The 116,789-nt window shown below is 35.2% G+C and overlaps 2 long non-coding RNA genes across 3 annotated transcripts; one reads left to right on the top strand and one right to left on the bottom strand.

Annotated features, from left to right (window-relative positions):
• Positions 1-889: 889 nt before the first annotated feature.
• LOC112670765 (uncharacterized) lies at positions 890-93,760 on the bottom strand. Of its 2 annotated transcripts, XR_007401942.1 has the most exons (4): positions 91,469-93,760; positions 82,517-82,532; positions 5,230-5,415; positions 890-4,612 (listed from the first exon to the last, which is right to left on the bottom strand). It is a non-coding gene; the product is annotated as an uncharacterized LOC112670765 (long non-coding RNA). The 2 variants fall into 2 exon arrangements; XR_003143193.3 differs by lacking the exons at positions 82,517-82,532; positions 91,469-93,760 and adding an exon at positions 79,083-79,640.
• On the top strand, positions 79,730-108,035 carry LOC112670764 (uncharacterized). The gene is made up of 4 exons (XR_003143192.1): positions 79,730-79,860; positions 85,583-85,714; positions 106,966-107,150; positions 107,735-108,035. It is a non-coding gene; the product is annotated as an uncharacterized LOC112670764 (long non-coding RNA).
• The last annotated feature ends 8,754 nt before the right edge of the window (positions 108,036-116,789 follow it).

The following is a 116,789-nucleotide window of genomic DNA, read 5'->3' as shown; positions in this document are numbered from 1 at the left end:
TTTGTTTCTTGGGTGTTGAGTTTAATAAGTTCCTTATAGATCTTGGATATTAGTCCTTTATCTGATATATTATTTGCAAATATCTTCTCCCATTCTGTAGGTTGTCTTTTAGTTTTGTTGACTGTTTCTTTTGCTGTGCAGAAGCTTTTTATCTTGATGAAGTCCCAATAGTTCATTTTTGCTTTTGTTTCCCTTGCTGTCATAGATGTATCTTGCAAGAAGTTGCTGTGGCCAAGTTCAAAAAGGGTGTTGCCTGTGTTCTCCTCTAGGATTTTGATGGTTCTTGTCTCACATTTAGATCTTTCATCCATTTTGAGTTTATCTTTGTGAATGGTGTAAGAGAATGGTCTAGTTTCATTATTCTGCATGTGGATGCCCAATTTTCCCAGCACCATTTATTGAAGAGACTGTCTTTTTTTCCAGTGGATAGTCTTTCCTGCTTTGTCGAATATTAGTTGACCATAAAGTTGAGGGTCCATTTCTGGATTCTCTATTCTGTTCCATTGATCTATGTGTCTGTTTTTGTGCCAGTACCACACTTTAATCTGCTTTTTAAACTTGAAAATGTATCAAATGCTTTATCAATATTCAATACTAAATATTTGCAAAATGAGTTCAATAGTTAAGCATTTCTGCTTAATAGATATTTATAATTATTTCTTTTTAATAAGATAATTCCAATTTTATCTCTAATAAATCTTTAAAAATATTTATTAGTTCATTTAATATCTCCATAAATTATTCTAAACTTGATCAAATGGTAGAAACATTTTAAAAAGATGATAATTTTATGTTACAAAGAAATTATATTTATTATATATTTATATAAAAGAAAATATCAAGGGGAAAATGAAATGATAATAATAGTGAAAGATAAAAGCTGTTAACATTTGGCATATTTCCATTTTCCTTTATTACATGCATATTTTATACATACGGTTTGCATACTGCTTTCTTATTTTACATCATATTAGGACAGTTTTCCTAGTTATCTATTACTTAAAAATATGTTGTCAAAGCAAAAATAAGAAAAAAATCTAGAATTTACAATTATTAATTCCTTTAACTTGAGGTAACCATTTTTAATACTGTGGTATACATTTTCATTCAATTTGCACAGATTTAACAATAAAAATGAAAATGCTAGCATACTGTATTCAAGGACTTTCTTCTTCCATCTTATATACATATCAATACATACATATATATATCAATATAGATAGATAGATAGATAGATAGATAGATAGATAGATGTATGCTTTTGGATCAGAGGGCAGTTTTACTACATACTAATAGATTGGTTTCCCAAATTTCTGTGCAAGTATATATGCCCAAATATTCATAAAGCACCCCATCTTCCATTTTTGCCAACATTTAGTATTAAATTCCTTCCTACCACATTCCAATTCAGCCTATTTGGCCTGTGCAGAAATTAGATTACTCTGAGAATAAAAGTGAATTACCATAAGTGCAATCAGGTGGTGGTGACTCAAATTATAGCTGCAGTTCTAGATGTGGTTTCATTGCTTAAACAAGTCAGTACATCCCCTGACACCTCGTATGCAACTATTGATCAGGTCAAGGCTTTTTCGTTCTTGCTCTAATGATTTATAAAGACCATCTGAATTGAAAAGTCTTCATAGTCTTACCAAAGGCGTGTATAAACTCATCAGACTTACATCATAACATAGATCACAGGGAAAGAACTTGATCATCTTTTTCTTCCCTCACTTCTTCCATCATACTGGTCCAAAACATTGATGATAATTGGACCTGGTGAGCAAGAAGAAGCCACTACTCTATGTACTTTAGCAAGACACTAACAAACAAACAAACAAACAAACAAAAGACACTAGCAGGCCAGTGGGGGAAAATAAAATCCACAAACATTAGGGGAATTACATCTCAGTGATCATGGAACTTAAGAATAACAAATACAATATTAAAATAATAAAACTATGTAAAGGAAAAGAGTAGATCACCCACAAACAAAAGATTAATGTCTAATCTCTCAACAGCACCACTGAAGGCAAAAGGACAGAGGAGTAGTATATTTAAAATACTGAAAAAGAAGAACTTTATGTCCTTAGGCATATAAAGTCTTAGATATTTTGCCAGATATAAGGCCACAATGAGAACACTCTTGGAAGAAGCAATAAAAAAAATGATACAAATCAACATAATGAGTGTACAAGAAATAGGGTATATACTAGATGTGTGATAATACAACATTGTTGAAAACAGTATTGAAAGTTTATAGGAGTATAGTACACATCACTGCTCAACATAATATGTCTATCCTGGAGTCATTACAGCCTTTTAAAAAAATATTGTAATATTATAATGTGTTTTAATATCATGAATTGTAACACTCTACATCTTCTTGTTTTTCTTTTAAAATCTCATCAACTTTTCTTTTAAATGATAGGAAAACCGATATTTAATTTACCTCATACATACACACATTCTATGTGACTATGAGCTTAACAAGACATACAAGACAATAGTTTCTAGTCATTGCACAATAGGCAAGATCGAACTTGAAAGAAGGGAAACAAAGTGAGATAAACACTATAATCACTTAGGCTTTCTGCCTAGAAACACACATCTATCAAAACTAAGAGACATTGGAGCCAAAGCAGAGAAGCAGTCTTGCTAAGCTAATGAGGCAGAAGTTGGGCTTCTGGGCACTTAAAAGAAGTAGAGTTTTTAAGACAGAGTTTAAAAAAATGAGATCCAGGAGATACACAGATGTGAGACCTAGAAGTCATGGAGATTACTCTTGAGTCTTTAACCAAGGTCTAAGCTGTACACCTACAGAGAAAGATTTCAAAAAGCCTAATAGAAAAAGCTGCTTCAAAGTTAAGAGATGAAAAGAGAAGACACTGGAAGTTTTGCAGTGCTGGGATATATTGGAGTACTAGCTGTGTCAGAGTAAAGAAATCTCATTGAACCCTTCAGGCATTCAACTGGGACCCCAGAAAAGGAAAATACAGAAGTAAAGATCAAGTACTAGAAATAAGGCCACACCCTGAGATTAAAGATGAAATAGAAACAAAACAAAACATAAAGTTTAAACAAAACATAAAACTAAAAGTGACAGATTCAAGATCTAGTAAATTGACTGCCTGCCAGGACAAAATTCAATGTTTTTAAGAAGAAACTAGTATTATCAAGAATCCTTACAATCGATCATCCACAATGTTCACCTTATAATCTAAAATTATTGTACCCGCAAAGACCTAGAAAAATAAAAAACATAATTAGATAAAAAGTAGTCAATAGAAATCTTGAGATGATGTAGGTATTATAATCATCACATAAGGACTTTAAGATCACTATTATAAATATGATTAAGAATTTAAAGAAATATATTAATAGAATAAATGAACAGATGAAGTCTTTCAGAAGACAGACTATAAATATACAGAAATAGCAATATAAAGTTCCAGAGGTGAACAATACAATGTATGAAATAAAAAAATCTATATGGTTAGCTTACAAAGAGTTGGAATATAAAAGAATAAAAGGGTTAATGAAATTTAAGACAAATCAGTAAAAAATATCCCAACTAAAGAACAGAGAAAAAAACAAAAAAAGATTGAGGGGGGGAAAAACCTATCCTAGGTGAACAATAAGAAATCAATCGGTCTAAGAAATGTGATTCAAGTCACAGATAAAGAGGAGTGAGAATTGATACTTTCAAAAATGGTTGATTCAAATCAATAAAAAGGAAGTACAAGCAGTACTGTGTTTCTTCACTATCCCTGTGTTTTATCTTTGTCTCTATATCTCATTTTCTCTTATTAGTCAATGTTGATAGTATTTAGTATTCTTTTTTTTTTTTTTTTTTTTTTTTTGACACAGTAAGGGTATCCTTTAAAAGCTTCCCCCAGCCACTGAAGTTCTCTTCCCTTCTGCTTTAGAACTCTGCTCTCTTGCGTGGGGCCAAGACTGGAGGGGAGACCATGGACCATGCTTGGGAGGTCTGTGTGCACCCAGAAGAACACCAGGGCGGGAACAGCTGGGAATGCCAGTCAGGTGAAAGCCGAAAGGCCCTTGACCACCTCCTGCACAGGTCTCCCCTTCGGCTGCTGCGTAATCACCCGCTCACAGCTCATGCTGGCTAACCAGACCGGGACTCCTGAAAAGTTTCCAGTACTGCTTCTACACAAAAACATGTTGAGAGGAAAACAGGTTGGTATGCTGAGTTCTGTTTCTGCATTTCCAGTAGTAAGTGCTAATTCCACAAGCTCAGAGGAAGTGGTCCCTAACCCCTCCTTGGGGCCTGTGCTAGAAGCTCTGGATCAGACGTCTGTAATGGGGCATGGCTTCATGCTCCGGCAGATGAAGAGCAAACTCCAAGGCCACTAACACTGGGAATTGAAAGGCAATCAGTTCTCTTCTATTCAGCCAGAACTTCTCTTCCATTCTTCACCGTCCCTGCTCATTTTCATCCTGAGAATACAGATTCATTTTCTTGTAGTGAATTGGTGAGTCAACCTTTAACCATGGTCTCCAGTCTTGACCTTTTCATGGACCTTTCCTCGTTTTCAGAGATGCTACATGTTTGTCTTTATTTTCATATTTTGTTGGTCATTGCATTAACAGCCTGAAATAGAGATAGTGAAAATCCTGTAATCACACTGACACCAAACTAAGAAATCTTTGTATCTTTTACTTCAGGAGGCTTGTTCTTCCTCATTTAAAAGTAAGTAGAAACAGGGGTGCCTGAATGGCTCAGTGGTTGAGCATCTGCCTTTGGCTGAGGTTGTGATCCCAGGGTTCTGGGATCAAGTCCTGCATCAGGCTCCCCACGGTGAGCCTGCTTCTCCCTCTGCCTATGTCTCTGCCTCTCTGTGTCTCTCATGAATAAATAAACAAAATCTTAAAATAAAAAAGGAAGTAGAAACAATAAATCAATCAGGTTCACCAGCCAGTGGACAGTTCATTTGGCTGTGTGTTTGTGGCTGACAAAAGTAGATTTAGTTCCAAATCAGGACCCAATAATTGACCATATATTATGAAAAGAATACTATGGGACAAATGGAATTGGGGAATTCAATGTGGAAACTGTCTTGAAGTGTTCTGGGTGAGGGGATTAGCATGGACTCTGGAGACAGTTAATGGTGTGAGAATGCAGATATTCCTGTCTACTACTAATTATTTCTCTCCATAAGTGTGTATTGTAATTCATGTCTATTCTGGGGCATAATGAGTAAGGGGTACCTTTCTAAGTCTTCCCATCAAGATCTTTGATGGAGGGGATCCCTGGGTGGCGCAGCGGTTTGGCGCCTGCCTTTGGCCCAGGGCGCGATCCTGGAGACCCGGGATCGAATCCCACGTCGGGCTCCCAGTGCGTGGAGCCTGCTTCTCCCTCTGCCTGTGTCTCTGCCTCTCTCTCTCTCTGTGTGACTATCATAAATAAAAATAAAAAAAAAAAATTAAAAAAAAAAAAAAAGATCTTTGATGGAGCTCTAAGCTTTGCAGTCTATAAACTTTAGACATCTTTAGATATGCATTACTTTTTCCTCTAAGGTACATTTATGTACATTTCCTCTAAGGTACATTTCCTCTAAGGTAGACATTTATGACAGCTTTTAGTCATTTGTAATCAAATAGCCTTTTTAAATCCCTTAGGCTTTGAGTTTGTTTTCATTATTCTTTTACTAAGTATAATACATGCAGGAAAGTACATAAGCCACAAATATACAGCTCAATGAACTTTTATACACATATATATCAACAGCCTCCAGATCAAGATATTTACTATTACTAGTACTCTAGTACCCCCTCATGCCTTCTTCTAGGTACTATTCTTCACCTTGAAATCTAATATTATAGATCAGCTTTGTCTGTTTTTGAATTTTATGTAAATAGAAGCCTACAGTATATACTCCATCAAGTATAGCAATAGCTTCTTCTTCCCATTACTTTATAATATACTACATATATATAATACTTACATATAAGTATATATTATACATATATATTTGTTTATTCATTCTACATTTGATCCATTTCTCAGTTTTCAGACATAACAATGCTTCTATGAACACTCCTGCATATGTACTTTAACAATCGTACATAAGCATTTCTATTGAGTATATAATTATTGTATCAGAGAACACGTATACGATGAGCTTTAAAAGATGCTGTCAAACAGTTTTCTAAAGTGGTTTTACCATTTTCCATTTCCACCAGCTGTGCATGAGATTTAAGCTGCTCTAAATTCTCATCAACACCTGTTATTGTCAGTTATTTGCATCTTAGCCCTTCTGGTGGCTATGTAATACTATTATATTGTGGTCTTATTTTCTATTTCCTTGATGACTCACAAATGTACTCATATTTTCATGTGTCTTTTGGCTTCTTGGATATCCTCTTTTGCGAAGCACTTGTTCAAATGTGCCCATTTATTCAATTAAGTTATCTGTCTTTTATGAATTTATAGGAGCCCTTTATTCCATATGAGTCCTTTGTTAGAGGTATGTATTAAAAATATCTTCCATTCTGTCACTGCACTTTCTCTCTCTTAATGATGTCTTCTGATGAGCATATATACATAATCTTAACATGCAATGCACTTAATGGCAAAATACTGAAAGCTTTCCCCTCAAACTGGAAACATGACAAAGATGCTTAGTATCACCATATCTATTTAACAAATTGGAGTTTGTACCTAGTCTAAAAAGGTAATCATCAATTTAATCATCAATTAAATGTAATCTACAGATTGCACTACAAACACTCCAACTGGAAATGTAATTTTAAATTTTTATTAAAATGAAAAGGACCAAAAATAATCAAGGTAATGTTAAGAACAAACGTGAAGGTTGCTAAACTTGAACTTCTCTAGTATAGCAGACTTATTTCACTGTTGTATTTATTTTATCAGTGTGTTCCATTTAGGTGAGATAAATTGCTGCATTGTCTAATGTCCTCTGGTTGCTTGAACTGAGTGGTCCTGCACTTTGTTACGACAGATCTCTGTAGAATTACTTATCAGAGAGTAGTGCACATCATGATTATGGTGGGGGACCAAGCCCTCAGGAAACTAGATATATCTTGAGCTTTGTCTTTAGTGAGTTTTCCTTTTGCTTTTTTGCTCTTATAATCTCTAAGCTTCTTGCCTTTCCTTTAGCCTTTTATCTTAAACTTTTAACTCACCCTTTAATATTTTTAATTCCATTGGCTGCTAACCCTTTTTTCTTCTCTTTAAAACCCAGCTACTTTGTAGCGTGATTATTTTCAGCCTAAAGTTGGGGAACGAGAAGTTTGCTTCCCTGTGGGCTATTCTTTCAGTTATTCCCACCAAACTCATTTGTGAACAGAACCATGTGGAGCTGAATGGTAAACAGTTTAATTGAGAGGTCTTATGCTCATTAAGGTGTAAAAATGGAGTGGTTTATTTTTTAATATCTGCAGACTACTATTCTCTATTTAACCTCCTCCCTGATAAGTAATGAGAATTCTAATCATTCCTGTATTTCTCTGGTCAATATTCAATCAGTCAATATAAAGTATTAGCAATATCATAGATGTTCCAATTCCTTTTCTTAATTCCTTTAGTTCACAGATAAGGAAGCTTGGGCTAAGAAATTTGCCCAAGACCACACAGCTAGTAAATGACATGGTTTGAACCTTAGCAATCTGGCTTTAGAACCAATAACTCTTATAAAAAGCCTATTGAGTGGAAAAAATTACTTATGCAAGATAGCTCTGAATCTACTCAGTACATCCATTCTTCATCAGGGACTCTTACCCAACATACATGGAGAGACCTAATAAATTCTTTAAAAAATCTGAAGGCAAATTTGGGGTATACACAGTCAAGTTTTGATACTTGCAATGGTCATATTTCATAATGTCATTGAGAATGTGGAATTAGTGAACACTAATTCATTGCTCCTAAGGAAAATGAAGAATTTCTTTCCTTGGGGAAACAGATATATTTCTGCAAGCCTGTGGTCCCAATATTTTGTCAACTGATTAATACATAACCTTGCTTTATGTGTTTCTGTTTAAAGCCACTTTATTTAATATTTATTGTTAATTCATTAACATTGAACTAACGGCCAACATCACTATAACTCATGCCTGTCTTAAGTATATCTAACACACATTTCCTCCATAAGGAATATTACAGCCTTCTCATGGTCAGAAAAGCACTTCACCACTATGCTTGGGGCCATTTTAAACAGTGGAATCACAACAACAACAACAACAAAAAACAACAACAAAAAAAGTTAAAAACGTGGCATGTGAAACTGTAATATTTTATCATATGAAACCTGAAACAAGAAAAGCTGTCTGATTAACCTCAGCTGAGAATGTGCACATCCGGCAACTCGAGTTTTTCATTACTTGCACAGGCTCATGCCTGAAAATGACCAGGAAAGGACTTCAAGTATTGACTCTGAGGTCACAAATTCTTTCACTGAGTAAGCAAATTCATAAATTTGTAATTTGTGAATAATAATGTTAATTAATATATGTTATTTTCTAGGAAGAAGATGCTTAATTACCATATCCTCAAAAAAAAAGTATATGACCGCTTAGAATAACCAAAGTAAGAACCAAGACCCAGAATAATTCAAAGTTTATCTCTGACTCAAACACCAACAAATTGAGACTATCAACAATGAACAAATATCATATATGCCCATTGTATCACTGCTTCTACTGCATTCTGGTGGACATCATGGCTTCACACTGAGGCCTGAGGTACCATCTTAGTATATATGCTCTGAAACTCATTAAAAAAAAAAAAAAAAGAAAGAAAGAAACTCCAAATTACCTAGTGACCAAATGACCCAGTATATTGTTACTAATTGGGCCTAAACTTTGATCAACAGAACATATGCTTTCACTGCAATGATAATGATAAGAGAAGATGTTATTCGCAATGTTGTACATCAAATCTTTGAAAGTAAACATGTAGGAAATTTTCCTGTGATGTCAGGAAAGAGACAAGTATTTTTATCTGAAGCACCTGGCTTGTTTTCATTTCAGGAGCTGTAAATCCTGTCATGATTTTGTTTCCCTGTTTAATGTTCACTGCTAGAAACCGTAGCCAAATTTATAGCCCAATATCAGCGTATGTACATATGTATATTACCCTTTTAATTTTATCTTTCCAAACAGTATTTAACTCATGTTCCAATTTTCTCTTCTTTCCATTTTTAAACTTTATTCCACTGCATCTTAAATCATTTCTTAAATAAGTATATATAAATAATAAATTCTGCATATATAATTTTTTATTTACAATCTTTTAAAAAATTCAGATACGAGAAGCACTAGTATAAATGTAAATGCAGGTAACTTCTGCCCAAATAAAAAGACAAGAGATATTTTCTCCCAAAAGTCCTTTCTATACCCCATCACAGCTCCTCTCAAATTGCAGTCTCTCAGCCAGCAACACCAGTATAAACCAGGAACTGGTTAGAAATGCTAATTCTTAGGCATCACTCCAGACCTTCTATATTAGAAACTCTGAGAGTAGGGCCCAGCAACCTGGAATACAACAAGTGCTCCAGATGATTGGGATGCACATTCTACAACTGCTCTATAGGAAAATATATGTCACATGGGTTTCACTTATGCTCTCTTTTTGCCATAAAGATAGGCTCATAACCTAACTGTTCTCAAATACAAATGTATCAGAATCCTCATGAGGGGTTAAGACCAACTTATTTGTATTGTTTATATCTCCCTACATATTCTGGTAGGCAGTCAAAGCTGACAACCACCACTCTAAAGACAGGTTCAGTCATGAAATCGGTTGATTATTTCTGGTATCTTGGAGCGCTTCAGGCTAAATCTTCCTCCAAGAAATTCAAACCAGTATGTTGTCACAGTGTCATTTTGAGAAATTAGTAAACTAGGGTGCTTGGGTGGCTCAGTCAGTTAAGGGTCAGACTCTTGGTTTCGGTTCAGATCATGATCTCAGGGTCATGAAAGGGAGCCCTGTATCAAGCTTCACTTGGAGTCTACTTAAGATTCTTTCCCATACTTCTCCTTCTCCCTGCTCATGTGTGGGTGCTCTCTCTCTCTCTCTCAAATAAATATTTTTATGAGAAATTAGTAAACTGGGTTCCTGTTTTAACTGTGTACACCAAAATAAATATCAGATAAGTCTGGGATTTAAGTGTTTAAAATATCAAGTCTATAAAAATACTAGAAGAAAATATAGATAAAATTCTGCAAAATCTTAAGGTGAAAAAGACCTTAGAATAACCATGACCAGAAGCAAGAGCAAGAGAACAAATTTCTCTACATAAAAATTGGTGCAAGATGACATTATTAAATTCAAGTATGTATATTATTTCCCATACTTCCTTTACACTACAGTGTTATTCTAAGCATCAGAACTAAACACAAGGTTTTCATTGACACAAAGAGGGAGGACAACCTTAGGGTAGTCAAAGAGAATTGTCAATTTCTCGGCCTTTCTATGGTCCAGTTTTAAGGCCAAAAAAATATGGAGAACAAAAAAATCAATTTTCGTTTTTCCAAAATGACATAAAAATTCTCTCAAGGGTAGGAGAAAGAAGACTAACACCTAGAGTAGAAAAGACCTATATCTTACTTCCTATCTGGAACTCTGAGTGGGAGAGTTCTTCACAGGAGTCCTTGTTGGCATTATCACAGTACAACGGGAGCAACTGGGATTGCTGTATTAAGAAGTTAAGGCAATACCACCAACTTTCTGTAGCCCCAGAGAGCAAAAGAAGAGAGGATGAAAGTACCCTGAAAATGAATACACAGCTGTAAGTTTCTAGAGTGATCTAGGGGACCCGAAGAGGTATCACAGCTGTAAACAAGAGGAAACACCAGCAGATGGCAGCATGGACTATACTGTACAACTGGGGACCAGAGCCATTTTAGTGAGGCCAACCATCAGTGGGTGTTAATAGCCATCCCAACAAATGAAAACATGAACAGAACCCAGCTGAGGAACTAATCACATTCCCCCAACACCATGATACTCTACAAGACCCCCAGAACTTATATGCCTCTTTGGGTACAAATAGGTAGGGGTGTGAAGGAAGTCCTAGTTTAAACGTGAAATGACTAGATTTATAAAATTCATCTCTTATTACGTGGAGAAGAAGGGAAAGCAGGGTTGCTGGATATATAAGTGAAGAGAAATAGATTCAGAAACAAAGGAAAATATAATTATATTTTGCACACATGAGTATAGCTTAAGAAAATGATAACATATACATTTTTGTATAGCAAAAGAAAATTTGTAAACAAAGTCAAAAGAGAAATGATCAAGTGAGAGCAAATAAGCAACATATTTGCCAAACAAGGAGCTAATTTCCTTGATATATAAAGATCTCTTAGTACCAAAAAAAGTTTATTTTTTATTAAACAAGGAGAACTATACAATAATAAATGTGCAATTCATTCACCTGAAATGTGCCCCCATCACTGGAATTTTACGATGGGATAAAGAGAAAATAAAGTGGTCAAAAATTCAGCCTTGTACAAAGAAAAACTCATAACTAATTGACATATTCATTTTTGAAAATGGGTTTACTGGAAAATTTGAATCTATAATATATTAGCTAAAACCTAGATAATAAACTGTTCTGGCTTTTACCATATTCCAATGTCATGGAATCTACATATCGACTGTCCTTTCTTTATACAGGCCCCCAGAAACTCTGCATCTCATGGTTTTAGGAATATCCTCTCTAGTAAGGCTGACTACAAAGCCAGACCCATTCTAACTAGCTCTCCTTCACCTATTGCCCCATGAATAAACAGTTTTGGCTAATCCTATTTTAAACAGTCTCCTTTAAATTTTGAGAAGCAGACAAAACTAACATGAAAAGAGAGCTGTCAAAGCTACTACTCCATATTCCAGGCTTTAAGACATTATTTCTAAATGGCTTCACAGAAGCCTAGATATTTTCAATTTATGATAACTAGTAGGTATTTTAAAAAAAAAATTTAGTACATGTGATGGCTTTCTTATGTACAGTAAACTTAGAAATTATAGAAAGGTAGAAGAAAGAAAAAGTATCACTTGTAGATACAAAAATTATAACATTTTGCTGCATTTTCTCTACAGAACCTCATTTTTTTTTGAAAAAAAAGTCTGCTTCTCATTTTTATAATTTACATTTTTATATCACAACAAAGATCTTTCCTGAGAACTTTAAACTTTTCTTATGTATCTTTTTTAGTGATGCAGAATGGATAATTTACTTGAATATTCTTCACTGTTATGACAGGTTATTTCTACTTCTGACTTACTAGAAGTACTGTGGAAATTGGTACTTTTTTACACAGATTTGGCTATGTTTTTTGTGGAACTAAAAGTTTTTTGGGAGAGTTACCCAACAGAAGAACTATTAGATGAGAAGCACATACCTTTTTTTTTTTTTTTTTTTTAAGTAGGCTCCACACCCAGCATGGAACCCAACACAGGGCTTGAACTCATAACTCTGAAATCAAGATCAGAGCTGAGCTCAAGAGTCAGATGCTTAACCAATTGAGCCACCCAGCCACCTCAGAAGCACGTACATTCTTAAAGCTCTTGATTTATTTTGCAAAACTTTCTTTCTTCAAGCGTTCAACTTACCTGTCAATGAAAATGCACAGGAATGTTGGCAATTTCGTGTCACTCTCAATCACACCGGGTATTTCCTTTTGTCTTAATGTCTTGGTAAATTAAATGGTATCTTGTTTTTATTTAATTTTAATTGATATATTTTTCTTGAATTTGCTTGTCATTTGTATGAAATATTTGCAACCTCACATTTTCCCCCAAATGTGACCCTATGCTCAGCCAAACTTATTCAACTAAATATTTATAAGTATGTATTATGTGTCAGGCATTATGATATACATTGGGAACACATTAATGAAACTGATTTGTAGTTCTCTCAGCATGACACTTTTGCTTGTTCTAGGCCTTTGCACTTGCTATTGTTGCTACCTGGAATGTTCTTTCTTCTCTGGATAACTCCTACTTGCTGTTGGGTCTCAGCTTAAATGTATGTAGTTAGAAATTCAGTGTATGTTTGTTCTCTATGTCTGCCCATCCTTTTCATGTCATACATATTACCACTTTGAGTTAGAATTTCACATTTACGCTTGTCTCTTCCACTAGATTGAAAGCTCCTTGAGAACAATATTTTATGCTTATATTTGCATTTACACTATCTAAAAATGTTGGATACATAGTAATAAACTAATGAACAGATATATTTTAATGTTGAATGAATTACTACTCATGCAATTTGTTCATTTAAACTACTAATGTCTTTGCCTGTATGTGTGTGTGCTTCTAAGTTCATTTTCCCTTCTACTTAATTTTTGGGGAAGTATTAATTTTATATATATGGGTGGAATCTATCAGTATATCTCTTTTTGATTTGCTTAACAAATTTTAATTATAAATTCAACATATGTTTTTGTTAAAAAATTCAATTGGCACAGAAAAACCCAAAGTACAATGCGGACATTCTCTCACCCTCCCTCCATATGATCATTATGAAGCTCGTTGTGAATTTTTCCAAATATTTTCTGCATATATACAAAAATGTTATATGTGTTCCTTGTTTCTTTAAATAAATGAGATAGGGCAGCCCAGGGGGCTCAGCGGTTTAGTGCCGCCTTCAGCCCAGGGCATGATCTTGGAGACCCGGGATTGAGTCCCATGTCAGGCTCCCTGCATGGGGCCGGCTTCTCGCTCTGCCTGTGTCTCTGCCTCTGTCTCTCTCTGTGTCTCTCATGAATAAATAAATAAATAATTTTTAAAAATAAGATAGTACAATGAATATAGTGTTCTGAAACTTGCTTTTTGTTCCTTAATCTTACTCATGTATATTTAGGAATTCTATGTTTTGGTCATGGTAACACATTTGTACTCATTATTTAAAATAATTGAATACTATTGTAATAAACCTACCACAATTTATCTGGTTATCCATCAGACATTTACCAGGTATACATTTTTTCTCATTAACGCATGTTACTAAAAAAAGAATTACCCTTTCCTTACCTATATTAATTTATTATTCTATTTTTATCTTATCAAAAAACCATAACTCTGTTATGGATTTAAGATAGTCCTATTTTTGCCTAATATCCTAGCGACTGTCAGCATCTTCAAAGACTATTATGTCTTCTCTCCTCCGCATCTTTAATTTTTCCCTCTCTATTGGATCATTCCCATGAACACAAAAAACATGCTACAATAATTCCTTTCTTGAGAAAAAAAAGATATAAAATCTCCACCACCCCTGGTTGCTCCTTTTTATTGCGAATATACTCAACTACAGTTGTTTATGGTCATTTTCTAACTCTCATTCTCTCTTAACCTACTGTGATAAGATGCTCTTTCATACCACTGCACTAACCCTACATTGGTCAAAGCCACCACCCATCACCTCTATATTATCAAATCTAATTTGCTGTAAGCATTTACTGAATAAATTTAAAAATATTATTTTTTGCTATAAACATTGAGGTGCATGTGTCCCTCTGAATCAGTGTTTTTGTATCCTTTGGGTGAATACGTAGGTGCAATTGCTGGGTCATAGGATAATTCTATTTTTAACTTTTTTGAAGAACTTCCATACTGTTTTCCAAAGTTGCTGCACCAGTTTGCACACCCACCAACAGTTCAAAAGTGTTCCCCATTCTCTGTATCCAGCCAATACCCGTTGTTTTCTGTGTTGTTAATTTTAGCCATTCTGATAGGTATAAGGTGATATCTCATTGTACTTTTGTGTTTCCCTGATGATGAGTGATATTGAGTATCTCTTTACGTGTCTGTTAGCCATCTGTGTATCTTCTTCAGAAAAATGTCTATTTATGTCTTCTGCCCATTTCTTAACTGGATTATTTGTTTTGGGGGTGTTGAGTTTGATAAGTTCTTTATAGATTTTGGATACTGTTTATCAGATATGTCATTTGCAAATATCTTCTCTCATTCCAAAGGTTGCTTTTTAGTTATTGATTGTTTCCTTTTCTGTGCAGAAGCTTTTTATTTTGAAATCCCAATAGTTCATTTGCTTTTGTTTCCTTGCCTTTGAAGATATGTCTAGTAAGAAGTTGCTAAGGCTGATGTCAAAGAGGTTGCTGTCTGTGTTCTCCCCCAGGATTCTGATGATTTCCTGTCTCACATTTAGGTCTTTCATCCATTTTGAATTCACTTTTGTATGTGGTGTAAGAAAGCGGTCCAGTTTCATTCTTTTGCATGTTGCTGTCCAGTTTTCCCAACATCATTTGAAAAGACTTTTTTCCATTGGATATTCTTTCCTGTTTTGTCGAAGATTAATTGACCATCTAATTGTGGGTTTACTTTTAGATTTTATATTCTATTATACTAACTTTTTATTCTTTCAGAGTACCTTTAGAAACATTTTGTCAACATGGAAACTATTCATTGGAATTCTCATCGATTTGGGAATGACTGATGTCTTACAGCTATTTACTCTTCCTAGTATAAGCATTGTTTTTTTAATTAAAAACCATTTAGGTAAAGGGGCACCTGGACGGCTCAGTCAGTTGAGCATCTGCCTTTGGCTCAGGTCATGATCTTGGGGTTCTGGAACTGAGCCCCACATTGGGCTCCTTGCTCAGCAGGAAGTTTTCTTCTCACTCTGCCTCCACCACTCTTTCTCTCTCTCTCACACTCTCTTTCTTTTTTTTTTTTTTTCTCTCTTTCAAATAAATAAATAAAATTGTCAAAAAACCCCACAAAACATACCGGTAGAGTGTTACAGTTTTCTTCATGTGATCTTCACATAATTTTCTAATGTTAAGGTTATTCTTCTACAGTTTTCCATTCAGATTGAAAATGATACTTCCACATTATATATTTCTTGCTTATTGTTGTATGTATGTATTTATTTACAGTGGTAAAATGTAGAAAGGCTAACGATCCTGCACTTTTAGAAAGATTTTGTTTTGTTATTTTCATACCCTCAGCTAAAGTTAACCAAAGAAAATACAACTCAGTCGTGAAACATATCTTTCACAGACTAAGCCTATTTAAAAATCAACTTTCTGATAACAAAATAATAACAACAACAGTAACCACTCCAATTTAGCAAATGTGACAAAGCATAAGAATTCCATTTTGGAGCTTTATATTTTTTTAATTTTAAGATGCTATATAATTAAACAAGGTTGGACATTAAAAAGTTCATATTCATAGTCTCAATGACTATTTTCTGGATTACCTGAAAATGCTGAGAGAACTACAAATCAGTTTCATTAATGTGTTCCCAATGTATATCATAATGCCTGACACATAATACATACTTATAAATATTTAGTTGAATAAGTTTGGCTGAGCATAGGGTCACATTTGGGGGAAAATGTGAGGTTGCAAATATTTCATACAAATGGAGTCTTTCTCCATTTTCCCCTCCTCTCTTTCTCTACCCAAAACTGGTTACCCTCTCTTCTAACCATTCTGCAGCCTGAATCACTCTTCATGATTCCAAACTAAAGCCACTGGACATGGGGATAAGTATGCTAGAGGTATTAACTGGTGATTAGGAATTGTGGAAAAACAGTATATGCTTTTTGGTTAGGTACAGCTTCTCTCTGACTCTTTTTCAGTGAAAGGATAATCTAGATTTGATTGTTGTTACTAAGTATGTCCTTTCCTATGATAAATGCTATTTACATGAAAAAACATATCTTTACACCTGTTTTCCAACAAGTAAATAAATGATAACTTCCACAATAATGTAGAAATAAGGGGCCAGCACAGCTCTCAGCAACAATGCCAACTTAACCCAATGGTATTCATTAAGACACAGGAGTTTAAGCCACAGTATTAGTTAAAATCTTGTGACAATTTAATAAAAACTACCAAATGAAATACATTAAATAACCATGCATTAAATATCTCTTAATCTCAGTTCAACTTCACTGAATGAACCAGTTTAGTCCCCTTTAAGAAGACAAAGTAGCAAAAATTCAATGTGCTAGGTAAATCAGTTACTATATGCCTTTCATTCATGACTGGCACATCTCACATCACCACAATGAAATTCTTTTTGGCTTCTGAGTCTGTGTTTCAGTCCCATTAAACTGATGGCTTAAACAGAATTGAAGACAGGGGAAAGAAACCTCTGAAGTTAATGAACCATTGGTGTATCCCTCTGTGGAAGTGATCACACTCCTCACCATACTGGATTCCAGTTTCCCAAAGGCCAGTATCAACAATGAAAAGAAGAATGCCTTAGGAATCTAGCAATATGTACCAAGGCCTACAAATGGTGAAAATTACCTTTATAGTACTCCATTGTAGTATTATTTATAATTCCCTTTGTCAGTTAATAAAAATCATTCATCACCCCCCCAAAAAAATTTACTATACATTTTAAATTATCTAAAAGAGTATGTTGTGCGTGTGTGTGTGTGTGTCTATATGTGTATAGGGAGGGGTAATTTGAAGGAAAGTCCTGTGAGATGTCATCAATCGTTAATTTATTTTTAAACATTATTAAGATATATTTAAACCTCAAGATACAGTAGATTCCTCAATCTGATATTCCATCCTATGCATGCTGCCTCTACAGGGAGATTTTCCTTATAATTACCTCAAATGTAAAGAAAGAAAACCCCCAGAGGAAGGGTTGAAATTATAGAAGTCAAATTATGCTCTGCACTGTCTTCCCCACATAAAGAAGCAATTATAGACTGAATTGTGCCCCCCATTCATATATTGAAACCCTAACCCCTTCCCCCATATGACTGTATTTGGAGATAGGGTCTTTATAGAGTGGTAATTAAGGCTAAATGAAGTTATGAAGGCAGGACTCTAGTCCAAATGAATAACTGTCTTTATGAGAAGAGGAAGAGACACCAGAGATGGTTCTCCCTCTCTTTTGCTCTCGCTCTTGCGGTCTTTCTGTCTTTTTCTTTCTCCATATGAGTACAGGGAAGGCCATGGAAGCACACAGCAAGAAAGCAGCTGTCTACAAGCCAGGAAGAGGGATCTCACCAGAAACCAAACTTACTGGCACCTTGATCATGGATTTCTAGCCTCCCAGCTGCTACAAAGTAAATATCTGCTGTTTAAGCTGCCCAGTTTGTGATGTTTTTATGGCAGCTTGAGCTAACTAATACAGAAGCTTCATCATCTTTTAACTGTTCTCTTGCAGCCTCTGAACTTTACCTGCAGCATCCTACCATCATCCAAAGAACTGAGAGATTTAGATACTGTTGGTGTTTTTGTCTGTGATGCACTTGTAAATGTGTTTTATTGATTTCTATAACATGTAGCTTATTATTTTCTGCTAGACATTCAAACACACCTAGTTTTGGATCCATGTCTTCTGGTTTTGCCTCTGGTCATGCTGCTTCCATTGTTACCAGAAGTGTCAGGAGGAGCAGATGCAAGTTGGACTGTAAAGGTGTGTTTACTTATCTCATTCGGATTGTAATTGGAAGGCTTTAATATCACAGATTTACCAAACTCCCCTTCTGTATCAATATGGTGCCAGGTTCTTCACTTAAAAACACACATTTGGGCTGTAAGACTGCTGAGTTTTAAGGTGATGGTGACAACTCTGATGAAGGGCCCTTGTAATCTGAGCTTGTGCTGTGCCTGAATGCTCAGGACGTACTCCATTTTCACCACATTCATCCATAGCAAGAGCATCACTGGCTGAGAGACCCCTAAGAGACCACCTTTAATAATAATAATAATAATAATAATAATAATAATAATAATAATAATGCTTCTGCCTGTCTTGGTGGGCCATTTATGGGGTAAGGAGAGAGATCTGTGTTTCCTCTTGCATCACAGTACATTTTATTTAAGGTTCTTATAAATCCTTATGGTTTTTAAGTTCATCCTTTTCTGTGTTTCTCAGTATATAATTATACCATCTGCAAATAAAGATAATTTTGCATTTTCTCTCCAATAATTATACCTCTTATTTTGGTGCTATATCTTATGGCTTTGATTAGTGCTTCCAGAACAATTAGATAACAATGATAATAACAGGCATTTTTATTTTCCACCTGATTTTAATTGGAGACTATTAAGAATGAAGTCAGCCATTGATTTGAGATGTTATAGAAACAACATATGTTATTGAAATTTCATATGTGAGTTTGGAAAGATTTTAAAATAAAATGAGTATAAATTTTTCCAGAATTTTTCAAATTTTATTGAGATTGCCAAATTATTTTTTTCTTTTCTGGCCTATTGGTAGGAAGTAGTATACTAATTGTTTTCCTAATATCGAACTAACTTTGTATAATGCACATGATTTTGAGTCAAAGTGAATAAACCAGACCACCCTCTGAGGAATGTTTAATCACTAAACATGTTGTACACATTTCTGTCCTATAAAAGATTCATATTCAACTGTGATCCCAATCAGCAACTTTCTCTTCCCACTAAAGGGAACAAATTATAACCCTTTCCACTGCTGCAGTAAACAGCAAACAGATTGCTGATTATACAGAAAGAGAAAAAAACACATAGGACAGAGCATGCAGATTAGAAAGAAGCCATTCCCTCCTTAACAGTAAGTAAATAGCAAGCATTTTGCAAAGCGCATTAAAGGGAGCAGACTGGGATAGAAATCAATTAATAAAGACTTGTTAACTGAAAGCAAACTCTGAGCAATTATATTATCAAGCAAATAGAATGATCTGTAAATAGTAGTAAGGACCGAGACAAAGAAACCACATGAGTTGGTGCCCTTCCCTTTTGTATCCACAGCCTTCTGAGCTTGTCTTTCTAATTCAGCAGTATATCTAGTATTGGAAAGGAAATAACAGAACAATAGGACTTATGAGCTGCTGTTATGGGAAGTAACTCAATGGCATTAAACAGGAAGTGCCTTGACACTGCAGGGCTGGGGGGAGAGGGGGGGAATTTTCTCTCCAGCTGAGACTCCAGCAAATAAATGACTATTCTTGCCCAGAGATCTATTTAACTTTTCCTGTATTAAAAGCATAACAGAGAAATTCTAGGCAGAAAGAACTGTCATCATGGTCAAAATGCAGAAGGCAGAGACATTGAATGGAAGGTGATCTATCTTGTAGTTACTGGCGGTTCCCACATGGGGCTGGTACCCTACAGACTGTATTAAAATGCCAATCCAATAAGAAACATGATAAAGATTTGGGAGGAAATATCCTATAGTGAAAAGATGGTGGGAGTTACCACCAAGGAGTTAAATCTTGCTCAAGATATTCACCATGTGGCCAGGAACAGTAACACAAATTCTAAGACTATTTTTCTTCAGCTGTAAAATGAAGATAATAATACACATCCTGAAAAGATATCAGAACTACATGAAATGTGTATGTATGGCACAGAGCCACACACAGTAAGTATTCAATGAGAGATGGCTTGTTATTTTATTATTATTGAAGAAAACTTGAGAAATATAACAGAGATTTAGAAATATATATCTGAGATAGAAATGAAGACCCTAACATAAAGAAGTAACATATTTATGACAGAACTCTGTTGGGGAAGAATGATGTGGAACACAAACAAAATATTTATAAAACTTGTGAAAAAAATCTCCATGTGCATGGGGCTAAGCTCTATCTAAGCTCTATTAGCACTTAGTCAAAATTAGCTCCTCAGGGGGGAGAATGGGAAATTTTTATCAAAATATACAATACATATATTTTATAGGTATTTGGATTTATGTTCAAGTTAAGGCACAATAATACAGGCACTGTTTAATTTTGAAGTATGGATTGACCATTCTCAATGAGTCCTCTTTTGGTCTTCTTAAGATTCCATATTAAGTAGCCACATACAGAGATAACTCCACAAGAGACTCCAGAAATTCTGGAGTTCGACTTGAGCAAATCAAGTAAGCAGCACCTCTTACAGAATCATGTTTTAATATTAGGTTAAAGGGTAGTATCCACAGTCTATAAAGAACACATCAAATTCAATACTGCTGGTAGGAATGCGAACTGGTACAGCTACTCTGGAAAACAGTATGGATGTTCCTCAAAAAGCTAAAAATAGAACTACCCTATGACCCAGCAATTGCACTACTAGGTATTTATCCAAAGAATAAAAAAAATGCGGATGCAAAGGGGCATATGCATCCCAATGTTTATAGCAGCACTATCAACAATAGCCAGATTATGGAAAGAACCAAAATGTCCATTGACTGATGAGTAGACAAAGAGATGTGGCATATATATATATACTTGTGATCAAGAAGAATGAAATCTTGCCATTTGCAACAATGTGGATAGAACTAGAGTGCATCATGCTAAGCAAAATATGTCAGTCAGAGAAAGACAAATGTATAATTTCACTCATGTGGAATTTAAGAAACAAAACATGAACATAGGGGAAGGGAAGGAAAAGGAAAATAAGGTAAAAACATAGAGGGAGGCAACTCATAAGAGACTCTTAAAGATAGAGGACAAACTGAGAGTTGCTGGAAATGAGGTGAGTGGGAGGATGAACTAAATGGGCGATGGGCATTAAGGACAACACTCGGGATGAGTACTGGATGTTGTCTGTGGGTGATGAATTACTGAATTCTGCTCCTGAAAACAGTCCTGAACTGTATGTTAACTAAGTTAAATTTAACTTAAAAAAAAATCATGTTTTAACAACACTTATTTTTGCCTGGCCAGATTATTCATCGTATCACTTATCACATTGTATTTCACATGTTTGTTTCAGTGCTTATGACTCTCATTTGACTTTGAGTTTCCTGAAAGGAGGGACAGTTTTATTTATCTTTGTGTTTCTTAGTACCATGTTTAGCATATAGAGTTGTCTCAAGGTAACCATAGGACTGAGAAACTTCTTAGAGGCCCTACTCCACACCATCAGAAACATGTTAAATTTTAGTAGTCAAGTTATGGCTCAGTTACTATATTTTTACCATAAAATTTTAAAGCTATTTGTTATTTCTTTTGAAATTTGGCGATAAGCCAAACACTTTGTGATTGGCTCTAATTTCTCCACAGTCTCAGTCTCATAATGCATTTTAGGAATTCTTACAAAATAAAAAAATTCTAAATCATGAATTGTTTTCAATAGTTATGAAATTTTAATGGACATGAACCTTAACAATTAATGAAATTGAAGCAATGTTAATTTTTGTAGACATTTAAACATTTATTATTTTAAATTTCTCAGGATTATTGTCTTTTTATATTTTAGAATCAATGCTTTAAGTTCTTAAATGTTGTCAATGGCCTTTGAAGAGCAAGAAGGCCTAAGTACTAGGCATATGGATTAACCAGCCCCAATGGCACACAGTAGATGGTCAATTAGTGTTTGTGGATTCAATGGGTAATTTGAGAATATGGGTATGCCATGGGGTATGAGTCAAAGCAGTAGCACCGTTTAAGATGCAGCTTTATTTTACTAGTGGCACCACTAAGCCATTTTACACATTGCAGTGGCTGGCTACATCAGTCAAAATGTTGGAAAGTTGAGAAAGAGGCATTCCCACTACTGGATGATTAAGTTGGCTGTCAGAAGAGGCCGGCAGCTAATGTCATGCCATATTCCTCAGCAGGCAATCTCAAAGCAGACAAGTGAAAGTCAACCTTAAGACTTTGGAGAGAAGTTGGGCCTCACAGACATTGGGAATACTCTGGTCAGGACTTACTGTTGATATTCATTAAGGGAGGGAGACTGGCAGGTGAGTTCACAAAAATAGATTCATCTTCTCTAGGGAAGCCTGCCTTGACAAACCTTCTTCCCCAGATTATGTGTGATGACTGCAATGAACGGATACTCATGAGCTCAGGGGGCATTTCATTCCTTGGATATATTGTGGAAAAAAGAAAACAACTTTAATTATAGTAGTCAAGAAAGAAATTTAAGAGAGCAGAGTGGTGGGATGGGACTCTAAGTTGAGATGGCTCATGTTTACTTAGTCATCACTCCATCCCCACCCCAGTGGCAATCATGTTACCTGCCCACACCTGGACCTCTAAATCTCAGTCGAGTCACTGTCTGCCAAGAAAACACCCATGACTTCATGGCTTCACTGTAATAATAGCTAAGTAGGTTGGGAAGAGAGTTGAGAGTTTGTTTTTTTTTTTTTTTTTTTTTTTTTTAAGATTTTTATTTATTTATTCATGAGAGGAGAGAGAGAGAGGCAGAGACACAGGCAGAAGGAGAAGCAGGCTCCATGCAGGGAGCCTGACATGGGACTTGATCCCGGGTCTCCAGGATCATGCCCTGGGCTGGAAGGCAAAGCTAAACCGCTGAGCCACCCAGGCCACCCAAGAGTTGAGAGTTTTAAAATCTTAGTATGGATGTATACTATTCCTAAAAACTTCTGAGATTTCCACATCAGGTTATTCTTTCAAGGCTGCTCCAGGGTAAGAATCTTAAATACTAGACTATGATAGACAGTTATTTACAACTAAAATGTACATTTGCCCTAATGATCCCCAAGCATACTTGAACCATAACTGGATATCTAACTTTGTATTTTCATCAATTATTCAAGTTTTTCCTGAAAATGTGTTGGGTTTCGAATTAACAGTCATGTGTTGGTATAACAGTTAACAGCTGTACAAAATGCATCTCTTTTAGCCATACTGCCTCCAGGAATTTGATGATCACATTCATGTTTGAATGCTCTCTCTTACAAAAGATTTTTGAAAGATAGACAAATGGCAAGTATCATGTTATAGCTGCTTTACTTAGAGAAAATGACCATGTGCTGGGGCAAAACTAACTAGCCCAAAGGTGCCAAAGCCTTAGAAAGGAAGGTTGGAAGCTAACACATAATGAGGATCTATTATCTGCTAACAAGTTTCTACACATACATCTCTTTTAGTAAGCACTGCTTCACAATTATGTTTATCAGATCCATAACTCTGACCACTTTCAAAGCAAAATCTTTTGTGAAAAACACAAAAAGGGCTCTAGCTGACTTTGGAGCATTTACTTACTCAATAACCTTTTGTGACTCCCTATCTCCCACTGGGTCAAGTTTACAATCTTGTTTGCTTTTCAAGGTCTTCATTGGCCTCCCCACCTATCCAGCCATATTTCCTCTTTCTTCCCACATATTCCCTCTGAGCAACATAGGTCAGTATTTTTACTGACCTGCAAACATATTATGTTCATTGCTACCTCCAAGCATCTTTCTTTCCTCTTCTGTCACCTATGCAAATGTCACCAATTCTTCAAGGATTCCTTCACAGTTCATTATTTATAGAGTTCAGTGACCAGAACTGCTACAGAGACTTTGTTAAACAAGATCTTAGCTATAACATGGCAAGCCACAAAGCATGAATTTAAAAACAATGATGTTATAATGAAGTTAGTGGATATTTCTTTATGGCAAAGGAAGCTCTGAGGTTTTATCTCTTTAGAATAATGCAAAGTGCAAAGCTAATTCTGGACTGCAACTTCAAACTCTTAAATCCCTTGGAATACAAGAGGTGGCATTTTTTTCATGGGACCTTAGTTCAGTAATGCAGTTTTTAATCCTCCGCTTAACTACTAGAACATAAGCTTCACGATTTTCATTTTTAAAGTTATCAGGTTCTTTTTTATTTATTTATTTATTTATTTATTTATTTATTTATGATAGTCACAGAGAGAGAGAGAGAGAGAGAGAGGCAGAGACACAGGCAGAGGGAGAAGCAGGCTCCATGCACCGGGAGTCTGATGTGGGATTCGATCCCGGGTCTCCAGGATCGCGCCCTGGGCCAAAGGCAGGCGCCAAACCGCTGCGCCACCCAGGGATCCCAAGTTATCAGGTTCTAAAGTACATTCCATAGTATTTGAATCTGTAGTGCTACCATTCCATAATAAAGTACTGGACTTGAGGGACAAGTAAAATGCCCACCTTCCTTTTCTTTTCATGAAGGGAGACTGATCTATAATTCAAAATGAAACTCATGGAGACTAATCATAATAGCTCATATTTTCATTATAGGCAGTACAAGAAGCATTCCTATCAAAGTCATACAACTTTCTAGTTTTCTTTTTTTTTAAGATTTTATTTATTTATTCATGAGAGATACAGAGAGAGAGAGGCAGGCAGAGACATAGGCAGAGGGAGAAGCAGGCTCCATGCAGGGAGCCTGATGCGGGACTCGATCCCAGGACCGTGGGATCATGCCCTGAGCCAAAGGCAGACGCTCAACTGCTGAGCCACCCAGGCATCCCAACTTTCTAGTTTTCAATGACATTGTTCAGCAGAGGTTTTCACACTATTTTCATGAACACAGACAGTTGTCAGAATTCTTCATGGAAAGTTTGTATTTAAGGATTTTTTTAACAAAATTTTTAAAAAGATTTATTTGAAAGAGAGAGAGCATGAGCAGAGGGAGAGGAAGAGGAAGAAGGAGAAGCAGACTCCCCCTGAGCAGGAGACCTACAAAGGGTTCAATTCCAATACCCTGAGATAATGACCTGAGCCAAAGGCAGATAGATGCTTAACAGACTGAGCCACCCTCGCACCCCTTAAACACAATTTTCAAAAATATCATTTTATAAAGATTTAAGATAATGGAAACCAAATGAAATGTCCATTCCTAGGGTAATTAGAAAAGTACAGTGCAATTAAAAATGTAAGATAGTCAGGTTAGAATCTGATGCTTTTGATCTAAGGTTGTTGATCTGATAAGAATTTCCTTCCATGAATTCCAAAGTTACTATTCAGTCAATAAAATCCAACAAGTAAGCATTAAGTATTATTGTATGTGGGCCCTGTGCTTTGTACCAAGTGGCCAAAATCAGACATGGTTCCTATCTTCATGGAGCTTTCTGGTTTGTGGGACAGACAGATATGATTGAAATGAATACTGTAAGGATTGTATAATTACAAACAGAGGTATGTTTTCTGGAAAAAAAAAGTAAGTACCCTAGGAAACTTGGTTTTGAGATTCCAAGCTTTCCTCCAAAATGTAATAGCCAAAATAGACATGTTTATGTCCTAAAAGAACTAGACTACAGTTAGGGGGATGGACATTATATAAGTAAATACATCATTTCAAATCATAGTTCATCTTATGGAGAAAACAGTGTACAGTGATGAAGAACAACAAAGAATGGGGCTGATTTAAATAAATAAATAAGAGTTACTTTTCTTAGGAGAGACATGTATGCTGAAGACTAAGGAATCAGAAATATCTTGACATTTTAAGAGCATGTATAAAAGTCCTGAAACATAAAAAGAGATCTGTTTGTTCAAAGATCATGGAATATGTCACAGTAGCTGGAACAGGGGAGGGAAGAGAAGAAAAACGTAAAATGAGATTATTAAAAATAGATAGCAGTCATATCATCAGAACTATATAAGAAATATCAAGGGGTTTGGATTAGATTCTTAGTGCAATGGGAGAGCATAAAAGAGGACTGAAATGACTTAAAGTTCAAGTTGTAGGGAACAACTAAACAGACAATGAAAGAAGGAAGTGCTGCTACACACTACTGGTGTCCTCCAAGGAAGAACAGAGGGTTATGTTGTACCAGGGTCTTGGCAGAGAAGATAAAGAAAAATAAATATGTGAAGCTATTTTGAAGAAAGACTCAAGGAATCTGTTGATGAATTGGCTGAGGGAGGGTTGGTGGATTAAGAACAGCAGATTATGACTCCAAGGTTCCTGACTTATGCAACTGAATGGATACATCAGTAGATGTGCTGACATCTACTGAGTTGGAGAAGTTTGAAAGAAGAACAAATGTGAACATAGGTGGGCTGGGGTGAGGTGCAAAGGAATTCAGTTTCATCCACATAGATTTTGAGATGCCTGTAAGACATCCACCCAAGGTCAGGAGGACAGTTAGATATATATATGAAGAGATGTTTGAAATGGGCATAATGGAGGGGTCTGCAGTCTGTAGATGATATATAAAGTGATGGTAACAAACAGTATCACCAAAAGAGAGAATGTAAAGAGAGAGGGGAACGGGATTTAAGACCAAGTTCCAAGGGAAAAGGTTCCAGGGAAAACAAGCAAAAAAGATTGAGAAGTAGTGATCAGTGAAATCTCAGACACGAGACATCATGAAAACTAAAAGACAAGAATGTTTCAGGAAATGTGTAGCGTTACTGAGAAGTAAGGTACTCTTTTGGCTTTTACTCAGTTATTAATTTTATTTTAAAAGATAAACATTATTAAAATAACACCATGTAAAAATAATTATTCATACTGGAAAGAGCTGGTAAAGTAGTTCTGCATACATTATCTCACTCGATTCCAACAATTCAGTAATATTTTATTACTGACTTTATTATGCATTCAAAGACATTAAAGCTCATGAGAACAACTGATATTTAATAATAAAGTCAACAAGTATTGTGAACTCCTGCTTTGAGAGAAATGTTTTAGACTCTGAAGATATAGCTATAAACAAAATAAATCACATCCTTGCATTCACAGTGCTTACTTCCCACTAGATATTGTACTAAACTGGTCATAATATAGCACATGGGGCTTAGAAAATTATCAAGAGGTATAGAGTTTTTACTAATTAAAAAAAGATTATATGCTTTCCGAAGTTTATTGCTGCATTACTTACAATAGCTAAGATACAGAAGCAACCTAGTGTCCATCAATAGATAAATGGATAAGGAAGATGTGTTAAATATATATATATATATACCATGAGATTTTATACAGCCATAAAAAGTTGAAATTACACCATTTGAGACAACATGGATAGATCTAGAGGGTATTATGCTAAGTTAAATAAGTCAGACTGAGAAAGACAAATGCCATATGATTCCACTCATAAGTCGAATTAAAAAAAAACCCAGATAACAAAAAGCAAAAGCAAATTTTAAAAAGCAGAATCAGACTTATAAATACAGAGAACAAACTGATGGTTGCCAGAGGAGATAGGGAGGGAGGATAGGCAAAATGGGTGAAGGGGAGAGGCAGATAATGGGCTTCCAGTTATGGAATGAATAGGTCTAGGGAATAAAAGGAACAGCATAAGGAATATAGTCAATGATATTGTAATAGGGATGTAACAGGACAGATGGCAGCTACACTTGTGAACATAGCATAATGTATAAACTTGTCAAATTACTAAGTTGAACATGTGAAACTAATGTAACATTGTGTCAACTATATTCAAATTTTAAAAGTGCAGGATTTTGACTGCGGAGGCTCACTTTTTAAAAATCTTACTCATTTTTTTAAGAGTTTATTAGTATTAAGCATATTCACATTGTTGGGCAAGAGGTTCACTTTTTGAAATTCTTGCCAATGTGATGAATCTAAAGTAGTATTTTTATGAATTTGAGGTAATATGCATGTTTCTCCATGTCTATATTGACAAATCTAGGGGTCCATCTCCTTAAAAACTTTCAAAGTCTTACCTGTGTTCTGCTTGCCAAGAAGTTAAAAAGCATTAAGATCTGTCCTATTTGTGTCTAACTAAGTCTTTATCCATTTGGGCATTGTCCTGATATTCTATCAATGTAGTCATTGGAGCATATGGGTTCCTGATATCCTATAAATATTCTCTATTTTGTTTTCATGGATAAAGTGAGTCTTAGAACTACTTTGACAAAACAGAATCTCACTAAGTGTGTGGTTTTTTCAAACAGTACAGAGAAAAGAAATTTCAATGTATTAAATAGCACATACTTTATCTTCTTTTTCTTATCCTCTCTTCCTCTAGGAATTTATTCCTGTCTAAAATAATCTATGAATGCCACAAAAAATGTGGCATCTTATCTGTGAAAGAGTCAGATAACATTAGTGCTTGGTAGATTTATCAATATGTCTGGCACTTAAGAGATTTATGTGTGGGTCATTCTGACAGGACATATGTAACATTGATTTCTGTGGCTGGATTCATGCTAACTGGACTTGACTGTATAATTTTGTGTTAGAGCCATTGACCCTCTGAAAAACTGCTTTGCATTTGTACTTGTGTTTTGGATAAAACCCAGTTTAGATATCTTTGCCCTTCAAAACGACCACGATGGTCTCTGTGGCTTTTTCTTTTTTTCTTTTTCCCTTCTGGAATTTACACTGGCCAAAGAACACTTTCTTTTTAAAAACCAACTTTCACTGTTGCCATGGCTGAATCATTCTTAAAGCAACTTCAGTTTTACAGAGAGATTTTTGTTTAATGTCTTCCTTGGCATTTTATAAGGTTAAAGAAGTACTTAACAATAACCTTTGTGTGCAGTACATATAGTCTAGTCATTGAGACATGAGTACAGATGAATAGCTATGTTATTCCCACTAAAGAAAGGAGAAAAAAAGACTTAAATTCTATTGAAGCAAGTGGCCAATGGTACTCCATGTGGTGGTACCATCTTTAGGGGGCATTTTGGAAAAGCATGGGTTATTCTGGGTTGTCATAATGAGGATGGACACTAGTTTTTCAAGAGAGATAGCCAACGATGCTGCATGTTCTACAGTATGCAAAGCAGTCCACTGACAAAGAATCGTCCCACAGCCCACATGACTTTCAAATGTCCCACTGGTCACTTACACAGCATGAAAAATCTGTTTATAATCTGAGCCTAGAAGCTAACAATTTGCACAGTCTGCATACCTGTATCAGTCTGCACAGTCACATTCCTGGAATCCTATGTATGTAGATGAAAGCATCTCACTACTTCATTTTATCTTCTTGTATAACCATGATTGTTTTTTATCATATTAAAATGTATATTATTTCATTTAAGTGTATTTATTTTTCTTCTATAATGAAACTAGATCATTGAACTGATTTTTAAAAGTATCATACATAGGGGTACCTGGGTGGCTCAGTGGTTGAGCATCTGACTTTGGCTCAGATAGTGATCTTGGGGTCCTGGGATCAGGTCCTGCATCAGGCTCCCCGCAGAGAGTCTGCTTCTACCTCTGCCTGTGTCTGCCTCTCTCACTGTCTCTCATGAGTAAATAAATAAAATCTCTAAAAAATATACATAAGATATAGTATCTAAAATTTTATTTTAGGATAAAAAAGAAACATCTGTTATAAAATGTTATTTTTATAACATTTTATTGGGTTATTGGCAGGGGCGCCCGGGTGGCTCAGTCAGTTAAGTGTCTGCCTTCAGCTCAGGTCACGATCCCAGGGTCCTGGGATGGAGTCATGGATTACCCTGCTCAGTGGGGAGCCTGCTTCTCCCTCTCCCTCTGCCTCTCTCCTTACCCCCAATCCCTCCTCCTGCTCGGTCTCTCTCTCAAATAAATAAATATATATATTTTAAAAGGGTTATTGGCTGAACACTAGAGAGAACAATTCTGAAACTTAAGAGAAAAGGCAAACTATCTCATCTCCTCTTGGGGGGGGTACTTTTTAAAAATATTTTATTTATTTATTCATGAGAGAGAGAGGCAGAGACATAGAGAGAGAAGTAGGCTTCTCACAAGGAGTCCTATGCAGGACTCGATCCCCTGACCTTGATCACCCCCTGAGCTGAAGACAGACACTCAATCACTGAGCCACTCGGGCATCCCTCCGGGGTGTTTTAGATGATGTTAATCTGGAAAAATCACAGAGGCTTTCCCATCAACCATTTTGAGAGCACTGATTAGTTATATCAGACAGAAGTAGACCAGGAATCCATCACTGTTTATATGGTACAATGGTCTATTTCATGATGGTTCTCAGCATGAGAGCCCTAACTTTAATCTCTAGGATCGCACCATAGCCTGGAGAAAATGTCATTCTGATATAATGAGTAAACATATCAGAAGCAAAACACTGCCCCGTTTATTCAGACCTGTGTTGCTCCTTGAAGTGTACCTATCTCCTAGATAGCCTGAGGGCCCTGGTGCCTCAGACAAGCAACAATAAAGCCTTTCCCCATAGATATACATCAAACCTCTTTTCCCCAGGAAATTTTATCATTGATTTGTGAATCTTACAGCCTGGGTGACACTCCTTCTATGGTCCAATCTTGCTATTAGAATCCACAAAAATTCTGGTAGTCTGTGTATCCTTAGTTCCTCTTTGCCTATGCCCTACCCCTCCTTCCAGAGGCTTCAGGGACCATATGCAAATATGCCCTCTGATGGTTGATGATCATTTTGCATTATTTTTTGACATAGGCTCAGCTATTTACTTTAATCATTGAACTTTTAATGATCTGAAATGCACATAATAAAAAGTAAATAACTTCAGAAGATTGTGATAGAATCCTAAGTAGAGGCAAGAAAAAAAAATTTTTTTTAATTACCCAAATATATCTAGGTACTCAGGTGTGATAGTTTTGTGCACAGATTCTGAGACCCAGCTTTCCCAGGTTCAAATGCCAGCTCTGCTATTAACCAGCTCTGTGACCTTAATCTCATTATTTAACTCTCTGGTTTAGTTCTTCTGTGTAATAATAATAATAATAATAATAATAATAATAATAGTAGTAGTAGTAGTAGTAGTAGTAGTAATAGTAATAATAATAATAATACATACTTACCACACAGAATTTTAATGAGGATTAAAGGAGTTAATTTATACAAAGTGCTTAGAACAGCACCTTGCATATAGTAAGCATTCAATAAATACTACTTATGACCCCTAGGATTGTGTTTCTGTTTCTAAGATATTCACTTGTACCCTAGATACCTACTTTCCCAGGTGCTCAAGTAAAAAAGCAAGCCAAATGCTCATATGCTCATCCTCAAGTTTCTCTTGTGCTTCAGAAAAAGCATGAATCCTTTCTTTTTCCAAATCACAAGTATGTGAAAATTAAAATACTTTCCCAAGACTTCATTACTTAAAAATGTGCATTATGTCTTGCAAAATGTGAACCAAGAGGTCTTCGGGCAAAGGTGGTTCCATTTAGGGCAAAGGTGGTTCCAAAATTGACTTAGCCAGTTGGTTTAATTCTGATCCAAATGTGCTATAAATCAGTGACACTATATAGAATTCTTGCAACCATACAGCATTGTTCATTATACTTTTCTTGATATTTGCTTTTTCCCTGTTGTAAAATAAAATTTCAACCTCCTATTCACATTGTTACTCCAATATGTCTAATGTGTCTTCATTACTGTTCACAGCACCAGTGATTACCACAGCGCCCAAACATCAATTAATGCCTGATGATGATTATGATGTTGATGTAGTCAAAACAGAGGAGCCCTTGATTATTCTCTGTCTCTGTGTCAGATCTTCAGGGTATATCTAAATATAACATGAGATCATCCATTTGAACTGAACTGCCTCATAATCAGCAAAACTGACTTCCCCCCTGAATTTACAGAAACATTTTGTCTCAGGAGTCACAGCCTTCTCTACTAGTAGAAATTAATAATACCAGGATCAACACTTCTCTCAATTTATTTATATTTAAAATACCTCACATGAGAATTCAGAGAAGTCAGTGAGATGTAATCTTTCCTTTCAATGGTTTATATTTCTTTACTTTTACTCTTTCTTTCTTCCTTTCTTTCTTTTTACAGCAATAACTTTATGTTTCTTATTATGTTGTGGCTGGATCTTATGATGTTAATGGCTAGGATGCAGCTGATTGGTTAGAACAGGGAGTGGATGACAGGTAAAGATAAGATCTGCAGGTCCTGAAATCCTGTTCTCAGCAGTTTTTTCCTTGTCTCTGGGGACCCATTGCAAGACAGCACATTTCATAAAGTGTCAGGTCATTGTTAACACTAGAAATACACATTTAAATTTTCAAAGAACCAGAATAAATCTTCAATCCATATAGACATAATTAGAATGATACATTTTTATGTCTATCCAATTCCCTTGGATACATTTGCTCTACTTCCCAATAGAAAAGAAACACATCCTATGAAATCTGTCAGGGAGTTGCCAAAGGATATTCTGCTGTTTCCTTTAAAAGGACTGAATGTAACAGAAGCATGTAGCTGTCCATACTCAAAGGATTCCTTATTGAAAGACTAATGGCACTGCTGCCATCCATCACTGTGATTTTCCCTCATAACAGAGGATTCATATGTATTGAAGGGGCCTTAGTAAATTAGCATTCTTTTATCATCAATTTTAATTAATCATTTGAGTAAGACAATGTACCATTACATACATCTATGGAGGAATTTATCACAGTGTCACTTGCTCATAATAAAAAATAACCCTTATTATCATAAAAGCTCCTTAAGATGGAGGAGGAAAAGATTAAAAGAGAGAAGATAGAGAAAAGAAAGGAAGAGAGATGGATGGAAAGAAAATAGATAATAAAGCCAGAGAAGCATTGTAATATTTAAATGTTAACAGTGTGTCTATCTTTGTTCGCTTATCATGTTTGGCAGTACAAATGAACAACAGAGTAGGGAAAGGCATGCTATGTTAAATTATTATGGGTATGTCAGATAAGCAGTTTGTCTGATGTTTCCATCTCTGCTGGAAGGCTGGCTTAAAAATGTGTGACCTATTCTTCAGAGAGTCAAAGATAAACTCCAGCAATTGTGTAATTCCTCCCACTCTGATAGAGATAAATATGTTCATATTTTTCCCAGCTAATCCTCCTTGTGTGATGATAACATAAGGCTGCATCCACATGACATACAGAGAGATTCAAGATATCTGGACAAGCATCCGGCTATCTGTAATACTGTCTGCCCACTGGGTCATCTTATTATCAGGGGTCCTTTCAGATTAAACAAGTTTGCTGCAAGTTAATGCAAAAATAAATCTACAAACCTGGATTCTCTAAGGCAGTGGTGTCAGTCCTTTGTTGCACAAAATCATCGTAGGGAAAGTTTTTTTATTTTTATTATTATTTTTTTGGGGGGGGGGGTTTAAACAATGTCCAGTCACTATTAAAGATAAGTTAAACAGGTTTCTTTGAGTTTGGAATCTGGGAAGCAGTAAAAGCTTCCCAAATGATTCTAAAAGTACAATCAGATTTGAGAACCACTGTTTTAACCCTTTTGAGAACAGTAAGTATACTCAGTCTTGTCAGATTTCAACAAATTTCAGGCTTCCTAAATTTGAAAAGAAGACAGGGCATTTCAATTGGCTCAGATTGAAACAAAAAGATATGTATTTTAAAAATGAGACATTAGGAATGCCTGGGTGGCTCAACGGTTGGGCGCCTGCCTTTGGCCCAGGGCAAGATCCTGGAGTTCCAGGATCAAGTCCCACATTGGGCTCCCTGCATGGAGCCTGCTTCTCTCTCTCCCTATGTCTGTCTGTCTGTCTGTCTGTCTCTCTCTCTCTCTCTCTCCTCTCTCTTTCTCTCTCTTTCTGTCTCTTATGAATAAATAAATTTTTTTAAAAATGAGACATTAAAATCAAAAGCAAAAGTAAAGGGATTGTGGAAGAAGCAACTATGAAGATAGGAAATTAAACTCAATTCAACAAATGATTATTTGAGAATCTACCAAGTGCAGCAGGTCTTATTTTGGTTGAATGATAAATGGAGATAAGTGAGGAACACGCTCCATGTATTGGAGAAAGAGTGAGGAAGTAAGAAGGCTGGAGAAATGTAAGCAAGAAGGTGTGTATGGAGGATGAGGTAGAAGGATTCTCTTCTCAAACATACCTACAATAAAATCAGCTATCTCTCCTTCTATGCTCTGCACTTTGACCCCTGCCCCTATAATTGGGCATTTGAGAAGACTTAGAGCTCCTAATTTGAACAGGGTCTGAATAGAAGGAGAATTCATGGATTAGTAAGGGTCCTGCAAGAAACAAGGTAAACTCGAGTAGGATTGCTAAGAGGATATAAGTAAGGGAGTATTTACGGAGGAGTGGCCATGCAGCAGCTACCAATAGCAGGAAGCTACCACCTGAACAGCAAAGGGAGAAAGTGACGTTACAGGAGTCTAGTAGGAGCTATAGCTGCTCAAGAGGGATTGCTCACTATGGACTATAATCATGGATTAGGCAGCCTCTGTCAGATTGGAAAGCCAATGAGGGAGCAGTGTAAGTAATGCCAAGATTTTCTCTCTCCCCACCCTCTTGTCTTTTGTCAGTGCCTCACATTGGTTCAATTCTCCTGGAACCAGAAGGCAAGGAACCCTGGTAATTTACGCTGTAGGGTTCAATATTCTCAGGCACAGAGAAGAATAGAAAGTGGACTGGGGACAGAAGCAAATACAGAAAAACCAGTACACTCCATAAGACTGCATTTCATTCATATCTTATCAGATGTTTCGTCCAGAAGCAATTATAGCAGTAATACTTAACAAGAATCAAATATGGAAATATGTTATGACTTCTAAGGAGTCGATAAATTATCCTTCTATTCATTAAAAATTAAAATGCCTATGAATCTTCAAAGCAACTGAGACATTTTTAATCAACTACTCCAAAAAGGGTGTTTTGTGCATGTAAGGACCAGGTACTTTTTTTAATTGTATATGCATCTATGTCTATCATATTGTCTTGAGGATCTGAAGAAATTGCTATTCTGTTCAAGTGAGTCATCTCCAATATTCCTTGTGATCTTTATTCTGGACCTCAATCACTTTTTGGAGGGCCAGATGCATACAGCTCAGCCTCCCTCTTGTTATCTAATAAGAAGCCATGTATCTGATTATCCTGTGCCAGCCAGAGATCTCTGCACAATTCCCACCAGCCTTCAAGGCTGCTGTGTTGCCGGAGATTGTGCTTGTAACTAGCTGTTACAATTCCATTCTCAAAACTCTTATATGGAAACTACTGAAAATAAGAGATGATATCAATTGACATATGCTCACAATATTCACTAGAGAGGATTCTGATTGACAAGAGTTTGAACTGAATTATATTATTGTATCTTATACTGTGATTTTAACCAGACAGCACGGAACCTGTCTTGGAAACAAAGCATCCAGAAGGTTATCTATTCTCCTAATTCTAACAATATTCTTCTCATATTCTTCTAATATTTTACAAGCCTCTTTGTGGATGCTAATTCCGATTATTTGCTGGACCACTTTCATCGTGAGAGGTTCCCTTTGTGAATTCTTTAATTATTATGCAGGATAAAAAAGAAAGTGAATTGTTTCTTCAATAATTTTCCAGAGTAAAAGAACAGCTAAGATGAGAACACTTACCTTCTCCCCAATAATAGGACCAATATTGTTGGCAAACTCCAGGAATTAGGAATCACCAATATATCCATGGCTGCATTGCTTTAAGTTATGGGCCTCCCCACTCCAGGATGAATATACTCAAAGACAGAAAAAAAAATAGCTAAGGAAGACTGCAATTGAATGACGACTTAGTCATTATCAATCTGCTTCAAATATCAAAGATGCCCAGCATTAAAGAATCCACAGAACATTTGGATCACAAAAGACCTGCAAACAGACAAAACCATTGGGTTTTGTCTCCATAAGCCTCCATTTCGAATCGAAAATAGAATTTTAGAGCTCATTTCACTAAGGAGGACACTGAGCCTAGTAGAGACCAAACACCTGGCTTATACACCACAAAGTTAATTGATAATCAAGCTGAATTTAGGTTGGCCTTCCTAGAAGCAGAGCCTGCAAAACAGATGTGAATAGCTGGAATTTACTGAGAGTGCTCACAGGAGACCCTAGAGCTGCCTGAAGGATGCAGGGAAGGAGAAAGAGCCCAGCAAGAATGTGTCATGGGTTATATCTAACCTTGGTCTGATCCACGATGGCACTGGAGCATTAAGCACACCACAGAACTGATCCCAACCTTGGGCAAAGCACCTTAACCTTTGTATGCATTGGACACTGCATGTGAGCCACCTGGAGGTGGAAAATAGGCATAACTTCTGGGATGAGGCAGTTCTCTGGGGCCTGCTAGGAGCCAACTCTGAAACTGAGGGGTGGTGCAACAATCTAGTAATAGGATTCTGGGCAGGGGACAACAGCATCTTCCACAACATCAAAATTTGAATTCAGATCCCCAAGCAACTACATACCTTGTTTTCGGTACATAATGTTGCCCAGAGCCTACCGTTTTTATTTTTGCTATTCAGCAAACTATAACTCAATTTCATATGCTTTCTTCCCTCTAATCCTGATAGTAAGCAAGGTAAAACAATAAACCACCAAATTTATGTCCTCCAGCCCCTCTGTTTCTTCAGCAGCTCAGATTTGTGAGAAGTGGTGTCAATGTCCCTGACAACACGAGGACATTGTTTTGGCATGCTGCACTAGTTTGTGTCCTTGAATTAGTATGGATTTTGGTATTGTGTCAATAGTGATAAATCTAAAATTCACTTTCTCAGCCTAGACACCCCATCTACTCCTTTTCCTCAGCAGAAGGCATTGAACAGAGTATTTACTTTGAACCAAATGAATCCACTTAAAAGGAACAGACTGAAAATGTAAGGATGATGGAAATAAAAAGCTAGACCACAGAGGAAGATTCAAGTGATCACACACCTTAAATAATAGAAGTCTGTGAATTCATGCTGGCAGACCTAAGTAGGTCACCTAATCGGTTGTTTACTGTGCTGTTGGATATGAAGCATGATAAAGTAAGCAGGAAAGAAAACTATGTGAGCTGCATCTCCATAACAACAGAGAAGAGAACAATTACAAGAGACCCTGGCCAACCACTTCCACAAAAGCAGTTTTAACCTCAGAGCAAGGAGGAGTGACATAGCAAACTATTGCTAATGTCTGAATAAGACAGGGCATTGAGCCAGGTAAAAACTTTCCCTTTTCAGAGGACTGAAGATTTGATCCATGGACAGATTTGCTGAACTACATGAAATCCTGAAAGGACTGTGCTAACTACTGCAAGAATAATTTAAGATAGTAGTAGAGTGAGAGTTTATTAAAAGTAATTTAATTGCAGTATACAGTAGATTAAAGGTTAGATAACACATGTTAATAAATATTAAGAGATTGGTACATTGTCAAAATTTACCTGTATTATCAAGAATGCATCTTGTCTTAGACATGGTACTATAAATGATAACTTTTTATTATGGTCTAAATAACATTTTGAAATGAGCTTTTCTTCCTTTATTACTGAAATATATAAAAATTAAACTAAAATTAACATTTAACTCCACTTTTTCAAGGCATGATTGGTCTTCCTAAATATTTAACATTAATCCAACAACCTTCTCAAAGCAATCTAGATATTTTTCTTACATTTATTATTATTTTTTCATGCATTTGGGGACTTGTTTGGGAGATTTGTCTATAGAATTTTTGCCAGTGGATTAGGAATTTTCTTTCAGCATGAAATCACCCATTGGATCCAAATGATCCGCTTTTTAGAAACTATAACCCTGTGACATTTGAACTTGATCTTCGATTTTACATTTCCGGACATTCTCCAGATAACCTAGTAATTCTCTAAGAAATTTTGAGTCTGGATTTTTTTTTTTTCCAATATAGAATACATCTGAAAGGACTGCTAATAGCAAATCCAGTGTATCAGTAATTATGTCACAGCCCCTAATAAAATTTTCCCAAAGGGATTAAAACTTCTGAGAATCCTTTTCTCCCCTTCCCTCCAACTTCAGTCCTTTACCCCTTGAATTGCTACAGGCAGGAAAGTTCCACTGTATTGAGTAGCAGGGACTGGATATCTTAGACTGAAGCCAAATTGTATGGATTGTCAATAGAACAGTTCGTAAAGGAGTAGAAAAACAGCATTAAAAAAAACCTTTGCTGGCTTGAGTGGACATAGCCAAGAAGATTTGGATGTCTGTCTTTGCAAGTCAAAATTTATGCCAGGAGGCTCTAATGAAAACTGTACTACTTAACAAATCTATGTGTAAATTCCTTCTCAACTCTGAATGCAGTCATCCCGTACATGTTGCACATTATTCATTTCTTTTTATTCTTTGCAACATACATAATTAAATTAAGAAATTATAATTTAGGCCAGTTTATTGCAAACAATTTAATGTAAGCAGTCTTTAAAAGAGATGTTTCTAGTAACCTCTGCTGCCCTTTCAGGAATATTAAAGCAGTATCTGGAGTGGTTTAAAGCACAGCCCATGATGCTGGCTGGAAGCCCAGTGCAGCCCCCATCTACCACTAGCTTATGTATGATTTGAGTGAACTCCGGAACATCTCAAAGCATTGGTTCTCCTAGTTCTACAAAGAAGTCATAATGATAATAATTATCTCACTGGGCATTAGTGAAGATCTGATGAATGAATGTGAGCAATGCCCTTTGCAAGTGCCCCACACAGTAAGTGTTCAAAGAATAACTGCTTATTATCATGTTTGAAAAAGATATGTACAATATTTTTAGTATATTGCTCCCTTACCAAAATGTAACTGTATAATTAAAGTTGAATGGAAGTGCTCTTATCAGTGAAGACTTCTGATATTTCTAGAAAATAAAGCTGATTCTACTTCTTTGCAAAAAGTCTCACAGTGATTTCCCATAATCTTGCTAATAATCTTGCAGACCTCTTGTCATGCACGATACACAATTTCTCTCATCATCTTCTTGCTCCTTGCTCCACATTTCCTCAATTTTTTATCTACAACCACTCCTGGCTTCAATAAATTCAGCATTATACAAATTTATTCACAGCCCCTGAACATGCCATGCTGTTCACACCCCTGCGCCTTTGCCTATGCTGTTTCCTCTGTCTGGAAGGTCTTTTCTTTATCTTCCTGTCTTCTGCCAAACCTGTGCTCCTTCCTCATGAGCCAACTGAAGCATCTTTTCTTCTGGGTAGTCTTTGCTGATGCTGCCCATTCCTAAGAAAAATAATCACTCTTTCCTTTGTATTAGATTTAATTATCATATACTACATGAAAAGCATGTGTTTATATATCTATCTCCATTAAGCTAAGAGTTTACTGACGCAGGCATGGACTTTGTCCTGTTTACTATTTCTCCAGCACAGAATATTGTTTGGTTCATGTACCTGCCTATTAGTATTTGTTTTAATGAATGAATTCTTGACCGAATGTATTCACTGACATTTTTCCAGTTTTCACCACCTCCACTATTCCACAATGATTCGAATCATCATTGCCTCGAATCTGGTTTCTCTGCATCCATCTGCCTTTCCACAGTCTATTCTCAACAAAGTAGCCAGAGTGATAATCTATACCCTCTAATGGTTTCTATTCACTTTCAAAGAAACCCCAAAGTCCTTACAACGTCCTCAAAGCATGAGTAATCAAGATCTCATTGCCTCATGAATCTTCTTTCTTCCTACTTTTATCCTCTACCATATCACTTCATCCATATAGGCTTCCTTTTCATTCCTTGAACACACTAAGCATGCACTTGCCTCAGGACCTTTGCACCTAACAGTTCTCTCTACCTGGCAAACTCTACTCACCTATTTACACAGTTCCCTGTGTCATTTTCTTTGAGTCTCTCCTCCAATATCAATTTATTTTACAAGTCTATCTAGTAACTCCATATGAAATAGTAACATATGAAATAAACCACCACCAACAACCATGCCCCAAGTTTTCCAATCCCTTTATCCACCCTTTTTATTTTCCTCCCAACACTCATCTCCATATTATTTATATGCAAGAATATATTTACTTTTGCATTTTTTATTGCTTGCCTTTCCCACTTGTATATCACAGTCACTAAATATGTATTCACTAAATTAATATATTTAGTGTTATACCCATTATAGAATAATACTTTATTTTTCCTGGAAAATTAATAGTTTTGGTTTACCTCCAGCCATCACTATTGCTTTTCTCTGCTTTCCTTGAAAATGAAAACTTAGAATGTATGTTTTCCTTAACAGACAAAACTGAGAAATATATTTAAGTTGAAGAGTCACACTTAGGAGGTTATTCTATATATAACATAGAGGCAGGGGGCCTAAAGAAACTTTATGACAATTTGTCTTTGAACTTCAGTTTTTTATTCCTATAAACATCACCTTCTCTACTTATATCATCTACCTTTCTCATTTCAAGTAGTCAGTATTTTGCATTCTTTCTCCAATTTGGAATTCTAATTTTGAATTCTTGACTCTTCATTCTGATCACTGATCCCTTTCTTCTATATTAGACACTCTCAAGGAAGGGCTTCTTGCTTTCTTCCTACAATAGAGATTTTTCTCAGAAAACATTAGAAACTCACACAAGCTAAATCCTGAGAGGATTTAAATTTTGCCAGAGATTAAAGTCTTAAAATAGAAAACTGAAATTCTACTGTGGATTATGAAACACCAGCAGCAATGAGCAGGAGCTAAAATTTTATGTTAAGTCTTGTTAACCCTGAAATCGCACTTCTAAAAGGTCACTCCCCAATGCTAGGTACTAGGCAAAAGAGCAAATTAACCAAATTTCACAAAAGTTCAGACCTGCTTTCATTAAATATTACAATAGAAGAGTATCAAGCATAACTGGTACTATGTAGATATGTATTATTTCTTTAAAGGTTTTTGTGACTCAGTAGAAATGTAATACACTTGAAAGGAGAATTTTACAAGGTTTCTACAATTATTATTTTAGTAAGTTTCCTTGCTTTACAGCTTCCTTGGTTTTTCTCCCATGTTTTTTCATGTCTTTTTCTGGTCCAGAATTCCTAGCAATTTTCTAAGTTTGTCGACCATAATAAATTGACATCTTTTCTATGCCCCTAAAGGACATTTTTTACAGGACTTTCAGAAGTTCTCTCACATGGTTACCCAAGTTTCTCTTGGCCCTCAATAAGGAGTTAAGTGATTTGTCCAAGGTCATAGAGACTGTTAGTGACAAAAGATGGATGAATCATACCCAATGACCATGAGGGACAGCTCTTGGTGTTGTATTATCCTTATAAGCAAGGATGATATTACTGACCTACCATAGTCAGGATTCACAGTTTGAGTTGCTACTCCAATGACAATGATGAGATTTGCTTTGATCCACCCACATAATCCTAACTTCATTCATGACCACAGAATATGTTGGTTTTTAAAATAGGTAATTAAAAAAATAAAATAAAATAAAATAGGTAATTAATTATGTAAGATCCAGCAATTACATAAGATGCAAAAGTGGACAAATTGTTTTGAATCTCTACAATAATATTCTCTAACCAACTGATTTAAGTAGAGACAGGGCATGCTAGACAGCAATCAACAGGGCACCAAGTAATTGGCTACAAGCATACCTATCCAATGAGACAGGCCTGGCCTACAGTCCTGACAGGTGTTTGTTTAGTCTTTATTTGTATTTTGATAACTGTTTTTTTTTGTTTTGTTTTGTTTTTTTGCTAAATGTTTTAATGGGGTTTTATTACACAAAAGTTTCTTGGTGAAGGGCATGGATTTTTAAAAAGCAATTACTAAATTATGAATCATCTGATAAATATTTTATGATGACTAAAGTGATCAAGTCAAAATTGCATTATGCATCATGTATTTTTAAAACAAACATTTTATTTCACTATTTTCTACTCCTAATCCAGTAAGACTTTGAGGAAATAGTTAAGTGCTAAGGAAACAGAGGAATGGAGGCAGAAAAGTACAATCAATGTTAAAAGACTTGGATTGAATCACTGAACAAGTCAGAGATACATTTTTCCTTTCCCTTTACACTTGTTCTTACACTTTCTTAACATGGGTCACTGCTGTCACATTAACCACTGTGGATTATGTGCTATCAGCAGGCTGAATTAAATTTCTATTAAACATGCATTTGGAGACTTGTGTCATATGTCTTCAGTTGCAGTTAGAAGTGTGCCTGTGTAATTTGGGGTAGTAGGGATCAAAATGGCCCTGAATGTGTTTTTATTTTAGGTGGTGAAATGTAGACAGAATACGTATTTGTTTAACAAGATCTTAACAAATTCTCAAAATGCAAGAATCACGTAGAATATCTGGAAGAGGAATATTAATACTGATACTCAAAATAAACTGCTACATGTTTTTCTCTACCCTGTCCTCTTCACATTCAGAAATCAGGAGGAGATAAGCAGTCTACAAATATAGTCATTTTTTGATCGTTGACAAAAGATAATTTCAAATTAAGCCAAGGTGTTCTTTTCTGACTCCTGTGGGACTTAGTTGACATGTTGACTGACATATCACACTTTCGAACCTCTTTAGGAAACGATGCTGTAGAGGAGGCTAGGCACTGAACACTGTGAAACAATGTTTTTAAAAAGTGTGTCTAAAGATCAATAACATCAGAATTACTGGAGCATTTACTAAACTAACAATTTCTGGGTCCCAGACTAAACCTCTTCAATCAGATTTTCCAAGCCCAAAACCCAGCAACCTGCCTTTTAATAGGCTCCATAGTAAATCACATGGTAGGGAATTACTGACTTGGTAGAGGCTAATTTATAACACTCATTCAGTTCATTCCCTTAGAGGAGTTAAAAAAAAGGAAAAGATTAAAAGAAACCATTCAAGCTATTTTCAAAAGCATTAGACGACCAGTGTCCAACGTAGCAAGAGCCTAAACAATCTAACTAGAATACAAATGTAAAGTAAGGCAACCTTTTCTATAAAAAATTGTTAAAAACTTATGCCTCCTGGTATAAAACATATTGGTGAGAAGTAAAAAAGAATTGAGAATGAAAAAGTTAGTAAAAAAATTTAAAAAACCTGATCACTTATACGAGTAATCTCATATAAGAGATAACTTCTCTGACAGTTTTATAAGTTTTGCTTTGTAAAGATCATGAGTCTACAGGAATGTCTTTTAAAAATTTTGTACTTTTAAATTTTGCTTCCTGTATTTTTAATCTAAAATTCTAGCTGTGAAAATAATTAATTTTTTAATTGGGAAAATTCACCAGATTATATCTTGAGTTAGGATAACACAAATACTTAGACTGAGTTAGGATAAATATAAATATTGTGTATAAACAAGAACAAAGTGGTATGAGGGGGAGAGAGAGAGAGAAAGAGAGAGAGAGAGAAGGAGGTAGAAATACAGATGAAAGTAGATGAGTAAATTTTCTTGGAAATGTACTTCACATCTACCAGGCAGGAGATTACAGAGTAACATTTTCCAAGAATAAAACAGTCCTCTTATGTATTTTTTCCATATTACACAAAGACATTATGTAAAGAAAAACAGTACCTGTATGCCTTTGAGATGGGGGTAGCCAGAAAACAATTAAGAGAATAAAACATTCCACTGGCCCTAAGCACTGACTATAATAAAATCCTGGCCCTTGTGGATTTAACATTCATGGTTTTGACTCTTGTAGAGTGACCTGGGTCCCTGGCATGCTGTAATCTGTAATTTTGATGAGGCACAATTTGAATTACATGGTTTGAAAGGACATGATGACACAGGAAGTCCTGCAGTCTGTCAGGGCACCTGGGCAGTGGCCTGCCAGTAGAGATGTGACCACTGTTACACATGTGCAATAAGGTTATATGCCATCTCCGTTACCACCCAAAAGTTAGCTTTTAGAACTGGTGATAGAAGTGCAGAAAAAGTCAAAAAGTCAAAGAAATAGATATTTTTGAGAAAGTAGAATTTTAAAATTTAATAATGGTATATCATTGATAAAAAGAAACTCATAAACTGAGTTTATGCTCCACATGAAAGAGCATAGCATAATGGCTAAGCACCTGGACTTTGGAACTAGACTTTCTGCATTTTAATCAAATGGATTCCTGGTAAAGTCCCAGCAGGACCTATCTCAGTTTCCTCATCTGTAAAATGAGGATAATTACAGTGTTGCTCTTGAAGATTCATCAGGAAGGTTGAAATTCTAAGTATTTATAAAGGGCTTACTTTATTAAATCAATGTTTGTCTAAATAAATTCAATAAAATTGGCATGACTGTTGCAGGGCATGTACCAGCCAGGAGAGAGAGCTCATCCAGTGAAAAAGTCTTACCAACATTGGTAAAAACTGTTTGCATAAAATGTGTACCTGGATGGAAATATGACCTTCAGGGAAGCCAGTCATGGATAAAGAATACTGCTTTGTGATTTTGGAATTTCTTTTACAAGAAGCATTCTGAGGAGTAAACATCCATTTTATTGAGCTGATAAAGATAATAAATGATTTCAATGGGGGACAGCTTTATATGAATATGGAAATGACTTCATCAAATGCTCAACTTATTTTAAAAAATGGGATATATTTGCCTGAAGATTCATAGAAGCTTTATTTTCCTGTAGTAATATCATCTATGGGACAGGCATATTGTCTTCATCTTCCTTTTTTGGTTTGTCGAGTGTATTCCTTGGCACTTGACAAATGAGCATAACCATAATGATAACTTCTCTGTATATAGTCCGTTTCCTCAAAAAGCTGTACGAGCATAAAACATACATTCTCCTCTTATATCCTGCCAGAATGTCAGGGAGGCTGGCCTTCAAATAGGTCTCTGGTGCATTCCAATTTACAGATAAGCATTAGTTATTGTTGGGAATGTACTCTAAAGATGAAGAATATGGACCTGCACTGTTAGGACGAATAAAGCAGCTTTCAAAGAAGGTGACATCATCTAGCAAACCTGCTGTCATTAGAATGAAATAAATGGGAGAAGTTCAATTAAACTCACAGTCTGAAAGGTAATTTACAGGCCTATTTCTCCAGATTGGTGTGTATAAATGCCCAATTTTTATTCTTATCTTTGCTAGTATCAGTAACATCAAATTGGCAGCCAACTGCTTCATTTGTTCAGGGCTGAGTCTTTCTGTGGCTCTACACTCATAAACCACCCCATCCTCATGTCAAACTGCAATTTCCCTCATAAGCAATTCACCTTAAGATAATTATTTCCCTGCAATTGTGGTTAAATTCCAGTTTTATCAGGTCCCTGTGGCTGGTTCAAAAAAAAATTGTAACTTGAGGTATAAATGATACATAGTAGCTGTTTTCATTTATTTTCATTATAAGTGTATCTCATTGCTCTTTACAAAGAAAAATAAATGTCATATAAGACCAGTAATACTAGACTTTCCTCAGTAGTCATAGGATGATTGCTATCTCTTCTCTGGAACTGAAACACTATGAAGAATATATTCTGAATGACACACAATCAGGAAGTGATTCAAACTGCCCTCGCGGGCTAAATTCCTCTAGTCATTTCTATGCATTAAATGATGAGCAGCAGGGCCAAATGGCTACTGCTTCATTGGGCTGTCAGCTGACTACCTGGTTCCACTACTGCCAATGATGTGCTGCTTGAAAGACCAAAATGGTAGCTGTCATACCATTTACTTTGAGGTAAAATTCAAGGTTAAATGTAATGCTTCGTGATGTTTCGGAGCATTTCAAGGGCCTAACTTCATTGCAATTTCCTACTCTGAATTTCTTCAGTTTTTAATGGATTCTAAGCCATTTTCTTCTTAGAATCTGCTCTGTGAGGGCCTAGAAAGAGAATTCAGGCCTTTTCTCTGATTCATCCCAACCTACTCACAAGGTATTCAGGGAGGGCACTAAAGATCTGGAGAACCAGGACTTCTTGTTTTACTTAACTTGGCATTTTAACATCTTAATACAGACGATTAGACACTGCTCAACCTCCTCTGTTCTAGAGGGCTCTCCACCTTGTAGATACCCTTTATTATGTATAGCAATTGAGTTCCCCTCCCCCATTGCGTACTCAGTCCAAGACCTGCCACTAGATGTCTGCAAATTCTGCTAAAGTAAGGGTCCTCAGCTCTGGGCCTCATTTTTTTAGTAGTATAAAGGAAACTAGATGTTTTGAGGTTTTACACTTTTCTTTCTTCCATACTAGACTCTGTGAATGCTTCCCTAACATTGCCCCACTCATATATATTATATATATTTGGATATATATATCAATATAAATATTTTTGGATATATCGCTGGGTTTGTATCGAACAAACTCTATCGTTCACACTAGGGTTATTAAGTCACACCCTCTGAGGCTACTTGGACTCAAAAAAAAAAAAAGTGATTTGAGTCCTTTTACTTATCTGTCAAGTCTGTTAAAAAAGATTTGAGGTAGTCCAAAACTAATTAAATGAGTCGACCAAACACCTAACTTGGTCTATCTTCTTCCCACCGTCCCTCCCTCCCTTCCTTCTTGCCATAATGACAAAAACAAATTTACAAAAAAAATCATTTTACCTTGTGAAGGAAGGAAATTTGAGTCATATAAATTTATACCTATAATTTTAAAGCTCCCAAATCCCTCCAAGAAAGAGTATTACTGTTAATATTTTTACCTAAATGCAAAAAGCCTGGATTTGGATATTGTGTCATGCATCTTTGTGAATTGAACTTTAATCTCTAACTCCAAATAGGTAAAATAGAATCTGCATTGTTCTTGAATACAAATAAAGTATTCAAGATTGCAAATAAATTAAATTTTTTATACCCTTCATTTGTCCCGGCCACGGACAATAAAATAGGATCACAATAACGTTGGCAAAAATAGTATTTGTCTAGTTCTGCTCCTATTTACTTGATAGAAAACTCCAGTTCTCTCAAATCCCTTCTAAATAATTCTGAAGTCAAGTCTTACCTTTGTTCTCAGAAACTATCAGATAGGGAATATTTTTATCCTCTCCCGCTTAGGCCTTGCTTCCTGAAGCAATGTCTGCTGTTAAGGATCCTGACATTAGAAACAAAGGTGTCATGATTTGCTCCTTGCTCTGTTTTATTGTTTCTCAATTTAAAATGTAGATAAATATGGTTTCCGTTCAGACATTTGTCATCCATCTTCAAACAGTATTCTTTCTCTGGTCTTGAAGTAAACCTTTATGACATAGTCAACAAGTTTGGTTTATTGCCTTATGTTTTTTTCTATCTTAGTGTGATTTTAGTAAAGCAGCTCTTCTTTTTAAATTCTCAAATGTAATTTCCTCTCTCTTAGACACACAGTGTATTAGGCTGAGATCCAAGTACAGATGCTATTCTCACCTCCAACTGGTTCACTGCTTATCTTTCTCCAAATTTAGGTAAGTCCTGTGCTCTCAGAGGGCCCCAAGAGATCCTTCCTCTCACTGAGACTTTGAAAATGCCCAGAACTTGAATTAATACAACAAACGCTCAACTCCAACTTTAGTAGATTTGCCAACAGGTAGGTATGGGAGAGGGTGGAATAGAAGCTAGAGATCAAGTCTTTCACTTACTCTAAGTTTCTAAATTTCCAATTCCTGGAAAGAAGAAAGCTATTTTGATTCTTTCCCTATCTCCCTCCTTTCTGTCTTTCTAAGTGTCTGTGCTTCAGGGTACTGGCTTTTACGTACTTCCTCCAAAAAGTAGGGACTATTCCAAAACTAAACCTGATCGGGAGAAGAAGGTACTAAGTCACGATTAAAACTCTGAACCTAAGGGATGCCTGGGTGGCTCAGTGGTTGAGCATCTGCCTTCAGGTTGTGATCCCGGGGTCCTAGGATCAAGTCCCATATTGGGCTATCTGGTGGAGGGGGCGGGGAGCCCGCTTCTCCCTCTGCCTGTGTCTCTGCCTCTCTCTCTTGTGTCTCTCATGAATAAATAAATAAAATCTTTAAAAACAAAACCAAAAAACAAAAACTCTGAACCTGAGAAACAGAGAGGGTCTTCATAAATAACGTCTTCCTCCTCCCTCCTTTGCCCTTCACAATGGGACTAACTTTCCTCTGAGAACTGTGAGCATCTGGCATGTTGCCCTCTTTGAAGTTAAAGTGAATCCTTAACTGTCAGATGCTGACTGGTGGGGCTTGAAGCTAGGTAAGATTTTGAAAAAATTAAATAGTGGGCACCTGGGTGGCTCAGTCAGTTAAGCATCTGCCTTTGGCTCAGGTCATGATCCCAGAGTCTCTGAATCAAGTCCCACACTGGGCTCCCTGCTCAGTGGGGAATCTGCTTTTCTCTGTCCCTACTCTTCCTCCTGTTCTCTTTCTCTCTCAATTAAATAAATTAAAAATCTTTAAAAAAAAAGTAATCTGTCACGTCTTCCTCACAGATTTTTGAATTATTTCTTTTTTGTTGGTTTTCATTTCTCCCTAATCATATGTTTCTTTTGATCTACTTTGAGGAGTTTTTCTTCCTAAAATTTATTGATTAACTGTCAACAACCTCTCCTCAAATGAACCCACAGATCAAGTCTTGATTACCTTTAGCATCGCAAGCTTAGATAAAATGGTGGGAAGAGGATGTTGCCTAGAACCAAAGCTTTCAAAATGCTTCTTTGCACTACTCCAGCACCATTATGGAGCTATTTAAATGACGGAAGTTAGAAAGAAAGTTACTCATATGTCACTGAAATGCATACATTTTTCTTCTTTATTGTCAAGATACATTGCAAATGTTTTTAAATAAGTAAACATTAGAATTATAGAAATGTTTATACTTTTTTCATTCTTTTCTGTTTTCATCTTAGCAACCTAACAAGTGTGCACATTGACAGCATCCCTGCTTTTCTCTTAAGAGTCTCAAGAGACTATATTAGAGTCTGTCTAATCACACCTAAACAAGTGATAGATTAAAAGAAAATGTTATCCATTATTTGGATAGCTTGCTTACCCTTACCAAAATTAACCAATTAAATGTGTTTTAATGGGACAGAGAAAAGAGAGAGATGTAAGAGAAAAAAAGAGGCAAAGTTTAAAAAGTTAAGAGAGTAATAAAGGATTCATTTTTCATTTCCTAATATTAGTATATATAGAGAGGCAATGTTGAATGTGTCAAAAGATCATTTCTTTGTAACATCTTTAAAATGCTAATCTAGAGCTAATCTAATGCATATTCTATTATTTCTATGTTCAGGAAGCAAAGGATATTCTCTCCACATTATGTGCTTTTGTCAATGTCATTAAAATTAGTCTCTTACTATTCACCTAACAAGACTAATAATTTCAGATAACTCAATAATAACTACTGTACCATATATTTAACTCTTGCATAAAAGACACACAGATTTTAAAGTACATGAGTAATAGTAACTGTTGTGGAGAAACCTGGCAGACATCACTTTAACCAAGTAATAAGTCATTTTAATCGCAAAGATTTCCAAAGGGGTGTGACAAGAGCACAAATGTTTGTGGTATTCTTTCTCAAACTCTATAACTTCAATCTATTCATGAGAAAACATTACGCAAACTCAAATTGAAGAACATTCTACAAGATGCTTGATCAATACTCCTCAATAGTATTGAGGTCCTGAAAGACAAAGAAAGGCCGAGAAATAGGCACAAATCAGAAGGGATTAAGGACATGTGATGCTTGAATGCAATGTGGTATATCCTAGGTATCGAGAAAAAGAACATTAGCAGAAGAACTGTGTAAAGTTGAATAAAGGCTACAGTTTGTTTAATAAAATCATAGCAACATTTATTTCTTGGCTTTGATAAATGAATTGAAGAAATACAAGAAGTTAACATTAGAGGAAACTGGGTGAAGGATATACAGAAACATTCTGTGTTATCTTTGCAACTCTTCCATAAAGCTAAAATTATTTTGAAGGAAAAGTTTATCTAAAAATGAACTTGTAACTCTGAGAGCTTATTTATAAATTTGTTAATTCAACATACTTAAATAAAATGGAGTGGTGCAAGAAGTTCCATTCTGGTAAATAGCTACATCTATAGATCTTCATAACTATATCTATCTGCATCTAAATAGAGAGATAGGCACACATAAACATTCACACATGCACATAAACATACATACACATTAGTTTTCTCAGCAAGCATAAGATGACAGGGATGGGAAGTATGTTCTGCTTTAGTGTAGACAATAAGATGCACACAAACTGGAAAGTCTCGATGAAATCTGAGATTTCTGTTTAATATTCATGGTATTTCTTTCTTTCCTAAGCCCATTAGCTCACTTCTCCATAATGCATCAGTTCAGAGTGACATCCATAAAAGTGTTTCCTGCCAGTTTGTTCCTTCTAAAATTCTTACTCCTTTTCCCATCTGGCTTTGCAAATACATAAAATATCTATGTTGCATCACATTATTTAAAGCAGCCTCCAATGATATACATTGACTTCAAGCGTGGTTTAACCATTCCAACATCTGATGCAAATGGTTTCTTTAATATTCCTCAGATCAAGCCACCCAACTTTTGGTCTAACTGTTGTTTATCATCATCTGTGTAGCAGTCTGCTCTACTTTTCTTCCGTCTGTTCAGGCTTAGGCAAGCTTACTGTTGAGCAATTGCATTCCTTACTATTGCCAAAACAGGTTTTATTTTATGTAATTTTACACAGCCAAACTGCTCCCCTGACAGTAGCCACCCTGCTAGATCCAAGCTCATCAAGCTCACTAGTAATAGCAAAGGAGGAAATAGAGCCAAGAATCTTTTAAGTGTTGACATCAGAAAACAAAGAAGCAAACTTTCAGGGTACGGGTTTCTGCTTATTTACCATCCAGAACTGGATGATAAATTCAGAAAAAGTAGAGGTATCATCTGATCTTCCATGATATTTATTCAGTGAAATTTAAAATGCCATTAAGTATGTGATCTTGACCGTAAGTGCCATATTCCTAGCTAGCTATGCTTTGGGACTATGAAATTGTAACATTTTTTAGGACAAGATACAAATCTCTTGACGAATATTAAGTTGGGGTGTGTATGTGTGTGTGTTCCCCTTTTTGTGGACAGAGGATGGAAGTGATTGCTCACTTTTTGCATCATACTTTGCAGCTTTCAAAATAATTTGGTAATATGTATGTATGCATCCAAGGAATTCAGGAATAAAGTATTTACAGAATTTAGCAAATCACTAGCAGCTCTAAAAGAACATATTGATGTATGGATATTCTGTTATACTAATGATATTTAAGGGAATATTTTCTTCTCTGATATTGGGAAAGAAACTATGCATTATTCCTTTTTCTTTTAACAAGATTTGATAATAAGCATGAGACCAGATAAAAATATAATGTTGTCATAGTCATATGTAAAATATTATTCCTTTGTCCACATGACATCTGATAATAAGTATGCTGCAAATGTCATTTGTTTTGTATTTTGTCTTACATTTGTACTTAAATTCTCATATAAAATCATGAAATTCAATTCTTAAAATCTCATTAGATGTTGATGTAATAAAAATATAATTCAGAAAAATAAGTCAATGATAATATAAATTCCATCAAAATGAACACAAGATGGTTTATATGATTCAATAACTTTCTAAGACAGCACAGAAAGACATAATATTTCAATGGGCACAGATTCATACTCTTAGGGTAAATGCTCATGTGACTGGAAGGCAGTACAAGAAACATAGCAGGGATGTTCTTGTGGAAGATTATGTCCCAGAAGTATGTGCTCTTACCCAGTTGGCCTATTTTATCCAAAGGAAGTGAGCTAAAATAGGTATGGTGTATCCAACACATTATTCATTAACAGGGAGCACTTTCTCTCTATCTGTGTCAAAAGCAGAACCAAATGATCTGCCTACCATTTCTTGCTATGCCTTTACAAGGAAATAAAAGCAAAGTACTCATCAGTCCTGTAAAGAAATCATGTTAAGAGATTTTTTAAAAAGACATAATACAAAGTTATTGGGGAGCTGGTAATAAAATTAACTGTGTTGGCATTACATAAAAGAAGCTTAATATGGATAATTTTGTTATGCAGAGACCACATTGGACTAAGAAAGTGAATACTTCTATTACACTATTGGTCAATGCGACACAGATGCTAATGGTTTTGCTTAAAACAAAATTTTAAGCTCACATTGTAGTAATAAAATGAGTATTTTATTATGCTATTGATCAATATAACACAGATAGCTAGTGTCCACCAAAATAAAGAAGATTCAGTACTGTGAACCATTGACTCACCCAGGAACTACATTTCCCAGCTTCCTCTTGCAGCTAAGAGCCACCTGCTTAGTTCTCACTAGTAGATGTGAGCAAATATGTTTGTCCCCTTCATGCTAGAATCTTTTAAAAGAAAACATTAATTTTCCCCTATCTCTTTGTCTTTAACCTAAGTGCTCCCATGGGATGTCAAAATCACAAGATAGAAGGACTCTGGGTTCCAGAATTACCACATTTCTTACTTACCACAAGAAGTAAGAAACTTCCTGCTCACCAGGAAATTCATATAGAACTCTTAAGCTTGTAAGAAATAAATATGCATCACACAAATAGTCTAAATTTAGGGGTTAGTTGATCAGCAACTAATGTTATCCTGTTTTACACAGTCAGATATTGGTCCATTAACACGTGAAGATAGACTGGTAGAAAGAACATCATCAATAATTACACCCTACAATGGCATCAGAGTAAGGGAGATACAACAAATAACAGCCTAGCTCTCTTACCAGAGTTTGATATTTTAAGCCTGATATTTGAAGTAGAAGAAAATTACTGGACCTGAAAAACACCTGAAAGGATGTTCTTTCTGAGACAGAAAAGATAACCAAACATGAAATTTTCAAAAGAAATGAATTAATTAAATTAAAAATAATGGCTTTTCACTCATTAGGAAAGTTTCTAAAGACAAAGACAACAAAGAAGAATTACAGAAGAAAAATCAAACGAACAGTGACTTGCTTATATGTTCATCCCTATAGATTTCTCTCACAACACACATATATTTCCAAGGCTCAGAAAGAGGTTTGCAGTGTAAAATGGCAGGGAATCATTCATATTTCTCTTAAACACTCTGAATCTTAGTCAAAGAGAGCTTTACTTCTCTGTTAAAATATCAGTTCATTAGTGAAGTGTTCCTAATTTCTCCATATGTTCCCTCTTTCTGTACACTTTGGGCTTCTTTGGCATCCACAGAACTTTGTTTAAGCCACTATTCAGCATTAATGAGTTTTGGGTGTGCTATTTTTCTAGGACTGCTCTCTTGCCCAGTACTGATAGCATGAGGACAGGAGCCTTGTCTTATTTTTCTCTGTATACCCATGCACCATTTATTCAGCAAATATTTATGGAATATTTACATTGTAGCAGACTCTTTGCTAAGTATTAAAGACAGAATGGTGAGTAAGACCAACAAGGTCTCTGGCCTCCTGGTGAGTATATTCTATAAGAGATAAACAAAAACAAAATGAATGAAAGAAAGAAAGAGGAAAATAGAAGAGAGAAAGGAGGGAGGGCAGGAGGAAAGAAGGAAAGAAGGAAAAAAAAGAAAAGGAAAGGAAAGGAAAGAAAGGAGGGAAGGAGGAAGAAAGGAAGACATTGAATTATTTCAAATTACAATAATTTCTATAGTAAAAAAGAGGCAGAAATATGGAATGATAGAGGATGATCTTCTTTAGGTAGAATGATGAAGGTAAATTTCTCTGAGAGGCCAATCAAAAGATGAGATTTGAAAAAAACAGAAATAGCTACCTATGCAAAAAGTATGTGTGCATTTGTGATGAGTGGGCATCTCAGCAGAACAAAGAGTATGTACAGATGCTCTGAATCAGGAAAGACTTGGAGTATTCATATGACAGACCAATGAGTATAAATGCGGGAGTAAAGAAAGCATGGTTTGGTATGAACTGGGGAGGTAGACAGTCTGGAAAACTTGGATTTTATTCTAAGTACAAGAAAAAAAAAATTGGTGTTATAAGCAAGAAAGTGACATTACCTAGCCTGAATTTTGAGAAGAGTACTTTTGTGCAGGGAATGGACTGGAATGAGGGAAGGATTTGGAGATCATTTAAATGATCCCAATGAAAGATGTTGAAGACTTAGACTCTGATGAAGGCAACAGAGATGGAGAGAAGGTTGTAGACCCATATGTATTTTAGCCTTTTACTTTAGATAATGTACTTAGAGCTTCAGTGTAAGTACTGACAGAGAAAGTAAGGCATCCAGGCTGACTCTCAAGCTTGAGAAACTGTCTAGAATGTGAAGATGGAGACTATGTATTGGGATGGTGGTAGAAAATGATGGATGGTTGGGAATGGTAGAGTGATGAGAAGTCAAGAGTTTCATCATAAGGATCTAACCAATATATGGGATCTACAAAAGCAGATGTCAAAAAATGCACTGGATAGTCTGGAACAAAGGAAATCTGAGTTAGGTAGAAATTCAGGGTGACCAGTATAGTAATTAAATCTATGAAAATTACTCAGGAATAGAGCATATAAAGAGAATTGAATTCCATACCTTTCAGAGTGCTTCCTGTACATTCATTGAACAAGGAGAAGAATCCTGACCTAAGTGATATCTGTGTGGCTCAGTCAGCTGAATAACTGCCTTCCGCTTAGGTTATGATCCCAGGGTCCTAGAATTGAGCCCTGCATTGGGCTCCCTGCTCAGTGGAGAGCCTGCTTCTCCCTCTCCCTCTGCTGCTCCCCCGCCCTGTGCCCACTCTCTCTGTGTCAAATAAATAAATAAAATATTTTCTTTTTATTTATTTATTTTTTATTTTTTTTTATGATAGTCACAGAGAGAGAGAGAGAGAGAGAGAGGGGCAGAGACACAGGCAGAGGGAGAAGCAGGCTCCATGCACCGGAAGCCCGACGTGGGATTCGATCCCAGGTCTCCAGGATCATGCCCTGGGCCAAAGGCAGGCGCTAAACCACTGCGCCACCCAGGGATCCCAAAATCTTTTCTTTTTAAAAAAAGAATCTTGTGCAGCCCGGTGGCTCAGTGGCTTAACACCACCTTCAGCCCAGGGTGTGATCCTGGAGGCCCGGGATCGAGTCCATGTGAGGCTCCCTGCATGGAGCCTGCTTTCTCCTTCTGCCTGTGTCTCTGCCTCTCTCTCTCTCTCTCTCTCTGTGCTTCTCATTAATAAATAAATAAAATCTTTAAAAAAATAAAAATGAAAAAATAAAAATAAAAAAGAATCTTGACCTAATTTCCAGTGTTCATGAATAGGTCACTGCCCCTACACACTGCCTGCTTTACCTACTCCCACCACTCTACTTTTTTAATGCCAATTGCTTGTTGCTACCTAACTGCCCAGATATTCCATCCATTCAGCTCAACTCTCTCATACCACATCCTAAGGAGACCCTGTAAAATAAGTAGCTTTATTCCCTAGTGCCAGAATTCCTATCCTTTTTTTTGATCTGTCATGATGATAGTGGGTTTTTTTACTCTGATAAGAACATAAACAAAAAAATATATATCCAGATGGTTCCCAAAACTAAGGGAGATGGTGAGATCCACTAACAAATATGTATAATGAAAGAAAAAAGAAAAAAATAACAACACAGTCTAGAATAGCCTGAGCAGTAGTATGTGTTTGGACATTTAGGGAAAAAAAATCTTTACAGGTCATAAACATGACTGAATATACCTCAAAAAATTCTGTACATTTCTAGAACGCCTAGATGGCTCAGTGGTTGAGCGTCTGCCTTTGGTTCAGGGCATGATCCTAGAGTCCTGGGATCGAGTCCCACATCGTGCTCCCTCTGGGGAGCCTGCTTCTCCCTCTGCCTATGCCTCTGCCTCTCTCTGTGTGTCTCTCATGAATAAATAAAATCTTTTTTAAAAATTCTGTACATTTCCAATTATGAGTAAGTCACTTTGTATATTCTTAAACAATTATGTGCTCCATTTCTTTTTTAATTAAAGATTTTCAGATCTTAAAGGTTAGACTCTACTTCCCAGTCAAACATACTATGTGTTTAAGAAAACAAAATATGATGCATGAGTTACTTAAAAGAACATATTATTCTTTACTGGCATTATAGTTCTTGTTAAAAACTTTGCTATAAGTGATATGAATTTTTGAACATTAGCTTTACCTCATTATCATAAAATCATGATCTTTTAAAGGAAATTGAGAGTACAATTAACCTTAAGAAAAAGATGTCATCATTTTCTGATTGATTATCTCCACTTTCAAGAGCCAGTCATCCAGAACCTGTGTTTCTAATAAAATATTTTTTTTCAGAAATGGGAACTGATCTATATTTTCTTGGCTTTCTGAATACAAAACAGACTTTTGTGGGATGCATGTCTAATGAGTCATCCTTGTTTTTCATGAAAAACATGATTTTCCAGCACTGTAGCATTTTGCTCTTTACTGATACATTTGCATAAAATGAATATATTACAACTTGGATGTTGTGATTTAGTTAATTATGACAGTCACACTGATGCCTTGGTGATTTAATGAATCTGGAATGAACCTGAGTTTTTTTAGGGGTCTTACCTCTGATATATTAAAAAAAATCCTTGTAAAGCAAAACTTTCTTAATTATATTTGATTATGTTAATAGTCTCTGAGTCTTAGAATGGACACATACTTACCATGGATAAGAAAAAAAGTACAAGGTCTCACTTCAGCAGTAAAGCTATCATGGAAAAATATAAAGCAGCACACAAAGGAATGATACAAACTAATGAAATGTACTGTTGTGTTACTCTTCCCACTGAATGTGGTTTAATACTTATTCATTGTTTTCACTTTAAACAAGCTTCAAATTAGTAGCCACCAATTCACAATTTCAGTGTTTTTATACCATGTATGTGCAGAGTAAGAAGTCCTGTCACTAACAGAATTGCTACAATTATCAATATGCTCAGAATATCTCCACAAGACGGCACTTGTCTCTGTGCTTATACTGATTCATTTATTCATCTCATTAACATTTCTTGAGTACCTACAATGTTCTAGGAACTTTCTCATGGATTTGGGACACAATATAGAATAAGGCAGTGAAAATACCTGCTCTTATACCTCCTCTAGTGGAGCAGACCCCCCCCCAAAAAAAAAAAAAAGGAACTCAATAAATTAGCTAATAATTACTTTTATAAATACCCTCAAGGAAATAACTTGAATTCTATGAAAGAGCATAATGGTAACCAATATCATCTCAGCAATCCCCTCAGTTTAACCAAATTTTAGACAGGTTTTTGCCTAACTATAGACCCTGAAATACTTTTTCTTAGACGATTTACTTTAGAAAACTTGTAATTGCAAATATCCCCCCCCCCCCCCCACACACACACACCCTTTTGGATGTAAATCTTCTCTCAGTCCCTTACCAGTTTTACAGAGCAGCAATGTCTTTATCAAGGACCTAGGTCATCCCGTTGAAATACAATCATCCAGAAACAAAGATAGGACCCCTTTCTTCCAGTCTCTGGGGGAGAGTAGGAGCCTAACCACCAATTATTAAACACAGTTGGCCTAACTGGCAAGCTCATTGCTGATGTCTCCAGTAGTTTTCCATGACCTCACCCCAGCATTTATATATATTCTCCTGTTATTTGTTTCAGTGGGGTTGAGTTAAATCTCACTCCTTTGCTGCAATAGACTTGTGTGAGTCTCTCTTGCCTAACTTGTGATTGCAATTTTTCTCTGATAGTAAATGGAAACTCTATCATCTACTGGAGGTCGAGTGAAGGCAAAGCACCCCTAAAAAGATGGCATTTAAGCTCTGACTTAAGTAATGAAGGGCAGCAGCGATGTGTAGAACCGGGAAGAGCACTTCGGGCAGATGGAGCAAGGGTCCTCAAAGTCCTAAAGCTGGAGTTTGTTATGTTCATAGAAGACTAACCAGGGTGATGATGACATGGGAGTAAAGAAAGAGTGGTATGAGACCGATGGGCAGGCAGGGGTCAGGTCATGCTGCACATTGTAACCCAAGGTTGAGAGTTTGTATTTTATTGCAGGAGGACTGCGAAACTACTGAAAAGTTTCAAGCACAGGAAAAATATGATCTGGTTTAGGTTAAAGAAAAAAAAAAAAAGCCCAGCAGTTCTAAGGAAGATAAACTGGATGGGGTTAAAAGTGGTTCACAGTTATGGAGTCAGCCTTTCAATCTTCACTTAGGAAAACATTTTTTCAAAGAATCCAGATCTAAGGAGTATAGATTAGGTGCCTGGGAGTTTAGAGAATTGGGAATAAATCTAAGATTGGAATTTCTCCCTGAAGAAAATTCACTTTGCATTTGGTCTTCTAAGATAAAACTACAGACAATGTAATTAAATTTAAAGTTTCTCTGAGTGTATTAAACCAAATACGATGATAAACTCCCTTATCTAAACATGTGTTAACTCAAATGACTCTCAGTGTTGATGGCATTCTGTTGGAGCATTTACGGACCTGACTGACTCACAAAATTGTACTTTGCCAGAGATTCAGAAATCCCTTTGTTTCCAATTTCCCTTTACCTTATCACTAACCGAGTGCCAACAAAAAATGAAGGAGAAGGCATTGTTAGCACGATAAATCTACATCAGTTACTCATGAATTTGAAAACTGTAGACAACCAACTAGCTGCAACTTAAACTGCCAAACCTATGATCCGTCTTGCCTCATGCCTCCTTTCATAGTCTCACTCAGAAGAATGTGCCTCTGTAACAATAACCTCCAAAATTTAAGCCTGTATTTCACCATCCTAATTTCTCTGGCTAGGCCCATAAGCCATAATTGCTTGTAGTAAGCATATAATGAATGTCAAATGATTAAATGAAGGAGTGAATGAGTAAAATAAACAATACCCTTCAGATATTGTGACTGAGAACATCCAGATCCTCTATAATTAGAAATTGTAAACCAACATACAAAATGAGGTTTCCCTCAGCCCAGTGCAGCCCAGCCCAAAAGATGTTTTAATTTATTAAATATTAAGTGTCCACTGCAGGATCAACAAATTTTTTCTCTAAAGGGCCAGACGGTAAATATTAGTCTTTGTGGACCATGTGATCTCTATTGCAATTACTCAACTCTGCCATAAGTGACAATATTCCAATAAAACTTTATTCACTGACATTGAAATCTAAACTGCATATGCCTTTCACATGCCATTAAATATGTCACATGTCTTCAATTGACTTTTTCCAGCCATTTAAAATTATGAAAACTATTCTTGGCTTGCAGGCTATACAAAGCAGGCGTCTGGGTAAATTTAGTGTGGGCCATAGTTTGCTGACCCCTGGTCTCTGGTGTATCTGGCATTGGAGAGACCAAGTTGAGGAAGATAGTTTTATAAAGGTATACATGCTGAGACTAGGTATTCACCAAATCCAATAAGCAAGCATTACATTTAGGTAGACCAGTCAGATGTAACTTCTAAAATTTTCCATTAAGTTCATTCTTGTCTAGCATGAGGTCACAAAATTATTGATAACTTACAACAAAAAGTTGGAGAATAATCATTTCAATGTATTCATGGGCCTAGTAAGGGGGAAACACCTTTATAAAAGGAATTCATTTTTTTTATATAAGAATAACATAGAGTGGGGTGCCTGGGTGACTCAGTCAGTGAAGTGTTACCTTTGGCTCAGGTCATGATCTCAGGGTTCTGGGATCAAGCCCCACACTGGGCTCCATGCTCAGTGGAGAGTCTGCTTCTCACTCCTCCCCTCTCTTTGCCCCTCTCCACCTGCTGGTGGATGGTCTCTCTCTCTCTCTCTCTCTCTCTAATAAATAAGTGAAATCTTAAAAAAAAATGATGTAGAGTAAAGCAAAAACAAGTCTCCAGGCAATTCCAGTTATCAATGAAACATTCTACCATCTATTCAACTCCTTTGGCTCTAGCATGATGCTCATAAGAGAACTTTGATTGCCAGTTGTTTCCCAGGTACTTTGCAAAGGTACTGCCCTAAGTAGCAGAAATAATTATTTCTATCACTGGAAATAAAGTTCCTCCCTATGAATTTATAAACTGCTAAGCTTAGATAGCTTCAATCAATTCCCAAGATACAAAAATAACTTTCTGAACATGGAATACAGAGAACCAGATTCTGGCCCCTTACTGAGCCCACCAAGGTAGTGATTTCCCTTGAGGCCCTGCCTACACAGCAAGCACACAGCTCTTAACTGCCAAGTTCTCAGTCAAGCATTATGTTTTTCTCCTGCAAAACCTTTCTCTTGAACATTCTATGAATCTCTTTATTTTTCATTTTACTGTGACAATTTTAGTATGTTGTCTCTATAAGGACTCTTTTCAAACATAATCACAGTGCTATTGCTATGTTTAAAATAAATTAACTCGGGCGGCCCGGGTGGCTCAGCAGTTTAGCGCTGCCTTCAGCCCAGAGTGTGATCCTGGAGACCCTGGACTGAGTCCCACATCGGGCTCCCTGCATGGAGCCTGCTTCTCCCTCTGCCTGTGTCTCTGCCTCTCTCTCTCTATCTCTCTCTCTCCCTCTCTCTGTTTCTCATGAATAAATAAATAATTTTTTTAAAAAAATAAAATAAATAAAATAAAATAAAATAAATTAACTCCATATATCAATGAGTAGGTACTTAGTGTTTAATTATCAGTCTTGTATTTTAAATTTATAATTTTCTATTTTACTTAATGTATACAGTTCATTATTCTATATATGCACATATTTACAGAGAACAAATGATTATTCTCTATTGTAGAAAACGGAGTTTTAAAAAATTCAACCTAAATCTTGTCTTTCCAGCCTCAACAACAGCCTTACTCTGTAGTAAACAGACTCTTGGACTGAGAATCAAAAGATCAGGTTTGAAGTCTTTCACTGCCACTTAATATATGAGATTAAGATATCACAAAACTTCTCTGTGATACACTTCACCTGATGAAGAAATTGAGTAAGTAGATGCTCTCAAAAATCCCTTTCCATGCCAAAATTCATTCTATAAGAGCACTTTCTCTATGCCTTTTATGAATATTCAGATAGGTGATATTTTCAAGTCTAGGATTTAGTCTGCTGAAGAGTGACAAATTGTCTCATCAGTTTTGAAATGGAAAGAATCATGTTCATTTTGACAATTTAGGTAATTCACATAGACTACATATATTTTCTAATTTAATAGAGGAGTCCTACTCCTTTGTTTATATAGCATAAAAAGAGCTAATCTAACCAAAAACATCAATATTAATGGTTAAAATAATTGGATCTTTCCCTTAAAACTAAAGAGTTTCAACATGAGAAAACAAAAACAAAATTAGTGTTGGACAATAAGCATTTTTAAGTTCTCTTTCTTTGAACTTCAGTAAGCTAAATAAATAGCAGCCAATTGTATAAAACAAGAAAAAGATACATGATGCAGCATCACAACTAACTTCAGATTTTCTATATGTGTACTTAATACAGAAACTTCAAGTTTCTCTCTTATAGTTTAATAGATTTCTCTACCACCTTCTTCTTAGAAAGTAAAGAAAATTCCTTTTTAACTGTTAGATCAATTATAGCTCAAAGGCTTCAAGAAATCAATGTTCCAGTGATAATTAAAGGTTACAACTTAGAAGACTCACAATATAATAAGTTAAAATTCAATAATGAAGGCATAAGAAGTGGTCTAGATTATCAAAGCTAACATTTATAAATGTAACCAATAAAAGAACTCTTTCTAAACAGCTTCTTAAAACATTAAAAATGTTATTATGATTTAACATTGGATATAAAGCCTTTAAGTCTATTCTAATTACCGAGTCACACACTTGTTTAAAAAGTGATTTTAGCAAATTGTCCATGCCTATCTCTGTGTTTCATATAGAATTAAGAAAATAGAGGCAGCCGGGTGGCTCAGCAGTTTAGCGCCGCCTTCAGCCCAGGGCCTGATCCTGGAGACCTGGGATCGAGTCCCATGTCAGACTCCCTGCATGAAGCCTGCTTCTCCTTCTGCCTGTATCTCTACATCTCTCTCTCTCTCTCTCTCTCTTTCTCTCTCTGTGTGTCTCTCATGAATAAATAAATAAAATCTTTTAAAAAATTGAATTAATAGGCATCTGATCTTACTCCCTGTAAAGGCTGTATTTTTTTCTTCTTTTAACATAGTCCTTAAATTTAGAAAATAAGTGTTATAGAAACTTGACTAAAAAGTAACTTGGTCAATTTAGTATAACACAAACAAGACTAAGGAAAAATTTTATTTATATACATTATATTTGTGGGAAGGAATCCATGCCCTCCTACATTAAAGGAGGCTGAATGGTGGTAGACAGGCTATACTCCCCATCAGTCTAGACAAAAGCATCATCTTCAATGGCCTGCTACAACTACAACTGAGATAATCTCTGATACAAAAATGTAATGACCAGAGACAATTTAAGATTAGATCAGCAGAGCCAAACAAATGAAAGGGTTCAACAAATGAATAGCAAACTTATAATGCCAGTGTCATTATGTTGGCAAGGCAAGAATTTAGAGTAAAGTTATTTCATTTAATAGTTCAGCTTGTAAGCAAAAGCAAAAGAATGATGAAGTTCAAAAATGCCCTGAGACTGTCACTAAATTATCTCAACAGATGTTATAGTGTCAAACTTATGCACACCTTCTGCCTATTTCTATATTCTCTATCATATGATTCCAACTCTCATCACTTCTGTAAACCATAAGTGACAATAAAGAAATGGAAACCTAATCCAAAGGAAGCTATTATATGGGCTGATGGTGACTTACATCTTAAAACATATACCCTCATACGAAGAGCTGAGCTTAAAAAATTAAGTCTCTCAGTAATCAAAAAACTAGGACACTGAGGCAGTTAGCAGTAAGGGCATAAGCCAAAAGATTGCATCCAGTGATGCCATGCAGTAGACTATGCCTAGCAGTAGATTCTGCTCCAAATGAACTAGGATAATCCAGAGCCATAAGAAATATAGAGTTCTCTGAGGTCCATGTAGAATATAGTCCCTGGAGATGTTTCTGTTTCTGATGATTTTACTTAAACAGCTAGAGTAAGTGTCTGTTCCCAGCAACTATATAAAACTGACAAACACTCACCAAAACTGGTCTTCTCAAGGTTGCCATTATCTCCAGTTTGAAAAATCCAATCATCACTCTATTTTTCTTGATCCATCATCATTCAATAGGTTTGATCACTCCTTCCTCCTGCAAATATTTCCTTCACTTGTCTTTCAAAGACACTGAGTGTCGTCCTCCTTTCCTGTAAGTAGTTCCTTCTCAGTCTCCATTGCCAGTTTCTCTGGCTTTTCAACATGAAATGTCCAAGGTTGACTCCTACACCCACTGACCTGATGATGTCACCTAATGTCTTGGCTTTAAATACCATTTATTGGCTCACAACTTCCAAAATTATATCTTCTGTCCATTTCCCCTCAAACTCAAGCCCTTATTTCCAGCTACCTACTTGATACTTACAAATGTATATATCTAAAAAGCATTTCACACAATCCAAAATTAAACTCTCAAGTGTCCACCCAAAACATGCTGCACTGACACTCTTCCCGATCTAGTAAATGGCAGCTTCTTTCTTTCAGTTATTCACAACAAAAACTATGGCATCATTCTTGACTCCTCATATCCAGTCCCCAGGGAATTGTGACTTAACGCCTAACACATAACCAAAGTCTGATCACATCTCACTACATCCAAATGATCACTTTGATCCAACCATCAGCATCTCAGTGCATTAGCTTCTCAACTAGTCTCTATGCTTCAGCCATTGCCGCAACAATATATACTCAACACAGCAGCCAGGATATTCTTTTAAACAAAGTTTGGTCATATCATTTCTCTACTCTAAGCCCTCTAATGATCTCCTATCTTACTCAGAATAAAAGCCAAAGTTCTTATATAGTCCCAAGGCTCTGTACCTTCCAGTCCTTCCATTATTTCTTATCTCCCTGGCTCACTCCTCTTAGCAAATCATCAAATCTTGGGGGAAGGTGTCTTGGGAGCTTCTGATATTGGCACTCACAAAACTCTTACTGAATGCCTTTTATGTGCTAAACATTGTGCTTCAATCCTAGTGAATGGAGGTAGAACATAAATGAGCTTGTGGGCTTCATTTATTTACTTTAGTCCTCTAAACACCTCGTTTTTGTTTTTTTGTTTTTTTTGTTTTGTTTTGTTTTCAAACTGAAGCAGCCTAGATCCTGCTCTAGGACTCCTTCTCCAGAGGTACCCCTTATCAGAAAGTTTTTCCAGGCATAGTCAAATGATAGAATAATGAAGAAAGAAACCCTATGAAAAAGAAGGATCCACAAGAGCCAATAACATCCAGGTTCCAGTGTCAGCTCCATCATAATTTCTTTCCAGCTTTTCAAAGTGAACAAATGGGAGTTTCCTGACACAGATTAGACCTCTATTTTTTTTAAGACATGAAGTAAGGAGGTATCTTATCAAGGTTTCCATTCTGGTTTTTAGAATAATTAATAATTAATAGTTTGGGTTTGAAATATTCAACTCCACAGTTTAATGAAGAAAGATGAATTATATTGACCATTTCCTACCAAAAATACAATTGTAAATGCAAGACATACATATTTTGTAGTAAACAGAACAGTAGATGTGCTTTCAGTAGAAAATGGTCTGCCACTTATGCAACATATAACCTCCTAAGCCTCCATTTCTTCCTTTACTTCAGAGGGACTATTCTGCCTTTGTACAAAATCCTCATTTGTCTACCACATGCATTCCTGTCCAAGTCTATTCACTGCTCTTCAGGAAAAATAATTTTAAAAGGCCAGCTAAAATAATCAAGGAGATGGATGCACTTCTGCATGCAAACAGACTAAAGTGATTAGGATTCTTGGGCCTAGAAATACAAAGGTTTAACAAATATATTAGTGTTATGAATAATTCATTTACCAAATCCCTAAGTCATCAGTAGTGATCACAGGAATTGAAAATAAGAGCTAAGTTTTAATTTTTTTTTTTTATTTATTTATGATAGTCACAGAGAGAGAGAGAGAGAAAGAGGCAGAGACATAGAGGGAGAAGCAGGCTCCATGCACCAGGAGCCCGATGTGGGATTCGATCCCGGGTCTCCAGGATCGCGCCCTGGGCCAAAGGCAGGCGCCAAACCGCTGCGCCACCCAGGGATCCCAAGAGCTAAGTTTTAAATAGAAAATAGCCAACATCATTTTGTATGGTGTGGAGTATACTTTAAAAAATCATCACAATAAGAAACACAGACTGAGATTTTTCTGGTTGGTTGGTGGTTGTTTTTTTTAAATCTACATTAGTCTCCTATTGCTGTGTAACAAATTACCACAAACTTGTCAGCTTAAAACAATATCCATTTATTGTTCTCAGTTCTATGGGTCAGAAGTCTAGGAGCAGTTTGGCAGCACTTGCTGTTCAGGGTGTTAGCTAGGCTGTGATTTTATCAGACTCTGAAGAAGAATCTGCTTCCACACTTATTTTAGTTCTTCACAAGCGAAATTCCTCCCAATTATAAGGAGGCCTGAGGTCTCCATCTTCTTGCTGGTTGTAGTCTAGAAGCCACTTTCAGCTCTTAAGAGATCACCCATCATTCCTTTCCACATAGTCCCCTCTATCCTTACAGCCAACAAAAGAGAATCTCCCTTGCATCAAATTCCTCTGACACTTAAAATTTCTTTCCAAGAGCCCAGTTCTTTTTTAAGGGTTCATGTGGTCACACCCACTAATTATAATCTCCCAATCAAAAGAACATTTCAAGATTTGGGACTTTAATTACTTCTGCAAAATCGCTTACCAGCAGTACCTAGATTTGTGTTTAATTGAAAAACTGGAAGATGTATATATACCAGGGTACTGATAATCTTTAGGGTCATCTTAGAATTGTGCCTACTAAAAAATCCTAATGCACAAGTCCCATAAAGTTAAGATTTTGTAGAAGTTTCTAATCTTTGAGATTAATATAAAACAAAAACATTCTTTCTCAACATGGCCCTTTGTGCCTATGTTAAAAACAGAATTGAGGTTGGATAAAATTAAGTCTAAATCAGAATGGGAATCATTTTGATGTTCTAAAATTTTTAACTTTAATAACTTTTCTTCAGAATTTTTCTCATTTGCTCAATCAGATCACCAATAATTGATCTCTTTTCTATTTTTTTATCCTTAGTAATTAGTAAGGATAGTAATCAAACTTAACTGACAAAAATTAATATGGATAGACTCCTATTACAAATAAGCATTGGAAAGGCACACTGTCAACCAAAATAAATGTGTGATGTCCACAAGAAGTTCACTAATGAATAAAAGAAGAAGAACATAATAGAAGAGAGATATACAAAGAAACGTACAGAAATCCTGCTATCAAATGTATCAAATGTAGGACTAAAAAACACTGCCTTGAGGCAACTCTACCCTGTAATAAGAAGACAGGGATGTCTGAGTGGCTCAGTGGTTGAGCGTCTGCCTTTGGCTCAGGGCTCCCCACAGGGAGCCTGCTTCTCCCTCTGCCTCTCTTACTCTCTGTGTGTCTTTTGTGAATAAATAAATAAAATCTTAAAAAAAAAAAAGAGAGAAGAAGAAGACAGCCTTTGCGGGTGACAGTCCTGTATCCTTTTCTGCTTATCTCATACTTAATCTCACTTGATAACTATATGACTTGGAGAAACTGTTCTGACTTCTTGAAGCCCTAGACTCCCCATCTTTAAAAATGAGATGAAAAATAGTTCTAACCTCCAGGTTAAATTGTGAGATTTAAATGAAATAATACACATATGGCACTTAATAGTGTACTTTTATACACAGTAGATAATATCTGTTTAATATTATTATCATTTATGTAGAGTAAATTAAGGAAAGCTTCATGCAAAGTATGAAGTATGCTCTGTATATCCATAAGACTTCATATGAACTTGTGTCACAGCTCTTACCCCTCCTACTTCTTAAAATTTTCATTACTCTTGTCTGTCCCTCCTAACAAATTAGCCTTCTAAAAGAGAATCTGTGTACTTCCCCTCTGTCACTGTACCAAGTATGTGCTTAGTAAAATAAATATACATATATATTTTGGATAAAGGGATTGAATAAATCCTTACCAGTATTTTGAAAAATGGAAGCCATTAACTTTGGCAGAAGAAGGAAAAGAGCAATTATGGTAGCCAGTAAGCAAGATATAGCCAGAGATTAGAGGGAACAAGCACCTTGCTTGTAGGGAATACCAAGTCATCAATGAGGATAACTGATAGGTTACCCATTAGTTTTAGAGAGGAGTTTCAGCAACCAAGACTTGACAAATTTATAGAATAATATTAGGGAAATACCCAAATGTCAACTTTCTCATTTAAACAAAATAAATCAGATTAATTTTAATACTTTAGTTAGGTCTGATACATATGTATCCTTTTCTACCTGTATCAAATAGATTTGTTCCCTTTACTATCAAGTAACATCAAAGATGAATCAAGAGCTAAATTCTTCCATCTCTTCAATCTCCATCAACCTTTAAACTTCCACTAAAAACAAAAATATTCAGCACAGCTTAACCCAACAGGGAACCTATTCTTTTTACCTAACTTCAGATTGGCCAGTCAAAAATTAAATTAGCATGTCAATGATTTAACATATACCCTGCTATATCAAATATATAAAACCTTGACCTATCTTAACACATTTTGATTTCAGTTTTGATAGAAGTCAAACAAATTATTCTATAAGTTAATTTTTAAATATCTGCCTTGCAGATAAATTCTTACGTGTCCTGGTAAAGCAAAAATATGCTTCCAAATTTTAAATTCTTGAAGGTTGCTTTCTTTGATAAACTCTAGGTCACAGAGTATCATCTTGTCCCACATGTTCCCTTTTAATTAAATGTCCACAGCGCAAACTTCAAAAAGGACACTTGTTCCTAGAATAGGTTATGGTCTATAAGGCAAAGCAAAGCAAAAAGCAAGTGTGAATGATTCTTTTTTTTTTTTAATTTTTTTTTTTATTTATTTATGATAGTCACACACAGAGAGAGAGAGAGAGGCAGAGACATAGGTAGAGGGAGAAGCAGGCTCCATGCCGGGAGCCTGACGTGGGATTTGATCCTGGTCTCCAGGATCGCGCCCTGGTCCAAAGGCAGGCGCTAAACCGCTGCGCCACCCAGGGATCCCAAGTGTGAATGATTCTTATGCAGAAGCACAGATATGCAAAAATAGTACTATGGTTGACCCGATTATTTTAAATTTAAGAGAAGAGGCCTGATGCTACCAATCTACCTTCCTAGAACTTTCACAAGGGAAAGAACATGGACCTTAGGGTCAGATGTTCATACAAATATTCGGACAGGGACCACTTTGCTTAAATTTCATCTGTAAAATGGAGATAAAATTTCTTATATATTAATATTGTGGGATCAAATGAAATAATATATGTAAAATTCTTACTGTAGCGTATGGCACAGTATAAATGCTAAACAAATAGTAAATGTCATTATTATGTCATCAAAGAAGAAAATGCCCTTAGCAAATTGACACATCAATTGTGATATTTTACGGAATAGCTAAATTTAACTGTACTGCTGTGTTATGACCAGTAGCCTAAGTTTTATATGCAGATCAGTTGCCATTTTTCCTGAGTTTGTGTTTTCACTCTTACGTGTACAAAGATATGATAATTTGTGGGCTAATAATTTATGCTGATAATTTGCTATAGACAGTAAAGTCAAGTCAATAATTCACTCAGGGAAAAGTAGGTCTATGAAGGTTGAAGGTGAAGAAGCTGCTTTAGTTACTTTTTCACTGCAGTGAATCTGATTCACTGATCATTCACTGAATGATTAACTCTGCAAAAAAGTTTTAACACCCTGTCCTTAATTCTGTCTCAATTTATAATTACAACATGTAATTCCCTGTATTAGTCTATTTCTGCCATGGCAAATTACTGAAACCAGGTGGCTTAAACAACACAAATTTATTATTTTGCAGTTCTGGAGGTCCAAAGCCTGCCATGAATCTCAGTGGGCTAATGTCGGGCTGTGAGCAGGGCTGGTTCTTTCTGTTCTGGTTACGATAATTTTGGAATTGTTTTCTTTATACAAGCAAATATCAACTAACAGAGGGTGGAGAAGTAGAGATGTTTGCTGAACTTTAGAAGGTATCAGACCTGGGCTAATCATTTACTAGGATGGTTGGGTAATTCTTTCATAGGTATAGGCAAAAGACTGTATCATTTCAATAGAATAAATTGATAAAAAAAAATCTTTGTGCCTAAGAGTAACATACTTGAACTGTTTGAAAGTACTTGAACATTACTTTCAAAGTATAATCATTATTATGCTATGTTTCTCTTGATTTACAAAAAGAGGATTGTCAAATCCTTAACTTTGATGTTAGACTTTCTGTTCTCAACTAAAGCTGCATCGTTACATTTATTTGTGAATGCTTCATAATAAAGATATAAACATAAACGCAATCAAGCTTTTGCAGCAGAGTAATAGTAGGAACATAAAAGATTTAGAACAAAATCATATCTAGAACAGTTAGAAGAATTTGGAATATTAAATCAAGAAACAAAGCACTTGATAGGTCTAGAAAGGAAGGAAGAATGGAAACAAGTTTAAAAATGATTTAATATAAAGCTTCTAAGTGCTTAATATGAGCCTGGGATAGCACTGAGTTTGAGTACTATGATGATTAAGACTCATACTCTTCGCTTCTGTGAGAAACACACACACATAAACATATTTTAACATAATATATTAACAGATGTTTTCAAGCCATATTCATGATATTTATTTTGAAAGTTTGTATTCAGGTTGTCATGAAGATCTGAGATCCGTTAACATAGTGTCATTATAATTTCATGGTCTCTAACCTCAACAGCATTATGTCAGCTTGTTTTCCAGTTCTTTTCAAAGGCTAGTTCAAACCTACTCCCCATCCTCATCTCTAAAATGGGAATAATGGTAATTAAGCCATAGGATTGCTTTGAGGATTACCTGAATTAGTTCATGCAAAATTTTATAGCAAATAGCCTGAAATATACAGTTCAATAAATGTTTGATATCATTATTACTCTCAAACTTCTTATTCCTTGATCCATCCTCCTTCACCTTTTCTTAAAAACATATGACTCTGCTTCCAGCTTTACCATCTTAAAATTCCCCCCATATCTGACCACTGAACCAAAAAAGGAACTTGTATCTATCTCTCCTTTTCTTCCTTCCTTCCCACTAAAGTGAAAAAGAATTACCACCTCCACTTACTGAAAGGCTAATCCTTCCACGTTCTCCAGAGACTCTTCTCTTTTTCCTCCTCAGGAACTTAATCATCTTGCATACTTCCATCTTTCTTTCTCAATAATATTTGAACATGATAAAGTTCTACTCTTCTTCAAAAAGAAAAATCATTCCTTAATTCATATTCCTCTCACCTACTGCCTTTCTCTCTCCCCTCTCCTTCATACTCCAAATGCTCCAAAGCATGTTCTTTACTCCCTATCTCTACTTCCTCACCTCCCACAACCCATCACATTCTAGTTCCCACTCTTAGTAATTTCCACAAGAAATGCTTTACCAAACTTATTAATAATGTTCTCACTTATGAATGTAATAATTAGGTTTTAATTTTTGCCATACTTGATCTCTTGGTAGCAGTTGGCACAGTTAATTACTCCTTCCTTTTAAAAAGCCTCCCTCGGGAAGCCTGGGTGGCTCAGGCAGTTTAGCATCGCCTTCAGCTCAGGGCCTGATCCAGGAGACCTGGGATCAAGTCCTGCGTCAGGCTCCCTGCATGGAGCCTGGTTCTCCTTCTGCCTGTGTCTCTGTCTCTCCGTGTGTCTCTCATGAATAAGTAAATAAAAGCTCAAGAAATAAAAATAAAAAAAATAAAAAGCCTTCCTCTCTCACTTTATTCCAAAGCATCCTCCTAAACAGAGTTCCCTCCTGTTTCAGCAGGAGGAGAGCTTTTTCCTATTCTTCCTTTCCATGCTTTAGAGTGCTTGCCTCTCAACTTTTCTCATTCTACTTATTCCCCCAGAAAATGTTCATTTTCCTATATCTTTAACTATTATCTATATGTGGATATTATCAGATCCGCAGTTAATGCCAAAAAAATTTCATGAACTCCAGACTCATATATCCCATTCTTACCTATTGGTCATGAACCTTTTAATATTCCATAGACACTTCAAAGTCAGCATGTCCAAATCTGAACTCATTATCCCCCTCCCCATAGCATATCTCTTCCTATTTTCCCTCAGTGAATATGATTATCATCTTCTCTGCTATTTAAACCTGGATATAATCTTGGGGGGGGGGGTTCACTGTGTGGTCTACCATCTTGGTCTATGTGAAAGGCAATTCTCTCCAGCTAGCTGCACAGTATGCATTTCTGCCTTCCACCTCCTCACACTACTGACTGTACTCTCCAGATATCTTATGTTTTCCTTGCATCCCACTACCACTCCTCTAAGATTAGTTCCCACTATTTCTTGGCTATATAACAATGAATCCTAACTGGCTACTTCTCCTCCTCTCATATCCAACTAGTTTTTTTTACCCACTGAAGTGAGTTTGAGCCTCCTAAAATATAAATATGAGAGGTACCTGGGTGGCTTAGTTGGTTAAATGTACGACTCTTGATCTCAGGTCTTGATCTCAGGGTCATGAATTCAAACCCCACGTTGGGCTCCATACTAAGCATGGGAGCCTACTCTAAAAAAATGTTAATATGATGTTTTCTTCTTAATGCTATTCTTCTTTAATGATTCCTTATTTCCATGAAGATATATTTTGAAATCTGTCAAGACCTACCTACCCTGTTTGCTTCTCTAGCCCTCAACTCACATATCCAAACATGATTAACCATTGTCAGTTGACCATACTTTCTTTTCTCTGGACCCTTGAATATTCCATTCCCTCTGTCTGTAAGAATTATTCTCTTCTTTGCTTAGATATTACTGCCTTCAAAGAGTGTGAAACACATGACCTGTGATCATCCCTACATTACTCTTCTCAGACTCTGAGGAGAGGGAGCATGTCTGTCCTTTGCAATATTGTGCATAGCACAGCTCCTAGAATTTAATATGTATATAATATATGTAAAATAGGGACACCTGGGTGGCTCAGCAGTTGAGCATCTGCCTTCATCTCAGGGCATGATCCAGTTCCGGGGATCAAGTCACACATCAGGCTCTCTGCAAGGAGCCTGCTTCTCGCTGTGTCTTTGTCTTTGTCTCTCTTTCTGTGACTCTCATGAATAAATAAATAAAACCTTTAAATATATATACGTAAAATAAATAAATTAGTAAATACAAACAAAAAAATGAAACAAAAATTATAAATTTATATTATAACAAATATTCACTAACTTTATGAAGAGAATTGGATCCTCTTGGACAATTCAGCTATCCAAACCTGGAAGGAACTAACAAAATTCATTAATAAATGAATCAATAGGATGTAATTGATGAGTTCAACATTATAACTGCCATTGCATACCTGATGATATTACCTAAGGGCCTTGAGGGTGAAGAAAGGCCTTTCTATCCTATGAATTGATTTTTCTTAGTTAAAAATGTTTTTCTTTTTTTTTTTTTACAAGATTTTATTTATTTATTCATGAGAGACATAGAGAGACAGAGAGAGGGGCAGAGACACAGGTAGAGGGAGAAGCAGGCTCCATGCCAGGAGCCTGACACGGTACTCGATCCTGTGACTCTAGGATCATGCCCTGGACCAAAAGCAGGCGCCAAACCGCTGAGCCACCCAGGGATCCCTAAAAATGTTTTTCTTTGTATTATGTTCTTATAAAATGAAACATTTGTTAGATGAATGAATGTGTTTCAAAGTTTTACAACCTGTCTTTAGTTATAAATTATATGTATTTATACAACTGTAAATTTCCAGAGGGTAATAGAAAATCTTGAGCTGGCCCTGTTTAGTCATGAAAATTATAAGTACAGTAGGCATATTAATGCAGAAAATATTTTTACTGCATTTAAAACTGTCCCTAGAAACACAATTATAAATGAAGCTGTCTGAGTTCTAAGTTCTAAACCAAGAAAATAAAATTTCTAAAACTTTTTTGCAAAGTGGAGATAAAAGTTGGAGTAGTCTTTGTCCATTTTGATAATCAAAATGGCTCTATTTCTTCCTAATACTTATATTAAAAACTCAGATTATTTTCATAAAGAAAACAATTACATAAGTAGAAATTAGACTTGGTAGCAACAGGCAGCCCAGGGTCTAAAGGAATCTAAAAGAACAGATTTTATGCATGTTTAGCAGCAATTACTCTAATTGATAGTGTATGATTTTAAAAGCACTTTTGCAATTTTTCCTCTATATAATATTTTGTTGAAAAATTACTTATGTTAATATATTCAGAAAATATACAAGTTAACAATTTACTTGCAAGGATAAAAAAAAGTAGACACCTAAGGAAAACAATATTTTCAAACATAAAACACTATCTTCTATTTTCAAGAAAACAGTAGCTTACCCTATCATTGCATAACACATTGACTATTCTTTCCAGCATAGATGTCCTATATCTAAACAACCAACTTGTACATTTTTATTTAACAGTCAAAACAATATGCCTTTAGAAACTCCACAAATTAAAGTAAATGGAATCGTTACCAAAATGGAGAGAATTTTTCACTGGCCTCAATTTTTGTTCAATGAAAATAAACAAATTTTGCTTTCAGAGAGGCAGTATCTTTGGGGGGAATCAGACAGCTGTGGGTTTAAATCATAGCCATTAACCTCTTACTGACTCTGCAGGCAGAAATTTTAAGTCTCATCCTGCCAGAGAGTAGGCCTAGAGGTCCCTAGCAAAGAGATGCTGGTGTTTACTTCTTCTGGATGTTGATAAGCTAGACAAGCAAGACAAACCATGAATACAGACTCTGAAGGTTGTTTAGGGGGTAAAGTCACCAATCAGAGAAAAGTAAATGTATCAGAGAACCCGACAAAATGTTGGAAGAAAAACTTCTAAATTTTAGCTATGCCAATACAGATACAGAGCAGACTGTGGAAGGCTGTTTGTTCATAGGGGTGAAGGCTGCAGAAAATGAAGAGAAGAGTTGATACTGAAAGTTCATGATCGACTAGAAGTAGGTATACAATGATAACTAAGTCATTGCTGACTTAAACAACATGGGTTACAAGGTCACAAAGGGATAGGGAAAAATGAAAGGGAAACAAATGGAACAAGGAAGAGAAGTGAGTTTAGTTGTATATATCCTCTAAGATATACAGGTATATTCCTAGTGGACAATAATATTTTAGGGATGGTAAGAGCAACAGAAACTTAAAGTGCTGACAGAGGTAAGATATGCATGCTAAATCTCGGCAGAGAAACCACATAACAAGTTTGTCACTAATAGGTGGAATCTAAAAAATCTGGATTCAGACTGACGGTTATGAGAAGCTGAGGGTAAGGGAATTAGAGAGATCCTGAAGGGTACAAACTTGCAACTGAAAGGTGAATTAAGTTTGGAGATCTAATGCGAGGCACAGTGATTATAGTCAACAATACTGTATATATTAATATACTTTTAAGTATATTAATATACTTTGAGAGACTAGATCTTAAATGTTCTCACCACAATTAGCTAACACTATGGTGATAGCTAATTATATTACAATATATAAATGTATCAAATCATGTTATAAACCTTAAACTTACACAAAGTTATATGTCAATTATATGTTGATTTAAAAAATGTCCAATGTAGCAGAGAGAATTGGCAGATTTCAGATTATAAAACACCATCTAATTTGACAGAGGCTGATCTCTGGGGACTTGTGAGAGCAATGACAGGACAGTGATGGAGGCAATCAATCATACTGTGGTAAGGAGCAAAGGAAATGTGAGATAATAGAGGCAAAGGACGGATATGGAGGGCCCATTAAGATGGTTGGTAGAAAAGAAAAACAAGTAGTTGCCTTCGTAGCTTGAGATACAGACAAAATTAGAAATATATTTTTGAAGTTTGCCAAAAAGTCTTGAGCAGTTTTTAAAACTGAAATCTTTTTTTAAAAAGTAAATTTAAGGTGTAAGAATATGATGAGAAAGTCTCAGAGAACTGTGGAGATTGCTAACAAGAACCCAATAGATGAAGTCAAAACAGAATAAAAATAGGAGAAATTCCTGACCTCAGACAAGATATAAAAATGTAAATAAGTTTGTAGGATCAGCCTCTTATTCTTTGGAATGATTCATCAGTAATAAAAAATGCCTACAATGTTGAATTTATTTAACTCTTTCATTTATGCTTTTAGTAACTAAATTTTACTTAGGACATACTCAGTTTAAACTCAGTAAAAATATTAATAGATTTGAAATTTTATAATGCTGTCATAAGGTTAGTCTTCCAAGATAAATAATCTTCTTGGAATCTGTTGTCATTTTTATCTCAACAGTTCAAGGCTCTTATATTATTTTACCAACTATCTCTTATATATAGCATTTTTTCCCTACTAATATAATAAGACTTTAAAAATAGAGGAAAAATAGCTTCATTTCCATGAAAATTGCAAAACCAATTTCCTCTTTACTTATGATCATTAAAATTTTTCACTCTGTTTCTTAAATTAATATTTCTCCTAATAAAAATAGAGACTGTGAGCAAGACTTTATTATACAGTGTAAATATCAGGAAAACAACCTAAGGCTGAACTCTGTTCACTGCTATGTAAATTTATTCAGCTTTGGATAATTAGCAGATGGTTTTTCTACATTCAGTGTTTATTATTCTGTAATCTTTGCTAAAATGAGTATTTTATATGCTAGCCCATCTAGAAATATAACCAAAACGTAAAAGTTCACTCAATTTATAGTCTAATTAAAATTCCTTATTAACACTTTATCATTTTTAAAAGAAAATGAGCATTTTGAAATATAAATAGTTTAAGATTAGCATGTTTTTCCAATCTGTTTTTGCACATGTTTGTTTCATAGGTAACATACGTTTTCTATAATCATCAACAGATTATAGAAAATATTTCTAAAGTTCCAATTTACTGGGCAATTTTTACTTATTAACTCCTCTACTCCTCACAACAACCCTCTGAGGGAGAACCTGTTACTATCTTCATTTTTTAGATGAAAAAGTAAGAAAAGAGGTTAAGTAATTTTCCCAAAGTCATAAGCTACTGGATGACAGAGGAAGGATCCAAACCCAGACTGTGTAGCTCCCAAATCTGGCACTGTGAATACTGTACTATTTTGTTTTTACTGGTTTTGACTATGAGTTAAATACTTGCCTTGGGTTATTCTCAAGTGACATCAAAAACAATTTATTAAAAATATACATTCAAATAACTAAACAATCTTGTCTACATAATTTCAAAAAGGATGTTTGAATGGAGTGAAATTATTGCTTATACTGAAATTGTGTAGACAAGACCTTTCCTAGGCACAAATAGACACTCACTGGAGGAAAGCTTCTCATTTCTGTAAGCAACTATTCAGAGATTTGAATTCATATTCCTGCAAAGGTTGCATTAACTCCTTCAAGACCTAAGTATTATTATTTAATATGTGAATATATTGGAGAAGTAATTCACCTTATCTCTCTTTAGGAATATTTGAAAAAAATCCAATATTTAATTTAATGTGTATCTATACCATATTAATCTCTTTCTGAGAAGTTGGTGAAATTCTCAAATACTATCAACTTTCAATAGCAGATTTTTTTCATGTACCCAAAGAAAGATCCCAGCTCATTACTGTCCTGGTAACCATGGACCCCAAACCATGGGGGTCTATTCATGAATAGAAAGGCATCTGTGTTGTATTCCTTGACTAGCCAGGATAGAGCTAAGCTCTTTTTAAAAGGTAGCCCTCTTGTACATATGGTTGGAGGGACAAGAACAACCAATTTTTTTAGTTCTCCAGCCAAACAGACTTAACCTGAGCCTCCATTAGTCTTGCATGTATGCTTTATTATTCAATTTTCCAAGAGCTCTGAACAAAACCATTTCCTTGTAATCTTTACTCTGACTTTTTAAGAAACATAGAAAGAGCTGTGATGTGTCAGAAGCTCTAAACCGTTTGACTGAATTTCCCAGGCTTTTTCTCTTTACCGGTTATACTCTAACATTAACAGCAGTATTGTAACTTCAACTAATACTATCTAATATAGACAAAAATATTATTTTAATCCATGAACTTCCTATAGTAATTTTCTCTTCCTTTGGGAGAAAACATAATTTTCATCAAAGGGAAAACCTCTATATGCTCCTTCTGTTTGCAGAGAGGAGTCAGAAAAAGAGAATGGTGAGATTCAGGGCTAAAAGGCCATTGTTTAATAAAGCATTTCACTAACTTTTTAGATATAAAAGAGAAGTCCAAAACTGATCTTGGAGACTAAGTCAGAGGACTTTGAGTTACTCTGATGATAATTAATGAGGCTAGAGGCAAAGCTAGCAAAAATGACTAAAACACTTCTTTTGAGAACAGAAATGCCTTGTATTCAGTTACAAGTCCCCCACCCTATGGTTTAAAAGTATTTTCATTGCTCCAAAACACCAAGGTTTACTCTATATAATCTGAAAACTTGATCTAGTGAGAATGTGAGAATGTGTGTATTTGATTTACGAAAAGGCATGGAGATCTTGCTGGGCATGTCATGAAACAGAAAAAGGAAAGCATATGTGAGATTTCAAAGTGATCCAGAAAGAGACCAATTCACCAGTAAAGAAGAGCTTGCAACCCAAGATGTCTAGGAAAAATGTTTACAGTACCTTGGGATTCGGCTACATTTCCTTTGGATTTTAGGGGCCAGGTTCCCCTGGCAATCATCTGAGTAAGCTCTTAAAGCTTAGTGTCTGTAGCATTACTGTTTCACTGGCTACAAATCTGAACTATACAAATACCTATGTACCCAATATCAGGATGACAAGAAGATATTTTACTTATATTCATCAAATCTGATTATGTTCTTAAAAGAAAATGCATTAATATTATGAATAAAAAATTAAGTCATGCTAAATTTATTTTTAAATTTGTCCCTCTAGCTTCTAATATCATTTTTCTTTTTCATATAGAGTTTTAGAAATCAGAAACAAATGATCAATGCCAGATTATATAATTTTAGTGATTATAATTATTTTAGACAAATTAAACATGCTCACTCTCAAGCTTTGTCTTAATTCAATTTATGAACCTTTAATTGAAAAATAAACTGAGGGATCTATATCAATAATCCCATACTCTAGTTTTATATTCCTTCTTTTCTTTTCAGAAATATTAACTCCCTATCATGTGTCTGGAACATTATAGACCAATGGAAAATAGATTCAGAATGGGGCATAACTGTATTTAATCAAGGGAAGGCTTACCTCCTCAGACCATTTAACCTAACTCAAGCAAAGTGGACATCACATCCTCTACACATCAATCTTATGTTGTTTTCACTGCACTTACATTATCCTCTATTTCTATAAAAATCTCTCTCAAAAGAGTAGATCAAGTATCTGAAATTCTATCTTTTCCCTCCTTTGTTCAAAAATTATAATGAAGAACTCTAACTGGTGCATTTATATCTAGTCTTTTAGAATGAGTGCCCCTTTAATGGCATTGCCTTCATAGGGATGGGATGGAGTGTTCAAATTTGGTTCAAATCACTGAAGTATTTTAGTTTATTTCTTTCTAGTATCATTTCAAAACTGAACAGTGACAAGAGAATATTCACTCCACATTTCATAGGAAAGATATATATATATATAGACTATATTCCTTCTAGACAAAGGACAAAAGCAAAACTCATTAATCCTGTTCTGTGGAACAGTTACTAGAAGTACTACAATGAATTGCCATAGTGGCAGAGAAATATTCAAGATTTTTTGAACATACTGATTCCAAGATATAGCCGAATCATCTCTAAAACATTATTTAGGATATTTTCAGAGAACTAGATGTGTTTTCTTGTTCATATTATTACCTGAGGCAAGTGCTTTCTTAGTGGTCAATCTGGAGAATATAGTTCTGCCATGTAAGTGGGATGATCATCTTCACAGGTCTCTAAAAAGCAACTTCTTACAAATCCCCAATCACATACATTTTATCTCCATAAGGAAATTACATATCCAGTACAAATGCCCTTTGCCTCTAGTCATTGTTAAAAGAAGTGACAAACCATTCTCCTTCTGATTTATATGGCCTGGGAGAAATCATAATTATGTTTCTTCTCTAGTTTAACTCATCAAGATTGATTTAAGTAAAAGTGTCTTTGCTGAAACTGATGGCTACAATGATCTCACTGAAAGAAAAAAATTACAGTAATAGTGATGATAATTTAAAAGAGAAATTTCTCTCTTAGATTTAGTGTTTTTAGCCTTTATAAACACACATTTTAAAATGACCATTGTGACAGACAAAATAATGGCCCACAAAGATGTCTACTTACTAATCCCTGGAACCTGTGGCTATGTGACCTGACATGGCAAAAGCAACTTTGCAAATGTAATTAAAGACCTTGATATGAGGGGGTTATCCTGGATTATCTCAATCACAAAGATTCTTACAAGAGGGAGGCAGAAGGATATGTCACAGAGGATGAGACAATAGAATCAGAGCTTAGAGTAATGTGAGTCCATGCCAACAAATGCAGGCAGCAAGGACACAGATTCTCCCTTAGAGCCTCTGGAAGAAACATAGTTCTGCCAATCCACTTCAGAATACTGACCTCCAGAAATATAAGACTATAAGTGGGTGCTCCTGTAAGTCATTAAATTTACAGTAATTTGTTACAGCAGCCAAAAGAAACTTATACAACCATATCCAACATTTTAAAATAAAAGAATGAATTCTGCTGTTACATTTCTAGGAAAATATTATAGTTTAATATTTGTGACAAAATACCTAGAGGTATCATCTAGATAAAGAAATTGGTTTTATCTAACTTAATTTAATAAATGCTCAGACCATCTGTGTCAATCATTTAATAAAAGTTCAATCTGTACCATAAATAAAAGTGCAATCCATTTTAAAGAAGAAATAGAAGACTAAGATATTTTCCAGCCTTTAAAAAGTAAACTTTCCAATGGCCTATTCCCCTCTCCCCCTCTAATAGTAATAAAAGTTTTTCCTTTAAAATTAGGATAAAATTTCTTGCTCCATTGGGGAAAAATAAAAGCATCTATATATTACCACTTACTTCTTTAGAATAAGTGTAAAAGCATTTCATGAGCAGAGTAAATGCATAAATATGTCTTGACAAAAGAAACCGAGATTGGTAGTCCTTCAAAGAAACCTGCATTCATTTTGGTGGCAGTAAAATATTGCGTACCCTCTCAAAAGCTGAGATCACAATGTCTGAAATATGTATGTGAAAGCCCTTTGAAAAAAAAAAAAAAAAGAAAGCCCTTTGAACATGCATCGCATGAAAGGGATCACAGACACAAGAACAGACAGCATTCAATTCTGAAGTGCTCTGAGCTTTGTCAATGAAAAAGAGATTTAAAAATTTTTAATGTATAGGGACATTTTTCAGAGCAGCAATGCAAAATGTTAGAATGCTGATGCATTTGAACAAAGATGAGATAATTCATTGTCATTGGTAAGTGAAATAAAAAGTACTGTATGAAGAGAAGCAAATGTGTTCCTCAAAGTGAGTAATAACTCTAAAACTGCATAGATAAATTAGTAATCATGACCAGAACTAACTGCAGGGACTGGATAGAAAACTGGTAATATTTTAAAGTCCTGCTGCCTTTTTCTGATTGGTGTTTTTCCCCCTATTTTAGGTACATAAATATACTCAAGTTTTATAATGTCACTGTCATTTCTTTTGTAGTAGACTTACTATTATCCTACAAAGAAATGCCCTTATGTTTCTGCAAGACAATAACCTCTCTTAACTAAAGGAAAAGTTGATCTTTAAAATCCTTTCTGGGATTGCTATTCTAAGGAACCAGTTAAGCAAAGAACATCTCAATTGAACTACATTGTCCTGGTGAAAAAAATACAGTTTGGGAGTGAGAGTTCAAAACAGGCTTAGCATGTTCTTTTTCAAGTACTTACCGTGGAAAATAATCCTTTCTTTGTCCCTAGTCCTTACTAGAAGTAAATATAGAGATAATATAAATAAATAGATAAGTATAGAGATAACAAAGACATTTAGGGACACCTGGGTGGCTCAAGTGGTTGAGCATCTGCCTTTGGCTCAGGGTGACCCCGTAGTCCCGGAATTGAGTCCCACATCATGCTCCCTGTGGGGAGCCTGCTTCTCCCTCTGCCTATGTCTCTGCCTCTCTCTCTGTGTCTCTCGTGAATAAATAAATTAAAAAAAAATTTTAATGATATTTAGAATAAATGTGGTATTTACATGGAAACCAATTTCAGAGAGAAGGAGGAAAAAATCCGAAATCTTAAATCAGAATATTACCATTAGATCAACTGTTTGCAACCCTGACAAAATTATAAATCAATTACTTGGCATTCTCTCAATTTACCCCTGATGAGCATATGCATATAAAATACTGGAGAGTCAACCAAGCTACCAAAGATAATTGTTCACAAAGTATTTTTACTGCATTATTTCAACTGATTCTCATAACCACCTTCATAAACATATATTACTAAAACTAAATAAACTGAATAAGAACCCAAAAGACCTAATTCAAAGTCACATATCCAGTAACTGTAATGATCTAGAGGGAAATCCATCCATATATTTGGACTCCAGGACCAGTTTTCAAGTTTCAATTATTTATCTATTGTACTAGTAGGTTGTTTTAACATAACTTGTGCTGCCAAATTGAAATGCCAAAAATAACCACCTGATTCTAAATTACAGAATATTGTGAGGAAAATTAAACAAAAAGCATGAAAATGTATTAAATATTGCAGTGCTTAACAGAGTAGCCCAACTGTTAGATGGATTCAAGGTCATCAGAAGCAGAAAATTAGATTGAATAATAATGACAGGTTGCTTTTTCACAGGTGACCTGAGAACAATGCTATATTCTGATATCATAAATAGTTCTGCAGTATAATAGCCATAAGCCTCATCCATGACATTGATAATGACATTGGAAAGTGATAAACAAAAAAGTTTATTTTATGGAAGGACATATTCTATTAAGTTGGCTTTATGCTCTGTTATTAATATTTCATCGGAAGGTAGGATGGATCAATTGTGGAAAATTTTGCCGTGAGCCAATGCCAAACCCGCCAGGTAATGTTTAGTGATCAGGGAGCTACACAGAGGGAATAGAAACTATGACTGGGGTGGAAGCAGAACTAGAACCTTTAAAAATACAGTTCCTTAATCTATTTTGTCTCTATTCATTGTCAGGATCAATAAAAATGAATGTCACAATCAGTTTGACTCAACTAGTTTTAAAATAAACACTCAATTCTAAAAATACTTACAGAAGAAGTCTGCCAGCTATAAAGGAGAGAAAGAGAAAGGAATTAAAAGGATCATTTGATAGAAAAGCATTGCAATAATTATCACAATGCATATCATTATCTTTTTTCATTACTAATCACTGTTCATTTTGGCTGGTTCACTTAACTGGCTATTTTCAATCACTACATTTTTTCAAATTTAATTTAACTAAATGTAGTGATGTCAATTATAAGCAGTGAATCAGGGAGAAACTAATGATTATAGATAATGCAATTGTCCTGGTTAGTTGCTCTAGGAGAATGTGCTAAAGCTTTATGAAGAGGAAAGCACAAAGTCAAAAGGCAGTGAACATGAGTACAGTAATATCATGTCTTCTTTCAAGTCTCATGTTTTAACACTGATTAAGTACCCAGAATATACTAGGTGGTCGGACTTTCACCGTTTTTACCAGTAAGGGTATTAAATAAGGGCCATAAAGTTCTAAGTTACAGATAGCTATGATCCTCAGCTTTCGTTTCTAAAAGTAAAAGTAGTTATAAATGTCTGTTGGCTATGGTATTATGCTAATCATCATTAGCATTAGGGCATAGTTACCATTAACATAAGGGTATTACATTAGTTAAAATTCATGTAAGATAATACCAATTAATAAAGGAGTCTGGTATAGTATTAAGCTGAATTTTTCCAGTCAAAAAAAGAATTCAGGCACTAATCTTAGTCACCATAAGGATTTTCTATTCTTCTACTTCTGTAACTTGCATCAAATCTGAGTGCAATCATTGGATAAAAGGGGGAATCCCTGTTTCCTGGCATTCCCCTAACATTTTGCCAAAGCTAGAAATGAAATTGGCTAAGAGTCCTCTGAAAGTTAGGTTCATGCATATATGTTGGCCCCAGTAAAGGCCCCTTAGTTAGGTCATTAATGTTATGTACTTTATATACACAGCTGCAGCTCTGATGATATATCAGCAGGGAATGCTCTCAGAATTGATTTTCTAGTAGAGGCAATAGATTTGTATTAACCCCGACTATTTTCTCTCCCAAGCAAGACAGCTGACCAGGGTTGGAAATGCAAATTGTGATTCATATCAAGCCAGCAAATATGTTTTGACTCAACTGCCAACTGAAATGTCTCAATATTCAAGCCCGGTTGGAAAACGCTCCGTAACTGATAATCATTGTCTATCAGGAGCTCAGGAGGGGACAGTAATTGCAAATGCACAGCACAACTTATTTATCATTCCTACCTAGAACCTAAATTGTTAAGCTAATCTTATTTTTATATTGTTTCAATCATTTGAACCTACTAGTAATTCATGAAATAACCAACTACTGACAAAATGGATCTCTGAAAACACTGAAAAACAAACCAGAGTATTTTTGAGATGTTGATTTAACATTCCCTCCCAACACAACCTCTAAGACCTCTTATAGATATAGAATCTTAATTTTTTTCTTAGAAATACCGGAGAACAGTTAAATTTGACCAAATTAAAAGAACAATCAAATTTAGTCCTAAACATAACAATACTAGCATCACTAAATAAATCTTTACATCTCTCTGTATGTGTGTTTCTTTGAAGTTCAAATTATCACAAGGAGCATACCTCACAAAGTATTATAATTCCATGCTAGATAATGATTTAGAATTCTTAGGGGTAAAAAGCTATCAGTACTATTACTATGCCTTTGCCTTTAAAAAGTATACAACTTGAAATGGAGAAATATGTCTGCCATATAAGGATAGTTTTCCAAATAAAAAATTATTTCTGTGCTAAAATATAGCTAACAAAAATAATTTTACATGCCTATTTTAATTTAAATTTGGGAAAGGGAATAGAAAATGGTGTTTCATTTAAAAATAAGTGAGACTATTGGGGATTTAAAGCTTTCTCTCCCTCCTTACTTTGTTGCAATCCATATAAGGAGTTGCTCTGTGTTTTATTTTTTTAATGATTCATTTTTTTCAGCCTCCACAGCCCCATAAAGTTGCTCAAGGCAAACAAGATCTTTGTATATCCAAACAAATCTCATTCTCAGATTTCACCTCAAGGCTATCATATTTAAAATCTGCAATAAGAAGACCTAAAGAATTTGCTAGTACCACAGTTCATTTACATGAATAATTACATCAAAAATAAAACCTAAAATTTTGTCTCATGTCTCCGAAGACAAGAAAGCAATAAAAGCACATTACTTAAGTAAAAAATATGCAAATAATGCTAATTGCATTAGGGTTCCTTTTTTCTTCATTTTCTATTTCTTAATGTGGCTATATTGTACTTACAATGAAAATATTATGTCATTGTTTCTAAAAATGAGTCTTAAAAATCTGTTACTTGATATGGCTTTACTCTTTTTAAATCATGCTCTCAAGAAGATAAGCTAGCCCTAGCCTGTTACTCCCAAACTGAGGCATCTAAAACACTTTAAAAGAATTTGAAGGAGGAGGAGAACATGTCAAAACTCAGCTGATAAATCAGAAATGTCCATTAGAAGTGGCAAAATTAGTCCCTTCTTAAGGACCATTCATCTTACAATTTTTTACTAAATATATCTTATAATTTCATAACAAGAAAGTTACATCTTAAAGTTGAATCATGACAACTTTTTTCTTTGTGTCAATCCTATGATGAATTAACATAAAATGAATTTTCCAAGAATTTGTTTAGGTATATATTTTTTCAGCTCTCTGGTGGTATACACACATCCCAAGCAATATGGCAAACTTCCCAGTTTGGGTATTTTTGAAATTGGCTTCTGGAAATTGATGATTTCCTAAATGATGTCAGCTATGATGAGCTTTAATAAAAGGCCTGGGGACGCCTGGGTGGCTCAGTGGCTGAGCGTCTGTCTTTGGCTCACGTCATGATTCTAGGGTCCTGGGATCGAGTCCCACATCGGGCTCCCCCACAGGGAGCCTGCTTTTCCCTCGGCCTATGCTTCTGTGCCTCTCTCTGTGTCTTTCATGAATAAATAAATAAAATCTTTAAAAAAAAAAAAAGGAAAAGAAAAAGAAAATAGAAGCCTGGAGTTTATTTCCAATATCAAATCAGTACAAATAACTGAATAACTCCTGTGATTAGATATTTCCCAGGTGCTGAGGACATAAAGAAGTATGAGACACAGATCCTGTTCCACTTGCTGTCCATTTGGGAGTTGTGTCAGTTAGACTGTTTTCATTTGCGAGAATCAGAAAATTCAAAATGGCATAAAAGGTAAGATAATTTATTGATTAATATCAATCGAGAGTATACAGATAAACCAACTTGAATTTTGATCAACTATTTAGGTTGACTTAATTCTCATGCTGCCTTTTCTCACAGTGGTAAAATGGGTAAAACAGCACAAGAAAGAAGTCTTCTACATTTTAACTATTAAAGTCCTATTTGGAACAAACCAAAATAATCACCGTGGCTATTAGAATGCCATGTACTAATCTACCTAGGCTTTAGTTACAGTCTATCCTTGAACCAATCAACAAGGTTATATCGACTGGCAAATATGAATCAGAGTCAGCCACTGAGGCTGGACATGAGTTAATATCATCCATATCCCATGGATACCATACAAAGGCAGAAGGCTGAAATGTATACTAGGGAGGAAATTTCAAGTTTTATTAGAGTGGTCAATATGGTAATCATGAAAAGTAGTAACAAAAGAGGTCAATAGAGTAACGTCACAAAAATATTATGAGCAATTTTGTAGTGTAAGGTTTTACATATGTTTTGGGTTTATGAGTATTTGTTGAATTATCATGCACTGTATTGAATTTACAATTAATTGCTAAGGTAATAGTAAACAGGTGTTTTGTAATTCAGAAAGATAAAAGGATACCTGTGGGTTGTGGTTTTTCTGGAAAGGCACCTGGAAAAAAGGCCTCCAAGGGGTGAAGGGTGAAGATATTCTGGCTTGGGTAATTGAGAAATAAGGCATTGTGGTGGAAGAAAATGGCTCCAGCAAAGAGAAGTGTTAAACATAGAACATATTTTCTAGAATAGTCTAACCTTAAAAAACAAAATGCAGGACCTTGATCATGTCATATTTTTTAAAGTACCTATATACACTGACTGCTATTCTTAGAAGATGTTGCATTAACCATTAATTGAGACTTGTAGCTTTTGCTGCAACTTTAATTTCTTACCAAGAATGAATTAAATTTAAAAACTATACACAAACTACACATACACACACGCTTATGAAATTTTCTATTTTTACCATAGTTTAAAAAGAGATTTGGCAACATGGTCACATTGGCCATCCCATGTAACAATTTCAACCAGACAATGTAGAAAAATTACTGAATGTTATTTTATTTAAAATCTTCCACTCAAGAAAACCTGTGACTCTCTAGACCTATGCCTTCCATGAAGATTACACCACTTTTTATTTTTTCTGTTTTCCTAAAACAACTTGGCTACTAAAATTGTAAGATTGCTACCCAAAGTATTTTAAGTTGTAAAGTACACTCTAGGTAACATCATCTTAGAAAATGTTATCAAATTGAATGTATCTGTCTGAGTTTCTTTTTCCTATTTATTGTCATATAAAAAGGAAAAGCTAAAACCTAAAGCTGCTGATTTCCGACCTCATCAGGTTTTTGTGATATGTAGGGAGTTATGGTGTGATGTATTAAAAGAAGACAGAGGAGGAGGAGAAAGAATGGATGGGGAGGAGGAGAAAGAATGGATGGGGGAGGAGGAGGGCCATGAGGAGGAGCAGGAGGAAGAAGATGGTAACCATATTCGGGATGTAGAGAACACTCAACTCTTACATATCCCACTAACGAGCATGGATGGGAGTCTTTACTGCAGAAGCAGTTTTTCACTGGTTCGTAAAATAAAAGGAAAGAGACTGTAATTATTTAGGAAGGGACCAAAGCTTGAGCAAGTACTAAAGAAAGACAACAGAGTTACATCTGCAATTACCCATTAACCAAAGGAATCAAGTCCTACTGGTGTTCTTTCCATTCTAAGTGAAAATTTGAGAGGCACAGACTAACCATGATCATGCTTGAAGATAGTGAGCTAATTCATTCCTTTAAAATAATGGAACCCTTAGAGAATCACTGAACCAGTCTAACTAACAAATTGCTAAATCAATCTAGGAAATCTTATTCCAATTCTTCTTAGCTCTCAAAGAAAAAAAATAAGTCCTCTTTTCTTCTCTAATATTTTGGATCAAAGTAATATTTGGAACCCAGAAATGGACTCTCAACTCTATGGTTAACTAATCTTTGACAAAATAGGAAAGAATATCCAATGTCGCTTTAACAAATGGTGTTGGGAAAAGTAGGTATCAACATGTAAAAGAATGAAACTGGACCACTTTTTACATCATACAGAAAAATAAAGTAAAAATGGACTAAAGACTTAAATGTGAGATAGGAAACCATTAAATTCATAAAGGAGAACATAGGCAGTCACCTCTTTCACACAGCCATAGCAACTTCTTACTAGATATGTCTCCTGAGGCAAGGGGAACAAAAGCAAAAATAAACTATTAAGACGTCAATTATCTCATTTTAAACATCTTACAATACTTCAAATGTATTTTTGATATGCAAACATATAGTTATTAAAATAACACTACCAAATAAAATGTCCTCATAAATTTATTTTACATCACTGAAGTAGACAAAATTATACTTAGCAGTGTGCCTAGCTTCTGAGAGCTGACTGCTAAATTTTTTAAATTTTTGCATATTGGTAGACATCAGCAATGATGGAAGTATTTGTACCATAGAAACAGGCAAATCTACAAACCCAAGTTCCTCCTAGCCTAAGAGCCAGATGTTAAACATTTAGCAGCACATCACTATAGTAACATTCATGAGGAATATAAAAAGAAAGCCAATAATTTCAATATTATATAATTGTTTATAAACCGCATATGCTAAACAGAGTAAAAAACAAAAACAAAACCCACCAGTTATTCTCAATATCTTCCCAAGGTCGCATCGTAAGACTGAATCCAATTATTTTCGTATTGTCTAAAGCTTCCTCCCCACACATATGCAATATGGAAAATAGTTAATAGTTAAAGCTAAAAAGTTTGATTCTCAGATTTATTTTTTCAGAAATTGGCTAATGGGATTATTCCAGAATTTGAACCCACGTTTACCTATAATTTTTAAATTGAGTCACATAGCTATCTATGAACTATGAGCTTGGAAAAGAACACTGACCTTTCTGCCAGCATGCAGAGAATAAGTAAATATATATTTACATACAATAAATAAATATATACATATTTTTATTTTCTAAAACCATAAAATTCAAACTTGGCAGGTCTACAGATCTCAGTGAGTAAGGAAAATCAAGTCAATTCTTAGTAATACAGTTACGCATTTTTTAAAGAAACAAGGTTTTGAAACAAGAACATGATCATATAAAACTTTTCTGCTAAGTTTCAAGGGCAGTTGAGGAGATAAAGCTATTGCTGCTGAAGTAAACATTATATGTAACAACCCAATGTATAAAGAGCCAACTATCCATCTCACCGGGACTCAGGTCAAATAGAAGTGCAACAAATGAGAGAAACAGGGCTTCACTACTTTACTTCCATCCATTCTTCACAAACTCATACTAAAGGGTTCAGATCAAGCTACCAAGGTCAAGTCCAACAAAAATGCACCCGTTGTTATATTATCAGCTTTAGAAACTCTCTGGAAGATTAATTACCTCTAGAGCACACTAAATAAAAGTTAAATGCCTTGCTGCCCATGATTTCAAAGGTTCTTTTCCCTACATGAAGAACTTTAAAAACGGATTTTTAAAAAGCGTGGTGATGCGTTTAAATAGCCACACCTACACTGCATTCCTGACACTGGATGAAAAGGTCACCTTAATAGATATTGGTGTTCAAGAATAACTTCTTGTGAGACATATTTGGCACCCATTATCTCATTCCTTGGTACATCTTGCTAACAAAGAAATGTCCAGGTCTTTATAGCACATCTTTATAAAGATCATATAAATATAGGAGGAACCCAATCTACTAATAAGCTCATGAAAGAGTCTTCTTCAGTCACTGTATTTTTGATCTCTAACATCTCTTTTTGGTTCTTTCTCAGGATTTCCATCCTTCTGCTTACATCACCCATCTGTTCTTGCTTGATGTCTACGTTATCTCTTAGGGTCCTTAGCATATTAATCCTAGTTGTTTTAAACTCCAATCTGATCATTCCAATATTCCGGCCATGTCTGGGTTTAGTGCTTGCTCTGTGTCATCAAATTGTGTTGTCTTGCCTTTTAGTATGCTTTGTAATTTCTTCTCAAGAGCTGTATATGATATCCTGGGTAAAAGTAATGATTGTAAATAGTCCTTTAGTAATGTGGTGGTAAGTTGTGGAAGAAGGGAAGCATCTACCAGTCCTATAATTAGGTCTCGGTCTTTTAGTGAGCTTTTGCTCCTGCAATGTAAACTTCATACATGCTTCTAAATCCCCCTTCCCCACCTTAGGTAGGACAGGATGGCTAAAGAAAGTTAAAGTTAGATATTTCTCTTCTTTCACTTGGAATCTAGAGCTAATTGGAATGGATTACTTCCTTCCTGTCAAGTAAGTTAGTCTTTGATAAAACCCCAGCACAATAGATGCTAAGTGATTAGTTTCTCCTGAGGGCAGGCCTTCTTAAGAACAGGAGTGCTCTAATGTATTTCAAAGTGGTTCCTTTTCCTCTTCCTCTGCTAGAAAAATAAGGGAATTTTTCTCCAATATTTACTGTGAGAACCTGGTCAAGCTCCTAGAAGCAATACTCACAATGGCACAGAGGTCCTCCATGACAGAGTCCAACTAGAGTTTTTTGTTTTTTTTTTATCACTTTTGTAATTTTTTTTTTAATTTTATTTATTTATGATAGTCACACAGAGAGAGAGAGAGAGAGGCAGAGACACAGGCAGAGGGAGAAGCAGGCTCCACGCACCGGAAGCCCGATGTGGGATTCGATCCCGGGTCTCCAGGATCGCGCCCTGGGCCAAAGGCAGGCGCTAAACCGCTGCGCCACCCAGGGATCCCCCAACTAGAGTTTTTAACTCAGAATTGTCCACACTGAACCTCTAGCCATTTGTCAATTATAGTTCAGATTTCCTACCCTAATCCTTCCTACTGGCTAGTCTCTGCTCTGGGAAGCCATCCATGATCTCTGTATCATCTGTACATCTCTCCAATCTTGGGAGCACAATTACCAGGAACTGTGATTTGCTGTGTTCTCCACTCTCTTAAAGATCTAAGAGGAGTTGCTGATTTTTCAGACCCTTCAGCTTTCTACTTCTTATTCAGACACAGTGGCAACCTCTAAGCTCCCTACGTGCAGAACAAGAGTAACCCAATCTGAAGATGTTTCAATCCTTGTATGCATAACTGCACTGTATATAAAACAGAAAAACTGGAATCAGTTTAGTTATCCATTAGAGGTGAGTGGTTAGAGAAATTGTGGTCCGTTCATAAAATAGAAGACTTTACATAAGTTAAAATGAATGAACAAGAGCTATATGTATAATCATGTGTTAGCCTCAAAAATATTTTGAACCTAGCATGCAATTTACATAACATTTAAAACTTATATAAATTATCACAAACTATTTTTAGATAATAGTTTGTGCAATAAATTTATTTTTGAAAAATAACCTTGCACGAGACGAATGAATACTGAATTCTTGGTAGTTTTTCCTTCTAGGAAGTGAGGGAATTAGGATCAGAAAGAATTTCCAGAAGACATTAACTACAACTATAATATTTTATTTGGTTTAATGATATAAAACAAATGTTACAACATTAAAATTTCTTAAGCCTGTGATAGTGAAAATATTCTATATTGTTGTTTCTCATGTGAAATACTTTACCTTAAAAATGAATAAAGCTGTGTTATTTTGGAGGCTAATTATTCACTATTTCTACATACTATCATTTAGTCTTTTGGCCAAAAGAGACAGTGTAGCTTTATGATTTAGAGTCTGTACTCCACACTTACCTTGATGAACACCGAGTAATACATGGAACCGCGAATCACTATCTGGTACACCTGCAACTAGAACACCGTATATTAGTTACACCGAATTAAAAATTTTAAAAATGGGCAGAGGGAGGATAAAAGAGAATCTGTACTCCAAACTAAAAATGCCAGAGTTCAAATCCCAGTTCTATACCTAAACATTTTTGTCATTAAGCTAGCCAACTAACATATCTGAGTTTCAGTCCACATGTGATTCTAGGAAAATAATATACCTTACATTCTAGGGTTGTTATAAATGCTACATGAGGCAGTAAATGAAACTAGCCCTTCCTACTTGAAAAAAAGCATTTTAAAATGTTGACTGATAGTTGATATTAGGAGCAATTTAATGTATATTTCATATTTCCCTCTTTTACCTTTGGCCATAGCAATCTATCTTTATATAATCTCTCTAGGAAAAAGATTTCTTTAATCACAGGTAAGTATATGTTTCCTCACTTCTTTCAACACATTCTTCATATCAGCTGACCATTTATCTTGCTGTCCTCCAACCTGTTCAGTTTAATCTATGAGGTTGTGATCATTCAGCTTCCTCTACCTTTAAAATTGTTCTTTATCCATGGATAATCCAATTTTTGTTTTTGTTTTTTTTGCAGCCTATATCAAACTTTCCTAAATCTTACCACTCTACTTTGCTCCAACTAGCTTATCTGAACAAAAACATATTACTATTAATGACCAACAATAACTTCAGTGTTTCACATTTTATGGCACTCTACATTTTAAATTTACTTACACATTGTATCACTTATATGACATTCAGGTAAAGATGAGCCACTGTGTGGAACTAATTTTATATCTGCTGATTCTAAGTTTAATAATTTGTATCACCTCACATATTAGGTACTAAGATCTTTTCAAAAAGTCCAAATCTAATGGTATGCCTCACTACTGTTTTCTATAGTTTCCCTATATAAGGCTTTTTTTAAAAAAAACTCAACTATAAGACATGTTAGTTGCATGAATAAATGGATCCATGATAATAAAAATGACCCATTAACTGTCTTATAATGTCTTGCCTGAGCAATGCGTTCAGAGGCCTGCCTGTCCAGATACTTGCCCAAAAGTGGGTAAATATATAACAGAAATACTTCATTAAAAAAAAAGTGGAGAAAGTAAAGGTGAACAATTTGAAAGTATATCTATGCTCTATAATCCTTCTGACAAAGAAATGACCTCTCAAACAGAAAGCCCCATCTAAGTTGGTGGGAGGTTTATAAATAGAACATATACAGAAAGATTCTATACAGAAGACTGTGATTCTCCAAGGAAGACCTGTTCACACTTAAATCAACTTGTACTCCATAGGGTAAACGTTTCCTATCAGCCTGAAAAGGACTAAATCTCTTCCTACACAGTTTTCCTACTCGTTGGATTTATGTGACCAAAAGCCCTGACTGAGGAGCCCTACTGGCCTATGATCAATAAGTAGGGGTGATATAGGACAAGAGATGATGATGATAACGGATGAAATCCTATACAGAAGCTTTGGTTTTAAAGTCTGAAAGTTGGGCCTCCTGGGTAGTGCAGTTGGCCTCTGACTCTTGGTTTCAGCTCAGGTCATGATCTTGTTTCAGGATTTCTTTTCCTTTAGTGCCTGTGGTTCTTGGTCACACCACTTTGAAGTATGAAGAAGTAGACCAGATGAAAAGTGCTGTGTGTGGCAAAGCAAAGCTTATTGAGTGATAGTACAAAGCACCTGAAGAAGAAGGGGACCTAAGAGGGTTGCTGTTGGAGTTTCTAAGCAAGGGTTTTGTTTTTTATTTATTCATGAGAGGCACACACAGAGAGAGGCAGAGACACAGGCAGAGGGAGAAGCAGGCTCCATGCAGGGAGCCCGATGTGGGACATGATCCTGGGTCTCCAGGATCATGCCCTGAGCTGAAGGCGGCGCTAAACCACTGAGCCACTGAGCCACCCAGGGATCCCCTAAGCAAGGGGTTTCAATGAGAATATTGGCAGGCCGTTTTAATCTGATTAACCTCCATGCACCTGTCACCCAGTCAGGTTTTTGTGCATGTGCTCATCTACCTATCAGGTAATTGTTCACTTGGGAAAGGGTAGAAGGCACCTTCCAGGGTAGTGTAGAATAACAGGATGGAGTCTTTTTCCTTTTAAGGGTAGTTTCCTCCTTGGACAAGAGGGCCTCTTGACCCTGCCTGCCTTTCTTCCAACTATCTTCCATTAATCTCAGGGTCTTGAGATCAAGCCCCACCTCAGGCTCCATGTTCAGGGAAGAATCTGCTTAAGACTCTCTCTCTCTCTCTCTCTCTCTCTCTCTCTCTCTCTCTCTCCCCCCCCCCCGCCCCGCTCCTCCCCTTTTCCTCCTGCACTCAAATAAATAAATAAATGAATAAATAAATCTAAAAAAGACTGAATGTCTTTTAAATGTTAATTCAACCAATTACATGCAAGTGAAGACAGTCATTAGAAATTCAGTAAGAGAACTAAAATTTCCATGTCAATAAAAACCTGCTTAATGTTGTGATTTTTCTAAATCAATGTCCCTGCTTCCTTATATTTCTGGTTAGTTAGCAAGTTACTCAAGAGTAACTCATATACTATATTTCTTTAACATCCCTGGTATTGCCAATGTAAAAGCAATTTAAAGTGTATAAATTTTTGAATCCTTATTTTTTATACAACTTTGACTATAGGAAGACCATGATAATTTTCATAGTCAAAAAATGTTTCTGAATGCTAATTTGTGATAATTGAGAGGATTACTGTGAAAACAGAAAATAAGTGGATATCAGGTTGAATCCATGTCCCAATGAAGGGGTAAAGTAAACAGTACAGGAAAAAAAAATCAGGAGGGAGAAAAAATATAAAGAGTAGTTCTGTCAAGCAGAACTGACTACAAAAATGGATGCAGCCAGGCTACATATAAATATAAACTAGAAAGCTAAGAAAAACAATTTAGGTAAATTCTCCATCTTGAAACAGGGAAAATGGATCCAGTTATGTCCAACCTACACATGTGTAGTTGTTACTCTCCCAACAAATTAATAAGGCTTTATAAACTGTAGATCTCTGTCAAAAACATTAGAGACTGTAGGGCAGATAGACAATATGTGTGTAAAAGAGATGCATTACTGCTAGCACAAGCTGGAATGCAAACACCTATGAGAAAAGGCTTTCCTTCACATTCATGGATTAAACTCAAGGTAAAGATGAGTACATAAATCAGGCTTTCAGGGATCCACAAAAATTTGGACTGAGAGCTCTCATTTGTAACAACATGATGGTACTAGAAGATATAATGCTAACTGAAATAAGTCAATCAGAGAAAGACAAATACCATATGATTTCACTCATATGTGCAATTTAAGAAACAAAACAAACAAATAAAAAACCAAACAAACAAAAATCAGATTCTTAAAAACAGAGAACAAACAGAGGGGAGGTGGGTGGGGTAGTGGGTGAAATAGATAAAATGAATTAAGAGTAAATTTTAAAAAAAAAGAGTACACTTATCTTGATGAGCACTAAGCAATGTATAGAATTACTGAATCAAAAAAAAAAAGAATTACTGAATCATTATATTGTATACTTGAAACTAACACTGTATTATGTTAATTATACTGCAATAAAATTTTTTTTAAAAGAGCACGGTTATCAAGGATAACTATTTTTTTTCACTAAGTATCTTATTGTATGCTGCTGACAGTGTACATAAAATCATTACCCTTAGGAAATCGAAATTTATGAAGATTTAGAGAGGTGGATGTTAAGGACTGACAAAAGCAATTCATAGAGTATGGGACATTTTAGGGAAAAGCTCTTGTACAGGCTTCAAATTTAGTTCTCCTTTGAATACTGACTGGTTCACAAAAAGTGCTTTAAAAAACCATCCCAAGATTTGTTTTACTAAAAAAGACTTTCTGTAGTCTGAAGGGATTCATACTTGAAGATACTGTAGTCAACAAGGGGTCATGTTGAGCATTCTACAGACAGAATTGTTTCAAATCTGGAGCTGCCTGGGAAACCTTCATGTGGTTGAGCACAGACTCCAACCAGAGCTACTGAACTGTTTTCTTCATAGCAGCAACTCTGGAGGAACCAGACAGGGCACTTGCAAGAGCTGGGCAGATTCCTCACTGGGTAGACTGGTCAGGCAAGGCTCATTATATATCAAAGGAAGCCCATGACTTTAACAATACAAAAATATCCAGAGTGCTGAATTTCCAGCCTCTACAACTGGTTCACCAAGGATGATGAATTGTGGAACTAGAAATAAAAAGACTGAATGTTCAGAGGTTAACAAATAAATAAATTTGACTACTTGTGAGAACTTAATGTAGGAATATGGTCAAAGTTTGAATAGAAAATATAGGTTAGGCATATGGTAAAATGAATTCCTTTAATACCAAGGCAATAATTTCACTGTAGAATCTTGGGGATTAGCAAAATTTTTCTGAGCAGAGGTATAGCAAGATGGAAGTAGAACTTTAAGAATTTTAATTTATATTGGTATATAGTCAAATTGTGAAAATTATGTTTTGAATCATTGAATCCCTAAGCCCTAACATAATCTATTTTCATTAGAACCTTTGTCATCACTTTGTCCTTAATGAGTCAGTAATAGCCAAAAATAATCATAAGTGCTGGAATTTAGATATAATAAGATATTTCACAATAGCCTTCATACAGAAAAATTAGAATAAATTGAACCTTTCCTGGAATTTATCTACAAATGTTAAGTCTCCAAATGATTCATTTTAATGATACTCACATCTATGAGTTCATAGATTACAGATGACCAAAGATATTTGTACTTAAAGGTATAGAAATTATTCACATTGGTTATATGTGATTATTATAAAGTACTCAAGGTATACTGACTAATATAAACGTTAATAAGAGCAAAGACAAAAAAAAGATATAAATTACATGCATACACAGAATGTTCCTTATAAATGAAACAAGTAAACTACTTGTTTATTTTTTATCTTTGCTTATCTAAATTTAGATAAAAATTGAGATTTTTTGATAAGGTTAAGAAATAATGATCATGACTATCTCTTTCTCTGAAAAAAATTGTATTTGTCATCTAATGACATGTTTCCCTTAACACTGAATACTTTATAACTCGGTCTTTGGGAGGAAACTCTCAATTTAAAGAAAATTTCCTGTTCTCATTTAAAATTGAATAGTAACTCAACTAATCCAGACACTAGGGATGATGTGATATCCTTAATTTTTTCATATAATGATATGTATGTATGGTAAGAAATACATCTTTGCTAAATTTCAAGTTTTGTTTCAGAAGATAAAAGTCTGATTTGGCAATGTTCCCAGAAGTTCCTTTGAGGGAAAATGACACATTTCAAAATTGCAGAATTCCAGTTGCATTGAGTTAAAATAATCATTTTGAAATGGTGATTTTTGTGTGTCTATGTTTAAAGAACTGTCCTGTGTGTTTGAGTTTAGATTTCAGAAATGGCAAATTATGTGAACTCCAGGATGTATAAAGTCAGAGCTAATAATAAGCATAAGTGTTGAGTTGTAACATCAACCAAATTTACTCACATGTCTTTATTTGGGCTTAGTAAGTGCTCTCCTCATCAAAAATAATGAAAACCAGATACCTAGGTAGCACAGCTGGATTTAGGACAAATATGACACTAAAAAATACATACCTTTACCCTGAAGCAGAAAATAATATCTTCTTAAAAATAAAATCCTCTTATGGCAGCAAGGTATGCAATTATATGGTGTTCTTAGTTGCTATATCCACTTCTACTAGTAAATTAAGAGAGACAGAAATGATCCCAGAAGAAATATAAGGACTGAGTCTGGTAGGGCTGAAAGATGTAATTGTCTTTCCACATGACACTAGCATTTTTCACAGAAAAGACAACACTGAAATATTTTCCAATGATAAACAATGTTAGTTAGAATTCAGCATTTGACCCAATATTGTTTGTTTTTTTTTTAAAGTTGCACATACAATCAAACGTTCCTAGAGAAAGTAGAAGTAGGGTGATAGGAACACTATTAAAGGCTCTAACTCTTCAGATATAAAAGCCACTTAGAATGTATTATGAAAGCCACTTAGAATGTATTATGAAACTTTGAACTCTTAGGATTTTCCAAATAAAACAAAAATGGCAAGACAAGAGATTAATTTCTACACCCATTTAATCAAAATTCAGTAAAAATTCTATTCTCCATTGCTAAGAGAAAAATGTGGAGAAAAAGAGTACATAAGTCATGATGTCTTGATGAACTGTTGACTCCTGGGAAAATTTATCATTTCCAGGGTTAGACCAAACTTCATAGTACTAACATTGGTTAGCCTTCCTGTTAGGGATTTTGGTTTAACATTAGCAATGTTGTTTTCAACAGAAAAATTAAGCTATTACTAACAGTGAAAGAAAAAAAATAAAACTTTAAAAGAATTCAAGTATTCTTTGAATTAAAGGCTAAATATTATATTGTATACATTTTTCTCTATTGCACATAATACAATCGAAATATTAATTTTTTAAAGATTTTATTTATTTATTCATGAGAGACATAGAGAGAGAAGCAGAGACACAGGCAGGGGGAGACACAGGCTCCCTGTGAGAAGCCTGATGCAGGACTCGATCCCAGGACCCTGGATTTACGACCTGAGCCAAAGGCAGATGCTCAACCACTGAGCCACCCAGGTGCCCCTCAAAATATTAATGTTAATTAAATGCTCATACCTCACTCAAAGATTTTTCCCCAAAATTCAACCACAGCACCAATTCTTACTGAAAACACAGGCTGCGCATGAAGATCAAGCTCTTAAACACATGTCTGTTTGAGAGACACAGAGAGAGGCAGAGACACAGGCAAAGGGAAAGGCAGGTTCCCTGCATGGAGCGGGATGTAGGACTCAATCCCCCAGACTGAGATCACACCCTGAGCTGAAGACTGCTCAACCGCTGAGCAACCCAGGTGTGCCTGATTTTATTTTCAAAATAAAAATTATATACTTTGTTTCAAATGAAATTTAGCTTTCATCATTTTATAGCTGTGAAAAATTAAATTGTTTCTTTTCCATTTTGTACTACAGGTCTTTGAAATATATTTTTTTCAACTTTCTAATAGCCAGTATACCTACAAAACATCAATAATTTAGTTTGAAAACCTTGTCAGTACAAGGATATTTTTAGTCCTGTACTTTTATCTTCCCAGTAAACTCTAATAGTGACAGAAAATATATATTTCTTAGTGAAGATATTTTGATAATTATTTACATTTAGAATCCAATTAGAACATACTCAATTTAGAGTAAAACTTAGTATAAATGAAATTTGTCATGAACATTGATAGTTGAACAAGCTCCTATATGCCTTACCCTGAAGAAAATACAAAATGAGATATAGTCACTGCTCCTAAGGTGTTTAAAATATTCTAAAGACACACAAAAAGTACAAATAACAAAAAATAAAGTTAATTTCATTATAAAGCATTTTCACCTATAATTTCCAAACATTTTAGACATGGCAATAGCAAAATTTCTTGGTGTTCCTTAATATTCAGATACATTTCAGGCACCTAGGTGGCTCAGTCAGTTAAATGTCTGAATCCTGATTTCGACTCAGGTCATGATTTCAGGATCATGAAAGTGAAACCTACAGTGGGCTCCATACTCAGTGTCAAGTCTGGTTGAGGTACTCTCTCTCTATATGCCTCTCACCCCACTCTAAATAAATAAATAAATAAATAAATAAATACATACATACATACATACATACTTCAAAAAATATTCAGATACATTTCAAATATATCTAGGAGTGAAATAAAATAGTGGTCATCATTTTTGCATTCTGATATCATTTTAAATTATTGAAAAAATAAGGATAATTTTTACATAGTTTTATGCTTTAAATATACTAATTTTAATGGAAACACTTTGCTGAACAGCAATTCATTTATTGTATTGTTGTTTATTCTATTTATTAGTATTTTAATTTATAAATGTAAACGTTGAATTTTTAAACATTTCTTGAAGTAAATTAAGTAATTAATTAAGTAATTTTACTTAAGTAAAATCATGCTAAGAGATTTTGGTCTTCAATCAAAACATTCATGACCATCCAAACGATAATGCTAATAAAAACCAGCAATGTGTCAACTAGATAAACCCATTACAAATTAATACCTATTCATATATTCACATTGTGGAACCTGGATTATCAAAGCCTTTAAATGAAACTCCTTGAACTGGATAGAGGGTAGAGTTTTTTTTCTTTCTCCTTTCCTTCATAAGATGACTTTGTTTTTCAACACAGATTTGTTACATTTTTCAGAGCAAAATGAGCCCACTTTCCCCAAATTTACTTTTGATTTTAGACAGTAAATTATTTTTCTTTAGGAAAAGCATGTACTTCTTTTTTTTTTTTTTTGCTAAATAATCAGAGGTTGAAACATTGAGAAATTAATGTGTAGCAGAAACTGTGATTACCTCATTGAATTCTTGCAACCTGCCTATATATAAGTAGAATTTCACTCCCTATTCTAACCGTGAAGAAACTGAGACAGCAAGATTAAGTAATAACTCGCCTAACATTTAACCTAATAAATGGCAGACACAGGATTAGAATCCAAGCCTTCTGAGAGCTAGGTCAACACTATTAGTCACTATAATATGACCCTTTCCAAAAGATATAAACATCCCTTTAACTTAACAAACATTAACTACATGCTAACATGCCACATGGGAATAGACCTTGCTCATATATCATTAGGTAACAGGTGTTGCCTACATTGTGTATATAATTCCTATGGAATCTAACCAAAGTTGGTAAAAAATTACTTGGATTATCATTTTAAATTCTTTAGTTAAGAAAAACAGAACCTACATTATAAAATCTATATTTTATAATTTTTACATTATATAACATTTAAATGCATATAGACACACATATAAAACAAAAATCACACATATAAAATAAAATACAATTACTGGAGAAGGAAACCATATACCCACATACAGTAAAATAAAAAACAATAGGTTGCGGTTCTGTTCTGAATCACATATGCCCCATCACTGACCAGAGAAGCTTATAAAATATCTTACCTACTCTATATTGGAGACTTCTTTGTAATAGCTATTTCTACACTATACCCTGACCCACTTTAGTATAACATACCAGTCCATGGATCATTATAATCTCTGCCAGTTCATACAGACTGGTTATTCTGTTATATCAGGCCTCCTATGCTAACTTCAGTAAAGTATCTTTCCATGGCTTTGTAACTATTCAAAATTAAGTATTTAATTACAGACTTCAAGTATTTCTATTCTTATTTGAAGATTCATACAAATAAAATAACCTTCAAAAGTATGGCTATTTTTCAACTCAAGTCTTGAAAAATAGTTTTTATAAAAATACGTTTTCTGTATACATCTACAGTGAAAAGGTTTTAATAAATCTTCTAGATTAGGGTGTAGTTGAACACATTCCCAATTGAATATAACTTGAGAGCTCATTGACAATCTCAGCTCAATGCCATGACAATCTGGTTGTTATGATCAGCTGTAAATTTGTCACAAATAGTACACTGTTTATAGCAATGAAAGTTCTAAGAGTGTCCTTCCCTGACCATTCTAGCTAAAGTCCTTTCTTTCACTGAGTTTCTAACTTCTAAAGGGTGTATCTTTGCTTGATTTCTGTGCAGCTCCTCCCCTAGACTGTAAACTACACTAGTTATTATTATTACACTCCTAGTACTCAACACAGCACCCATTCTCTAATACAATTTGGGGAATACAGAAAGAATGAATAAATCTTGCCCTGTTGTTTTTATCTTCCACAGTCAAACCACAGTTATATTTCTGAAATGCAAACTGAATCCTCTGATTTATCTTACACTTTCCAATGGCCTCCTCCTATTTTCTAAGGTAGAAGCCTAAAATTTGAAAAATCTTTGACTATTGGCTCTGTCCCTACCTCCAGTCTCCTTTTCTTCCATCTCTGCATTGAAATTTCTGCTCTATGAGTCCAGTAATATTGGAAGTTCCCCAAATGTTTCAAATTTCCATATTTTCCCAGATTTTGGACATGCCATTTTATATACCTTAAAACTCTGCTGTCTAACCAGTGTTTAGGCCCTGATTTGTGACTAACATGTCTACTCTTTCTTTCAGGGGTTATTCAAGGGTGCTGTATAATTTTTCAGGGATGTCTTTCCTAGTACTCCCAAATATGATTAGGTTTTCCTTTGCCTCTGCTTTCACTGCATTTTGTCTATGCTCTCATTATAGCAATTATTCCACTATACTCATTATTTGCTTTAGCTTCTGCTTTCCTACCAGATTAAAATTATGACTATATAATCATTTTATGGTCAGGGGTTGCAGTTTCATCTATGTGTTATCAGTATCTAACAGTGAATCTATATCAAGAGAGATCTTCTGTACAAAGGTAGTGGATGATTAAAAGACTGGAGGTCTCACTGTTAATTAATGTCCATGCTAGAATGGCTGAAAATTCCTTCCATACTGTTTTTTTTTCTCTGAAGGATGGAAATAAACTCAGCCTAACTCAGAATATTATTCTAAGTGGATATAAACATGCCCTCTAAACCGAATGTTCTATAAAGGATTCCTCAAGACATTCACATATTAAAGGCAACATATAGGCATGAATTCCAAATCAGAGAGCTTACAAACAGTATGATTTTTAAATTGTTCATCATCCTGCACAATAGAGAGATGATTCTTTTTTTTTTCCAGGAAGTATGCTAAAGACAATGAAGCTTTATCATATTTCACTATTTGTGGTTCTATGCTAGAAAACTGTCATATACTGATATTTTGGTTAGAAAATCTTCTGAGAACGTGTCTAAGACAAATTCACCAAATACAAAGCCCCCTTTAATAACTGATTCTAGAGAGTCATTGAATTTTAGAGCTTGAGGCTTCTATGAAAGAATAACAAGTTTTATATGTGTGTGTGTGTGTGTGTGTGTGTGTGTGTGTGTGTGTGTGTGTTTCTTAAGACAATTCAGAATTTTAGGGGAAAAAAAAGATAACTATGTTACCTCTCTTGTGTCCAGGAGAGATAAACGTAAATATCCTGGAAGTAACCTGTAAGAATTAACTAAGTATTTCATGATCCTTATCACCATTACCAGCTCATCTACATAAAGATGACTTTGTGGTAACACATTTCTCCATTATTTCTGTAACAAAATGACTGCAAAGAGGTAAATGACACAACTGCATTTTTGAACTATGCAGCACAAACACGAAAGTATAATATATTTTCATAGTACTTAAAAGACATTTCTGTTAGTGCTAAAAGCAAAGGTCAGAAAAAAATATTTTCTTGGTGAAAAAAAAGATACTGAAAAATCCCACCATTCTGTAAAATAATCTGCCCTTAATGTTAGATTTTTATTTTTAATAAATGCTGTTGAAGAGCTAATAATGAATAACACTAATAATGAACAGCCTAATCAAAATGCTGTTCTTTCTCTAATTCAGACATTAGAGAATGAAAAATTCCCATTTTTGTCTTCAGAGAAGACAATCTTATACTGTTTCTAGAAAGATCTGATTTTAGAAAAAAATTAAAAATGTGTAAAACGTTTCCTATTCAAGAGGGTCCTCTGAAATACTACATACAAGTCTTTTTTTTTTAATTAGATGCAAAGTAATGTTTATTCCATGCCCTGCCTTTAGTCAAATTAGTAAAATTTTGTGTTTTTTAAAAGGGTTGGAAATTATATAAGATAATTATAAAGCTTTAGTGATTGTTCTTACATATTTAGCATTGATATTTAAGAATATAGAGCTTTACTATCAATTTTAAGACTTAATCAGTTTATTCCAAAGGCATAGAAAACTAAACACCCTGATGACCCTTCCACTGAAAACAACTAAAATTCTGAATAAAATAAGAAGAAAATGTTTAATGTTTCATTAAGATAGCATGAAAATAAGAACCTACTATAATTAGTTTGGTTCCACTTAGGACAAAGATGTAGAAAGCCACAAAAGAATGCTGCTTTCACATTAATAATGTGAGAAAGATGATCTACAAAATCATAGCTTTTCCAGAGTCCATCAGAGTTGAGGCCTGCAGGCAACCAAGAAAACTATAGTGACAAGCCTCTATGAGTAGAGACAGGACATACAAATCATTTCACCTATGTCAAAGCAAAAGAAAAAAAGATGGCTATCAAACAAGCAGATTAAAATAAATAAGCTAACATTTTAACAAAATTTTAAAGGAATGGTATGGGGGGGGCATTTCAGTTCTATAATGGGTAATCCAGAAACAAGGGGAGTTTCAGTCTTTTACAAGCTCTTTTCCATTGTTTTTCCCTATGTGCTCCTGAAAAAGACTAATGGGGGCAGAGGTGGGAGGGCACGACTGAAGAAAAAGCTCTCCCCACATGGCACAGGCATTTAGCGTATACTCAGCTATTGTGCAGTCTTTAATGTTTCCCTATATTTTTCTTTCTATGAAGCAAAAGCTTTAAGCCATTTGGAGAAGACCAGCAAATTCTCTCATCCTCTAGGATAGTGGTAAAAATCCATTATTTTAATACAGCATAGAATCAAAACTCACTCAGGATTGGGATGGAAATACTCACCATTTCCAGGACACAGGCAAAGATCCTTTGCTGCTGGGAGAAGTATATAATCAGAAAACCTATATCCATAAGGGAAGGGCAGACAAGCCTTTTGACCCCAGGATCTAACACCAATAACGAGCAGAGATATGCTAGCACCAGATAAAGGGCAAGGAATTATCTCAGCCCTAGATCAACCACAAATACAAAGCAGGGTTTGGCTATCAAGGGAAGGAAGGGAAGGAATGCAAGCAAAGGTCCACCTTTGAGACCAAGGGAAACAAGCATTCCAAACACTGAAGATGAACACTCAAAAAAGTAGAAGAGGAAATTCCTCCTGGTCCTTAACATAAAACCAGTACCAAGTAATAGCCATCTCCCACTACGGAAGGATCAAGAGCATAGACAAAGGTCTCTATAACGTGTGGGAAAACTTTTAAAGCTGAGAGTAGAGTAAGAATGTTAACAAAAACACAAGGTAACTCTTCTTAACTACTGGATAAATTTGAAGCTTAATGTTGCAATGAAGAGAATCATAACAACAAAATCTTGATTAAATAGTTTCATACTAAGGATATGGTCAAAGAAGAGGCATTTTTGGCATAAATACTATTAACCTCAGCCTCTATTATTCTATATATTATGATAGAATTCAATAAAAAGTTATGAGACAAGTAAAAATATGAGACAAAAAAATACTATGAACAATGACCCATTGTGAAGAGATAAAGCAATCAAAGAATCATAGTTGATCCATAAGTTGAAATTACCAGACAAGAACATAAAAATAACCATAATATACATATTAAATGATCAGAGGAAAAGACAGATAATATATATGAGCAGATAAGGGATTTCATCAGACAGATGAAAACTAAGAGTCTAATGGAAATGCTAAATATAATAATAAAAATTAAAACAGTAATAGAGTAATAGAGTCCTTTGACATACTCTGTCATACATTACCAGAGTGGAAACAGCTAAGGAATCAGTAAACTTAAAAATGGAGCAAAATAAATCATCCATACTGAATTAAAAAAAAAAAAAAAAAAGACTGGAAAACCCAGAATAAAGAATTCAAGAGATATGGAAAAATATCTCCAAAACAACATGAAATTTCAAAACTGAAATTTTCAGTTTGACCATAGTCAAACTGCTGGAAAAAGGAGAAAAATGTTAAAGCAACCTGAGAAAAATGAAACATTTCAGAGAGGAAAACAAAGATAAAGTTTACCACAAACTTCTCAGTAAGTAGCTAAGCAAGTCAGAATACAACAGCATGGAATCTTCATAGCACTGTAAAAGAAAAGTCTATTGATTCTGAATTTCATTCCTAGTATAAGTATTTTTCAAAAATGATAGCAAAATAGTCTTTTTTTTCTCTTCTTTTATTTATTAAACTAAAGATGAACTCATTGTCAATACAATATACAACAAGAAATGTTAAAGGAAGTTCTTCAAGCAAAAGAAATGTAATACTAGATGTAAATATGAACAGACAAAAAAATGTGGAGCACCAGAAATGATAAAATGAAGGCAATCATAAAAGACTTTTTTTTCTTATTTTCAATCACTTTAAAGATAATTGACCATCTAAAGTAAAAATGGCAACACAATTGTGGGTTTGTAAGAGATGAAGACGTAAAATGTGTGACAATTACAGCATGAAAATGAGAAGGAGCAAATATAACTGTAGTGTTATAAGCTGCTAAATTATACACTAAGTGAAATAGTAATATTTGGCAGTTGACTGTGATGTTACAAATTTACAGTGCAAATCCTAGAACATTCACTAAAATACTCCACTCTCAGTAATGGGCAGAAAAAGTAGATAGAAATTCATAAAAATATAGCAGACCTGAAGAACACTATCATAGTAGTTGATATTTATAGAACACTCTCCCAATCAGAGCACAATGCACATTCTTTTCAAATACAGTGGGAAAAAAAATTAAAAAAAAATACAATGAAATGTTCACCAAGACAGACCACATTCTGGGCCATGAAACAAATCTCAACAAATTGAAAACAACTGTTATTATAAAAGATAGATTTTCAGATTATAGAATGAAACTGCAAATAAAGAACAGAAAGATACGTGGGTAAAAAACAAATATTTAGAAATAAAATAATAATCTATAGACATAGGACACAGAAATTTTATGAAGCAGATAAACAGAAGAAATTAGAAAAATTTTAATATAATTAAAATAGAAATCTAACATTAAAATTTGTAGGCTGCTATAAAAGCATTAAATTTATAGTATTAAATGTTTATATTAGAAAAAGAATATCCCAAAAAAGAAAAATAACTCGACTAATCAAAGTTTCTACCTTGAAAAAGAAGAGCAAAATAAATTCAAATTAAATACAAGAAATAACAAGATAAAAGCAGAAATCAATTGAATACCAAAATCAAAATGCACAGAAAAAAATCAATGAATAATACTGTCATAAAAATAATTTATTTTCAATGCCATAGTACTTAAATCAAGCTCAAACTTTATAATTAAGATAAATATAATGCTTAGCAATTATTTGTAATTTTCACATGTAATAGAATATACTATTTCTGCAATTTCTATGCTGTAGTATTGTCTATTGGTATTTTTCCAAACAATTACTTTAAAGAAAGACAGTTCATCTAGGTAATTTATCTTTTATCGGCTTCTTTACACTTTTTCTAAAATTATGGGAGGAAGTAGGGCTGAGAAAGGCAGTCTCATGCATACAGCCTTTCAGCCCCCACTCAGCCACATAAGACTGGGACTTGGAACACTTCCTTACCAAGAAATAAAGAGCTCTCATAATTTCTGCTGGGTTTATCACCTTGTTGAAGAATATCTTCCCTTTTTACAAGCACAATATATGTTCTTTTGTTCTGCATTAAGTATATGGCACCTGGGCAATCCTACTGCTACATCTGCCCTCCATGGGGGAGTGTACAGGGTCCATCTACAGAGTCAAGAGGAGGGTGAGCATAGACCAGTTGCCCCGCATCTGCTGCAGGAAGAGAGACCAACTGGCCACAGAAGACTGGTGGCCCCTACTGAAGCAACTTCTCCGAAGTAGTTATGTAAGTTATTTCTTTTCTTTAAAAATAACTGTCACATTCAGTAAAAGTATTAAATCTAAATGAATTAAACCTAAATCCTTAAGTACGGAAATCTAACATTAATAATCTATTATGTGCCATACAGTTAGCAATGCCCATCCACAAACCTCATTTCAGAATATATCCTAAAATTAAAGGTCATCTACAACTGGCTGCTGACCTTCCTTTCTAGATTTATCTTCAGTTACTTTCACTCCTGAAGTATGACTTAAAACTAGCCTGGAGTTTCTGCTCACCAAATTTAACTATATCTTTCTAACTCTAATCAGAATTCTGCCTTTCAAATTCTTACTCATAATTAAATGTCCAGATTCTTGTATCTAAACTTTCCTGTTTATTAAAATTTAAAATTAATTTCTATCTCCTAAATCACATTGTTTATATCTAATAACTCCTATCACATTCTTCTTTATATAATAGTCATTTTTTCAAGATGGTTTATATTTTCCTTGTGGAAATATTCTCCCCACCTATACTCAGTAACATAATATTTGAATGGGCTTCCCCACCTAAATACTACTTTTCTCATTCTCCCTTGAATGTAGGTATGGCCACATGAAACAAAATCTCATCAAGGAAATGCAAGCTGAGTGATATAAGCAATTTCTATATGTAACCTTAAAGAGAGTGATATGTTTTCATTCCATCCCTTCTTCTAACATTCATCACCCAGATGTGACAGGGTTTGTGAAACAATTTGGTCCTAGGAATGGTGAAGCAACAACTAAACAACTTTAGACAACTAAAAGACACGAAGGTCCTTGACATCATGGATGGACCATATCAACTCTGAACTACTTATACTAGATTGTAGCTTAAAAAATAAAATCAACTTTATTTATTTAAGCCACTGCTATTTTGGTTTTTGTTATAGCATCTAAATCTCCACCAAAAATTAATATGTACTACAAGTTTCTTGGGGCAGGAATTACATCTTGACCTTTGTATCTTTTATATTCATCACCTTGCTTAGCAAAGTGTCTTATATACAAGTAAGTACTCAATAAATATCTGTTGCACTGAATATATTTTCCAAAACCTTCACTGGATAGTATCTTTATACAAGTGCACTAACCACCAAAAGGTTAAGATTGAATCATATAGTACAGCAATCAAGATAAGCCTTCCTCACTAAGCCTTGCACAAATTAAAAGTTTGTGATATTTTTTAAAGATTTTCTTTATTTATGAGACACACACAGAGAGAGAGAGAGAGAGAGAGAGAGAGAGAGAGAGAGGCAGAGACATAGGCAGAAGCAGAAGCAGGCTCCCTGCAGGGAGCCTGATGTGGGACTTGATCCAAGAACCCCAGGATCACGCCCTGAGGCAGATGCTCAACCACAGAGCTACCCAGGTGCCCTACAAGTTTGTGATTAAGAGAGAGAGAGAGAGAGAAGGAAATAAATGTTCTTTTATTATGACTGAATTTGGGGTGATTTGTTAAGAAGCAATATATAACCAGAACAACCATAATCATACTCCTCCTTATATTCTTATTAAAGCTTTTAAACATAAATACAAATGAGTGAGATGATTATTTAAAGCCCCATACTCTGTTATTCAAAATCATGAGTTTGTATCAAGTGGTGGATAGAGGGGTTGGGTTGAGTAGATGAAACTCAGGAGATATTTAGCTATTTTGTAGGACTCTACTGTGGTAGATGTATGACACATACACATTTGTCAAAATTCATAAAACTTTGCAACACTTTAATGCATACTAATTTAAAAAACATTTAGGAGGTCAGAGAATCTCAGGATGGAATACAGAATGTGATAAGGATCTAAGTATATTACGAATGTGTGAAACACCCTTACTGAAAGGGATAGGGGCAAAGGTGCTGACTTAAGTAACTTTAGAAAGGACTAGAGTCTGTAAGATTAATGGCATAAGTACAATATAAAAGCACTATATTAATAAAGTTATATCCCACAGTGGTATAGATTAATAATTCTGAAACCACTCTGCATATATACTGAAATTGAACAATTTTGTAGATGAATGACAGTTGGTGTGCAACAGGCTTCCCATTGTTGGAGCGGGTACTTAACCAATAAGCAAAAGGACATGGCTAGAATCAACCACATGGTATGTGGTAATGAATTAGAAGTGGAGGCATTAGTATGAACTATGTTTAGCCCAATAGAAACACAGATGGCTACCTACAGAAAAATTTATATATGTATGTAGATACACAGGTTAGCAGGCAGGCATATATTTCCTTGCTCTGTGATCTAAGAGATACAGAAGCAATGACACCCCAGTAGAAATGCGTACAGCCAATACCAAGATTTTGGTTTCGAATACACTCTCCAATAAAGGGAACCAGAATTAATTGGTGATATGGCTAATTTTTGGACTAGAGGAGGAATCATAAAAGATAAGCCTAAAGAATGTTACAGTGCCAAAAAGTAAGAAAGTTCTCTTGCTCTCTTGTTCTCGCACTCTTTCACTCACTCACTCGAGCGCTCTCTCTCCTTTGGAGAACCAAAGGAGACACACATATGGTAGTGTGTCAAAGGGACATAGTAGCCAACTGAAAGAGTTCCCAATGGTTAACGCTGGAACAACTGAGCAACAAAATTAAGTAGTATTGGATTTTAACCCAAAGTGTAAAATATCCATGAGTCCATACTGATATAAATAAATGATTACACAAACAAATAGGGATAAAAGACAAACACCCCATAGAGAAGAATTCCAAATAATTTGTGTAGATATTCAACCCTTAAAGAAATGAGGAATAACTCCTTACTCCTTAAGTGTGGGCTACACTTTGTGGCTTTCTTCCAAAGGGCTCAGTATAGAAAGGAAGAAAAAAGAGTAACTTTAGAGAAATTTCACAAATAGTATCCCAGGCAAATGATTAAGTTTAACATCAACTGTGATAAGCCATGTTCATTGTTTGCACCCTTGAGATGATATGATGAAAATTGCATTGTACCTCTGGTATTCCTCCCTAATCCATGTAACTCCAGTCTAATCATGAGAAAAATATCAGACCAATCCCAACTGAGTGACCAGTACTCTTTAAAACTGCCAAGGTCATCAAAAACAAGGAAAGTCTGAGAAACTGTCACATCTAAGAAGAGTCTAAGGAGACATGACAATTAAATGTAATGTAGTATCCTGGATGGGATACTGGAACACAAAAAGGAAATTAGACAAAAACTAAAGAAATCTGAATAAAACTAAATAAATCTGTATGAAGTTTAGTTAATAATAATGTATCAATATTGGCTCATTAATTGTAACATGTATCATAAAATAGTAAGATATTAATAATAGGGAAACTGGGTATGGGATATGCAGACATTGTATTATCTTTGTAATTTTTCTATAATTCCAATACTATTCTAAAATTAAAAGATTATTTTTAAAATATTACAGTCTTTCTAGTCTCCTTTCTTACTCTCATACCCATCGTCTAAACCATCAGAAAAATCCTATTCATTCTACCTTCATAATATAATCACAATCTAACTAACTCTCCTGCCTTTCACAGCTTCTAACCTGACCAAATTACATTTCTCTTACTCCTTATTATCACAATGTTTTCCTATTTATCCCTCTGGTCTGCCCTTTGTTCCCCTTTGATCTGTTTGAATCATAGTAAGAATGGTGGTTTCTCTAAAACTACAAGCAAGTAATGTCAATAGACTGCTCTGAACCCTCAAATGGTTCTCTATTCATCAGAGCAAGAACCACAGTCATAAAGGTCTACAAAGCCCCATGACATCTGGCACAGTTTCTTCTAGATCCCATTTCTTATTGCTCTTCTTCTCATTCACCTTACCCATCGTTATGACTCTAACATTTCTAGTTAGCTGCTGTCTCAAGATCTTGGCATTTGCTGTTCTCCCCTAAGAATTAGCATATCTCATTCTCTCATCGTCTTTAAATTTGTACTCAAATGCCCTGTTAGTGAGTCCTTTCCTGATGACCCTACCTATATTTAATCTGCTAAACACACTAGCTCTTCCCCTTCATTAAGTATCTCCTTAGCCCTTTTCACCATCTAACATAATATTTTCACTTATTTATCTTGTTACCTGTTTTTTCCCATTAGACGTTCAGAATGGAAATTCCATGATAGTAGAGAGTCTGTTTTGTCCATTCCTTTATCTTCTGCATTCAAAATACTGCCTGTTGCCCAAGGGACATCATTAATATTCACTGAATAAATGAATGGATATAAATATAGTTGGAAGGAAAGGTACGCTTAAGTTCACATGGCTGGCATATTTAACTCTCAAGCCTACCCCAAGCCAAGACAATTTATAACAAGTATTATGCCAAGGAGTGCCTGGGTGACTCAGTCAGTTGGGTGTCTGACTCTTTCCCCTCAGGTCATGATCTCAGGGTCATGAGATTGAGCCCCATATCAGGCTCCCCATGCTCAGGATAGAGTTTGCTTCTCTACCTCTCTCTCTTTCCCTCTGTCCCTCACCATGCTCATACTCATTCTCTCTCTCTAAAATATTTTTAAAAACCCAAGTATTATGTCAAAAACATGTTTGCCTACAGATTAATGTTTCATTAGCTTTTGTAGATGGAGATTATTTTCATTTAAAAGGAATTCATTTTTAAGAATAGTCAAACCTCATTAATCTGGACAATACTAATTTAAGATTTGCAATAATTAAACCTGGGGTATGTACTATGAAAAAGCAATTGTTAATCAAATTAACAGTATAGACAAAATTACAGGAGATGACATTGGATTTCTAAATAATCTAAGAATAATTATTAATAGATTTTTAACAAATGTTTACATAAATGGATGTTTTTAATTGCAAGTCAGTCTCATTAATTCTTTAAATGAAGACCCATAGGAGCTCTGCTTAAAATGGTCTGAGAACAACTGGTTTAAATAACTGTGTGTACTTAAGAAAAACAAAACTGTATATCTTCAAGAATAGCTTATTATTTAGGCTTTTCATGAATTCATGAAAAATGGATAGTCTCCATACTAGTCTTTCCTTCTATTAGTCTAAAATGTCTTAAAACATGTGTCTGATTTCAGTTTCTCTGTTATGTATTTTTTCAATCTTCCTGGGTTATAAAATATAACTACTTGTACTACTTTCATTACTTAAGACTTCAACACCCCCTCCCCTCAAGATACTAGAAGGTTTTATAACTGATAAAGAAAAATTATATCCAGGATAATACTTTTTCTTCATGTGTTATAATTGCCTTTTACTTCATATATCCTTGGAACAAAGCTTGGAAACAACTATTTTCAATCAGTTTTAAAAATCATTTTTCATTATTTTTAAATTATTTCAGTTATTTGTGTCCATAAGATTTATCTGTTGGATAAATCAGCCAAAAAAGGCATAACTTTGTTAGAATATAGTGGTATACCTCATTAGTATCTGTAGTATTTTTAAACTATTTTCATGTTTTATAACTCAAAATTGTTTTAGAAGATAAGCTATTCAATATGGAACCATGACCTACTACCATAAAGAGTGATGGGTTTATCCTGTTTATAGACGTCATCCCTCAATTTTTATAAATGGATTTTAATGCTATACTCTTCTTGGTTGATTACAACTAAATCTGTTCTTTAACTTACGGTATAGAATCTGGCTGGGGTACACCAATAGTGAAATAGCTGTTGATTATGGCCAACATTCATTTGATTGTGCTATCTATTCTGATTGACATATGTCAGTGAAATATTGGTTATTAAATACTTTTAATATCGTGCCTACATAAAACATATTCTTTCTAGGTTGCTGCCAAGGGGATCTTGTCAATTTTTAATTGTCTTATCAGAAAGTCCTAATCAAAAGACTACTTTAGAGGAAAAATATCTATAATCAACTCCCCTAAATCAGGAGTTTTTTATATCTAGAGACATAGATCTTTTGAAAATAAGTGGTTTGGACCATCCCCCTAGATAACTTCACATAGGCCCATAGACTCAAAATTTAAATTTCAAAAGTTTGAGAGCCCTTTGAAGTCCAGATTAAAAGCCCCTGAATACATATGCTAAAATGGACCCCTCAATCAAGCCTCAAAGAGATGCACACTTAGATGTCATTCTTATCACTTGTAGAATTTCTATACTATATAATATTATGCCATTCTCTCCTTTCCACTTCTATCTTTGCCATTCTAGTCAAAGTCACTACTATATTTTGCCTAGATTCCTGAAACAAGTTGCTAACTTTTTCTTCCTTTTTTACCCCCTTCAACTCTATTACAAACCGCAATCAAAGTGATTATTTATAAGATTACACCACCATTTATGTAAAATCCTTTCATGTTTTCCATTGCATTCAGAACAAAACTGATTCCTTACAAGGTCAGCCAGATCTTAAATGACCTAACTCTCAATTTTTCCTACTTTCACCACTGGGAAGTCTCTCCCTTCCTAGTACACTCCAATGATGGTGGTCTTATTTCAGTTCCTTAAAGGTATCAAGTTTTCTCCTACCTTTACATACAGTGGTCTTTCTGAGATGTTCTTTCTTAACTTTTAAGCTGGCGAGTTCCTTCTCATCAACTTAAAGATCACTTTCTGAAAGAGGACTTTCCTGAAAATCTCTCCAATATAAAATCAGCCCCTCAAAACATTCTGTAGTTGTCATTTATGTATATGAATATTTATTTCTGTATTTCTCCCAAACCAGACAATAAGGTCTGGGATAGTGAACATTATTAATGTAAAACAGATACTAACACATTGTCATCTAACATTAAGTGACTCTTCCTAACTTTATAATTATAAAAAGTAGTTAATGAAATAATGATATAATTTGGGACACTGGGGTGGCTCAGCAGTTGAGCATCTGCTTTCAGCTCAAGGCGTGATCCCAGAGTCCTGGGATTGAGTCCCACATCAGGCTCCCTGCATGGAGCCTGCTTCTCCCTCTGCCTGTGTCTCTGCCTCTCTCTCTGCGTCTCTCATGAATAAATAAATAAAATCTTAAAAATAAGAAATAATGATATAATTTTAAAAGAAAAATATACAATTAATTATTATATAAATTATAGGGTTGGGATGTTATTTACTATAACACTTAGTTTTCTATATATGTTGAGTCTTGGATGAGACATCTATCAGATCAATATGCTTGTCCTGCCATGCTCCAAGCATATAAAAATGTTAGATAAAATATATTCAAAATATTTTTGATATATGGTCAAGGAAAGAAGGTGGGAGGGAAGGTGGGAGGGAAAGAAGGAAAGGAATGGAAAACTCAATGTTCCAGAAACAAGAAGTATTCAAGTAATTTTGCAGTAATTTGAAGCAAAAGTCAAATAATTCATTAGGATCAAAATTTTATAGATCTTAATGGCAGGGGCTGAGAATTTAAAGCTTGCACATGAACACATCAGAGGTCTCAGGAAAACACAAAGTGGAGAAATGAACTTTAAGCCTAAATATAAAGCCAAGATCCATGAAGAGTAACCCTACTCATAAACAAGAACTAGAGAAATTCTGTCCTCTGGTTCTTCAGGCATCACCAAAACTTGCTGTCTGTTCCCAACATGGGTGAAAACGAGTTCCCCAAGAAACTAAAACTATAAGCTATACACAAATAAGGTCAAAGTTTTTAGGCTCGTCTCTATTGAAAGCTAAAGAAGTAATTTATTTTTTTTTAATTTCCAGAAGCAGAGACAATTGAATGAAACACCACTGATGCTTCTAAGTGCAGGATACAAAAAGTCCTCTAATAAAATCAACCACTGCTAAAGATAAGCTCAAAGTCACAGGGAAAATTTATATGAATACTAGCAAGAGGAAGAGATGGAAATAATACAAATAGGAAAATTCCAATCTCAAGATCTAAATAAAATAAAACCGTATACCTGGAAGATTAATTTTATTTATTTTATTTCACTTTTTTAAAAAATTTTATTTATTCATGAGAGAAAGAGAGAGAGAGAGAGGCAGAGACACAGGCAGAGGGAGAAGCAGGCTCCATGCAGGGAGCCCGACAAGGGACTCTATCCGGGGTCTCCAGGATCACGCCCTGGGCTGAAGGCGGCGCTAAATCGCTGAGCCACCTGGGCTGCCCGATTAATTTTAATTAGTACATATAAATTTTGGAAAGATGAACAAAAGAAATAAACTATGAAGAAAATAGTGTGGAGAAAATAGCAGACTGGCTTGAAAGAGTCAAATAGGGTGGGTGGCTTGGCAGTTTGGCGCCTGCCTTTGGCCCAGGGCCTGATCCTGGAGTCCCGGGATCGAGTCCCGCGTCAGGCTCCCTGCATGAAGCCTGCTTCTCCCTCTGCCTGTGTCTCTGCCTCTCTCTCTCTCTCTCTCTCTCTCTCTCTATCATGAATAAATAAATAAATAAATCTTAAAAAAAAGAAAAGAAAAGAAAAAGAGTCAAATAGAAGGTCCAAAAATTGTAGTTATTTAAATTAAATAAAACAGGGTGACTGGGTGGCTCAGTCAGTCAAGTGTCTGACTCTTGATTTCAGCTCAGGTCATGATCACAAAGTCGAGTGGTAGATTGAGCTCCATGTCAAGCTGGTGCTGGGCATGGAGGCTGCTTGAGATTCTCTTCTCCCTCAGCCTCTCCCCAACCACTGACCCTCCCCACTCCCCTCTCAAAAAGCAAGCAAGCAAGCAAGCAAACAAACAAAACCTTAGAGAATGTATAAAATGGTTGGTTAGTGATTAGAATAGGCAGCTAAAGAGAAACTAAGGCAAGTGGAAGTTATTTTTGAGAAAATTATCCAGATTGCCACAAAATGATTTAAAGAGACAGAAAACATGAAAAACAGGTTAAATGTCATGAAGGATATATTCAGAGGAAACAACTGAAGTCCAATAGGAATTCTGAAATGCAAAAACAGAGAATTAAAGAGAACTATTATTTAAAGGAATACCACATAAAAACTTCTCCAAAATGAAAATTTTGTAAAAAGAATATATTCTCAAACTGAAGAAAACTACCACATACTCAGCAGGACTGATGAAAACAAAATATAAAGAGAATTTGATGGAATTTGAAGAATATAAAATATCAAGTACAAGGGGATATTGTTAGAAGATCATATCTGCAGGAAAAAAGACTGCTTTCAACAGAACTACATAATAGAACACTCACAGACTTTAGAACTATGAACACATTCTGAAATAAATACTAAAAGACACAGACGATAGGAAAGAAATTAAGCTCAGATGGAAAGAGTAGAATACAAAAATCAATGGTGTGCAAAAAATTAATAAGTAGATTAGTAGATCCAAATAATTACGTAAAACATATAAAAATGGTTAATTGGGGGATCCCTGGGTGGCGGAGCGGTTTGGCGCCTGCCTTTGGCCCAGGGCGCGATCCTGGAGACCCAGGATCAAATCCCACATCGGGCTCCCGGTGCATGGAGCCTGCTTCTCCCTCTGCCTGTGTCTCTGCCTCTCTTTCTCTCTGTAACTATCATAAATAAATAAAAATTAAAAAAAAAGATTAGTTAAAAATGGTTAATTGGGGAAAGACAAAAATCCAGGTGGCAATAGCACAAAAGGTAAAAGTGACATAAAGAAATATGTAAAACATTACTGAGAGAAAATGATGCTTAACTAAATTGAGGGATATGTCATGTTCATAAATTTATAACTCAATTTTG

The sequence above is a fragment of the Canis lupus genome, chromosome 14, assembly GCF_003254725.2.
Source record: "Canis lupus dingo isolate Sandy chromosome 14, ASM325472v2, whole genome shotgun sequence".
NCBI classification, from domain to species: domain Eukaryota; kingdom Metazoa; phylum Chordata; class Mammalia; order Carnivora; family Canidae; genus Canis; species Canis lupus.
Note: the sequence above shows the minus strand (reverse complement) of the source record. Positions and strands in the feature narration are given on the sequence as shown.